The sequence below is a fragment of the Anopheles darlingi genome, chromosome 3 (assembly GCF_943734745.1).
Source record: "Anopheles darlingi chromosome 3, idAnoDarlMG_H_01, whole genome shotgun sequence".
NCBI lineage: Eukaryota > Metazoa > Arthropoda > Insecta > Diptera > Culicidae > Anopheles > Anopheles darlingi.
The window spans coordinates 10,068,967-10,196,466 of record NC_064875.1 but is presented as its reverse complement, the minus strand read 5'-3'; the positions used below and the strand labels follow the sequence as shown (position 1 = coordinate 10,196,466).

At 49.0% G+C, this 127,500-nt stretch overlaps 2 protein-coding genes across 2 annotated transcripts in view; one reads left to right on the top strand and one right to left on the bottom strand.

Moving 5' to 3' along the window:
• Positions 1–27,009, bottom strand: part of LOC125954946 (nyctalopin-like) — an 81,286-nt gene extending 54,277 nt beyond the window's left edge. Inside the window, exon 1 of the mRNA XM_049685656.1 lies at positions 25,748–27,009. The gene's annotated coding sequence lies outside the window, so the exon portion shown is untranslated. The remainder of the gene's footprint in view (positions 1–25,747) is intronic.
• A 21,266-nt stretch (positions 27,010–48,275) lies between these two features.
• On the top strand, positions 48,276–110,977 carry LOC125954947 (leucine-rich repeat-containing protein 15). The gene is made up of 4 exons (XM_049685658.1): positions 48,276–48,996; positions 104,563–105,867; positions 107,360–107,520; positions 109,837–110,977. The coding sequence occupies exons 2-4, from the start codon at positions 105,064–105,066 to the stop codon at positions 110,858–110,860; spliced, it is 1,989 nt and encodes a 662-aa protein (XP_049541615.1). The 5' UTR covers positions 48,276–48,996; positions 104,563–105,063; the 3' UTR covers positions 110,861–110,977.
• Positions 110,978–127,500: the final 16,523 nt, after the last annotated feature.

Here is a 127,500-nt window from a genome sequence, read left to right as displayed (position 1 = left end):
CAGCAGTCAGGCGCCCGGAATGAATTCCAGGAAGGTAGACACCGTAAAGCCCATTCCAATGAGTTTCCATTTTCCAAAAATTATTGAAGTAATGTCGACTTCTTCCGCTTTCGCCGTAGTTCGTAATGATGGCGTTTCCGTCCGCTTTTCCATCCCGCGTGGAACAATATTTTCCCTGCTTTTCCGGCACCGGATTCCGGATTTCGATGGAACACTGTTAAGGCAACTTCCACTGTCTTCCAATTGCGTCGCGTAACCTCCCCAACTCGACCTCTCAATGGTTGCTTCTCCTTTCAATTTGTCTTAATTTCACCGCCGCGGCATCGAGCGCAAGGCAATGTTTCCGAAAGTATCCGACTGGGATCGCCATTGTTTTCCCTGAATTGACGTTTCCTATTCGTCGCGGGCGTCGTGGCGAACCCACGAACCTCCATCTCCATCTCCATCTCCAGACACATCACGCCAACTCGTCTCAACGCGCCATGTCCGTATTCACGCCCCGGAAAGGCGTCGGAACATGTCAACGATTTTGACGAGGGTCCTCTCTCGCTCGCACCGGGCATATGCCCGCGGGGCTATAAATATCGATTTCTGGTCCGACATGGACAAGGCATTACGACGTTCCGTGGCGCGGGCCTCCATTCCGAATGCCATCGATCTCCGTTCGCTTCACGGTGCGAAAAATCCGTCCCAAGGAGTGGGAGGGGTGGGGGAGGAGGTGATGCAAAGCAACTAAAGGTGATGCTCGACAACGACGACGCGGAGGATGATGATGATGGTGACGGAGAGACAACAGGGAATTACACGAGACGACGCGGCGATTAGAGACGCACGTTGCGCTTTGAAGAAAGGTAATAAAAGCCGTAGCGTTCACAGTTCCTACGATGACCTCGACGCTGAGAAGTGGGCGTTCGTCCGTTCGTCCGCGGGTCCATCTTGTTGTTGGCCGTCTAGTTGTGTACCGGGAATAACGCGAGTTTCCGTTCGATTACACGGAGCTCTGGATTCGATTTTGAAGATTACTCTCCGGCTCTCGGAAATCGAAGTCGAAGTCGATGCGATTCGAACTGGTTGTTGGAGTTGATTCCGGCCTCTATCGCATCCATCGCATACGGCCAAAGGCAAGTACCGTATGGAACCGTCGAGGAAAACGGAGATTTATTGAGTTCCGTCTCGTCCCGTGAGCCCCGGGGAAGCCAGCTGGACGATTGAGTCCAATCAAAGTTTATCGTTTCGTGGCCGTCACGATGGGGATGGCGACGCGCGCGAGATGCAATTTCTTACCAATCACCAGCACTACCGCTTCATCCCCTCGTCCCTCGGAACCCTGGAATCACCTCGTGCCATCTTGTCGTTGCCGTGCGTGATTGTTATCATCTCTTCTAGCGAGCGCAAGGAGAGAGAGAGAGAGAGCGAGACATAAACGGCCACCAAGATTGTTTCAAATCCATCTAACGCTGGCGCTGTGCTTGATGCAATAAACGCTGCATCTATTATCCACCCCCTTCCCTTCCTTCTTCCACTTCACTGTCTCCCTGTCTCCATCACTCGAGAGTGTGCGCTTTGCTGGGAAAATGTGTTTCGAAAATAGTATTAACGCCGTCGCCGGACGACTGGCGCTTGATACTGCCATCGCGCGTATGCATCTTCATAAATCATGTGCCAAACTGGGGGTTGGCGAGGAGGGGGGTGGTACTGCTGACCTAACGCAACCGGGAACGATGCTTCGTACGTGCATGGTCATATGTAGAGGCGAGAAGGCGCAAGGCGCGTGCATTGATGCAATTGCCACGAGTTATTAACTGTCGATGAACCTCGCCTTTCTCTCTCGTCGTTGTCGTCGTCGTCGTCGTCCTCATCGGCTCGTTGAAGTCAAGGATTGCAATTGCATTATGGCGTCAATCACTTGGAAGATGGAACACACAACGAGCCGGAGTAGCGGCAGGTGGACACAGACCCCGGATAAAACGATGACCGTGCGTTGCGTTGGAGAATGCAATTTCGTTATTTGTTGTTTAATTTTCCATCCTCACAAGAGTCTCATCAATTGACTTTTCTATTGGATCTTGACGCGAACGAGGAGTCACCAAGGATTAAGTCAATAATCATCTTAATGGCACTGTTTGTAACGAGCAAACTGGAAGATCAAGCGGTTCAAAAACGGAGCGTTCAAACTATGTTTTTAATGTTCCTAATGTCTAAATGCCTAAAGCTAATTTATTCCATTCCGGTAATATTAGTTACGGTCCACTGTTCTGCCCGAAAACTTTCACCTCTCCCAAAAAGATTAATTGAAACCGATAGCGTAACACCAGCTGAACGGAACGGGAGCGACACACGTTGACGGACTGCACCCTACAACAACGTATTTAATACCGACCCTTTCTCATGACAAATGTGCATTCACACGATAATCCTCCCTTGATGCCGGCCTAAAACTCATCATCCAAACGCTACCGATGCTACCTTTGTCGTTGACCACCGAATGCCGAAAACCGATTCAACCGAAGCGAGGGATTAATGTTCGGTTTTGATGTGCGGCTCCTGAGTGGCAGCAATGGTGGCGGTTAGTGATAATGAATACTCCGGTATCAATAATTTAATCCCTCGTTCGCCTCAACTCAACTCTCAAGTGAGACTCTTGTGGCCCCCCGCTTGTCGGTCACCTGGAGCGCCCTCTCCAGGCAACGAGGAGGAGGTCGAGGTGATACAGATCTCTCCGGATCGTCGCCGGTTTGGCATTTCCACAACCATTTAAGGGACCGATGCACAACATTGAAGCAACGGACGATGGTGAGCGGTTGTCCATGTCCAACACTATTCACAGTTCGGACACATGGTTGCCTCGGTTCTTGTCTTCCAAGTCTCGTCGTCGTCGTCGTCGTCGTCGTCGTCGTCGTCGTTCGCGAAACTATCCAATGAAAAATCTATTTCTCAAACCTCAAAGTAGGGAGTAGAAGAAGGCACGAGGAGGATCGCTTGCAAGGCGAATGCAAGACGAGAGGTGGTTCGTCCATCGTGCGCCAACGACGTCAATGCCAACGGTCCGGGGTCCGGACCGTCCGCCAGCCAGCCAGTGGATAAAGGTCTTTAATAAAACATAAAACGAGGAAAGATAGCATAATTTATGGTGGGGAATTTATCTTGTTCCCAAGCAACGTTCTTCCTTCGTTGCAACGGCAGCGTCCCCGTCGCCATCGTCGCCGGTCGTTGTTGTCTTCGTGTTGCAGCACATCAATCGCGGTTTTCCCTGGCCGATAGCCCGGGCGCGGGTTTCGCTTCTTCTTCTGCTTCTTCTCGTCTAGCTGATTCACTGTCTGGTGGTGGATTGGCATTGGCCTGTGTTATTTTGCGCACCGATCGAGGTCCACGATCAGAGAACGGCGCGATTACAATCCTCATCCTCCTTCTCGGTCATCGCTTATGCTTCAATCTATCTCGTGGAGCGTTTTCCGTTTTTTTTTTCTCTCTCTCTATTAAAATCCACATTCCATCCACAGCACATCTGCAGCAACTGCATTTAAACACCGGAGTGAGTTTATCTACTACGACCTAAACCTACTGCAATGGTCTGAACTCTACTCATGCAGCAGCACGCTGACCTGGGAGCCCGGGAGTTGCTGGTGAATATTTTACGAAATTAAATTCATCCTGGCTAGCTCGATTCCGGGGCTGAAATCGCGGAAATCGATCCCGAATCCAGTTCGCGAACCACTCGCGAAGTCCATTAGTGGTCTACGTACCTTATGGGCGGCGGCAATTTCAAGAGTACTCTGGCGTTTCCCTTCAACTTTTCGTTTATTTCACCGCACAACCGATGCACCGTGATGCGTGATGCTTTTATGCTGCTTCGCGGTATCATGAAACCTTTGATTACCATAAAGCGGACTGGACGAAAAACGGCGAGTTTTTTTTCACATTGACGCACTTTGAGGGACATCTGGTGGAAGCAAAATGGCGGGATTTTGCAAAATTGAATCCTTCCTTCTGTTCCCGGTAGTCCGCGTTGGAATGTTGGAAATTAATAACTCAAAACGTCCTCTAAAAAAAAAGGCAGGGCTCTCTATCCCCAAAAGCCATTAAGTGGCCCAATGTTCCTTCGACATTCCCGAACACACACACGCGCGGCACGGCGCTCATGCTTATGCTGACGCGCCACAGAGATAAACAAACAAAAAGGCAAAGAATGCTATTAACGTCCATCCTCCTCCCTCCCCCCGAAAGAAGTCACGCGAGAGTCTTTTCCACGGACACGAAAAGCCACCCCCGATTTCAAACAACAGACCGCGCGAACGTTTGTTACAAAATACCAGCACCACCACTGCCGCCACCGGTCGCACTGATCCCCAACAGATTATCACGTTCAAAGCGCCCACCAGAAGGTGACATTAGAAGCACCAACGAGGTGGTGGTGGTGGTGGTGGTGGGTGGTGGCGAAGGGAAACAACAGCATACCGGTGTAGATCACCTCTTTGACACGCCGCAGATGGACAGCCGGTGATGGGGTGGGACGGAAAGCCAACCAATAAATCCATGTTTTGTGCCCGGCTCGGAATTTTGGGCTCAACATATACAGCGAGAGAGAGTGCTCTCTGGTGAGCATGTCACATGCTGCAACTACTGGGCGTGAAGCAATAAAAACATCCAACAAATGACCTTTCAAAACGTCCGCTCCGACGGTCCGCTACATGTAGTAACGCTGGTGCATTTATGCTGACCTGGCCAGACGGCGGCGACGGTGACGTTGTGCGTGTGATTAATTTAGGCCCAAAAATAGCGCGAACAGGAGCGCCATCGTCAAAAGAGGGTCCCTGGCTTGGTACGTGCAGCTGGTGATGGTGCGCGCCACAAGCAGCATCGGGATGCACATGGCATTCGCATCGGCTGCAGCATCGGCATCATCATTCAGGGCTGGCAGTCAAAACAAGCGATCTTAAAATAAGCCTGTCCGCTGACAGATATCCACATCCCCAGACTCTACCTAGCACGCACACACACACACACACAAGCGCACGCACGGGTGGTCATAAAACTATCATCGTCATGCCAGTTTTCATCAGACAAAAATTAATCTATTAATTAATTGATGTCCCCCTCCCCCCTCGGTCGAAGTGAGCGGGAAGTGAAAAGGCGATAAATTCCCTCGATTGTCGATGTACCACCGGTCACGAACCATCTGGCCATCGCTTGTTTAGGACCGCCTGGTCCGCATTCTGAACATGGTTCAATTGTTGTTCGGACCGCTAGGAGATAGTTCCTTTGCAGTGTATTATCTCCAGCAAAAAAGGACAAACAAAGACGAGAGCGTGGTGGTGGTTGTGGTGGCCATCTTGTCTCACCGAAAGCCATCGATTAGCAGCAGCAGCAGCAGCAGGAGGTTAGTTGAGTCCTTTAGCTACTGCAGCTGTCACGCTGTTAGAGGTATCACAGCTGCTGCTGCTGCTGCTGTTACTACTCCCGATAACACCTCCACCTTGTTGTGTACAAAACCATCCACACGCAGACACAGCTCTCTCGAGGGATCGAGTATGGCACCTGCCATAGCGAACAGGCTGCTTTGGGCCCGGCATGGTCTGTTGGTGAAAGGTGATAAAATATGATAATGTTTGAATTAGATTATACAACCTACCGCGCCACACAGACACGAATACCCCTTTGTTGTGAGACCCACGGGGTGACTTGGCCTGTGGTTGAGGGATTTACGCACACAGTGACAGTGTGCGAACATGCCGGCCTCATGATGATGATGATAATGATGATGATGAGGATGAGCAGCAAAAGGCTGGTTCATGTTTTACCCAGGACATGATGGTATATCACACCACGATTAGCCCACCTTACCTCCCGTGGTGTGTGTGTGTTTGTGGCTTGTAGCAGCAGCACCAGCAGCACCAGGGGGAGGACATAATAATGAATAAAATAATTTGATTTATGATGCGTGTAAAAGCCGAGCAGCCGAGCAGCCAGTCAGCGGAGGAACTTGGACTTCTTTCCCTATCATATAGGAGGGGAGAGTAGGGTCCCGGAAGGTGACCTCAACGAGAACGAGAGCGAGAGAAACAGGGGGACGTCGGCCCACGGACGACAATAGGTTGCGCGCCTGGCGCGATAATGTTGTATGACATCCGTCTGTCCATCCTGCTGCTGGCCTCCTATCTCTCTAGCAGGAGGTCTCAATGACCTGCACCAATGTCGTCGAAGCAGAGAGGAGGAGATAAGCGCGGGCCCTAGAACGTTTAAATATTTATTATCATGTCCACGAATGGCGGCAGTGACGGCGACAGCGACGGCGATCTGCTTATGCTGTGTTTGTGTCATTTATTTATGGATCGTCGCCACCGCCACCAGCACCATCATTCACCGTTCGTCCGTCGTTGCTGCTGATGATGTTTGCTGGCCAGATGCGTCAGCACGAGGAGTACAGAGGGACGCGGTTTGCGACCCACGCACTAGCGACCCTTAGCCCCTCTTGTTGCTTATGTAGCGATAGCTGCCTCGACACACACACACAACGCAACACAGAACCGTGGCATGCTTTCACCTGGCCTGGCCTGGCCTGGCCTGCCCCGCACGATCGATCATCCGTCGATGCGAGCGATGGCATCGGGGGCATCATCGTCGGAGCGCCGCATAAATTTCATGCGATTCATAAAATGCGAAACCGGATTTTGATCCGGCATCGGATTCGCATTCGATCGCGCGTTCGAGGAACGATCAACCGACGAGACGATCCGGGATCCGGTTTATGATCTGGTGGGTTTACCGGGCCACAGAAATAAACAGATCCGTTAGCAGTTTCATTAAAAAAGAATCAATTAAGAAGTGCACCATAAATGGGTCCGCTTTATGCTCGATCGTTATCCCCAATCGCGGTCCCGGCTGCCACGCGCGTAATGATATCGTAACGTTCGGGCGCCCTGATATTAATAATGCGTCAGCAAAATGTTGCTGCTGATGCTGCTGGTGATGCTGCTGCCGGTTCTCTCTCACTTTATGTTGCAGCCGGTTTTATGTTAATTTTGGCTCGCGGCTCGGCGGATCGTAAAATGTGTGGAACGACCAAACTATATGCTGCTGCCGATGCTGCTTTATCACTTCGTGCGTCGCAAACATTAAAACTCCATCATCGTGAGAGAGTGAGCTGCTCGTAATGAGGTACGTCGAGCAGAATCGATTCCCGGGGTTCGAGAATCATGAAAGTTTCATAATTTTCAATTAACGGTCTCGGCATTCGAGAGGCTTTGCTCCCCCATTGGGACCTTCTTCAACATCAAACCATTCGTATGTGTTGCGCTCACACACTCACCGTTAAGTCCTCTCCGTGAAGTCGTTTGGCTTTGGCAACAAAAGGTTGCGGTTGTTGCTGACACCATCTAGAGGTGGTTGACGTTGACCATATTTTTCCCTCCAAAGAGAGACACGCCGTGATAAGACACGCCTTAAGGATGTTTTAAATCATTGCAGCTGGTCCCCAGTAGTGACCGCACAGCTCGCTTCCCAGCATGATAAGCCCGCCATGCCTGCGTGTGTGTGTGTAATCTCTCCGAAATCACGTCCGCGCCGTTCGATCGCGCTCGATTGCATAATTGTAATATATGAACCGCCTCATCATTAATCATACGTTGTCATCAGCCACCAGAGGAGCAACGTAGCAGAGAACAGAATGTGCTTTATCATCGAGCTGAGCTCGAGCTTGAGCAGAGCGCGCGAAAGATTAAATCTCTTTCTCGATGGCGGCCTCGAACGCTTGTCAAGGATCGCCAAGCGGGAGGTCCTGGTCCAGTTGGTGAAAGAGAGAGAGAGACAGAGACAGAGACAGAGAGAGATACCAACCAACGCAAGTGATGCCACACGATGTCATCACGTGTACGCCCAGTACCATAATTTGATTTATGTGAAGATGCTCCTCCGATGTTTAATGGCATTCCCGTGGCCACACCTTCCGGGCACACCTTTCCGGGTTCAACGGTTCCAGGTGCACTGTTCAGGTGTTCCGGTCAGGGTTTGTTTCATGTTTTGCATTCTGCAAAATGTCGAGTGCCGCGTGGCTAATCAGCTTCTTCCTTCGCCGAAAAGTCCGGAACCGATCGATCGAAGTCCCCTCGAAGCCAGGTTTGCGGTAGCAAAACGACGACGACGACGACGACGTTCGGTCGTATAATCGCATCCCGATAAGCATCATTGGGTCACCTTCTTTATGCTCCTCTTTAGTGGCACGCGGCACCATGCCAGAGGTGGTCAGCACTGACCAACCAGCCAACCAGCCCATACATCATTCGCTATCTGATTTCGTTTTACAATATCAATGACCATTATGTCGAGGATTTGTATTTTCTGTTTTATGTCCCTCCCTGTCCCTCCGGTCGTGTCTTTCTTCTCCTTCCTTTTTTCCTTTGGCATGGCGATTCTGGTGTGCGAGCAAGTGTGAATCGCCAACGAAGGAAGGAAGAAAAGAAGGAATTGAAATGAAGAAGAGGTCCCCCTCGTAAGACTCCAACAAACATGAACCGGGGAGGCGAGGGAGGCGGCCTTTTTTCAATAATGGAATGGACATTCTTTGTACCGCGTGTTGGGGGCCGATGTTGAGATGGGTTCAAGCGTGGGTCAAGAGGCGGGTTTTGGAATATTAGGACGATGCAGGAACGCATGTAAGTACCGGCGACCTACGCCACCGATCCCGGATCTCTGGATACGAGCAGTAAGAATGTTGATCGCGAACGTCGCGCGCGTCTCGTAACACAACATGCCGATCAAAACATTCCTTTTCTTGTCCGATTACCGTCATGACGTCAAGGGAATGGTGGTCGTGGTCTTAAGGTTCAACCGATCATCGCCCATCGCAACACGCGCGTGAGTACACAGGGAAGACATCCAAGAAGGCGGACGCTACGACGTTCAACGCTTCAAACTTTAAACACCGCTACATGGATCCATGGGGATGAGGATGGCTTTGGCCTCTGGGGGAATCGGGCTATCATAACGGCATTCACTAACGGCTAGCGTTGCATATCGATACTCCCTGTCCTCCACTCCCTCACCCGGAGCATGCTGATGCACGGAAGCCATTGTCGGAGCGTCCGTGGATGATGCCACCGTTGTCGTGGGTAACCGCGCACCAGCTGCTTGGTTGGTTGGCTCGTGGTGATCAGAGAAGGCCATGTTTAGATCAAATCTCAGAAGCCAGCCACGGTGGTTGCTGCTGCCAAGCGCTTGCCAGTGTGCCGCTACCGACGTTGATGATGGATCAGATTACTTTTACTTGACGGTATCCTCCCGTCTAGCCCGGAATGTCTAACCCTTCAATGCCTAGTCGAGACCTTTTTTTTTTTTTTTTTTTTTTTTTTTTTATTGATTTAACTTTAAGTACGATCACTTCTTAATTCAATATTTACATGTGACCCTACCAAGTTACAACCTATGGTTCCCTCCCAGCACATTTTCCTATAGGCTACTCTGGGAGGGGCCAATTGTTCACAGAACAACACATGCTTTGACACGTCACAGTTTACCGGTAAACCGGACAGTCTGCGCAACATTTATACTCTAAGAGTTACGACTAACGATTAACGATTAACGATTATCAACTAACGATTAACGACTAACCTACATTTGGCCCATATGAGCTCTCACACGCTCCGATTTGAACCCTTATGCTTCGATCTAGCTTTACGGTGCTCATTTCTTCCGCTGCTGTTCTCACGCACAATTCGCGGTTCCGACGACGCTGCTGGTGCTTCTGCAGACCTCAAGGCTGCCGCTGCATTTGTTGCTGCTGCCTCGAGACGCCTTACTGTCTCTGTCGCACACGCTTCTGCTTGGCCTTGCTGCTCGGAGTTCCACAGTTGCTGCAGCACACTGAGAATTTCCCGGCAGGCCTGGCTGATGTTTCGCCAATGCTGCTCGTCCTTCAGTAGCGTTTCTTGCAGCGTGTCCGCTGTGACGGGGTCATCGGTGCCATACGCCAGCAGCCTGACTCGCACGTCACTGAAGCGCGGGCAATCGAATATCGCGTGCTCAACAGAGTCCACCACATCCTGGCCCGGACACCTAGTACAATTTGGGGATCGGGTAAGCTTCTTGACACTTAGATACTCTCGGAAAAAACCATGTCCCGAGAGAACCTGTGCTAGGTAGAAGTCCACCTGTCCATGTTTCCTATTGTACCAGCTCACGACGTTCGGAATGACGCGGCGGGCCCATTTCACATACCGGCTAGCTCCAGGTTCGGTTGCTGCCCTATCCCACTCGCTCTGCCACCGTTGGATAGTGGCAGCACGCTCTTCCTTTCGGATCGCTCCTCTCGGCAGACTCTCCTCCCTCGACCTGTTGTGGCAGCGGACATCCTCCTCCAGCAACAGAAGGATGGGAGGTAGTGAGGCCAATACGCTTGCAGTTTGAGCTGACACCGATCGAAATGTGCTGGCTACTCCTTTGGCCGCCAACGCCTGGGCTTGCGTCAAGGCGTTCCGGTTGTACTGTTTTTGCATCGCGTCCATCGCCCACACCGGAGCGGCGTACCTCAGCGTTGAGAGCGCAACATTGGCCAGCAATCGCCTCTTGGTACTGCCGGGACTAGTCGAGACCTCTATTCTAAGCATTTTTAGAAACAGATGAGATATCTTGAGACAATTCGAGAACCTTTTTCCAATAACATATTCTAAGCAATATAACTACAATATTTAAATTGATAATGAACCCGATAAATGTCTCTGTGACATAATTATGAAGTATTTAATGGACACTAAACGTAGTCCAAGTCTAGACGTAGCGACGCCATCCTCAAATGTCAATTTTCCTAGAAGGAACATGTTGTTGCTTCCTTTTGATAATGTTTCTTTTTCTTCTCTGTGAACTCCTCTTCCTCCGTGGAATTGTGGCCTGGGAGTCAATGTTTAAGCACTTTATGCTGATGCTGCTGATGACGGAACGGTGCTAACGGGAAAATGTCGACCGGGCGCATCATCATCGCACCGTTCAGGTGAATTTATTTGATGGCCTTCCTTTTTGTGATTTATTGACCACTGCGCTCGGACCACGATGCCGACGACGCTGACGCTGTTTTACGAGCCATAATTGCTCACCAAAGCTAAAACTGGTGGTTTATGTTTTCACCAATCAACCGCCACCGCCATCATCGCGGAGATGATGTATTTTAATGCATCGCCCCGATGCACTTTCTGGAAACTTCAACCGACGGACGGATCCCGTTGTACGGGCGAAGGAGCTTCGCGAGCTGCAGCAGCACCAGCAGCAACACGCTCCTGGAATTTATGTTCCAACTGATCCCAACGCTAACCGCTGCTGGCTATCATTAGCGAGATTGAGATTAGTTTGCTGATAAGAGGACCGAGGAATAGTACAACTTTATGGCAAAGTCCGGTGGGGGAAGGGCTGCTATTCCAGCTTCTTGCACGAAAGAAGCCGAACATGGTCCCGACAGCAGCAGCTTCTAATTGAATTGTTAGAGTTGCTGTAATGACTGACCCCGTGGTTGCGGGATGATGATCGCGATTTGGGAGAACCGATGTTGCTGGAATGTTTTACAAGCCCTGCACCACCACCGAGAAAGTGGTCCTGGGTAAGGAGGAATAAGGTAAGCGAGATGATGGATGAGCTGGATCGTTTTACGTGCCCGGCGGTACGGAGCCAAAACCGGATCCTGCACAAGCATTGGTCGACATGGCGAAGCGACGGGACGTTAAATATTCATCGTCAGCGCTTTCGACGGCTAGCGATTCGGCTTCGGCTTCAAAGTGTTCAGTGGACGATTTATTGGTGCCCGTGGCCATGGCACCTGGCGCCAGGGGTTGGATGCACGAAAGCTGCCCGTTAAATTGGCAGCGTGGTGTTGAAATTTGAAACGGTTATTTGAACCGATTTGCAGTGGTGCGATTGGTGGGAGCTTATCTAAAACGGAGGCGCCTTTGCGAAGTTCCACGAAGGCAGTAACTAAGGAGCTTGAATATTCTGATAGCTATTTGAGATTTGGCTAACCCGAAGCGAAGAAGATTTATCTTTGTTCTCTCGCGACAGTCGATTCAACTTTCTTCAACTGCTGCTCCAGAACAACGATAAGAACAAACCGTCATTCTTTAGAAAAGAAAAACGAAAAAACACTCCACAGTAATGAGTGGGCAACATGATTCAAGTTCTCACCGTTTACAATGGAAAATCCATCTTTTGGTCTTTAGATGCACCCTTCTTGGGACCCTGACATTGAACACATCACTTGTCACAGTTATAAGCCATTTGCCGGCTTGCGGCGTGCCAGTTGTGGCCCGGTCCGTCCTCCCTCAACTCGGCACTCGGCGTCCGTGGCGTCCGTTATTAAGATAAAAAGCATGGCAGCGAACCAGCGGCGAGACAAATTAATAATAAACAAATAATCAGATCGAACCCGTAGCACCGAAAGGAACGGCTCAAGGGGGCTCTTTGGTGACATGGAAATCGTTTCCAACAGAAACACGATGGAATGGCATGGTGGAGGGTCTGCCGCCGTTATGATGTGTGGAAAGTGGATCGTTTCCGTATTGTAGATAAACTCGGAGAGAGACAGAGAGACAGAGAGAGGTGAATGTGAAGAAATACAATGATCACGAAACCGAAATTGAAACACCCTCATCTCTTCACGGAGACAATGCAACGAACCACAAGAAGCGAGGAACGGGCGTTGTCGCCCTCTCGTCCTCGTTTCTGACACCGAAATGTGTCATTTATTTCCATCCTCCCACAACAAAACACAACACAACAAACTGCTTCACTCCACACTGGAGGAGCTGGAGAGAAGAGATCAGCAGAAGAAAAAAAACGTCGAGCGCTAGCGGTAGGGAAACATCAATCGAATTTCCAAACGGAACGATGGGTTCGCTGTCTGGCCGTCTCTCAAATCGCCTTTCGAAACGATTTCGATCGCGGTTTGCTTTCCGTCGTTTTTTTCCCTTCAAATTCTATTCTTTTTTAATCCATTTAACTCACACCGTGGAGCGGGCAAGCGCACTGGTACCATCGCTCGAGTAGCAACAGTCATCGAGATAACAACACCGCCCTCGACTCCTCAGTACCACCAGCAGCAGCAGTGGCCGCCATCCCAGAGAGATAGAAAATAGACCCGCATCCCGCTGCTCTCGGGCAGTAATGCTTCTGCTTCGTTTTTTCCCCCGTTGTCACCGTCGTGGTCGTGGTTGAGCGAAATTAGAAAAAGAAGAAGAAAGGAAAAAAAACGAGAAAACTCCGAGGCCGAAAAGTGCGCGCGATCGAGAAGAGATCGAGGCACGACTGCGTCATGCGCAGTCAGTCACTTCTCGCCGTCTTGACTTAATTGATTGTCGTCGTCTGCTGCTGCTGCTGCTGCTGCTGCTGTTGCGTCGTGCCCCTCCCGGGGGCGGGTGAAAAGCACTTTCTGGGAGTGGATTTAATTCCTCAATTTCACCATCGGCACAGGGCGTCAGTAGCAGCGGGCGGTCGGTTGGTTCAACCGAACCGAATTACTATTTGCTTCATCTTGCCAGCAACAGCAAGCAACAGGAGCTGCACTGACAGCTCGATACAGCGGCGCGCACGACGACGACGACGTCGGCCGCTCCTGGTGGTAGGGTGTAATGTGTGCCAGTTTGAATGACAGCTGGACTCGATCGGGGCGAGAGAGTGTTATTAGTGTAAAGTCGTGACGCTGGCGGTGGTGGTGGTTGCGGCGGCGGCGGCGACGGCGTGAAGTCGATTGTCACACACCACAAGGTGGCGGCTGAACTCTCGATTGCCATTAGCACGCTTCATTAGCGGCGCGGTGGCGGTGGCTGTCACAAATGTGTGCGAGTGAGCATACTACAGCAAGACATTCCAAAACGCCGCGTTCAAGACGTCGACGGCAGCGCCATGTGTAGGCCCGGGCCATGAGTCTGTGGAGCGCGATCGATCGCGAGCGTAACGCCACCTCTAAAAGGGCCCCAAAGGCGATACTGTACGGCGCGTGAACGGCGTGCTTTATGAGCGAGTCTTTAACGTGCCACGAAGAGTAGCAGCAGCAGCAACAGCAGCAGCAGCAGAATGAAAAGGCGTGAGAAAATAATCCTTCAACCCCTTCTCCCCGTTCTCCAGTCTTTGTGGCATCTGTCTGGATGGATGGATGGATGGGCGCGTGAATTCCTCTCGCCCACCACGATCATACGAGAATTGAAAATTGCAGTAACAGCAGGAACAGCCACCGTCTTGCCGTGGATTTGATTTATTCCGGGTACATTTCACTGCTTGCGATCACGCCTGGCAAAGATAACGATCGTGGTCTGTGGTCATGTACCTTTAATGGTTACTTAAACGCTCGAAAGGTTGAGGATTTAATTGAAAAAAATCGCTGACCAATCGTTGCACTCCTTCATATGCCTTTTTCTTGGTATGGTTTGTGTGACGCAGACAACTTGTATGTGTGTTTGCTTCAGGTAGTAGCAAAGAAGGTGCTCCAATACAATGTTCTTGGAAGCTCGCGGTCCCCGCGTTAAATTGATGACAATCATTAACAAAACAACTCAACAACATTCTGTTGTTTTTCCTTGCAGCTAGTTTACAAAGAATTAATTAACCTATTTTCAGGCGTTCAAACAACGCACCGGTTGGCTTTTCTGGTAGGCATTAGACTGCGCCAGGACCTCCACAAAAGGTCCTCTCGCCGTGCAATCAATTATCTGCAAAAGTTTTTCCCTCTGTTTTCGCTCCTCGGGGAGGAAACCGACGAACTCACTTTTCTGGTTCTCTGTCACCAGCACCAATTTTGACATTCCTCACACACACACACGAGCACACATACAGCGTGTCACCGGAAAACACAGTAAACGCAACGGAGCAAAAAACGCGGGAAACGATCCACCCCATTTTCCTATCAGCGAGCATATCCATTACACTTCCTCCTTTCAAAGTACAAGGGGTTGAGGGGGAAGCAAGCGGTACAAAAGTTCTTCCTGCAGTCGGTGGGAGGTGATATTGCAGCACACACACACACACACACGGAAGCACGCCAAAGTAAACAAAAAACACAAAAACCAGGCACGTAAAGGATATCATTATTCCCTTGTGGTGTTGGTGCTGCTTATGCTGATGTTGTTCAGCCCCCTTCCACACCCTCCCCCTTCCTTTCCCGTGTCCTCATGCTCATGACCGACCGCCGTTGCTCATTTGCATAAAATAACATATCGAACTGAGTGGATCGAGAGGCGCGGGAGTGAACAAAGGGGGGCAAAAGTCCCGCATAAACATAACATGGCCGCCCCCACCCCCCCTTCCCCAATCCAGGAGATTCACCACAAGTGACTTATGGTGCAGGAGGGGTCCAGGGGTGGTAGCGGTGGTGGTGGCAGCGAAGAGGCACCAATGGAATGGAACAACATTTACCGCCTTTTCCACGCAACATCGGAGGCGAACAGAACAAAGGAATGAAGCCCGAAAAAAGTGGGAAATTAATGTGTCGGCATGCGTGTCGGTGCCTCTGTGTGTCTGTGTGTCTGTGTGTGTGTGCCATGGTATTGGTGGTTGGCGTGTGCCGCGCAAAAGGACTCCTCGCGACTCCCCGGCGGTCCCAACGGGAGCTTTCAATCAGCCCAACCCCTACTGTGTGTGTGTATGTATACGTATGCTGGAACATACATTGGCCGGGAGGAAGTAACACCTTTCCAGGTGCTTCCGTGTGTTTGTGTCGAAGGGGCGGTGGTGGTGGTGAGGGTGTAGCCTTCCGGGAGGACCTCCCGAGGGCTCCGGGACTCGAGTAATGAGCAACGGCAACATTACTCAACGCCCTGCTTCTGCTTCCGTAATTAGTGGCTTTGGCCTCCCTCACCCCTAACTGAGGGTCGGCGTATGGTTCGTCTCGTCTCGTGAGGAACGTTGTTCGTCCGCGTGCCACGAGGACCAGGACGAGGATTCTTTTTCTGCTTCTGGCGGCTGTCGTCGACCCACGACGAGACGAGACGGTGAGGGATCGCGCGAACCGTCGTTGGCTTCACGAGGCGCGTGATGGATGGATGGATGGACTCCTTTTGGCTTTTGGGCTGGACGGGTTTGGACTAATGGCCAGGGGCTATGCGTCACATTTGCCGAGGTTCGTTTGCGCGAAATGGAAAGCATATTTAATTTACTTTCTTCGTGGACGTTTTTGGGTTTTTTGAAGCGGCTTCAACGTAGTTTTAAAGAAGGGCTATTATTTTTTTATGTCAATTATGTTTTACATTTTTTACTAAACCTTTCAAGAGTATTTTGTAAATTGTATGGACTAGTTTTTCAACTTCACAAAAATTTGCCAAATACCAAAATTTGAGAAATTTTAAATTTCGCAAAAACTCAACAAAGCAACCTGGAGGAATGTATAATATTACGAAAGAATAACAATTTGTATCTGTCAAATGATCGAACACGAAGCTATGCTGGACACCGATAATAGTGTTTCCTGGCAAATCGCTTCAGAATTGATGCCATGGTCAAATTATTAATCGTGTCTTCCTCAAATTGCTACAAAATATGCTTGAGAAGTGGTAGCTTAATATGAAATTCACGAAAAGAAATTTAGTCCATTTCCTTCGGTTTCCTTTGAAAAAATTAAACCCCAAAATAAGTAGTTTTTTGCTTGAAATCTATTTCATGCATTGGAACACTTTTGAGCAATTAACAACGCGGACCATTGACATTTTTATCCATCCAGCGTAACAAGACAATCGTAGTAACCATGTTTGTAGCGTCAGAAACGTCAGCAGCTTGTCAAAGGTGACGTTCACAAGAAACTACTTATTAAAAGTTATTTAAAACACTAAACCACACGCAACGAACCGACTTTGTTGAAGATGTTGGTCCCAAACAACAAACGGAATCCCTTTAATCACTCGAGACGTAGCGAGTAGCGAGTCCCCAGCTGGGACCGCAAATCCCTAGCAGCGTCCAGCGTTTGACACTTACAAGACTACATAGCAGCGTGGTCGAATCGTGTGTATGTGCGTGCGTGCTTTCGTGCGTGTGGAATGTCCGGGAATAGAAGCATTCCAACCAATGAATGCACGACGAATGCCCGGCTGTCTCACGCTGTCTCACGCTGCTACACCGGGTGGCATGCCTTTTTGATGTTCATTAGCGAAAAGGGACCCTCAACAGCCTCTTCCCCTTCTTGCCTCGCTTACCATTGTTGACATGCTCACGGGTCTATCGATGCATAAATAGCGTCAATCACATTCCATCGGTGATCCATGTTTTGTGCCAACAACAGGGTGGGGGACGTTCCCCATAATGTTGCGTTCCGGCATATTTTAAACACATTCTAAGCCCTACTTCTCTCCGATCATCCCGAGCCGATGTTACGCTTGCTCGAAATAGCTTTATCGCCCCCGATGAGCACCAATCCGGCTCGGGTGGTGGGAGGATGCTCCATCTGTCGATTGACATTTTCCAGCCATGTCGTGCGAGGCAATCAATCTGACATGCTGCTAGCGGTGTATGTGTGTGTGTGCTGGTCCAATTTAGAACCACTTTTGGGTACGGGCGCTGCATAGTAAGGGCACCACATTTTTGGAAAAGATAGCCAGACCACCGATGGTTTTGCATTCGTTATTTGGGAGGCGTAAAGAGGGAGTGATGAGTCTGTGATAATCACGATCACCACCATGTTTATTTTGGGTGAAAAACAACACGCCCCCCGGAGGAAGAGGACAAAAAAATAAGACTGGAGTAACAGCTTAAAGCAAAACATCAAATTTAGCTCCTTGACTTGATTTTACAACGATTGCTCTGCGCGTACTAAACACCAACACCAACACCACTCCCTCTCGACTAACTGAAAGTCTCCAGTTTGCTCCTTCGAGCACACCTTCCACATCCGCAATTAGCGTGGAAGAGGTAATTCATTTTAATAATTCACCCTCACTTGTCAGCAGCCGCCACGCAGAAGAAACGGAAAATTCGCTCGGAGAAGGGCCTCGGCTCATTCGCAATCACAACACACACACACACGACACCGACGAGGAGAACAACATTCCGTCCTTTGCGTAATTCACTTCAAAATTCACAATCAACTGCACCCTGTAGCAGCAGCAGCAATAGAAAGGGAAATTACCATTCTTTGCTTAATTAAAAATGTTCCCATCCTCCGGGTTTGGCTCCTCGAGGCACAGAATGCACCACGTGTGCGTGTGTGTGACACCCCCTCGAGAGGGAACCGGAAGCCTTTTAACACACAAAACAGCGCACCAGCACCGGTGGTCCCGGGAGAGAAAGCCAAACAACATTCTCGGTCGCCGGAGGCAGCAATTTCTTTAAGAGTTTTCCCTAAACTCCCTTCACGCGACAGAGGGGCCTTGCGCCTTAGGTACATGAAGTCCTTCCTTCCTTCCTGCCTTTCAGGCGTTTCTTTTGGGCATACGAAAAATCCTCACCCCCACGAACTGGCGAGTGCGTTTGCAGTTTTACATGCAAAACGTTCACCCGAAAGAACGGAACCGTTTTGTTGTTTATCCGCCTCACTGGGCGCTGGGACGACTGGGGAGCACATACGCCAGCGACCGGCCTTGCCAGGTAAGGTGTTTGCACACATCGCCTGCTGCCATGCTTTTTCTTCCATCTTTTTTCTTTTTCCACCATTATGATGCAGAAGACGATGACGATGACGGCGACGACGACGAAGTAGGCGCTGGCTCTACACTGCTGCTTGCTTTTCATTTGCGAGTCCTCCAACACGTCAACCGGAGCAACCGGGCGTCGTCGTATGGTGTCGTCGTTACGCGGCGGTGCCTGCTGCTACCTGTCAAAAGCCTGTGAGCACCTATGAGCCCGGCGGCAGAAGAGAGATTATGCTAAGAAGCCGGAAGCTTACACCACCACCACCCTCGGCCCTATCTCTGGCTCGGCATGTTTACCAGCATAAAACCCAGCGGCATGCGAGTGTACGTGCCGTGGCGGCGCACGGTGGTTGTAATGGCACGACATCCGCGATATACATATTCTCGCACCCTACATAGATTCCTAGCAGCTGGAGGCCTTAGGTCTAGGTGTGCGCGAGCGAAGCGGTAATAAAATATTTATCGAGCCTGAACCTGAGCCTTGCCACCGGGGAGGGGTGGGTACTGGCCATGGATGGTCCGGGATCGAAGGCAGAAATCAACGATTACACCTGACAGCTTAATGCCCGCACGCCATTCGGTACGGAACGGTACGATGTGTTTGAAATTTTATTTACCCCGCGCGTCTGCTACCATCATCATCATCATCATCGTCGATAGCTCATCAGTGTCAGCGCATCAGTGAAGCGCTGGTACGCCTGTCAGAGTGTAGGATCATATTTCGCCACTCAAGATGGCTCCGGTTTAAAGTGTATTTGTGAGCTGAATTCAATTAGATTCTTCAATTGTTACGTCACAATAGCAATAGCGCTACATTGTACTGCAAGGCGAGTCCCCCTCTCTCTGAGGTCATTGGAATCGAGAACAGTTTGAAGTACTGCAGAGGCCCTGCCGCAGGATCGATGATTTGTCACTCCCCGGACGGTGCGCATAATGCACTCCTCCGACGAGTCGACGATGAGGCTCGACAAGAGCTTTAAGGTTGAAGCTCACGAAGGTCTAAGGCACCGGAACCCGCAAGAAAACAACAAGAGAATGCACGGTTACCATCGCTGACACCTGAGCCCTACGCGGTCCTATCGGTCCTTATCGGCACACCACCACCACCACCACCGTGGCCGCTGCCAGGAAGAAAACATCAGCATCGCATCAACATTCCATTTCCTGCTATCGCTTCTTTCTCCCCGGGCAACCGCACCGGTTCCGTCGAGCGAGCTGCTCTCTGCTATCTGTCGTCTTCCCTTGACTCCGATCCTCCTTCCGATACTCCCCCTATGACGACGTCGTCGTCGTCGTCGTCGACTTCCGGCAACCGGTCGCCTTCCTCTCATTCTTATTCCTGTGGCATCCCATTAGACGACACACATACACACACACACAGAGTGAGGGCCACGTTTTGAGGCCTCGTTGGAAGTGGAACCATCGCTGACACTCGCAGGATGTTGTTTTGTCTCCTTTTCCTCGTCGTCGTCGTCGTCTTGCTCGTGATGCTTATCTTTCGGGAGGCTTTGGGAGGTCGTCTCCTCGGTTTCGGGAACGAAATCGATCGTTTGCCGCGTGGCCCCAGAGCTGCGTAAAATTCTCCTCCTGCAGGAACACACCACCACACCTCCGTTGGAGCAAAAGCAACCGAGATAAAAATGTTTTCTTCTCCAGGGGAAAAAAACAACCTGCTGAGGGGGCGAAGTCGGTGGTCGAAATGGTCGAAGCAATCGATGAGACGACACGACTCGACACACTGGCGTTCGATGTAAATTAGGCGATAAATTGCATTTCGTCGGGTGCGGCACCGGAGTCGTCGTCGTCGTCGTTGTGGAGTCCTGCACTTCTGCGGGACACGCCACGAACGTCCGGAAGTTGTTAGCAGAATGATGGAAGGCAAAATTGAAAACATTACCCCGAATTCGCTGGTCTCGATTAACTGGCGTGGCGCATCGACCTCAAGAACTGAATTCAGGTCAAGCCAGGAGCCAGGAGCAACGCTGGGTTCCAGAATCCGGGCACGTGCCGGCCCCGCTGAAGTGGCGCTTTTGCCAAAAACCAAAAAGTATCTCTTGACGTCAGGTGCCAGTAGCGGTTCCGGAATGTCTACTTCTCGTTAGTCTAGTGTGTAAGTTTTCCACACAGGCAAAAGTTGCAAGAAGCTCGCACTTTTCACTTACTATTCAAAAGCCCATTTCACCATCGAATGAATACCCACAAAAGCACACACACACACACTCGAGATGGCGTGCATGATGGGTCAGCAGAGCACTAGGCACTAGACTACTACTGACCACAAGCTGAAAAGCTACAGTATGGCCTCCAGCACTAGAAGAAGTGCAACGCCTACAGTGTGTGTGTGTTTCTGGGTATGTTTGCTTATGCTGATGGTTCATAATCGAAGTTTCAGGTTAATTCCTGGGGCATCGACTCGTGTTCCCTGCTCTGTCGGCTTTTCCAGCTTTCGTCCCCTCCGAAGAGGGGAAGTGCGTTCCAATTCCACCTTCCGGTTCCAACAGCACCACCACCACCACCACCACCACTACCGCCGGAACGGGGAAACGCGCTGGAAAACTGAACGGAAGAAACTTGTTTTTCCAAGGGATTTGAATTAATTAGTTTTGCAAAGTTTACACAAACCACCACCACTGCTACCATCCCACAGGCGCCTCTTCTTCTCCATCGGGGGCTTAGGATCCGTTCGATAATCTCCTTGGCGGTTGTGGTGGTGGACTCTTCCGACACTTCGAGCCACTCTTCTCGACGCTTTGGACAGGCGTTTGGAGAAGTCCTTCAAGGTAGAACCGCAAGCAGCAGCTCGAGAGCAGCAGCAGCAGCAGTAGCAGCAGCAAAAGGAACAACAGCAATCATCACCCTGAATAGCTCGTTCGATCATGAATGTAGAAAAATGCATCCCTGGCTGTCTGCAGCACGTACGCAACATAGACAGAGAGAGAGAGAGAGAGAGAGAGAGAGAGAGAGAGAGAGAGAGAGAGAGAGAGAGAGAGAGAGAGAGAGAGAGAGAGAGCTACCTGCTGTTACCGCTGCTGATCGTGCACAGCTTCGGTAATTATTATGCAAATAAAGATGGCCGACACCTCACCTTGTTGGCACCTTGTTGTAGAGTGATGGCCCTTTCCCCGGGATAGCTTGTAGGCATTTGGGTTCTTGGTTGTTTTAGGACCTCACTCTCTGTGTGTGTACTGTGTATGTGTATGTGTGTGTGTGCGTGAGCAGCCCAAGGCCTAACACAAGAAAAACAAAAGCAACGTCTTGTTCCCGAGCTAATCGGCTTCCAGCATCCGGCGCCCTTTTGCTGTGTAGGCCAATGCAGGGCCAACATTATGTCAACATGGGGGCTATGTAGCGCACCCCTCCAGGAGAAGCGCTTAATCCTTTAGAATAGTTTGACACGCTTTTGTCTAAGAGCGAAACCACCAGAGCCGAGAGAAGGTGTGACCTGAGGGATTAGAACACTTTGACTTTGAAGGCTCGTGGCCGTGGCCGTTAGGTTCGAGGAGTTTGTTGTGAATAAGATTAGTGCAGCATCAGCCGATTGATGTTGGTTCGATTCACTAAATTGGCTCACGGGAATTGTGCTGCAATCGGGTGGAATGATTTGAGGAAGTGGAGGACAATTTAAGACAATTTGTCCCACGCACCAACGATGATTCAATTCGTTGGCAGAGTGACGGTCGTCAATCGATCGACTTTCGATCGAGCTTCGACTTCGAGCCGGCGTAAAGCATTGCCTGGCACCGTCCGTGGGTTAATTCGATGAAACTTTTCAATTTTCCATCCCCGATTCGATGGTTTTGTCTGCGAGGTTTTTCTTCCCAATTTTTTTTCTCTCTATTAACTTTCCCTCCGTGTCAGTGCGACCTTCGAGAATGGTCCTGACTTTCTGGTTGTCCCTTCCGGGGTGGGCTAGAGGGAGCTTTTCCTTACAGACCATGGTCTCTGGTTGAGACAGCGCAAAACAAGACTACGCGAAGAATGGACGAAAACCGAGAAAAGGGAGGCAACCTCAACCAAAACACTCAACTCTTCCCGAAGGTTACGTTTTCCGGACGACAAATTTCGACGAGCGAAAAGTTCAGACCGACCTTCGCTCGACAACTCGTCGTCGCTCCGAGTGGATCCTTAATTTGGTGGCCTTTCCTTGGGGCACAGGAAAGAAGAAGCAACCAGCAAAAAAAACCCCGACGATCCCAGCTTCATCATCGTGCACCGTTCTTTCGACTGGTTCTTTGAAAGCAAAAAAAAATAAACGGAAGGCAGGAAGTCGCAGAAAACGGTCTTTGGGTGGCACAAGAATCACTTAACTTTAAGCCCGAAATTAATAATTTTTCTCCCTCTTCACCGAAGGGGTGACGGGGAGCAAGAGAATTCATTATGTGACCCAAAACCAGTTGAGAAGTATTTTTCAATATTCTCGTTACGAACCAATTGAACCTTGGGATCTTTGGGACTGCGTCGTATCACCGCGTGTCTTGCGTATTTGAATAATTGATCAGACGTCGCTTGCGCCGGAGTTACTTAACTAGATAGGTTTATAGATTGATTGAAAAAAGGTCCTTAGGATGTACTAAAATATTATTTTATCTCGAGACTCTTCGACTTCAAAGTTCCAAATAATCCGAAAGGTTTCCAATTCCGATTAAACCTATGGAGTAATTTACACAGTCCACAAATATTAGCCTCAATTCACTGAACTAGGAAATGTTCACAGGATCCTACAAAAGGATTCTTTGTCTCAGAATTCTTTGGCGTAGTTTCGTATCACTTAGTTGAAAGTTAAAGGAACCTAATAGGGTACTCCCAAGAATTCATTATTATAGCCTGTATTTCGCATAGTTATAGCCAACCAGACCCTACAGCTACTGGCGAAACATTCCAATCGCCAGTTTTCTTAACCAACTTCCCACCTAACTCCCATCGTTTTTGCGGTTCCCAAAATTTACTTTCTGCTCCACCGCGAAGGTGATGAAATTCTGCAACCTTTTCTCCACCAACCAACACCCTACGGGTCGCTTGTGGTCTGCCGTAGGAAAACGTGTCACAAATCAACCCCTGCCACAACCGAAACTTGCCACAACACAAGCCGGTAGACGAAAGAAAGAAGGACTCGCTACGCTTCTACGGTTGACTTGTGATTTGCCAAAAATTTATGATAATTTGCGGTTGCCTGCTCCGCTCACGCATACCATTCTTAACGTAGCCTTTTAACCCAATAAACAAAGCCATTGCCAATGAACGACCACCATGCGTCGCACCAGATCAACGGGCAGCAGCTGAACTGGAAGATCCTTAATGCTGCTTCCACGTGTTAGTGTGCGCCCACCACCGTCGTCGATTCCGGAATGGTTTGTGATGATTGAAAAATTGAATTGCTTCACGTTGGACGGCCACAGCGGGGGGCTCACCATCAACCAGGCATACACAGACACATACACACATAGACACTAACCCGGGGGGAACGTTGCGTGACTTTGACAACTTTTCGCCAAAAATGAGGGTCGCCGGTGATGGTTGAGTTGAGATTTTTGGATATTATCCTCCCCGTGCTCCTCCTTCTGTAAGTCATCCAGACCTCTCCGGGGGAAGGGGAAGGCTCTGATGAGGGCCAGCGCAACCGCAAGCAATTTATGGATATTTGGTTCTTTGTTTTCCGCAAAGGGTCCTGGTTAGAGGGGGTGAAAGGATTGGAAAACTTTTTTGTCCAAAACAAAAATACACACACACACGGCACGCACACAACCCATCGTCGTGATTTATGCCGTCAAATCATTTCCCTCCTCACGACCACGGAAGAAGCTCTCCAGAGCTATTCCAGAATGAGAAAGAGAGAGAGAGAGACCGAGAGCGAGAGGTTTTTCCAGTGAAAACGCAATGCTCGCTTCAACCACCAGGAAAAACCAACCGCCTGAAATGCGACTTGACGAAAGCGATGCGAACCTTCTCCGCTACCTCCGGGCAACCGTAAATCCCAAATTGAATTAAATTTGCGCCAACAATAATTCAATTTTCTGCCTACCAGACGTGAAGAGAGTGACGCGCCGGTAGCCGACGACGCGGTACAAAAGTACGAAACTGAATCCGGGGGGGCCGGGAATGTAACCGGCGGAGTCGTCGCGGAGTCTTTAACTCCCCGCCCGGGAAATGGTGTGGCGAAAACCCGGTGGCGAGATGGTCAATTTCCTGCTGACAATAATCCTTCTCGATCTTCTGCTCTGCGCCGCGCCGAAACCCCTTGGCAGACGTGGTGGTGACGTGAGGTTTAGTGTTTCTCTCGTCCTTTCTCTGTCTCTCTCTCCTTCTCTCTATTTATGTGGCCTTTAGGGAGCTACAATTTTCCAGCATTTTTCCCTCCCGAAAAAAGGGGATAAAAACGGAGATCATTCACTCGCTTCTTCTTATGAACTCTTCCTAAAAGGGTGGTGGTTCCATCCCCTGCCGAGGTCACGCAAAGAACCTTCTACCCTACCCTCTTCACCCACCGTAGGCGCACCCAGATCCGTGACATTTACACCATGCACGAGTTATTAATCACTCGGACCGGATCGCTCCTGGTCCAGTGGACTAATTCGTTGGCCGCTCGCAAGTCACGCAAACTCGCACTAACCCCTTGTTGTTGTTGCGGAGGGGTTCTCTGGGGAGTTACATACTCCCGAGGCCACAGGTGTAGCGAGAGCCCACGATAACCGCATGGTTCCGCAGAAAGGTCATCGCACGAGAGCACGAAGCTCGTGCTTTAATCGACCACGAATCGGACGACCACACATCGGGAAAGGCTCGTCACCACCGGAACACAGGAGCGCGGGTTTTGTTCTGGATGGCAAAACACTAGCAACCGGATGCTGGTGTGCGGTTCAATTAATTCATCAATTGCCCAAGGCCTGCCACTGAACCACTTTTTCCCATTAATATCCATTTCCATTTTCCCATAGGGTGATAATGAATCGATGCTAAAAAAAAACCCATCCCATGGATGCAAGCGCTCCATTATGAGTTGAGTTTGAATGAATGCGATGGATCGAAATTAAACTACATCCCATGACCCGGTCCGAAGCGAAGCAGCATGTTTATGAATGCTCATTAATTATGCTCTACAACGCTTCAATCCAATATAATAATTGCGCATACATGTTGTCGCTGCCACGCAGGGACAGGCTCGCGGTACTTACCAGCTGATGAATGATGGATGCGAGTAGCTGCACCGGATTGTCGGTCGTCACATGGAACCGTTTAACTTCCTGTTCTCGTTCCGTGTGTTTTGCACACAACTCTTAATGCATCCGATTGTTTTGCGGTTTAAGCAAAGACCTGCCTCGCTGTTGCTCTCTCCTTCCTGATCTTCTTATCTTCCTCTGGGACGTGCAGTCAAAGCAAACGGAACGGAACACTCCGGTACTCTCAGACCCAAGTCATCGAATGGCGACTGACTTCCTCCTCTTAAGCCGATGATTGTGATTCGCCGTTTTCAATCGATCATCTGTTTACCATCATCATGGCGCAGCATTTCACTTCTGTTTAGAGTGCCACCAAGAGGGAAAACATGTGTTTTCAACCCCCCTCCTTGTCTCGCCGGATGTTTTGTTTGCATAAATATGCGTTCAACACCGCATCACACACGCACACGCGCACAAACACTGCTCTGCTGCTTATCACGCGTTTTGCAACACTCGTCGCCGCAGTTGGCGACGATGCCCGTTACCAAGGGCTACGCATAATTTCACCCGAAAAAAAGAAAAACCATCAACCCGCAACGACAACACCGCGAACACGTGGCACTAGCACTAGCAACGGAACGGAAATCAGCACGGAAAATCAGGAAAAACTTTTGCATCAACAGCAGTAGCATTGAAAGCGGCAGAAATGGCAGCAAAACACATACGGACACACACGCACAGGCGCACGCCGGTTACCGTTCCGTGCATTCAATTAAACGCGATTAGCATAAAACAAACATTCGCAGACCAAAGCACCTGTGCTCGCTAGCCACCCACCCCGTGTGTGTGTGTATGCAGAGCATGTGGCAAACGAAAAGCCAACCAACATCCAGCACAGAACCTCGACGCGAACCAAAACAAACACTCCAGTGTACCGTTTCCGTGGACAGCAGCTAATTTGCTCGAATTGGATTGTTCGTTCGCGATTCGTTTCCACGGGTATTCCACCGGTGGACCGCACCGGCAACCAAATCGATTCCGCAGCTCAGAAAGCGCAGCGCAACTTCAACTTCAAGCCCTTAGCCTCTTCAACCGTGTGCATCGGTACGTCAACGGTAGCGGCCAAGCCAGAAGCCCAGTGGTTGCAGCGCTTCTCGGGTTTCTCGGGCGGCGCGGTGACCGTAAATGTTTCGTAATATTTACGCGCTACGATACGACCGACGACGACGACGACGACGGGACAGCAGAGGACACAGATCCCGCACGCACGTGCTTCCCGCCAAGCAGGCAATTTGAAACTGCTCGAAGAAGGGAATTCTGTGCGGCGGCATCCCGGCAACTGAGCAACTACACTACGGAGCTCGTGCGCTCGGTTTCGAGTTTCGCTGTTCGCTCAGCGCGGTTCATTCGCGGGCTCAGGCTGAGTGAGAGAAATCTCGAATCGAGAGCATCGAGAAGAGGTTTGAAGGCAGTTGGTTTTGGTAGATAGAAACTTGAAGAATATCGGATTTATAGGTTGACAAAAGATAGTATTGCTTTTTGTTTTAAAGTAACATAAATAAACTGCTATTTGGAAATTTAAAAAATAAACTCTGCATAGGAATAATAATATATAATTTTAACAAGTTTGATAGACGTATTATCACAAGAAATCTATGGAGCAATCGAATTATTCTGGTATCAATTGAAGAGGCTGCTTAATTTACTTTCAGCGAAAATTCAACATATAAATATTCTATTTTCTCCTTTATGAAACATCTATCCATTTGCCTCATCTTTTAACTGTGTTTTTGAATTACTCTCTTGTCCAAATGGTTAGCTATTTTTGGCCTCATGTCTGCATTAAACACTATGTTTTTCTCCTCAACAGTTTTATTTAACAATTACTTACACCTTTTTCGGGCATTTGAGACATTTTCGTTTTTTTAAATTATTTTCAATATCGCGTTTTGCCAAAATACCGGAAATATGTTTTGTTTTACAAGTAATCAAGAAAAAAGCAAAGAAATAATAACAGCAGCATGCATCTAAGTCCTCCCAGAAGCGAACACCACTAATAAAATAGAACTGCCCACACGCACTCGAGACGAAAATTTATGAGAAAGACTCATTAACATCGCGACATATTGCCAAATCGTTCCAACCAAAGGGGGGTTAACGGAGCAAACGGCACGAGACCGAGACCGACCGACCGACCGAGCATTCAACGCCTTTTAAGCAAAAATGGAAATTTAACAAAACGTAAAGCGACAAAAGAGACGCAGACCTCGCGGTCAGACTCGAGAGACAAAACCGTCGACACTTCGCGGTGACGAAGAATATGTAAACGGCCACGGCGCTCGCAACAGGAGGGCGGCCGATGGTTCCCCGTGGCGTTGTGATGCCCATTCTAATCAGCTGCCTTCCCGGTGTGTGATATACCTGCGAGCCTGCACACCTCGCTGCGTCAACGATGATTGACTAACGGCAAAATCGATCCCCACTGAGGTGCCAATGCGTTGCGAGAGGTCCAAGCCCATTTGCCTCAAAAATGCTGGCTGCTCAATCATGGTGAAGCATCATGGAGGAAGAGAGACCCCCAAGCGGTGCGGTATAAGTTAATATTAATATTCAAACACAGCACAGCACAGCCACGCAGCCAAACACAACAACGGCAGCATTCTTACACTTTAATTTTTCACACCCTCACCTCATCAAAATGCGTCCGATTGGCCGACGGTCGGTCCCTCGCACTCCTCTTCCTCCTACTGCTCCCTGTGGCCTAGCCGGGCCGGAATTACCGACAACACATCGCGAACAAACAGCGGCACCTTCCTGGCTGGCTGGAGAGTGGACCGCCGCTCGTCGCTTTAATGTTTGTTTACGGCACCGCGACTCTGTGACCGCGAGTCCCGCGTGCGAAGAAAGAACGAGAATATTAATGAGATGCAGCTTATATTTTCGGTATAATGAAAGCATAACACACACTCACTCACCCAAGCAGCCAGCTCAATCGATCGAACGCACATACTAAAAGCGACGACAATTATGCTGCCCCAATGATCGTCACCAACACCACCACCATCAGTAGAACAGTCGGCGAGAATGATAAAATAAAAATGATCACCTATCTGGCAGCAACAGCAACAGCAACAGCATGATGAGCGATCCAGCGAGCTAGGGAGGGCAGCGAGCATAACGCATTGACCCCCCTCGTAGAAGCGAAGAAAGAGAGGGAGAGAGCAAGAAAGAATGGATGGATGTGAGAATAATATCATTCTCATCCATAATATTTATAGAATATTAATGATCAAATAAAAAAGGTGACACTTATTTACGTGCCCCTCTTCCCTTCCTTCTGCCTTCCTTTTGCCCTTTCTCTTCACAAACATCCTCTCTGCTCTGCTACCCCCCAAAGAAGAAGAGGGGTCCTTATGATGTTCCTTACATGTCTCCGTTCGGCGTTATTCGACTTCGTTTTGAATAGATCCTTTTGTTTTCTTCCATGCACGCGCCGGTCGTCTTTGTTATCGTTTCATCTCACTTCTTCCACTCGACTCGACTTCGAAATGTCTCCAAACAAGCGTCCCGAGGGATACTTCCGGAGGAAACCTCGCGAGTGTTTAAGATGCAACCGGGAGAATGGAAGATAAGACATCGAAGAAGCTTCCTTTCAACGTGATGTTCAGTTGATGTTCTGTTGTTGCATCAGTCCTATATGTGTGTGTGTGTCGTGAGTCATTAATCGATCATCCGATGTGGTATAGCAACGTAAAAGGTCGTTACATTAGTTGGGTTTGGCTTTTAGTTTAAAATTGTGTCTTCAAATTGGAAGGTTTAATTTATTGCTCTTCAATCACGAGAACCGAAAGTGCGGAGTGGTTCTAGTTCTAGTATCGCACACAATGGGGATCTCACACCTCGCCATGCAATCAAACCACAATCACGTGCCCCAATAGACGGAGAGAGAGAGAGAGTGTGTGGTTTTGCTTTTACCATTTTATGAATGCTTTTAAGTCGTGAGTGAGTTTTGCTGGCGCAGCTGCGGTACCAGAACCACCAATTTGATGGCCATGCGGTGTTCGTGGCATCGACCACTACTGCTGCGTTTTATGCACTTTGAGGGCGTGCGTGCGTGCGTGCGTTCGTGCATGTGCCAGTGTGTCGATCAAACAACACGCAATAGAAAGAGAGAGAGAGAGAGAGAGAGAGAGAGAGGAGAGAGAGAGAGAGAGTGAGTTGCAGTTAACGACAAAACCACAAACACCTGACACCCAGTCTGACCAAAACCAGGGACCATAAATACGTCACCAAATGGCGGCTCACACCGAAACCTCGACACCCCGAAAGCGTCCTTTGACCAATCGGCTCCACTTAGGAGAAGTAATAAATTTTCTCCTCACATCGCAGCACGCAGCAAGTATTTTACCACCGTCGCCGCCGCCATCGCCGTCGCAATTAATGTGGCGAATCGACGACGATCCTATATTCTCGGCGAGCGAAAGCACGCGGGAACACACCAGAGACCAGACGCTATATCCGTAAGGTGCATTCATCGACGCACGAAAGCGTGAAGCGTAAAATATCGTTCCTTGGTCCTTGGGCTTTTCCTCCCCCATTTTCTTTTCTTTTGCTAGCGATTTTCACCGACAGCCGCCGGACACTTAACGCCCGAAGCGTGTTAAAGCGTCGCGCGGCGGTACCGAAGTGAAAAGTGCGACCATAAATCGCTCAAAGAGCGTACGGACACTGGACGGGAGGTTAGGTCACTCTCACTGCGCACTGGACACCATCATCGTCCAGCAGCCAGCATCCAGCATGCCAGGTCAATGACCCTTTTCACCAAGAAAGCCCACCAAGCGGCCGGCCAAGTGTTCAAATTCAAATAGCCGCCTGAGAAGGACAACAACAGACGAAGGTGTGAAGTCGGCGCAGTCCGGACAGAACCATTTCCCTGTTGTTTCTACTCGACCCACGACTCATGCGGTCGGCCGGTTGGCTGGTTGCTGCTGATGCTGAAAGTCATAAAGTTTTATCACCAAAAACGCCGAATCCAAGAGAAGTTAAGGCGTCGGAGCAAAATCTTATGCTGAAGGTAACACAAGGAAGAATGGAATACAGGCGCAGGAGCCGAGAAGAGGACTTCCCTTTTATCCTTGTGCCCCACCATCACGAGGCGAAGAAGAAGAAGCAGAAGTAGAAGCATTCGGTGAGTAATTCTCATTTAATCTTTATATCCGATTCTCGTTGTCTCAAGGTGGCCCCGGGAAGTGTCGCGCAAGTGTCTCCAAGGACGATTCGAAGCGAAGGACCGAAGCCTCCTTGTGACGCGGGCAAAAGTGGGAAGTGGGAAGTGGAATTTTCCGGGAAAAACCCTCGGCAGAACCACAGCGCGCCGCGTCTACCACAGAGAGTCTGCAACAGACCGTCGTCGCAGTCTCGTGACGCGGCGGCGTTGAGGGCAGGAATAATTAATGGAAAGCGAAGCGCAACTATGTCCGCCATGCTTCCTACCAGCATCCAGTGGGCTCCTGAAGTGGGTAGTAGCTGGAGGACACCACCGGCGGTGCCATTCACCAAAAATCCATAAAATCCATCTTGCTTCTCGCCGTCTGCGCAGTGTGTGTGTGTGTGTGTGTGTGTGTGTGTGTATGTGGCGAAGGAAGGACAAAATGGAAAGACTCTGGCCAGCACCGATGACAACGCCCTCCCCCTCCTCTTCTCGAGCTCCCCACCCTTCCTGGACTTGTAATTACTTTATGCTCCGGATTTTCAACTCCTGGCAAAAGTTTTCCCCACGATTGCCACGGTAGCGGACTTCCCCGCGTTGTTTGTTTCCTCCTTTCCTCCCTTTTTGTAGCCGAACCGGAGCCGACACTTTTCCCACACAGATTGTGTGTGTTTCTGTGTGCGTGAGGAAGGCGCGAGGTGTGAGTTTCGGTGAGAAATACGTTTAATTAAAGTTATGGACCCCGTCCGGACTGCCCACTGACCCAGATACTGTACCAACCAAGCTGGTAGGTAGTTCTGTTGAACTTCATTTGCTCAATGGCTCAAGGATCTGGGATGGTGATGCAAGAAACTATTTGTAATCATCTCTCTATCTCTCTCTCTTTCTCTCACTCACGGTTGTGGCATTTCAGGTGAGCTTTTCCTCCCCTAGTGGACGCACTGCACTCAAGTTTGCTGCAGCTGATGAGCTGGAAGCTGCACAATCAGTGAGTGAGTCTGTGTGTGTATGTATGTGGCCCACAAACCGCGCAATATGCTAAATTATGGTTTTTGTGTTACCTGCAACGCCGCTCGGTCCGGAAACTTTTTGGAGGAGTTTCTTGCACATTGGTCGCCGTGGTTGTGCATTGCGGTAACTTTGAATACTCGGGAATGAGAGGAGAAGGCGTTGAGTTTGCATTCCGCATTCACTCGGTTATCGTTTGATGTGTTTTGATGAAGCAGAAGTAATAGGAATTCTCTTTTTTTTTTAATCAGAGTGTTAATTACGATGTACATTCACACAAAAGAGATGAGTTACTAAGGTTACTCATATCACAAAGAAGAAATTTGCAACATTGCACCGAACACTGTGTGGACCATTGATCATGATATGTTCGTAAAGGCACAATAATAAATTCTAGAACTAATAAATATCACTGGAGTGTAAGTAAAGCATGTCTAAAAAGACAAACAAGTTCTTAAACGAACAAGCGACAGTCATCCCTGATAGACCATCGCGATGAGTATACCATTTCGTTCCATCCTTTTTTACTGCCCCAATAAATGGATCCATAAATTATGCGTTACTGTGTGTATTTCTCTGGCAGCAAAAATGCGAGCCCATTAGACGACTTTAAACATGGCCCACACATGTTTTCTCAGCGAGCACAATCAGTGCTTTCCGAACGAACGGTTCAACAAAGTGTCTTTGATCTTGAATCGGTTCTTCTGTAGCAGCAGCAGCAGCAGCAGCAGCAACAGCATCCGTAACCAGTTATAGTAGCAACCGTGGTTTGAACCTTTTACAACTTTATTAATAGAACTTGCTTCCTCCGTCGTCGTCGCGACCGTCGCCGTCGTCTTTTCCGATGCAAATGAGTGCTAATGGTTTTATGGGCGGCTTTCAGGCAAACGGTCGGCCACAGAGTGACGCACCCGCACCCCCAATTGTGTCAACGATAGATATGATATTCGAATATTGCCGACGTTCGCGGTCAGTGCAAGTGAAAACCGATATCCTTGAGACGTGTGCAGACGCATAGCATAGCGGGGCATAAATCATGGGCCGTACGGCCTGGCATGCTGGCCAAAAAACCGTAGAAGCAATAAAAGCACGGCCCCTTCCCTCTTCGTCACCACCGCCCTTCTTTCGGAGGACGGAAATCCGCTTTTTATTGAAAACCAAATCCGCTGCCTAAAGTGCCATAAAGATGGCGATGGCGAACACTTGACACCATCATCGCGCGCAACACACACACACACACGTCGTGTCCATGATCGGCCAGTGCGTGTTTGGCTTAGGATATGGGAACGCCAGAGGAGCTCTGGCCAGATATGATTGAACTGCTCCTACATTGCACAAGCCCCGCCATTGTGCGGTCCTACAATGCCGGAAGTATCTCAACGACGACACCATCGTCATAAATGTCACGGTAAATTGTTGCTACTGCTGCTGGCATCGCGTGCCGAAGAGACCAAACGAACGCCGAACCGAACCGGCTATAACCGATTGGGGGAGGTGCTGCCCCCGGGGGCCATGATCGTCGGGGCGGTCCGTTGCAAAATCTTTGAAATTATGTTTCACCCGCCCTTTTGTGTGCCCGCTCCGGGACGTCCGGGAAAAGAAAGCCCATGATTAAGTGCCCTCCATCCCAATTGTGGCGAAGCGAGAGGATCCATAAACTGTTCCACCGAATGTCCCCATCCGAGGCACGGATCGTGGCCTCCCGTTCAGTGTCCGGTGTCGTCATCTAATCGCTAAACTGCACAAAAGCACACCTTTGACCTGGATAAGAGCATGAGCCTAGCAGCTTAGCCCAGAGAGGATGTGGCCTAGTAGAAGAAGGTGAGATCTCATCTCGCTAAGTGCATGGCACAAGGGAAGGGAAGGAAACAGGGCACGGCACAAGAGGCTGTCATTGTTGTTGGTGCGAAGGTTGGAGCTTCCGGAGATTAATTCTGATACAGGTCAGTGAAAGTGTTGAATCACAATTTGCCTTCACAATGGTGCGGACTACCGGGTATAACCGGGGTCTTAGAGAGTACCGCGGAGCACAATGGAAGCACAATAGAAGGGCATGTCACTGGCTAGTGGGGTATATACGAGAAAGGATTGGATCATCGTGCTAGTTAGCAAGTAAGTGATTGTAACGACCATAATTGATCATCTCAGGATCAAGACGGTCTCAACTAAAATCTTTTTGTTTGCAAAATGAATTGATGCTTACAAAATCACATGGAATCTTTCAGATTATTCATTCGTGGAGTTACTGTACAGCACACGATAGCAACTTTACCATTAAGAGATGTCTAAATGACGTTTCATTGAAGTTGCTATCGTATTCGAGCAAGGTTAAGATGATGTTAAGAGAAATATATTTTACATCGATCTTGCAGTGTTACACTGACGATTGTAAACTGTTCGCTTAAAACTTCTCACAACAATATAATGTATGTTGAATGAAAATGTTCGATGCATAATTGTTTTTTAAGATCTTCTTAAATTAAAATTAAATTAAAATCCATTACTTATATACAAACAAATGTTTACAATTAAAATTGTTAATTTGCGGACTAGACTAGTAATATGCATGCTTAAAAACTAAGAAAGTATGTTTAGGGCATTTGCACGAAGTGTTGCAATCGTGTATCAGTGCAAGGCGTGAAATAAATATTGCAAGCGCCTAAATGACAAATTTCAACAGGACAATGACGGTTTACCGCAAGTGAAAGTTGTTCTCGTGTACCGTTAGCTTATCAGCCATTTTTCTTCACTGATAAATTACATCAAACCCTTATTAAAATGACATTCTAATCACATCGATCTCCATCTTCCAAGACACCACATTGACCGCTAAGAACAAATCGTTGAACCAACCTCACCAGGCGCCACCCCAAGATCACTCTCGTCTCATCCCAAATCGGCCGATTCCGCCACCGAATACCCAATTTGCATCTTCATCCATTTGCTACCAGCCGCCGCCCGTCCAGATGACAATTTCGGAAGGGCGCAGGGTGGTGGATATATTTCACTCAAACGACAACTCGGCGCGACGGCCACGGAAGGTGATCAATTTCGTGCCTCCATCGCGGCGCGACGATCGTCGACTGAAGGCGACGCGGTTGACGCGGTCCCCCACCGGGCTTGATTTATGATATCGAACCTCCCTCCAGTGGACCGTGTGCCCGGAATTTTTCATAACCTCTCCGGATCTCTCTCTCTCGGAGATCTCTCGAACGCGAACAAACAATCGAAAGCTCCGACGGGCCTTCGACCTCTTGACACCTGGCCTCACAGCGTACACAAACCAAGCGGTTGGAGATATCCGGTTGGAGGGCACGGGCTACATAAATTCTAACCAAATGCACCCCTCTCTCTACCGTTCTCTCCACGCACCCTCGACTTGTCCGCTGATCACCATATTTCGAGGCTGACGTGGGTCGAGCGTCGCATCGAGCGCCACATTTAGAGGGTTCTCTCTCGGCTATCGATAAAGGCCAAATGAATTTCGTTGTTGTTTCCTCCCCCTGTTCTACCATGTGTCCCCTCTACTGCTGCTGCTGCTGTTGCTGCTGCTGCTGCTAGTAGTGCTCTCTATCAAACGCCCATTTCGTTTGACAAATGGACTGCCATTAAAATGACGCTTTTCATTCCGTGCGAGAGAGACTTGCGGCGGGGAGTCGCAGCTCCCTCCCACCCACTTGCACCCCGGGACAATCCTTCTTTCTTTTTCCGTTATTTTTCGCTTTTCGCTCGTGCAACAATGCAATGCGGCCCAAGAACACTTGAAGGCTGTAGAGAGAGACAGCCAGGGGGGGTAAAGCACACAGAGATTTGCATATTGATGATGTGCGGCAGCTGATGGTGCCAGCGGTGGTGGTAAGGGTCCTCGAGTTCGATCCCCGAAGCGCACAATGTTTAAACTCATCTCACTAAACAATGCAACACCAACATTACCGCCACCACCACCACAACCACTCTGGTTCTAATGGCAGCACAACAACAAAGCACCTACCACTACATCATTACCATTTCTCCGTCTCCGTTAGATGGGGTTTTTAGGTGAAGCATTATTCGTTCGATTGATCGACGGATCTTCAGCATGTATGACCTCTCTTCTGGTGAACGATTTTATGGTTCTACGACTACGTTCAATGCCCACACCTCATTCGTCTCAAGTGATGCGTCAAGAAGTTGTTACAACCTTGCTCCGTCTCCACCATTTGGACAAAACGTTCAAGAGTGTTCTTAAAAAGGTATTGAGCCACATTCTAAAGGGGGATGTTGTTTTATAGTAAAAGCCCTTTTTAATTACTTAACGTTCTGCGTTCGCATTCGATGCACCGCTGGGTAGGTGTGAACGCATTATTCTATGCGCCGCGAAGTGCGACCGAACGATCTTCTTAAATGGAAATGTCAACTTACAATTAAAAGCAACAAATAAATCAATCGCCCAACATACCGATGCACCACCTCTCGCACCACCCCAAAAACAATGGCCAACCACTGTTTTGTTGGCATTCTAGCGACCACATTCTAACCATCACACCACACCACGGCACCTGATTGTCACTTCCAAATGGTAATTATAAAGTAGCGCTGCGAGCGAACGAGGTTCGAGCGACGCCTCGAATGCTGGAGGTGGAATGTTTGGGGTGCAGCACCCCAAAACACCAAGCCGCAGCATCGACACCAGAAGGGGTCAATATTGATTCAGCCATAAATATTTGTCCTTTCACAGGCCACGGTGTACACAAAAGAGAAGGGGAGGGGGGGTGGCACCAAAACATGGTCAAACCGAACAGAAGAGCAGAAAAACGAGGAAAAACATTGAAACAACGCACAGTGGACAACGGAGGTCCAGGGTCCGCGATCGTGGAGTGAACATCAAACATCTTCACCGTAATTGACGTCAACTTGCCGTCAACGCAAATAGAAATAATAGAAATGAGCGAACGAAGGGACAGGCGTGTAGTTTGAGAAAAGGAAGGAGGGTTGTTGTACATTCTACGCATCACATCAGCAACAGCAGCAGCAGCAGCAGAAGCACCGGAGGATGCTGCAACTTCTTGGCATTCCCTTGACGCTCGTTCGCCTTTGACGGGGGAGGAAGAAAATTTAAAACAAAATAGAGAAAAGCGAGCGGAGATGGAAATGGAAATTAACGAATAGCTCCAGTGGCCGGCCGGGAACGGTGAAGTGGAGCTGCTTCGGCCCAAGGGGGTGGTGGTCACAGACTCGGTTGAATGCCCCCCCCCCCCCCCCGTGGAACAAATAGAAAACACTTTAAACGATGTGCATTCGTTCAAATAGCAGCCCCAAAACGGGCAAAAGCAACGAAAGCATCCGGAATGAAAGATTACAAAGACAGACTCCGAGGCCACAGCATCGATACCGTCAACCCGGATAGTCAACCTCAGGCAAGGTTCAGTCCCAAAATGGAGCTAAACAAGTTGCAAATGGCGGGATGCCATCGCATCGTTATTTATTATCGATCGATCTTCCCTTTCAATTGCGAGATGGTTAAAGATGCGTTACAAATTGTGGCACAACCCCGCGGTGATAAACGATGCAGAGCCTTATTAGGAGGGCCTGGCTATTGGCCACCACGGATATCGCTAATTGGTTTCCACAGGAGAAGCCAACTACAAGCCGGCCGAGGGTAAACTGTCAAACAGTTTATTAATCATTTCGCTGCGATGCGAACGGCGAAAAAGCGAAAAAATTGGCCACATAAATGGTCTCTTTACGGAGATTATGAAGGCAAAGATCATTAAAATTACATTACTGCTGCTGCTGTTGCCTGACGAATTCTATTTACCATTCGCTTCTTTAAAATACATTCGAGATGGGTTGCGATTGTTTTCGTTCATGGAATGCATCTCCTCTGTGCCCCTTCTAGAGCGTCCGCTCCATCGCATGCGTTGCATTCCGAGGGACTTTAATGAAGCCAAGAGAGGATGCCAATATGACGGATTTACATTCCGTGCACCCGCCACTCGCTCTGCATGCTGTGTTGCCATTTCGACTCCCAATAGGATCAATTCCCATCCACGGTCGATGCGTCCGTGCTGTCAGGTGTGTGTGTCTCTCCCTCTCTCTTTCTCTCTCCACAAAGCTCTATCTTCAGAGAACAATTGAGCCACTGCTGACAGGCCGCTGGCCGTGTGATGATTGTAAATCGATTGCGAACGACGTACGCGATGTAACAGTTAGCACCATCCAGCACCGGATGGGACGCGAGCATCCTTTAGTCACCGTCGTCGTCGTCGTTGTCGTCGTTGCCATCATCGTCTGGCACAGCGGGAGATGCGCACCTTCGACGACCGCGACGACAACGACGACAACGACGACTCCGTTATCTCGCGTGTCGCTAAGCCGATGACGATAAGCCTTTGCCTCAAACCCCGTTGGCATCCGTGGGACTTTGGCAGGTACGTACCTGGAAGGTGGTAGGTTGGTCGGCATGTCGAATGAAAAATTCAACACTTATCGAGTGCGCACCACCACCACCACCGAGCGACGAGGACAATCAATCAAAATTATTGATTTCACTCCACACCGTCTAGCGTCTAGCGAGGCCGGTCTCGGGCCGGTGTGTACCAACGGTGGTTACCAATGGGAGGAGGGGCTAAAGGGGAAGAAAGTCAGACCCCCGGAGTCATCCAGACTCCATCGCATCGCGCAAGGTATTGGCATTGTTGGGAGCGCCTCCTGCATGACATGCCAACCCGTCCGATGCTCGCGAACGCGAACGAAAGGAAGCGAAAGCCATTTTCAAACGCAAGAGGCAGGCATTTGTAGAAAATGGGATAAAAGCGGAAGGGGGGGAGGACCGTGTAGGAGGTCCGTGAGGGCCATCGACAGATTCCCTATCCACACTCCGACGCAGATACGCAGTCGATGACATTATCGATTGCCATCGATGTGGTCGCTGACAGGGGGCTGGGGATCAGCACCTCCTTCGTATCGATCGAAGGGAATCCCTCTCAGCCCCCTTTCATGCCACTGGGTGGTCGTAGCACAAAACATCGTCGACGCACCTTTTTCTCACGACGGCGGCTCGTGGCCCCGTGGAGGTTGAATTTTAATCGTCACCTTAATTGCCCCTTTTAAACGATGAGACAGGGAGCAGAAGAGAGAGAGAGAGAGAGGATTTGGGGAGTCAGTGGGACCGCGTGGGCCACTAATCCGATGATGGATCTGTGTGGCGGGCGTGACGAGCGATCGATCGATCGATCGATACGCGAGATCGAACATAAAAGGGGGTTTGCTAAATTGAAACTCCAATAACCGCTTTTATGATCCGATTGACACACACACACACACTCAAACACAGAGAGCGTCACCACCTCGTCTCGTTGTCTGGTGAGATATCCGTGAGCATCCTTTGACTGTCATTTTATTGGCCACCCAAACTCCTACGACTTTTGAGGAAAACAAAAGCAGAAAAGGGAAATTGCTCCTCCAAAAACCAATAATCGATGTCAATCGTTGTTTGTGCGTTGATGAGCTGCCTGGCGCTGGTATGACATCGATGGCGTTGACATGGTTTCACTTTCACCCTTTATCTGGTGACTTAAACGACAACCTTTTTACATCCAACATTGTCACTGGGGCTGTGGGTGATTGTAAGTGAAACCAAAACTCCACACACTCCTCGTCATCGGACCTGATGACGGACCGGGTGACCGGCACGGCAATCCATCAACGGAGCGACCTTTGATGTTAGTAGCGGCGGCGATACCTTTAACCTGGCCCCCTTTGGCGACCCTTTACGCCGGTGCAACACTGTCGCCACTCGGTGTGCATCTCTTTCCCAAATTAAACCACTTTTTTCTGTTGGTTGGTTGGTTGGTTGGTTTTGCGATAACTCTGAGCCGCTGTCAGATTACAGCTTGAACCGCTACTATCGCTGACACCCCATCGAGCAGATCATAAATAAGCCCAAAGCGCACTGTGATGGGCCCCTTTTAAATGGGAATGGAATTAAGTGTCCGCGACCGCGAGAGCGACTCCGAGAAGGGAACAAAAAAGGGAAAGGGGCGCATCGCGACGATGCATTGTACACATCTTCAAAAAAAAAAAAAAAGGCCAGGAGACCAATCGAGGCGTCGGCTATTATTCGAAACTATTTAGATAGACATCAATTTACTACTACTTCGGCTTCGGCTATTAATGAGCCCCGGTGCCTTGATCGTTCCATTTCTGGTCGATTTAGAGGAAGGAGGAAGAGGAGGAGAAAGGAGAACAATTTCATTAGGTGAAGAAACGAATGTTCACATTAAGGGACAGGGGCCGGGGTCTGCTGTTTTGGAGTGGCCAGCACATATCTGAAGCGGTGTTGAACGGCACCGGAAGTAAGCTCAAGCAGAACTGGTCGGTGAAGCGATTAGTGTTTCCTATTATGGATACTAAGCACACTTTTAGGAATATTAACTTGTCTTTCTCATATTTTTAGGCCTTGCATTGTCTTTAGTGTAGACCATGGAAGTTCTTTCGTGGTATTTTAAGTTGAATATCCCTACTGTGGGCATTTTGAGGATAATTTTTCCTATATTATAGCTATGTGTTCTTGCGTTTGTTGTGTAAAGATAAAGTAAAAAAAATTAAAAAACGAATAGGAAATAAAAAATCCAAAATTTAACTTAAAATTTCTTCGAAAAAAAGACCACGTTCATCCGAGAGTTCATCGAGCAAGGCGCTCAAAACTGAGCACAACTCGCGCTGCTCGAAATGCGTCGTACTGTTCGAAACCCGACTTGTTTCGTTCGTACTGCCCGAGAATCGATTCGGCCTCGATCGTGCTGCTCGAAACCCGAACCGAAAACCGCGCTGGCTGCGACCACGCTTTGGAATTCGAGCACGAGCTCAAACACAAACTGGTAGCGCGCGGTTCCGGTTCCGTTTTGGTTGGTGCTCCTCCGGGTTTAGTGCTCCTCTTATCGGATATATTTCACCATCCCCGCCCCCCACACCACCAGCGTGTCGCGCGACTGTGTGTGTGTGTGTGTGTCGGTACGTGCGTGTCGGTGTGTGTGTGTGTGTTCGTTAGTGCTCCCAGCGTGGTTTATTGGTAGCAAAAGGTAAAGGAAAACGGGACTCTCTTTCGCATTCTTTCCCCCGGTTTTTTTTTCGGGGGTAAAATCCCACGAGAAACGTTGAAAGTTACACGACGACTTTTGTGGGAAAAACAAGAGTGCGTGTGACAGGTTCTCCATGTGTGCGTGCACGTGTGTGTGTGTGATTAGGGAAGGAGGATCGTGATAATACCGAACGCGCAGGGACATGTTTTTCTTGCTAGTTTTTTCCCCCGAGCGGTCATGGTTTCGAAACAAAAAAAAAACAGTGAACCACCACTTCGATCGGCTGTTCTGCCGTTCCAGGATCCAGGCATCCGGCCACAAAAAAAGCTCATCTTCTCCCTAAAACCTCCCTTCCCCCCAATACCTCCTATTTCACCATCAAAGAAGAACATCAAAAGCATCCCGTAGCTAAAGTGAAGCACTAGCAGGACACCAGAGCGCCGGAACGGACGATAAACAGAGAACAGTGCAGTAGCGTATCCCTAGCGTGGTGGTGGAAATGATAAAATTTCGTTCGTGTGATTCGCCGTTGGTGTGATGGAAATTTGCGCTGGAAGAGACGCTCTGGCTAAAAAAAACCTGCGATAGAATCCAAGACCGCAAACACACTTACATAGCCCACACACACACACACCCTGCACACACATACACACGTGCGCGGTTTTGGACAAACCCCAAATCAGTCGGTGGCACATCCGCTGCGCGTTTTACAACTTCGCTTACACACACACACACACACACACATCGCGTGAAACGTGGAGTAAACTCATCAAACCGGCGATGACGGAATCGATTCGTGGCTTCAAAGCGGAGGGGGGATACCGTGCATGGACTCATCCCGGAACATCCTGTTAGCACTTCGATCCAGAATTTCCGAAAAAACCAATAACTGCACTGCGCTCGTGGTGGTGGTGCTGGTGCTGGTGGTTGTTGCCGGGGAAATGGAAGCCAAAAAGCCCTGCTGGGTTCTTGGTCAGCCAGACCAGGCGGACGCAATGGTGACGGTGACGAACATCGGCAATCCGATGCCGATGTTGAGCATCCAACCAACCAACCAACCAACCAACGAACCAAAGAGAGAAAACGAGATCGAGGGTTCAGTTTTATGATTTCCCTTTCCCTTGCTGCGTGCTTATGCGCTGGAGGGTGATCGTGACCGAAACGCTGGTTGACCAACATCGTTTGCCGCTTCAGGTCCTTTCCCCCTCGCTGCTGCAAGGGTGCGCCCCCTCACTTGTGTCTGGTTTGTGTAACGATGTCTCGCGGTGCCGGTGGATCGCTTTTTCTAACGGGATTGACCGGAACGCTCCGTCTCTCGGACGGGGCAAGTGTGGGATCATCATTTGAACGTTCTATGCCCTGGGGGACGGGGACGGAGAGAACATGCGCTCCGGTGCATCTGTTTGATGCACCGGCGGTCACTAGAAGCTGACCGAGGCACCCGAGAATGGAGGAACGAGAATGTTGGAATAATAATCGCCACCACTGGTGGCGAAGCATCCGAGGAGCGCCGATAAAAACCTCGCCATACTTGCAGAGCTGCTGCTGCATTTGGAGTTTTTTTGTCCTTTTTTATGCTCGCAGCAGCTTTTCCGACATTTCAGTCAAAAGAGAAGGCAACGGCAGCAAAAGCAAATCCACGAAAATTCACGAAATGAACGGATTGACGGATGCCCGTGCCCGAAAGCCGGCATACGGCCACGTCCGCCTGTGTGTTTGTGTGTGTGTGTGTGTGTGTGTGTGTACGTGTGTGGAAAGCGATGTTTGGAGCAAAATTGGGATGTAACCAAACCGAGCTACTGGCCAGATGACCGGGGGCACACCAGACAACCAGCCAACGTTCGATTTACCGAGGGTTTGTGGTCGCTGGTTCCGATTGCCATATGCCTTCGGGGATGGTCTGCCTCCATCCCCCCCGTGGGGAGGCGAACAAGTTTTTGCTTGGTGTAAATTTTATCGTTAACATTATCGACCGTGACGAACCACCACACATGGTAAGCGGATGTGTCACGTCAAACATCAGATCAGAACATCGAACATGTTATGTGATCGGATTGCAGCCCCGGGAGTAGTGATTGGATTGGTGAGATAGCGATGGTTGGTTTTGTTTGATTTAGATTCTGCCCCCCCCCCGGAGCGGCCACACCGGTGGTTTGGCTAAATGCAAATGTTCATGATTTTTGTTTTCCCTTTTTTGAACGCGTTGAACGAGACTTCCACTCCTGGGGCGGTCATTAGTAAGTTGTGTAAATCGATTTTGTGTAATACGTGATTGGTTTTCGGTATGGTATTCGTTTGGTTTTGTACCTTCATTATTTTGTATCAATAAAAAGTATTTATTTTCCCCTTCATTTGTGTTGCTTTCAATTATCTTTGCGTTTGGTTTGTTACGATATCACTTATGTGTTCGTTTGCTGTGAGGTAGGTTTTCTTTATTTTCTTTTGGACTTTTGTGTTTGTTTCAGGCTTCCCATTTCTTTTCTTTAGCTACTTGATCGGTTGAATGTGTTGCACAATGTGTTTGAAAGGTTTGTTTTAGTTAGTAAAATGTATAAGTTTTAGTATCTCAAATATCGAAAAGTTAACGTAGGTCAAAGCCCATAAAATTGACCAAAGCATCGTGACTGAACCGGATCCCTTAGCGCACATGCCATCACTCTGTCTGTGTTGAGGTACTATACACACGCTCTAGTGTCCTGACGGCGAAGCGCAATCAAAAATCCACCACCCCAGTCCCGATTCCTGCCAAGGACACATTCCATAAGCATCGTCGTCATCGTCGACGACGAAAAGCTGCGTGTGTACATCGCAGTATTCACGCAATAGACAAGGTGTTAGTTTGGCTAGCAATTCATTTCTTTATGTCTCAAGCTCGCACACAAAACGCACAACCGGCGGCCTGTGTTCGCGGCCTATTCGCGGCCTATCCGTCCCATCTTTCCCGTGTCGAGCTCGTTTCACGCGAATGGAATGCCAAGGAGTGGCCGGAAAAGTTGCCAAAAAAATTCCAACATTCCAGCAGCAGCAGCAGCAGGCTGCCAGCCAAGTCTTCCAAAGGCACAAAGGCTGGCTAGGACGAGTCCTAGAAGGTTTTCGCGTCTTCTTTTTTCTGTTCTTCATTTTGCTACCACCTCGCACCCAATCGGATGCCGTTCACAATGCCGAGCCCAAATACCGGAAGCAGCGAGCTTCGAGGTCTCACAAGGTTGTGCTCGGTGGCAGCACAGGTATGCCCGAACGACCAGAATTTATTGGTACAAAATGAACCCGCTACGTGAGCAGGGGCATGAATTTATTTCAATCGTTCCGGACCACCCCAAAGGAGGAGTCCTCGGAGCTCGGAGACCCTTTTTTTTGGGGGAGGCTCTTCCACGTTGGCCACCACGACACGACGACAGCGTGGTGGAGCTTTCAGGCCACGAAAATGAGGAACCCAAAAAAGCAACAGGAACATGGAATGGAATGGAGCAGAGCTCGACGACTTGATATGCACACCGCCTTCGCGGCATATTGACGCCGGCAACAGCTTTGCGCGGGGATCGAACTGTGCCCGGGCGCTGAATTGGCCACAAAAGCCAAGCCACGGGCTCGAGCGGTGGTGGTGATGGTGGACAGAAATCACCCCCAACCCCAACCTGACGTCAACGACTTGTTGGAATGAAATTCGTGGCAACATTCTTGCTCGCGCTGTACATATTTTCTGTCGCCATCTTAATCCCGGAGCGGATCCCGGCGTGGCGCAGCGACGCGACCGGTCTGAGCCACCAGGTCAGGCGATGGAACAACGGATACACACACACACGCCGGGTGCTTTTTGGGGGGCTTCCGTCGGAATACCCGAGCCAAAGATATAACCATATATCAGGCTTAAGCTGCAAACTGCAGAGCGATGTGAAAGCTCTCGGTAGTGCCAACCCAAAGGGGAGGTTGAATGATTTCCCTTTTTTGCGGGAGGGAAGCTGTTCAACAGGAGGGTTGGAAGCTGATCAGCGTTATCATCACGAGGGAAGGTAGATTCCATGGCAGGTGTAATGGTGATAAAAAAAAGGGAAAAATATTCATCCTCATGCCTTTGAGGGCAAACAAGGTACTAGCAGCAGAACAACCGCGGTTATCGATGTTATGATGTTGTTCTCAGGATGAAGTTGAAGAAGATGAAAAGTGGAAAAACTCGACCGATAACGCTTCGAATTGTTTACAATGTGTGGAACGATTTTGAAGTAAAAATTTCACGGAAAAGGTTATAGAAAAATCACTTTAGAAATGTAAAACAATATTTTGCAGAACCCGACGACGCTAAATAAATCAAAGCAATCGCATCGTACGATCCACATCGTAGCGTGTGGACAGCGATATTGGACCGATAAGCAAACTTTCGGCCGTCGCAGTAAATCTAGAAAATTGAAACAAGAAAGCATTAATATCGGTCCAATTTCCATACATGTGTGCGTGGGCAGACATGTGTGAGTGTGTTTTTTATGGTTTGACATGGAAAATTCTAAGTCCTTATAGCTCCTTTCTGTAGCTAAAAATCGTAAAGTGGCTGTTAGCCGCTCATTGTTTGTGTCTCATGTTTAGTTTTATTAAAACGCAAAATGCAAAGGCAAAAAACAAAGTGTTTCCTCCATCCACTGAGCACTATCTATGGGATCTGCAATTGAAAATCGCAGTGAAATCGCAGCGCATGGACCGCCCGCCTTTAATATTGCTAGCCCAACTTGAATTCGAAAAGATCAAGACTTACTGCGATTGTTACACAAGATGAGGGCCGATGGCTTGAACGTAGAACTGGAACATTTAGCAACCTGGGCGATTAACGTGTGGATTAGCTTCCGATAAACCTTGAACTGTAGGATCAACTTACTCGTTTTGTTCTATATTGGAACGATCGATCTTTGCATAGTTGAGTTACAAGTCGTTGGAGTTAATAAAACTAATCACAATTCGTCACAAACGCAGTTGAAAGCACACCGAATTGCATTGCTTCTTATCCCGATGGCCTCACGAATGCAACTGCCATCAGAAACAGAACCAATGGCTACTTGATCTTGGGAACAATTTCATGGCAATCTTTAACAAAAAATATCTAAAAATAGTTGAATTACTTTATAAAAAAATATAAAGTCAATTTATTGGTTCGTTAAATTCTTTAAATATCCTTATTAAATTATTCCCAAATTATTTTACTACTACAACCAATAACAATTCCTGCTGCATGTACTATGCATAGTGCTGCAGACGAACATCGTACGAACAACGTACGAACCAGCACAATCATTCTCGTAGTAGCATAGAGAATTCTCTCCACCATTTGTGCTATCTAATACAAGGACCTCATGACCTCGGTCGTGGTTGCTGTGCTGCAACTGACACCGAGAACTTCCGCAAAAAGCGGAGAAATGTTGCACACGGAACAAATGTTCCATCACTTCCACCCACACCCACATCCCGGAGCCCCGGAACATGCCGGGATGCTGCGGACTCCTTGGGCTAAACAAGCAAACCAGCCATCGTGTCGCTCCACCGGGAACAAATCGGTGGCGAATGTGGGTGACGCTTGTAATATTTGTGCCAGATTTGGCAACGGAACAACAACTCGGTGCTGGCCCCATGGCCCCAAGGCCACGTGTGTGTGTGTGTGACTGTTTTTGCTTGTTTGGATTTATTTCCGTTCACATTTTGCTTCCCAAAAAAAAAACAGAGAGCACGACAGAAAGAGAGCGAGTTACAAGAGGTCCTCAGCCATGAACTGGCAGGAAGGAAGTGTCTGAAAATGTCCTAAATAATTGCTTCCTAGCACTGTCACGGTGTCACACAGGTGTCCACACATACACACACACACATTGGGGCGCGCGCGGTTCTTGTACCATTTTCGTTTTCCACACACAAAAGAAAAATCATGGAAAACACAGGTAGAGTATGAGACACCCAAAGGGAACGAAATTCCGTTGAGAAAAACAAACCCACCACAAGGTACCGTCTCCCCACGGGAAGGGGGGGCATATCCCGGCTGCCCTAGTAAAAGACCAGACCACGTGATGGAACCCCTTCCGAAACCCCCTTTCCCCTCACCGCTCCTCCTCGAGGACGTCCCAATAAAGGGGCATATTTGAATAAAATTCTACCGCAACCGCGACGACCAAACGAACCGCCTTTACGGGGTGCGATATCTGCAGCGAACCACTCGGACTGCATTCAATCTCTGCCAGCCACATGCCTCACACACATACACACACATACACATACACTCATGTGTGAGCTGGTGCTGCGGGAAATCAGCACAAAACATAACATCCTTTTTAACACAACATACCCACCGCCGCCCGTGGGCACCATCCGACCGTCTGACGGTCGGTCGTGGTGGCGCGATCCCTTGGATTCCCCCCGAGAGCTGGTGCTGGGCCTGATGCTGCTCGGTCGGAGTGAACGGAGTGGTTCGCTTCGTGGTACGCTGCCAAAGGATTCGTAGCCAGCGAGAGGAAGAGAGAGAGAGAGAGCAAGTAAAAAAAGCAGGAAAATCAGTCACAACATGCTGCCGGAGCCATCGCCATTTATGAATATTCAACGCCGGAGAGCAGGGAGACGCTGGGGGGCTTACGGGTTACGGAAAAAGGGAAGCAAATCAGATCCACCATAAAGCGGAATCTCGGAACAAGTCGGTGGTGTGGCCAGCCCTTTTTTTTTCGTCCGTCTCTCGTCTCGATGTGTGTCTGGATCGAAGACGTTCCTGTACGTACGCTGCTGCTTCTTCTGCATTTTATGTGAACACACACACACACACACACACACATGAACGGACGGCACAGAGAGCAAAAGGTTGAAAGGCACTGTAAGCGAGCTAGTAGTACTCCGGAGAAGGATATTTACATTCCAGAAGGACTGTTCTTCGCCAGAAAGGAGGGAAAAAGCATCCAACACTTACGAGGTGCAGCTTTTTCCGCCGGCAAAGTGCTGGAAAATTAATAGTTTCCCATCATAAGAGCTGGAGTTCCAATTTTCTTAAATATAATTCTCTTCCCTTTCTCTCTCTCTCTCTGTCACACACAGAGCGCAAGGAACTTTCCGCAAGGAACGTAAATCGAATCAGGAAGGAGCTTAAGTGAGGTGAACCCAGAGAACCGAATCGTCCTCATCGTCCTCATCGTCGTCGCCATCGTCGCCGACGTCTTCAGGTGGCTCGAAATTTTGTGAAAGAATTTTCCAGCCAGCGAAAAAAGTTTTCCACAACCACGCGCGCACACCACCCCATTCCTCGGTGCGGTGCGGTGCACATTCGCAAGTTAAATTACCCAACACGGTGTAATGATAAGTGATTATTAAGTGCAAAAAGATCGCAGATAGGCGTCGGCCCCAGACCAACCGAGGTTTAAGGTGCGGCTTTTTCCCTCCCCATCATTCGCGTACACCGCTTCCCCTCGTTTTTCGTTCCATTTTCCTCACAAATTTCACGCCAACCTACTCGAAGGACCCTCCACGGTTCCGTTGCTTTGGGCGCCCTTCGTAGTCGCGCTTCTTTCGAAAGGCCGCGAGGAATGTAGGTTGCACGAGCCCAGGTGGGGTTTGATAAGGAAAAATAAATTACCTTTTCCGGCAGGGAGGAACCAGTGGCCGTGAGCTTTTAATTTTCCACCTACCCTCCCTCCTTCTCCACCCCACAAGACGACGTTTGGAGCCATAGCGAAAGCTTCCGCTTCTTGGAAGAAACATACTTTCTTCCTTCCGGTGGTGCTGGTAGCGATCCATTACCTTTCGCCATGATACGAGCGAGCGGCCGGAGCCAACCAGCCTAGCCTAGCGAGTGAAATTGAAAATCATATTCATTGATAAATTACTGTGTGTGTATGTGTGTTGCTTCCACGCGTGCATGTGTGTTTGGTATAGTGAGTTGTGCTAGAACGACGAGTCCTCGCGCATAAAACGGAACGGAAACATTGTAACGATTGGATAAGGCGAAGCAGCAAATTTGGAGTGTCGTACATGTGAAGGTAAGTCAAGAAATGCAATTTGTCTAAACACATTTTTCTAACATTCAGCCGTGGCTGTGGCACATTTTCCAACAAAAAATGATGAAAAACGAATTAATTTTTTTTTTTGAAACGCCAAGAAAAATATGCTAACGAAGCATAGTCGGCATATTGTTTCCAACCGTTCCGGTTGGTTTGCATCTGTTCCGGAAAAAGGAAGTTTCCTCGTCAGAGCGAACGCATTATTCGGGCCAAATTCATCGTGATGGTAAAACATAACGGCGTACAATTTGATTACCGTCACCGACGGTTGCTTGTCAAAAATGTCAAAGCATTTCGAGAACGGAAGCATTCCTCTCTAGCAGGCGCTGCCCATGATGAGCCACAGTAGCAACAGCTACTGACTGAAGACGAACAAAGTAGCAGAAGCAGCAGCAGCAGCAGCATCTTGTCACCGTCGCGGACTCCGTAACCACGATGACGTCGGTTTCGGTGAATTGATAATTTGTTGAATTTAAATAATTTCTCCATTGCTTCGCATCTGCCTGTTTGGCTATTCTCCAACAACGGAAAAGCTACCACCATTCACGATCGATCGGCCGGAGAAGATGAATAAGGCGAAAAAAAGGAATGTGTCACGCGTGGAGCGGCGTGGCCACGGGGAAACTTTTTTGATTCGATCAAAGCCCCCGCTCCCCCGCGTCATTGGTGTGACTTTTCATCCCTCGAGGTTAAGCGGAACGTTTCCGGGAACAACATTTCCTGGGAGAGAGAATTTTTATTTTTATTTTTTGGATCGAGAGTGAAAGGACTTCTTCTTAAAGTCTTCAACTGGAGTGAAGGCGTCTCTTTAAGAGCGTGTCTCTTTCTCTCTTTCTCTGCACCGATGTTGAAGTGACTTACCGGAGGAGAGGACCATCGAGTCCTAAAACTTGAGCTTAAGTAAATGTTTGTCTGCAGATTTATTATCATTATTTTGCCCACCCCCATCTTCTTCGAATATGCAAAATGTGTATCCTCGACGCTCGCCCACGAGACGCGTGAGGCAATGGGGAGGCCGAAACTGCGCAACCATGAAAGCGCTAATCTTATCATGATTAATATCAATCTCGTTTGGCCGCTCCTCCACCTTCGCCGTCGCCGCCACCACCTTCTCCATCGCTTTCGCTATTGAAAAGCCTTCGATTTGGCCCACATAATCTCATTATGAAGTTTGGTCTCGAAAAGGAAAACTCTTATCCTTTGTCGGCCCTCACCACCTACACCCAGTCTCTTCCTCTTTTTCTTCTTTTTAATGTTGCCACAACTGCCCAGCTAACAAGGCCTCCTGGACCGCTGTGGCTGTGCGTCGAATCGATTTAAATATGATCCTCGATGCGGTGCGGAACGGAACTCGGCGTTAGGTGATTCCCTCGGTATGCCCTCAGCATCGGATGCTATCCTTTCGCCAGAAAACTTCAAAGAACCAGACAACGGACTAACTTTCTATCTTTTTTCTCTGTATCCCTCGCCCCCGCTTTTGTTATCTGGAATTCACTCGATAGGCCGGTCGGTTGTGGGCCTTTCTGCAAATAAAGCGACCGACTAGCGACAGCCTCCGGTGAACTTAATCTTTGTCCTGGGGAAGGGCAGGGCCGGGCGAATCGGTTCGGCGGCGGCTATGTAAATGTCGAACCCTTCGTTTGTAAAGTGATTGATAAGGAGTATCCTTGCTTGCTGGTGGGTGGGAGTTTTTTTTCCTTTTTCCTTCCATCCTCGATGAACTTTCAATCCAACGATTCGGAGGTACGTCTTTCGTGGTATTTAGGTGTTTTTTTTCCTCGAGTTTTCGATGCCTGTATCCGATCCTATCGACAATTTGAGACATGTTTGATCGCTCGGGTATTTAAAGGGGGGTTTTGTGTCCTTTGCAAAAGTTCAGCTTTGAACCGCAGAGCGTACTTTAAGCTGATTTCTTTGCGTAATTGTTCGCAGCACTCAAAAAAGGACAATGGATTTAATATCAAGCATGCATTGAACACCTTGATTTGCGAACTTTTTTTAAAAATTAAATGTCAAGCATTGTCTTCAATCAATAGCAGTTATTCTCTGACTATTTTTAAAGTGATCTTCAAAGAGAGAATACAACAAGAATGTCTTTCAGCAAAGGCTTAATTGACTATTCCATTATTAAGATCATAATATTGTAGGGATTTTTTTTAATACTACAACCTTCTCTCTAGAGAAAGTTATTCATTCTCGTGTCTTTAAGAGCTAGTTCCAAGTAACAAGGCAACGATAAGGACCTGCTACTAATTTTAAATTACTTCCAAGTAAAGCATTTAAAACTTTCACTCAAACAACCTACCAAACCCTTCATCCCATCCTCAACCCCAACGGCTAGGATGCTCGTTACCGATCTCGCAGGAAAGCCTCTTGACCATTTGCCAAGAGTGTTGAAAAAGTGTTCCCGGCAAGTCCCGGTGTCAGCCGCTGGGACACAGAAGTCAATCACACCCCGGGTCCAGGAAAGTCATCATTTCCTATTCCATCAACTACCCGCAAACGAGATTGCAGTCCAAATTTAATGAAAGATATATTAAATTTGCTCTTCCTTCCGGTGTCCATTCGCCACACGCACACACACACACACCAACGCCAACGTCCCTTGCAACACATGCGCACATGACGCAGACCGGTCACTGGAGCGCTATTCGAGGCATTCCCAGTTTTGGACGTGGAAGGGCAAGGTTCTGTTCAAACTTCCTCCAACTCCAACATCTTCGAGCCAAATGCTTTATGTCGTTCTGGGCCGGAACATAAATTTACGCCCTAGCACTCCCTCGCACCGTCCCCTCCCCGCAAAGGCCATCCGAGGCAAATGGAGAGCCTCCGGGGAGAGTGGTGATGCCGGGGTGAGTTTCCTTCAGGTTCTGACATTGTTTGAAGCTGTACATCGTCATCCCGGTTTCAGCGCGAGGGCAGCCACATTCCCGGATGTCCCTTCCGCTTCCACGCGGTGAAAATGCAAACCTCTCCCCGCAAGCCAGCAACTAGCCTGGACGTCCTGGGCACAGAATCGCCATCCCTAACGACGTTCGGTGGTTGGTGTTGGTGGTGGAGAGCCTCGGTGCCACTTTCCGGGGACGAAACAATATCCAGCAACTTCTTCGAAAGTATAGCACAAGCGGGTGTGTTGTGTGTCCTGGGAGTGCAAACATAATATCCCTTTTGCGACTTCAGGGGCCCGCGCGGGACCGCGTGCTATTACTTGCATCAAAGCGACGAGCGAACGGTCTGGGAAATATCCTCGGGACAATGGCGACCGCGTTCGCTCGCGAGAGAGAGAGAGAGAGAGAGAGAGAGAGAGAGAGAGAGAGAGACGGAAACAAGGCGGAAATCGAGGTTAGGTTTCCCTAGTACACTAGTAGCACCATGTACCGCATCCTAGATCAGGGCCAACTAGTGTCTTTGTCGTGGCTTGTCTTGTTCTGCGTTGACACAATCAGATCACCAGAGTATCAAAGAAGCGAAGCCGATTCGCGGTATCCGGGAGTTCGCCCTTCGCCAATGTCCATTATCGGTGTACGTCGATAAGACAAAAATCCGCGAACCTTGAACTAACCTTCCGGGGGATAAGGAAATTGGATTTCCTCGAGCGAAAGACGAATGCTTTGTGCAGATAGTTGATAGAGCCGCATTTCTTCGCGAGAGCATTTCTTGGAATCCATGTTCTACTCAATCTTCAGTATTAATCGAACAGTACGAGGCGACCATTGGTGGTGGGAGTTCAAAATGATGCGCTTGAGAAAACGCAATACAGTTCTTGAACACGTTCCTTTAGTAATCTGAGTAATTGGTTGTAATCCTTCCAGCAATCCTTCACTAACGAACCAAGCACATTGTCTTTAGCTTCAGCATCATCATCATCCTCAACAACAGCAAAGACAAACAGTGCGCATCACATTGAACGCTCATTGCGGGAACTCCTCAAACCGGTATCAGGATAAAGCGTCCCTTCGAACTCCACTTCGACCGAGAGCAAAATGAATTGATTCCTTGCGTATACGTAACGTATGTCAGCTCGGGAATAGAGATAAACCCAGCGATACAGGCGGTGGCAGCAGCAGCAGCAGTAGCACCACCACCGGGCACCAACTTAATCTGTAACACAATACGTTTGGATTTATGCTCCACCAAACACAAACGACCATACCGAGGGGGATGAGAGGGGTACGGGGTCCAAGGGGTAGAAATGCGTTTTTTTTTCACTCTCCACCCACTCGTCGATTCGCCACAAAGTAAGACAAAGGACCTGCGTGGTATCGCCGTTCGGTAGAAAGTTGGATTCGTTTCCGATTTCGATTGCGTCTCCGCTTCGGTACGCTTGATGTGCATTTAATAGCCCCCCCGGGGGTAGCGTTGTGGAAAGGGAAAGGAGGGAAATGCGGCAGGACTATGTGGCCAATGGTTACAACGCAAGCCTGGTGCAAGCGCGCCTGGATCCGGACGCCGGTATCAACAAGAACCCGGCGGTGTTTGTTTACTGTTGTTGAAGGGATATCCCTTCAGCAAACGGCGCGCCAACACACAGGGAGAGATAGAGAGACAGAAAGAGAGTGAGGACATTCCTCTAGCTCTCCACCACGCGCGTAATCCCTGGCTAATAGACAGAGGGCCCGTGGTCTCGGCAACGGAAGCATTTTCCCGATCAAACCCCAAACCAGGGCCAGACCAGCGAGCGGAAATACGATACCCCAGCACCGTTATCAGTTTCCCTGTAGCCCTCCCGGTTCGCGATAAACTTCTGTCTGATTTATGGTACTAGGGATTATTGACTGAATCAAACGCCGATGCCGAAGCGAGCAGCTTAAGGAATCCTGATTTGTGGCACGTGCAGTAGTGCACGACTGCTACATATATCTTATCCTTAAGGTGCCGTGTTTTCTAAAACAAAGCATAAGTGGTGCTCATTGACTTATACTCTCGACACGATGGCGTTTCCCACACCCCCCCTAATCGATACAATCTAATCCATAATACTGGCCCCAAAACGAATCAATCCAACCCCAACGCCACAAGAAATAGCCTAAACAATTCGATTGTCAGCCGGTGTTTTGTAGCGTTTGTGCTTTGAAGTTGAAAGCTAACCACAGAAACCTTCTTATCTGACGCACACACACACACACAATAGCCCAGAGTCATTCAAATAAAACTCCTTTGATCTGTGGCCAAACACACAGGTTGTACACACAAGCAACTTCCTGGATGCACCGACAATGTGATGCCAAGGATCGTCTTCACGCCGCTAGAGAACGCTTGGGCTGGTAAGCAACAGTGTGGTCCTTCATCGCCTTCCAGCACGTAGCACGTATCCTGATAGACTGACTCCATGTACGGTTGCGTGACAGACAACCTGAAGGACGGAGCTGTCGTGATGTCGAGTACCCGAGTTGGAGAGCCCTCTCCGTCCCCAGGGGGAACAAAAAACCGAATCCTTCCGAGAACTCTATCGCAATCATCGTCATCGTTCGACGTGAAAAGGGGTTAGCGTCGATTGCCAATCGGTACCTCCATAGACCCTACTCCCATGCCAAGGGTCCACGCAGAGGCGAATGATTGTTCACCTTCACGACTTAATTGATTTCGGCCGGATATTGATGGACCATGGCAGGTGTGTGTGTGTGAGTGTGTGTGTGTTTAAACTGTTGACACCTGTGACACTCACTTGACATGCCCTGGGAGCTGCTGGTGGGGTTTTCGTTTCGTTGTCAACTCTCTAGTGAATTAGGAGCCTTCTTCCGGCTGTGAGCCCCCTTTTGGCCGATCCGATTAGCACACACACACAGCATTATGACACCTTCAGCTCCGTGGAAGCACTTTCGCAAGATCTGGTGGCGTATTCCGGCGCTCTCGGCATTCCCCAAGAAGTGCCGCCGAATGCCAAAAACCGAAGACTCGCCAGGATCTTCTCGCCGCAAGGGAGCGAGAAAGAACGGCGTGGCAACGCAACGCATCACTTATTGAGTGACAGGCCAAGCCAAGATGTTAATGTGACAGACATTCCCGGGATGGTATTCGGTGGTATTTCCGTCTCCCGGCCTGACACACACACGCTGGAGATGCAAAAAATGCTGTCAGCGTGTACCGTGTCCCCGTGGATGTGGAAGGAAAAATTAGTTCTCGAAACTCGACGCGCAACCGGAGCTCCCGGAGTACGGTACGGCACGACACGTCACGTACTTCACACACATTCTAGTCTCATGCTGCTGCTGCTATTGCTTTATGACGTTCGCCACGTACTGGCTCCGTAAATACCGGGGACAGTCACTAGCGACGTCGTCGCACTTTCTTGTGGTTTCGTTTGAAGTTCCTGTCCGGGGAGGGGAAGGCGATACCGAGCGCTGCCGAGGACATTCATATTTTATTGCTTCACGCCTCTGACGGTCCGCGGTCTACTGCTACTTCTAGTGTGCATTGTCCCTCGTCGACAGTCACTAGAACGACCTGAGGTGTTATAGGAGAACGCACTGTACGTACGTCGGTTAGCCTTTCGGCGCAAAACAGTAGCGCCATCTCTCGTCTCTCGCCTCCCGTCTGCCCGAATGACCGAGAATGTCAATCAAAGGTACGTGCGACGACGGCGACGACGATGCAGCCGCTGCCATCGCCTGCTCCGATTCTCAGGTGACGAGCGACATCCAGGAAGACATTTCCGATGCGAAAACAATAACGAGATGGCAATACGGCTACGGTCGTACATCAGACACGCAGTAGGCCCCGTATTGTGAGTAAGTGTGTCACATCGGAGTTCCGCCGGGCGCTCAGATAGATCAGGTGCGTTTGCCAACGAATTAGACCTGATGACTGACTGACTGACTGACTGACTGACACTGTGCCGGCACCGTGTGGACGACCACCAAAAAACCTTAACAAGCAACGGACAACGGAGACACCGTTTGCCATCCGGTAGGTGAAGGATATTAAATTCACCTTTACGTCATTGTCCGGGGATCTGGCAGCTACCGATGGTGAGGTCGCGTTCCCCCGAAGCCCGGTTTTGCCGGTGAAAAATGATCAATTTTAAATGCCACACGGTCCATCTCCATCGCGCTTCCTTGCACTCGTGCGGCAACGTCACACGCCGGGACGTCACCTTTCGCGAACGGTTGACGCGCGAACGGTCGTCGCTCGTTCGCTCGTTCGCTAGTGACGTTCAGATGAATTTTCGGTTTTAGGCGGCGATCGTGGTGGTATGTCGTGGAGGTGTAGAAGTGTCACCACGGCCACCACCAGGTTGCTCCCAACGGCCAAGTATACTTGACGTCCACCGTGCTAACCGGACCGTGAGCTCCCAGGCCCCCAACCTTAATAACCTGTCGCTCTTTGGCACGAGTCCCGAGGACGTGGCCCCGGGCTGCAGTCGTTGGGTCGTTATGTTTTTTTCGGTCACGGCGACCGCGCTGCCTGCCAGCCAGCCAGCGAATTGTTCGTCAATTTGCTACTCATCGCAAAACGGTTTCGGGGGCCTAATATGCAAAACTTCGTTTCATTCATTCACAACACTCATTGTGCATCACGCGCGACCTACGAAGATGATGAGCGTGATGATGCCGATGACGCTGACAATGACGCACGCACAACGTAACAAGTAGCGGCCATTCAGATTAAACAGGTCGGCACATGGATTGGCACTGGCTCCGGACCACTTCAGCTTAAAGGTGGCAGTTCGTTCTCCTATTTTCTGTCGAGTGATTTTCAATTTAAAAAGTGACATTCTACGTCAGCGGTTATCAGTGTCAAATTGAATTAAATGAATCTAGGAAGATCCTTCAGACGATTTCAGTCAAGAACCACGGAATGAAAAACATATAAAGGAAATCCCAACGTTACTGCCACCAAATCCTCACGAAGTCGATCGATTTTTTGGCCTCCGTTACGATTCTGCGTCATTTCCGGCAGTTCCGGAATTCAGTCACCAGAAATCAGTTCTCCATCATACTCGGCGCAGGCCCAGGCCCAGCGTGAGATTGATTTTCTCAGCCCTCATGGCATGGCATCATGGTACACGAACAAAAGCCAGTCGACGCACCGACAGAAGGGGGTGGAGGGCAGGGGCCTTTGACAGAGATTTCCGCGATTCCTAGCGCGATTGTTGCGCGGAACCCCGGATGGCCCGGATGGCCCGGTTTCGGGCTGGCAATTTCAATTACGCCAGTGATTATTTCGCTCCATAAAGTCGAACTCACGGGGACGATTTTTGGCGCGACCACGGACCACCCGCACGGATCTTGACATTTCCTCCTTCCCCCTCCCTTCGTCGGGTCTGCCTGACGCACTCAACCGTACTTAATCATCGACCGATGGTGGTGGCTGGCTGGCTGGTTGGTTGTCTTGAAAGTCACCTCACCGACCACGGAACACACCGCGCACCCCCCTCCCCCTCCACGACAATCTTCTCCCGGCTGTTTGAGCTTCCGGTTTCCAGCTTGTTTGCAGAGAATGGAGCTGCTGCTGCTGGAGGCAAAAATCGATTGCACAAGTCGCTCGAAGGCTAACCTCGGCGACCGCTGTACAAACGGTTGCCGCCGAAGGCAAATATTATGCTGGCGCTAAAGAACTCCCCAACCTCGCAACTGGCAATTCATTTCCACTTGTTTAAACAAACCATCAACTCGCGGAACGAGCACCATTGGCGCCACCATACAATCGTCGATTGTTTTTCCCCTCGCCCAGATGTAGACTAATAGCAGTAGCAGCAGCAGTAGCAGCAGCAGCAGCAGCAGCAGCCTCCTTTCGGTACTTCGTCACGTCATAATTATCCGACCAAAAGAAGAACCCCGCAAGAGAGAGAGAACCTCAGCCACAATCACAATCATCAGTTGGTATTTATTTTTCATGGTGATTGCAAAGCAATTCAAACGAAAGAATAGAATTCTGGGCCCGGCTTCCTGGTCGGTGCGGTGCGGTGCGAAAACAGACGGAACAGGATGCTTCGAGCGCACGGTATATGCCCTGGAGCGAAACGGTTCCCCCCAAAATGGTTTTTCGCTCACAGTAGGCCCCGACATTCTTGGCCCTGTGAAGAGCTGTCTCTCTCTCTGTCACGCTCTCTGTGCACTGCTCAGGCCCTGCGTAATTGGTGGTAGTATGCCGAATCGTAAAGAACCGATTCACTGAACCGATTGTTTTCTGGCGCAGAGGGAGTGAAAATATTATTTCTAAGATTTACTGCCCTCGTCTCGAATCGCCCAACTCGTCCAAGAGTGCTGTGCGAACGTTTCTTCGGGAGGCACTTAAATGAATAGCCCCCCTTTCCTCGCAGTCCCGGTAGTGGATCAATAACGATTAGAAGTCTATTTTCATCATTTTAATGACCCATCGTCTGGGAAGCACGCATCGGGCACGTGCCTATCGGGGTTTCGGTGGACTTGGCGCTTGGCGTTTGGCCGCTCGATTAAGGATTCCGTTCAAGTATCGCACGCAGAACATTCTCTTTCACTCTCTCTTTCTCACGCGGCCAATGGCCGTGAGGCATCAGGGGAAAACTGATTTACTTGCTTTAATTACTCCGTCGCCGGGCGTCGATCGAAAATCGATCCACGGCACACACTTGGCCGTGTGCCAACTACTAGGCCAACTACATCACCACTGCCTTGGCCACATTCTCCTTCTTGACCTAACTGAACTTGACTTGCTTCGCGCCAATCGGTTGCCCCGAGGCCAAGGCGCATGTGATTGTGTGTTTGTGTGTGGTTGAAGCACTTGCGCCTCGTCAGAAAGCCGTCAGAACCATTTTTCATCAAGCACTGGAGCGGGGATTTAGGCCACTGGCAACTGCCTGACATCACTTACGCCGTTCGTCCGCGAATCTAGGTTACTTTGACTCGAAACGGGGAGCTCTCCGCTCCACTCCCTCGCCCATCGTCTTGTCTTGTCGCATCGTTAAAAGTTATCGTACGCTTCCGCTTCCCGGTTACCCGGTCCTGTGTGTCCGGAACGGGGGAAGAGAAAACCGGCGGCGAAAAAAGCGGGATGACCGGGGCCAAAAGATGAAATCATAAGAGCATCTCTTCGCCGCGATTGGTGAAAGCAGAGTGGAGCTCCGAAGCTCCAGGAGTCAGAAGGTTATTTTTGGGACCTCGCAGCCCAGTGACAGCCCTTGCAGTAACATCTTCCTCGTCCTTGAGCTGAACGACGCCGATAGCCATCAAACCGAACGTGAATCAACCGTGGCCGTCAGTGGCCTCGACCGCTCGGTCCGGAATGAGCCCCTGAAATCCGATTACCACCCCCCAAAAAACTGATTTGTCCTCTCCATCAGCAGGATGTGTTCGGCTTGCTGCACGCGACATCCGGGACCGGACTGGGCCAGGGCCAGGGCCAGGGCTTCAAAGGCGAACGGAAGGATCCCTTGGATTACACGCGTGAGAATTTCTTCTCCTTCTCCAGTCGTTCGATCGGGAATCGGATCGAAGGGCCTGGAGCTGGAGATTTCGCTTTCCTTTCACTTCCTCCCGGGTGCCTTGGGTGCCGCAGGATAAAGGAGACATCCTTAAGGAGCACCCACCCAAACGATTTTCGGTGGTGGGTGACGCGATCGATTTTTCCTTCGACCGAGACCGCGCGATTCCTATCCGGAATCCATTCCACCGATGGTTGTACCGAAGGTGAAGACACGGAATTGACAGTAATACTTGGGAGATTTTTTTTCCTTTTTTCTCTTTCTCTCTCTTCATCCTGCCGGCCGCTACTAACGATGCACACGGGATGACGGGCTCGGAAGATCAGTTCCTGGCTCTCCGGCGGCGGCGGCGGTGGTGACGGTGGCGGCGGCGGCGGCGGGGTCACCGATGACATCGAACCGTCGAACGAGAAGAAGCGAAGAAGCGTCCTTCGTCGTCGGAGAAGGAAGAGGAAGCTCTTGACCGAAAGGGATGATATAATCCAATTCCTTAGTAAAGAATTACGGCCGCATTTATAATCCTTCCGGAACGGAACGGCCGCGGTAAGAGGGGGGAGGAAGGCGTGTGGTGCCGCTCTGGAAAACGAGATCGTTAGCGATTGGAACGGCCAGACCAGGCCAGGATGGAAGCGCTGTAATAAGATTTGTCAGCTCCATAACGAGTGCGACGCTGGCTGTGTATGTGTGGTATGGCAGAGGGGAGCTGATCGCGTTTGAAGCTGGTGCTCACCACACGGGATTCTGGGATGTCGCTATCCGATTTCCGGAAGCCAGCTCAAGTGCTTTCTCAACGATTGCTCCACGCAGAACCATTTGTTGGTTCAGGATTTGGGCTTTTTTGGCGAACGTAAGCGAGGGAGAGAAATGGACAGCAGCATTTATGAATCGTTGGACTTTAATCGGTTTTATATTTAAAATTTATCTTTAAAATTTTGGATTGCTTTCCGTAAGTAAATTACGAGCAAACGTTTAGGAAATGATCGTTCAAGTCCAAGTCTCCTTAAGGCGAAGATCATCTTTGTTTTACGCAAGTATTTTACAAACCTTTGCGTTTTGTATTTTAAAAAATTCGAGAACCATTTTAACTTTAAAAAAGCTGGTATAGCGCTTCTATTGATTTTAAATTGTACAAGCCAATATTTTCAAGATCATTCCATCAAACAAATAACATGCTTGGTGCGAGGAGACGAGACTACAATTTGTAATCCCTTTCTGCTTAAGAAATAACTAAAGGAGAATAATTTATAAAAAAATTAAAACTAAAAAAAATAAAACTATCTGTCAATTGATTGCCCAGCTGAACAATCTTTCGATTCAATATAAGTGATATTGTTATTCGTAATTTGTTCATAAAATAGAAATTATAAAATACAAATTTCTTAGTTCCTCAATCGTACAGGTCATGTAAATAATAAAAATCAAAATATTAAAATGATATTTGAACCCACAACGCGTAATGTGAAAAAATACATTTGAAATCTTTCGTATTACGTAGTATTATGATATTGATCATATTGTGATAATGACGAAAATGATGAATTTTGACAAAAGCACTTTCCTGCTCGCTTTGCATATCAATATCCACATCGGTATCCTATTACCGTACGGTGTAAAATACACAAACCAAAGCTCCCCCAATCATAGCTGCACCCGGAGTCATAATGATGCAACTCACATAACGACGATGAACTCCGAATCACCGGCTGCCGATTTGTCTGGGAAGAACCTCGAGGGGGGAAAGAACTTTTAAGGGTCCAAAATGCAGTTTATTTACCAACTGCCGCACAAAGCACAAAGCTAGCATAATCCTGGCACAACCGGCACACGAGCGAAAGAGAGAGAGAGAGACAGTGTGTCCTGACACAGAGCCCGTGTCCCTGCCGAATCGATAACCTGCCCTTTCTCCATTCAAATGGATCGAATACGTCCTGTTCCCGTCCCAAAAACCTAACCTACTGAACATCAACTTGTATCCTTCTTCAGCTTCGGCAACTGCAGTGCTGTGCGATGATGATGATGCATCTGCATCAAAAACTGCTCCAGAAAGCAAAACCAACCAGACTCCAGCTCGTCCAGAGCTCACTCTCCTTCACCCCCGAGGGACGCCTCGAGCGAAATGGCACGAAATCAAAGTTTTAACCAAATCAAACACTGAAACTATTTTGCCTCGATTCAGCATGCAGCAGCAGCACCAGGACCAAGAGCATGGAGCTCTTGGCGTCTTCTGGCGTATCCGGGAGCACAGACGATGACGATTCGAAGCAGCATTCGAGCTGCGATCCCCAAGAAGCTTCCGAAGAACGAGCAAAGTGCACGTTCTCGCACTTCCGGGTACCGCTGCTGTCGAAGGAAGTGCGCTATCTTCACGGATCTCTCTCTCTCTCGCTCTCCTTTTCGCTATTTTGTACGCTAGCTTCCGTTTCCGCAACGAGGAAAACCCGGGGCAGAGCTAGAGAAAGTTCTTGATGAATGTCGGTTTGCTGGTTCGACGGCGAAAATGGCGATCTGGTAGCGGCCGTTCGGTGGAAGCGGACTTAAATACATACTTACAATGTTTCGCCTGACTGACTCCACCGAATTCGGTAAATTAAATTTCAAACCAAACCCTCAAATTCCCTCCCAAAGGCGTTCACACCGCAGGCTTTCCACGCAGTTTTCCCCTTTTCGCGATTTCTTGATGGGAATGTCGTCCCGCCGCCGCCGCGCCATTCCGGACCATTTGGAGCACTAGTTCTGGCTCAGAAAAGAGGAGAAGGGGGGGAGAGGGTTCCAAAAAAGGATGTCGCGGTCTTTGCTCCTCCGGTTGGGTGGCAAAATGGTTGACGACAACGGCTTTTCACTCTTTTCACAGGCCGCCGCTGCCATCGGTTTGTTTGCCCGTTCCGGAGGGATCACTTTTGGGTTCGAGCGGAGTTTGTTGAGCTCCGAAGGACCGCGCCAAATTCCACGGCTTTGCCCTTTGCAGGTCGTGAGTTTTGTGGAGATCCTTTTTGCCCAATTTTGAAGCATTTAAATTTGGTGCGCGCGTGGACGGTGCGAGCGCTGTAGTGAGCTGGAGCTCCAAATCAGCTTCTCCATTCATTCCTTCAGGAGTTTCCGGGCGACCAAAGGCCCGGACAAAAACGTTCCAAGAACGTTGGTACATCCGGGGCCCTGGTAACAGATACCGATCAGTGCTATTTTTTTCTCGCTCTCCCTGTGGAATGTTGCGGAGGCTTAAAAATGGTTGTAAATGGGATGGCAAAAGCCTAGCGCCTACTACGATGCGCCGTTTGGACTAGATGGCTGACAGCTCAAGTGTCGGCGACTCCGGCAGCACCTCAGTTGATTGTCTTTCTATCGCCCAAAAATGCTCGCGAACGCAGTAGCCTGTTCGGCGTTTTCTTCGCCATTTCCTGGAAATGGGTTCAAATTGGGAAAACCTCAATCCCCATCCCGCCCACCCCGGAATCGAAAATCGATTCCCATTCCTCGCCTCCTTTGGGTTTGAGAAATACGTAAAGCGTACCTTTCCTCGCTTTTGTTGAGGAATTTTCCAAAAGCCCCGTCGTCGTCAACCGGCGACAGTAACGGAAAGGAACCTCGAGGGTGTCTTTGATAGAATAGAAACCTTTTTCCCGTGTTCTTGAGACTCCCCAGCCCCCCGCGGGTCGGTGGAGATCGTAATTCAATCGCTGTTTCGGCACATGCCGCTCGTCAAAGGCGATTGTAATTAAAAGCGGCTTTCGGCCGCCATTCGACATCGACGTGACATCTTTAATCTCGTGCTGGAATGTCTTCCCATTTTCCTAGACCGGGGGTCTAGCGAAGGGAGTAGCACTCAGCACAACGTCTACATCGGCTTTAAACTGTATGCTCTGGCACTGCTATTAGTGAAGGAAATATCAAAAGACTTCTGGCCAACATTATTCAGGTCTCATTTTCGACTCGAAACGGATAATTGATAATTAACAACCTTGCCGGGTTCGGTCTGATGTCTGGCCTTTGCAAAAGGGGGTGGCAACGAGCAGGAGAGAATCTCCCAAGGGAACTCCGGACAGAAACCGAACCTAGGAAGGAGGGAAAATCAAACGAAACCGAACAACCATTTATCTTGTCGATGGTTGAGCTCACCCGTTCCCCTTGTTCGGATCCATCACACCCCGGACAAGGATACGACAAGCCGTCGTCCACTCGACACTCTCGACTCGACTTCGATAAACGTTTTGGGTCATTATGAAAAACACATTTCACTCAACACACACACTCTTCTCTCTGTCTCTCTCTCGAAGCAGACTCCTGACATCAGGACCCGGCACATCGATTCGTAATTCATCATTCGATGTCGAGGTTACAATTCCAATTCCCAACGTACAGTACAGTATTCTGGGTTTGTTCTGGCGTGTAGCTCTCATCTTGTGGTGACGTGTCCCCCGGGGAGGACCATTATTGCGTTCCAGTAGCGGGGTTTTTGTCGTGTTTGGAAAACGGGGAGAAAATTGTTGAACCTCTCCCCCAAACAGACAGCTATGTCCGGTAACTTTTGAATTTTACGAATATTCTCGAGAGAGAGAGAGAGAGAGAGAGTGAACGCAACGTGTGCAACGTCAGGGTTCTGCAGAACTACCACCGCCATCACCACCACCACCACCACCACCCCCAAACACCACAGAACGCTGCACCCGAGGAGTGTAGTTCAAATAAACACTTTGCGTAGTGAAAAATCAACATTTTCACACATTTTCCCTGCGACGGCCGTAGCACAACGGACTCCTGGCATGTTCTCGGTTGGATTGACAGTTGAAATAACACATACTTTGGGGCGGGCCGGTGGTGGTCGGAGTAGTATTCAAAACCGATGCCCCTAAAGATGGCCAAAACAGGGGCGGTGTATTCCTTCTCCCACTCCCGGTGTGTGTGTGTCTGCGTGTGTGTTTTCCCAATTTTCCACAGAAGCAGAAACAACAACAGCAACAACTATGACAACGGTGCGTCACCCTCCCGGTTGTGGGATGGAATCATTTTTCACTCCTCGAAAATGGCCGCACACGGGATGCTGGGTGTAATATGGGGTGGGGGACAGGACACCGGAACCCTCTGTCCCGGTCGTCTGTTGGTTATTGCCCCGTTCTCCGCGCTTTCCAGTGGGAAACCGACAGTGTAAACGACGTCTCCATCAATCTCCGAGACGGAGTGGAGGTGACGCGGAAGTCGAAGCGCAACGCACGTTGTTTGCCGGCGCGAGTGTCGCTCGTTCGATGTCGGTGGAGTTTAAAATAACTGAGTACAACCCTCCGGCAGCCGCGGGTTCTATTGACTTGCGAGAGAGGTGCGCCAGAAGAAGAAAAAAACGAAGAAGACGAACACCGACCGATTGACAGCTTTCTTTCTCTAATGAATTGAGATCGATCCGTTAGGCTTGGTCCCGGTTTCCACGTCTGTGTTTCCGGGGAATACAAGACCCCGGAACGGCCTGGGCCAGTCCCAGGAGAGACCGGGCTTATTTGGGGCAACAAGAGACTCCCAATAATGAGTCTCTTTAGATGCTTTCCACTCGCTCGCTGGATCAATAAATCATTTCCAAGTGGGGCAAGACGCCGGAATCAGGGAAAAATGCGAAATTCTTTCGTTCCTGGGCGTTCGTTCGTGGTGGGGGCAGTCCGACGTGGAAATTCAATCAATGTCCAGCCAAGCATTCCACTGTCGCCGCGAGTCGCTGTTTCTCGGAAACTCCCGCGCCGGCGCCCAGAAGGACCCAACACCGGTCGAATGGCCGGCCGTCGGCCATTGCTCGCCAATTACACGTTTCATTAATTAATTTTCCTTTTTTTCGAACAAAACCGAGAAAGAAAAGGAAAACGCGCGAGAAAAACTCGCAATGTCGAAGGTGCCTTCGCACAGATGGTGGGGCCCGTTACTTGGTGGCTTTTGAAGTGAGCGGCCAGCGGAAGCTTCTCGGAACAGCAGTATTGCGTTCTTACCGGCGTGCAGGTGGCTTGGTACCTGGTACGATGATCAAGGATTTTGTTCTACTTCAGTCGCTACGTTTTGTCCTTGCCCGAGGCCCAGGTTTCGGCGAGATTGAGTGCAAATATTCTAATTAATTATCGTTGCCGCTTCACATGCTGCCGAGCTAGGCCGAGCGGTGCCTTCTTGGAACGAGGCTTTCACCAAAAAAACACAAAAATCCGATCGACATGTGCGATGAAGTGGAATTGGAATCTTGGGTAGCACCAAGGGAAGGAACCATCATGGCATCTCACGGCATCATGAATGCGAATTCGTAATCGAAGCAAATCGATGCGCATTGTTTTCGGGGAAATTCCGGCATCACGCTGATGAAGCAATTTTTGGCGAGGATCGCTTGGTTGCACCGGAACAATGTTTTGGGGAAGAGCGGAGATGGTGCCATGGCAAAGAATGCTGTTCGGAAATCGAGATCATTCCTAGAAGAACTATTGGCTCTAATAGAGGAATGTTGTCGAAGAATGTTTTTTTTGGTGTTGAAATAGATGTCAAATCATGGTTCAGTTAGTCTGGAGAATGTTTATTGCTTGATTGCGTTACCAAAATAATCCAAATAATCTATTGATTTCAAGTATTTTTATCCTTGGCGAGGGCCAATTACTAGTGGGAACGCCAACGTCACTCTGGCGATGTAAGTAGCGACACTCTGGCGATGTAACTCAATGGGTCCAAGTAGACATTGGATTTGGAAACGTTATGTCAGTTTGACGTTTTAAAATATAGAAATACGTATTTTAAAGGAAGAGATCAATTTTAGTGAATGAAGAAGAAAATGTACTTCAAAATAAGCTAAAATTCGTTAAAATTTGTTCACAAATGCCGTTACAGGAATTTTGTGTTTAATATAAAACAAGACTTCAATTGCAAAAAACAACTAGACTAACGATCGATTCAAAACGATAAAGACGACGGTATGAAATAAAAATTTTAAAATTCTTTACAACAATTTAGTTTGAAACTACATGGACATCCTCTCACAAAAATCTATAAAACCAGTAACATTTCCAACAAAAAATCTAACAACGTTTCTCTTCCTTTCTTTGTTCCAGGTATGTTGAACATCCACTCCAGATCCATTAGACACACGACCACACACACACGCTGGATTCCATAAGTAAGCACATTAGCCTTAAATTAAGATGTATCCTAACGTACTTGTGGCCATGGACGGGTGTAATCATCTCACAACCTCTTCCAATATTGACACCCCTTCTCCTTTTCCCTTCTTCCCTTCCCCGCAAACCACAACAGCGTGGCCAGAAGGTTTGACACCCTTCACTCCGAACCATTTAACCCGGGGCCCAAATCGAGTTATCCACATCCATGGGTTCGATGGGACGCCGGCTTCCTCCACCTCCCCCCCGCTACATCCATTAGCTTCTTCTTCTGCTTCTTCATTTGGTTCGTTCGTTCCCCTCGTACCACGGATACGTACGGAGAGCTAATTATTCAGTGTCTCGTGTTACAATAAATCATAACAGTTTTTCCACTCTCCCTCTGTGCGATCCGAGACCCTTAACCTCCTCCTCCTCCTTTTGCGATCGCTCGTGAAGGAATTCTCGTTGTCTGCGTGCTGGTGGTGTATCTGTGACTTCGCTTCGCTTCACCGCCACTGAGACACTGGCTTCACGCCGTCGACGACGCCACTCGTTCTCACTTCCGACGCACTTTAGCACTTCATTGGTATCGGCATGTTGACACATATGCTCGACCATCACTGAACGGGGGCAGAGCAGTGTGGAGTAATCTGAAACCCCCGAATGCAACCCGCAACCCGATACACCCGACGCTATCGCCCCGCGAAGGTCGTAAAACCCGGGTTCACATCCCTTTTTCCCTACTCCCGGAGCGCTGCTCAACAGTCATTATCCCATTAGCCCCGGTGGCCGGCTTCTCGGCAGCACGGTGTTTAGGAGTAAGGTCTTCTTTGGGGCCGAAGGGAGGGTTTTTATTACTTCAACCGAAGGTACACAAGATTCTGAAACCGAGGAGGTGGATGGACTCAAGCCACAGCGACGACGACGACGACGACTGGCGGGGTTTTCGGATTTAGTTTTCCATCCTCAGCTCCCTGTTCTATGCTGATCGGTTAAAGGGTCGTCGTTATCGGGGGGTGAGGGGTCGGGAAATGTAATAAAGAAGCACACACACAGACACAGGCACCTCCATCACTCTCTGGTCCCTTTGGAACCCCTTTTTTCGCCTGTTTCCTCAGATTGGAAAAACCCTTTTCCACCTCGCTCACAGTCACAGCCACAATTAGTGTACGTCCTATCCTCCCGGTAGTACACCCTGACCGGAAGGGGTTTGGGGGCGGATTTTTCGTAAAATATTTTGACAAACTCAACCTGAACTTTTCCTCACCAATCCACGGGCTCCGTCCCTCGCTACCCCGGCCTCGGGTTCATCGATGGGAAATTCCTCCAAAAACCGAAAACAGTAAACACACTTTGAGGGGAGGGGGCTTCGAACTAGACAAGTTCTTGAAAAAACAAACGATTTGTAAACAGAACTACCTCTCGCCTCTGTACTCTCTTCCCTGAACCTGTGGGAACGGGTGTACGATATGAAGCTTTGACTCGCCTGCGTCAGTTTGTAGTACGACGACGGAACTATCTCAAATATTTGTAGTGCCCGTGTTTTCCGAAACCGAAACCAATGTTCGAAAACTACACAACTCTACCGGTGGTTAATGGCCACCAGGCACAACCTGTGGTTTGCTCGTGTACTCGTGTGCTCGTGTGTGTGTGTGTGCGTTGCCTGCAGCGGAAGCTCCGCAATTGGCGTCTGCACTAGGCCGGAACCTAGAAAAGCCGGTCGGTAGTTGAAAGTCCACCGATACCATACCGGGATTCGAAACGGAGTCAAAGGCAACAGTGAAACGCCCCGGGGGCAATAAGGTTTAGCTAACATACGTGGGGGAAAAAACACAATTTGTGCGGCCGGAGGTTTTCCGTTTTGAAAAATAAACTCTTTGGAGCCGGATGAAGGCTGGAACCTTTCCTTTCGAAGCGGCTCGCTGAAGCTTGCTTCTCAGAAGGGATTTAAAGCGTTGAACAAACTGCACTATACAGACATTCTTGGAAGGTTATACTGCTTTCAAGATACTGTTATAAAGAACTGTGATTAGATTGTTTATAATCTTTCCTGAAATGCTTAAAACCAGTAATCTATTAGTCCTGTCATAATTATGTCATCATTAGACGTTCTTAGTGAACTCTAATATATTTTCTATTTGTTTCCATGGTAACGGCCACAATACTTAAGCAAGTTTGAGTCGATAAACATCACTGCCAGTAAAAATTATTATTATTAACGACCACAGTCGTCCACAGGCATATCTCTAGATGTTCCCCTGTAGGATTTGACGCGGCTTGACACCTCGATGGCCTCGATACTGCCATACGGCATTCCCGCATCACATATTTGTGTGTCAGATTTCTCCAGACTAAAAGCCTAGTACGGAGTCCCTCAGAAGCTGAACTGAACCTGTCGTAGCAGTGCCAGAAGCTGTACAGTTTCCTCGTCGCGGCACGTTCATGGCACAGAGGGCAAAAATACAGACGAACCAGCCAGTCAGCCAGCCCATAACCCATAGCCCCTAGCCCATAAATAAGCCCTTCAGTCGCGATGGCAGGAACAGTACGAGCAGCATCGCCGCCTGTGATGGGGCCGTAAGGTTGATGTGCAATAAAACTAGCATAATGGACACGTCTGGAGTCGCGCACTGAATTTCGATGTGGCTCCCCATAAGGATGCCGATGCTGCCGCTGAATCCTAGATGAACGACACGAAGTGACACATGGCGTTGGGATGAGAAGGTGGTTGGTCCGGAAGCCACGGGATGCACATATATTCCCAAACCATGAACGAGGTGTCCGAGGATTATAGGACAAGGGGAACGGCATTGTAGCTACCATTTTTACCGCCTTGTGAACAAATGAATTACTCGTGTTGTCGAAAAGGGATTATTACGCCGTCTGCCAATGTGTTCGAATACATAACATCGATTGGCATCGTTTTTTACACAATTCCCGTCCGATTGATCGATCGATTTAGCGATGAATCGTTCGCAGAATATTCTAATTGCCTTTTGTCAACACTGCATTGCACTTGCCTCGTGTGTCACGCTACAGCAACCATTTCATTAAAATCCCGTTCACAGCTGCAGTTGTAATTGTTAATTAATGCCACCAACAAACATGCGCAAATAATGCGCAATTGCAGTGGCAGTGTGCAGGTCGCGAGAGGGAGGGGGACAACAAATCTAATTAGAATTAAGCTAACAAAACGGGTGCTGCTATTGATTTACGATAATGGGTTACCCTGGGCATAGGTTAGTGGTAGTGTTGGTGTCACACACCGGCCGTTTCGCTTCACTGACTACAGTAATGCTAATGCGCTGCACTGTCACTCCAACATAAAAGCATTCGCATTAAAAGCGCCAATAATTAACAGCACCACGCGTGAAGGCAATGTGGAGTGGAGCACAGCCGCTCTGCCAGAGTAAAAAAAGGAATTCCCTTTTTAATTAACGCCCGTGTGTGCGTGTGCGTGCGTCCTGCACCTGGTTACCGCGAAACCCACAAATCGATATCCATTTCCACGCGCACGCCAGACCACCGGGATCGTTTTTCCTTTCGGCATTTTCTCCAACGGTTACGGTGTCACGTCATTTTAAAGTTTCACAGGAGTGACATAAATCAAATTTAATATCTTAATATCTGCGCGCGTATGCTCCACGGCCGGGGAGCGGTCTTCGTGTCTCACTGTCTCACTGTCTAGCCCCCCACGAAAATCCGTGGCAGCGAAGCGCAACAACGTCAAGCGAAAGGAAAGAGAGAAGGGACGGTGGGGGCAAAAGAAGTCACTGGATTTGGGGAAAAAGGACAAATGAGTTCTCGGGCCACGGGACCGCGGGCAGAAACCCTCAGAAACACTCATCTGGTTTTGATAATCCGTCGTTTTTCGTCGTCATGCACCCTCAACCCTCAACCCTCGAGACCGGTTGCTGCTGCCCTCGAGTGAAAACATGACTTTTCTGGTTCGGATGAAGCGAGTTTTTCCGAGGTGGAGAGTGGGGGAGGCCGTGGGATTGTGGGTTTCCCGCTTCTCCCCTCCCTTCGGGGGCAGCAACCCCTTTGGCAGCCGCAGCCCCAGCCGAGCGAGATGAGGCTGAGTGAAAGTTACGCTTTTCCCCCATTAAACTCGATTAGAACGGTGCGGCCCCGGGGGTATGTGTGTTGTCCTCCAACGAGAGAAGGGGGGGTTTTCCGGGTGACAAAAGACTCCAGCTACTACTTTCGAGGCGTCCCCGGAGTCTAGAGCAGCAGCAGCAGCAGAAGGGGTCCAGGGACGAAGCACGATAAATTGCTTATTTATGCTACGAGGTCTCCCACATACATGTCCCACCGAAACACACACACATGCACACAAACAGCCCGACGCACATGTAGACATTGTTTTGTGTGCCGGAAACCCACGGCTACGGCTCGACTCGAGCAAGCGACACCCGAAAACGAGCAGCCCGTTGACATACCAGCCGGAACGGAATAGCAGACCCTCTTCCTGCTGTTCTCGGAGTCATCTTGTTGTGTCAGACCGGCCGCCGTGTGTGTATGGGTGTGTGTCAGTGGGGCCACCACCACTGGAGCGGAGAAAAAAAGGGGAAAACACTTTGACACACATGATGATAAAGATGAAAAATTATTGTTTTTAATCGGCCCTCGACGTGTCTCTCTCTCTCGCTCTCTTTCTCTCTCTCTCTCTCTCTCTCTCTTTTGCTCTCCTGTCACCTCGGTCTGTATCACCCCCCGGGTTCCGGGCCGGGTATCATGTGCGCGTGCCATTTGGATCTGATATAATTAAAATGATAACAACCGCTTTTGGCGAACCCAGACCCAGACTGGAGTGGAATGGAGTGACTGAGAGAAAAAGCTTGAACAGGATTCGAGGGATGCCCCCCCGGGGGCGAGGTTTGGAAGGATTTTTAAATGAAATATCACCCCCTTGGGTTGGGTGTGCGATGCTTTCTGCTTATCTGCTAAGTGACGTGGAAAAAATGTTTCTCTTCTCCGGGTTCGTGTATGCGTGTGTTTCGAGTTGGAGTTGGTCCTTATTTGGAGGGGACCGAGACCGTGAGACGACTCTGCCGGACTGTCATGGAGTGAGATGCGAGCAAAAGTGAAAAATTAACGGAGCAACACACGTTGCGTAGGGAGGAGGTTCCAAATGAGTGGCAGTGGCCGTCACATTTGGGTTTGCTTTAACATGGCTGACAAATGATGGAATATCTGTCACAATTCCCCTCCCCCATCCGAAAAGCCATCTCCAGCCGAATCAAAACGATGATTAGATTGTGGAAAATGCGGTGCGGTTGTTGCAAAACCTAATTGTAACATCAAATGGGAAGCAGAGTGTGCCATGAAAGCCATCTTGAAGCACTTGAAGAGGTTGCTTGGATTTTGCGCGCTGGAGGGGGGACAAAAACTCCACGAAAAGTTTCACCACAAGTTTGCCCCAGAAAATTGGTTCAATCTTCTGTCACCATCAGCGGAGGCGAGTTCTTTGTTTCGTCATTCGTCGCCGCCTCCTTCCTGGTGACCACCTGGTGGCCTGGTGACCAACCAAAACCAAACATGACAAGCCGACCACCGATACCGATATCGTTTGTATGTTTCCGAATGATTTCTTTCTCCTTTGCGATAAAGTTCTCCCTCGTGTTGTGACGCCACACATGGTGGGATGGTGGAGCCCCAACCAGCTGAGGTGCTGAGTGTCAGAGAGGCTGTCGTTGGAGTGACAAGTTAATTAGTGGTCGTCGAAGGGGTTTTTTTTTCGGGTGGAAGCTGCACGACAGAACGCATATCAATTCATTAACGAAACTCTCTCTTCTTCTCTGCCTCGTAACTTTAGCAACCTAATTGCCATCGATCTTTCGGGTGGAGTCCTTCGTCCGTCACATACTCTTTGAGTAGGTCGTGTGTGCGTCGAGTTGCTGACCTTCCAGACCAAAGAACTACCACGTTGTACTTTATAAGATGTTATGGTCGCTTGAGCATGTCGAAAAGGGAAAAAAGAGGTAACCCACCCCTTGCTTCTTGTGCGGTTACTAGCGTGTGTAGCAAACTCGAAGGAGACCCCAGAGACTCCGGGAATTTCTCGAGAAACAGACCCCATGGAGAGAGAAAAAAAACCGGAACTATGCTCACATGCGACACCAGGCATTTATCTAATTTGCCTTCATTTTGTGTCTTTGCACTTCAGTCAATTGGTACACCTCGAGCACACACAGACTGTCAAGCGGATGCTGTTCATCATCATCCTCGCTTTCATTAACCGTGGAGCGGCTTTTCGGACGTTTTCGGTCGGAGACCATATGCTTCACTTTGCACTTGTTTCCCCCGGTAAATCAGCATCATCATAAACCATCCACCAAATGAGCCGCACACACACACACACACGCACACACGGAGCACAACAATCGAAACGAAGATTCCGCGGCGGACTTTGGCGCACGGAACCATCCGTTTTCGGTGCTCATGATCGCTCACAAGACACAATTTTACGGTTGCGTGGGATTTGCGTGCGTGCGTGCGTGCGTGCTCGGTTGCGTTTTCTGACAGTTGCGTGCCACCCTGGTCGACTGCACGGGGTAAGCTAGTGTATCGCATTAGCACCCTCGCCTTCGCCTGCCTTCAAAAGACACACACACATGACGTGACGCAACTAAGGCAGACGACCGCCGACCGGGGGGGTTTGTAAAGTAGAAAAGAAGGGGGAGGGCGGAGAATAACAGTCAGATCACGCCAATCAGGCGCGAAACCGGCTGGGGGGGGAGCGCATTAATAGGCAACATATGTGCCAGCTATTAGCTAATTTGTTTTTTGTCTTGTTAAACTCACGACCGCGCCAAATGTGTGCCACACACAAACACACGCTATTATCATTCAACACTAAATTTGGGAACCAGAAGGTAAAGGGAAGGGGGGTGAAAATCGAGGAAAAAAGAAAAAAAACTCCTCGTGAGGAAAATTATGACAAAGTATGATGGCACACCCGCCATCATAAGGAGCGCGCGTAGGGGTCCTGCTTATGTGTCTTGCGATACGTCACACACAGACACACACACACACACATGAGCGTGATCAACATATTTGTTCCATCGACCTTCCTTTCGTTCCTTTGCCTCTCCCCCAATCCCAAAAAATCTCTCACGCTTCACGATGATGTGTCACGATCATGCGACGACCAAGACGACGCCGACCACGACGACGACGACAACAGAGGGTGTTGTTAAGGAAATGAATTATGACCTCGCCGGAACAGGGTGCAAAGAATGTGTGAGCTGAGACCACCGCGTGTCCATATAGCCATCGCTGCTGGTGGCGACAGCGGCAGCAACAGCAGCAGCACGAACTCAGTCGTAACTCAAGCGAAACGACCATGCAGAGCTCCGGCGCTCGCTGGAGTTTTCCATCCAATTTCCCTCTCTCACACACACACACAACGGGAGGTCCCCGAATATGGAAGGTCAAAGCCAACCAGACCGGTCGAGAAGGGTCACTGTCTCGGTGCGTCCTCGATTCCAGGATCGAAAGGCGTTCCCGGTCGATGGATTGAAGCACTGGAAGGATACGGATAGCTCTAGGAAGTTCTGGTTTTGAGTTGTCGACGAATGCGATGATGGATGCGGGCACCCAACCGGTTTCCCCTCGCCACGTCCGTCAATCTCAAGATTACGGCCAAGATGTCCATTGACCTTTACCACCAGAAATCCACGGTACGGTGGCGACGCAAAAGGATGGAAAAGGTCCGAGTGAATATTTATAGGTTGACAAATTTACAACACGAAGCGCGCTTCGGTTGATTCGGTTCCCTGTTGATGGAATGATAAATTTGCCAGCAAATTAGCAAACGATTGGCACTCGGTGACGGTGGTTGACAGATACTAATCGAAGAAGGCCGCAAACCATCGCTTTCGCTTTTGCACTGCACGACATTGACATACTGCTGTGACGTGGCTGCTACACTGGACACTGTTATGGTGTCTGGTAAACATGGCTCTCGGTGTCTGAAGTGTTTACTCCAGAGAGACTGTCCAGTGTCAACTGTCACAAATGGGCGTGGGGGCGCGTGGTGTTAATTACGGAGCTGCAATTCACGCCCTCGATCGATTATCGTACCCGAGGACAAGGACGCTGTTGAATAACATATAAATCTCTCTTTAAATACCTCAGTCAGTGCTGCTTGAAAATGATTAAATGTAGGTTCAGATATTCCCGGACATGCCACGCGGCCTTGTAAACCAAATTCCTCGTGCTCCTGTTGCCTGAGCATTCCTACTGGGGTATCTCGGAGTTATTTAATATAAAAATGGAATCCTCGCCTTAACAGCGATGTACTAATCAATTCCCACAGCCCGGGGAGCCACAACAACAGGGAGGTTCCCTGTTCGGCAGCCGGTGAGCATAAAATAGTTGAAGATCAATTGGAGCTCCCGACGAATCCCGACGTACAGCGAAACGGATAGGAGCGCGGATTCAACCATCCGCCGTCGACAGCCGTGTGGATAAGAAACATGCTTTGCATGCCTGTCTGTCGTTCTGTCCGTGCGGCGTTGGTCACACCAAACAGCGCTGCACCGCTTCTCATCTCAATCATATGCTTCTCCCTCTAGCATTCATGCTGGCTTCGGTTAGGGTTTTTTGCCATCCAACGCCAGACCAACGGTTGTGTTGTTTTTAACTCGCGGCGTGAAATACTTGTCCCCTCCTCACAGCGACAGCGACGCGAAGGATCCATCATAAACGGTGCAGACACTCTCGGTGCCGCCGAGCCTTCTGATGTCTTACTTCAATCCACCGACGTCGCATGTGGTGGCGAGTGGCCACGACGTTCGACTCGATGGGTTTGAGGATGAGGGAAAGCTGAACTGAAAATAGCATCGGTTGGTCCGAACGGTTGGGATGAACGCCGTTTGGAACGCTGCAACACTCGGACCAAATGGGAAATGTCAAACGACCGAATACCGACGACCGACCGACCGACTGGGTTAAGGCGACATCGCGCGGAACAATATTGTTCTTTCTCACCAGGAGACGCATCTCGGGGTTCTCGTCGTTGTGCTCGTCGTTAGTATTTCAAAGACCAGGCCAGAGAGTTACGAAATTCGACCCAGAGAGAAAGAGAAATTAAGGTAAAAATGCCACATTGTTGTTGTTGTGGATGTTGGTGTTGATGTTGATGCTTGCCACGCCACGCCACGGCCAACCGCAGATTAGGGGCGCACTGTTGTTTCAAAAAACACAACGGTATCACAGCAAATTAAAATGTTCATTTTTCAAACCAAACCGAGGGTGCGCCCACGTTTTTCATTCCGGCGGAAAAATGTTGTTTCGACTTACGAGAGCAACTGGCTGCTGTGCGTGTGACGGGAGGGACAAGAAACGGTTGTTTGGCACCCCAGTTGTGACTTCGGAGCGAGAAAACTAATTCTTTGCACAAATTGTCATCTGGAGGACTGCAATTCGATAGAGCAGAGTTCGAGAATACCTTTCTTGATGTAGTTCCATTCGAATCACTCAGCACGCAAGGAAAATAAATGATCTAAGCAACCTTTTGTACTACAGGACCGTTGCTACGCACAGCTGTAATGCTCAGAACCAAGCAGACGAAATACATGAGCGAGAAAAAGCGAGCACAGGAGGCGATGGCCAGCACCAGTTTTTGAAACATCAATCCTCGAACCCATCCTACGGCCGTCGACCGTCGGTAGGTTTCGATCCGTGCGCCATGTTTTATCCTAAATTAAAGATGATGTTCTTGCCTCGCCACCTCTCAGCCTCTCCACCACAGCAGTAGTGCAGCTGTTCGCCAAGCCCCATGGCCTTGGGAGGGATTTGTGTTTTCACTTTACTGTGTCCGGTCCTGGCCGGTGTGTCCGTTTGTTTGCATGTTTGCCGAGCATAATTAATTGTTAAGGATGCTCCGTTTTCGGTCTTTCGGCCTGGCTTGGGCCGACGAAACGGTCGATCTGTTGGCCCCATTTAGCATAACATTTCATCACTTTTTTTTGTTTTTCGTTCGTCCATCTCGGTGTGTCTGTGTGCTTATCGGTGCGTGTGTACGGGTTTTTTGGCTGAAAGATAAATAGCGGCAGCTGGAGCGGCATTTGGGTCAGGATTTTCGAAAGGTTTCGCTTTAAAGCACTTTGCTAAATGAAAACCAGCGGGTATTCATGAGAAATTGTTTCAAAATTTGTAATCTCACAAAGCTGGGACAAAACTATGGAATGAAATAGGTTGAAGAGAATGTAACGTCGAATCAAACTTCCCGAGAATGAGATATTAAATTGCACAACGTAGTTTCTACGAAGCAATAATGCTCCATGTTTCAGTTGGCACCACGGCGTAGCCAACAAGTAGCGCCAACAATTGTCGAGGGAACAATTACGAAGTAAAGTTACCCCAGAAACATGACACGGTATTAGCCTTTCCAGCACAACTCGCACTAGCATCGTGTACTGTTTTGATGCAACACATAGTTTCTCCTCTCTCGGTAATCCATCTGAACAAATGGAGCACCCCTTTACGGTGTAGCGTAAAGGCTCACAAGTAGAAACGTACTACCAAATCTAACTTCTCTCGCCACGCCACCACCAATGGAACACAAATTTCAAAAACCTCCAAAAAGCCAACAGCTGGAGATGGAATTGTAATTAAAATGTACCATTTCGCATCGCTGCAACCACTGTGGGCACATTTCGTTCGAAAAAACCTACCATCACCATAGCAGCGGCGACGATGGCGACTACTACTATGACTCAAAACTGCAACTTTCCATCCGCTCCCTGCGCTCCTCGGTTTGGAACTCGGTTTGCCTGGGACGGAAGTTCTGGTCTGACGGTTACGCGGACGGAGTGGTTCGCGTGTTCCAGTCGCTTGCGCGCTTGCAATTATGCAGCTGGCCAGCACCGGGCACCGCAAGGACGGAGAGACGACGAATTAATGCTGCCCACTCCCCTCCCCTCCCCTGGAACAGCATTAACGCTGGATCCGCTGGTATCGTAATGGAGGCAGCACTGGGGCCCCGGTACTTGGTAATGGATAGCTGGTTATGTTTCATTCTCATAATGCTACACGTCTCCGTTTTGCGGGTGTCGTCACTCACGCTGGCTACCGGCGTACGCTACCACCACCTCTCCATTCCGCCGCCGCCACCGCCGCCACTGGCGAGAAACAATCTTCAATTATCTCTTTTAGACAGGCAGCTCGCCGTGGCCGTGGCGTGTCCGGTGAAGCTGCTTGGCAGAATACAATCGCTCCAACACTCACACACACAGCAAACTACACGAGGACGAGGACGACGACGACGCTTTCACATTGTTTTATGAGCGCTTGCAACACAATCGTAATACAGTGGAGTGTAGCAACTATTCTAATTAGCTTCGCTTGCTCCATCCCATGCCGAGTGGTTCGTGGTCCTCGCGATAGCGAAACACGGAGTGCTCCTCCCCCGGAGGGAAAATGCCATTTGTAATTGCGAAAAGCTGTTGTTTTATCTACTAACCTTCCAGCGCTTGGACGGGATGAGAGGGAGATTAGTTTGTGCTAAATTTGCTCGGTAACATCCATCATCTACGAAAACGCGGATAAACTGTGGCACTAGCAGCTGCTAACATGGGGAAAGAGAAGGGTTTTTGTTTTCGGGGAAAACAAGTATCACAAACACCTCAATTGAGTTGAAGTGACTGGCAAATCGTTCGTTCTCGTGTACTTGACGTCTACATTAATAAATGTTGTATCATTTGTACCAAATTCGTACTAAACGTTAATACCACAATAAAGATTCTGTTTTCATTCCCATTGCTTCTGGCATTTGGGTGGAAATCTCATATACTCCCGTCACTGCTGCTCACTTCAAAGCGGTTCCCTCGAGTACAGTGGTGCGTGATTCCCAGGAGCCAGCGAACCAGCTCCCAGCTCATAAAATCTACGAAACGAACAGCAATCCGCAATCAATATCGATTGATTACCCCCGCACCACCGCGGAGTTCCCCGGAGACTCATCAAAAGAACCGGACTGTTCCGCAACCCACCATTAACGCACCAGCTAATTTTTACCACCCCTCGCGCGCCCGGGTCCGCGCTAATCGTTATCGACTACGCTTTAGCGCCTTACAAATGACTCATCAAATTCCCTTCTCAATAATCCCAAAGCGATCCCCCAGCCCCAGGTCCGGAAACGGATCCCCGGAATGAACCGGAAAAGTTCAAACTAATTGCCTTTCTTTTATGAACTACCCGGTGCGTTGCGTTGCGAAAGACCGACGCTGGCTGGCGGGTAGAAACCCCCGGGGGGGGGGGGGGGGGGGGGGTAAGGAAGGTTGGTTGGAAATTTCCTTCGTTTACTCGCATCGATTTACGAGCCCCCGGGACTCCATTCGGTTGCTTCGGCTGGACGCGTATAACACGTTCGTTGGATTTTTCTCGGACGGAAAATTGCTTCAGCTTCTCTCGCCGCAGATCCTTCGGGCTGGTAAGTGATTACTTCGGGGATGGATGGCTGTTATTTTTTCGAAGTAAGTTCCGGAACAGCTGGAACCCCGAAAAAAATAAGGCTAAAAGAAGCAGCAGTTCCTTTAGAAACACCAGTAAGTAGCCTCGACAGCATCCTGTCGTGATCGCGAATCGCGAGTGTTTTAAATTGTGTTCCCCATCAACCACATTCACGAGGTTCACGGGAGGTTCACGAGCTACGTCATGTGGTGGTGGTGATGGTGGCGCACCCAGTGCCAGTAATGGCCGGTGTGTTGCATAAAATTTCACTCAACAGATTAATCGCCCGGCTAGTAAGCTTTTACAAGACCCGGTGGACCCGGTGGACGAAGTAAACATCACCATAACGCGCCGAGCATGTAACATCTTGTCCGCCATGATGCCTCCCCGGCAGTTCCCAGGTAAACGATAATCGCCCCAGCCTCAGCCGCAGCGCAAGCATCATGGTCCACGTGGTGTCCACGCGCGCTGTCCTCCTCGCTGGGCGCTGAAGTGTGGTCGTAAATCGCGGACCAACTGCGGACCAACTCTCGCTAAACGAGCTCCTTCATCAAACACGATCCACACTCACTAATCCACCAGCACCTTCCGGATGGACCACAACGACGATGAGGACGATGACGACGACCTAAGGCCACCACCGAAAAATACCTTCATCTTGCGAGACAACCAAACCACACCATGGACTCCGGATGGTGGTGTGTCTCGTAAAACCTCGTTTTACAAGCCACTCAAGTCCTAAAAACCTCCCGGTGAACTTGCCCCCCTCCCTGTTGTCTGGATAGCCGGTCGCCCGGTTCAATCCGGTTCCGTGTATGCTACGTGCCACTACCAGGAAGCTCTTTACCCTTTTTCTGGGTACCCCTAAGGAGGAGAAGGTGGCTCAGTACGTCCGGAAGAAAGAGGTGATGTTTGCAGAAAGATGGCCTGCTGACCTGAGCTTCCGGTCCACCAGAGCCATGCTCCAAAAAGGGTAATCGTTTTGCCAAGTTTCGCGTCTCCTTCGGCGGAATGCCCTCTTCCCCGAGCAGGTGTTGGAGATGGATTTTCGGTTAGTCCAAGGCCTACCTAGGACGCGTAGCCGAGTGTGCAAGACGTTCACCACTCCATACGCGCCGTGCTGCTGAGTCAAGCTCTTCAAAGCGGACCACCACTGAGTGGATAATAAAAACTATATTGAGGCTATATTTGTTTGCCATTTTGGGCTGCCCCCGGCTCGATGCCGGATGCCCGGGTCTCGGATTCAACACTCCGTTTGGCACGGGCTTCGGGCCAGAAACTTCCGTCATTGCGTATCTCGCAATGTGGATTCGCTCAAATTGCGCCTAACGGACCGGTAAGGTGGCTGCCTTCGGAAAGTTCCTTCGTGAAGTCTTGGTTTACCTTCTGTTGGTGGCCACTCACGGCCACGGCTACGTGAGGCTATTAGGGAGTGCGGCCCGTAACGCGGTTGAATAATGCATGCGATACGCGCGATCTCGGCTTTTAGGACTGGGGTTTGTCCTGGGACTTTCCGGCGGAGAAGTTTCTTTAAACCAACTCGCCGTCCAAACGAGGCGGTTCGCTTTCACGCGTTTTGACATTTGAGGGCAAACAACGCGAAGGTCCGGTTGGTGTACGTCTTTTGAAGGGGGTTCCTTAAAGGCACAGGACCTTCCTGAAGGTCCACTTAGCACACACACACAACACGATGTATATTTCATTCTAGCTCGACAAATCTTTAATGCTGCTCCGTACAGAAGCTTATGCCGCAACTCTTGGAACTCCAGACCCGGGCAAAAGAAAGTGAATTCTGTCGAGCCACAAATTATCGGAACTCCCCCGGCCACGAGTTCAGACAACCAGTCCACCGACTTTCCGATCCAATTACTTCCGTTGTCCGATGGGTTCGTTACGAAGCCGTCTCGCCGGAGGAAAAAGTGAAAAGTAATTCTACACCACTCGACCCATATTTTGTGTCCGTCCGTCCGTGTGTGTGTGTGTGTGTGAGTAAGTGGAAAATCGTAGAAAAAGTTTTTCCAGGACTTCTTTCTCTCTCTCCGTCTCCAGTCCACCCAGAGTACTTTGCTTCCACTACGTCTACTGCCCACGTAGCACGCATTCGGGGTCATCGGGGAGGGAGCCGAGAATGTTCATGAAAACAAATGTCGGTACTTACTCGGCCTGTGCCTAGGTTGTTGCTGTTTCGGAGTGCCTAACCCACAGCACCACCTCAAGTGGGTAGCTGAGGTGCAAAAGTCCAAGGGAACGGTGGCCCCCGGGGCCTGGGCGGCCGGTACTTGGCGGCCGGTAATAACCTAAAGCTTTTAGGGACGGAAAGCTGTACGCGAAAACGATTGCCGTGTAGGGTACGGTGTATGGGTTTGCGTGAGACACGTTTTGGAAAATTGATGTTAGAAACAGCCTCACGGGCGGCCACTCCTGCTACTGAAGGTGCCTGGCCGTACAGCTCACCTGAAGGTCCTCGTCCAATTTCCTCGACCTCTCTCGATGTTCGTGTCCAGTGCACACGAGGTGGTGCGTTGATGGTGCCGAGACGTTACTAGTTGAGCGTTAGGCCAAAGAAAATGAAGCCCATTTTGGGTGGAAAAATCGTGCAAAGCAAAACGATGGAATATGATTGAAGTAATCTGCTCTCGAAACCACCGGCAAAACGTGAGCGTTCCATGCGCTTTGTTCTCGCTCTACACACACAGACATAACACGAATACTAACGCCGCATCTCTCTTTAAAGACTGCTCAAAACACACACTCTTCGCGCACAAACACTAAACATTCGCCGGCTGCCTTTTGATCCTCGCGTTACAATAAAATATTATTAGCGAATTTACCAACAGCTCATCCGTGTATGATCATAAAAGGAATAAGTTTTATTAAGCCTCCACCTCACCAAACGCGCGCGTCCCTCGAGGGAGACAGGACACACGGACAAAGAAAGGAATGACGCCTATAATGGTCACCAGAATTGGCCGACGGGCAATTCATAAACGAGCCCGCGATGAAGGTGATTGTTAAACCGAACACGAGCAGAGCATAAAACCGTTACCTACGCCACGCACCACGAGCATCAATGACCGATGACGACGACGTCGACGACGGCGCAGTTGATGACGATGACGATGATGCGTGGTGATGGTGAAGCAATTCACCTGGGATTTGACAAGATGTTCCCTCCTTAGATGTGGCCACCACAATACTGACGAACCAGGGGAGAACGTGGAGGAGCAGGACGAGGAGGTAATTTAGTTTTCCGGCCTTCAAGACCATCAGAACGACGTGACCACAGTGTGAGGGTGCCCCCAGGACAGGAGAGAGGACCAACAAATTACACCCTCCTACCACCACTCAACCTTCGGCCATTACTCGACCGTCTTAAGAGTGACTCCACGCGGACTACAACCGATGGCGAACGGTCCCTTGTACACAATGACTCCTGGTAGTCGTCGGCGTTGTTGCTGCTGACATCCATAAACTCTGTTCCATGCGTTTTTTTTTTACGAGGAAGCGATTAAGCAGAGCTGCCACAGAGTCCGGAGTTTGGCTGAAAAATGTCCGGTCAGCAGTTTCGCTTGGTTGGAAGGAGGAAAAGGATACCCACCAATGTCTGGACGGACGAGCCACGAGCCACTACTGAGTGTCTCAATTTGTGCAGTTATGGAGCAATACCGTTCGTCGGTTTTATTGTGCCGCTCGAGGAGGGAAATTTGTGGAAAAAAAAATTGCGTATCAAATTACCCCAGTACGCAGTACCGCGAGGAGTCGAGTAATCAATTCCACGTCGTAGCACCTGTTTGCTGACGCAGTGCTATGGAAACAGCGCCTACTCGTGAATGCAAATTTCATGAACATCCTTCCAGGGAGCTGCTTTTATCCCGTCCTTTTTAACGAGAGTACATCCGTGTAAGAGGATTTGCAAGCTTTTGTAAAGCTGGTCTCAGTGTGAGGTGGTTCCTTGGTTATGTCCCTCCCCCCCCAGCTTCGAAGACGTGACACTGAACCTTCAAGAGCTGCGGGATGTAATTTATGAAAATGTTGTTTCCTTTATGCAAGCGGGCATGCTCATAACTAATCTAAGCAACCCAGTCGTCCTACTCTCGCGCACTCCACGGTGCACCTAACCTAGAAATCGCTCCGTTCGAACCCAATTCGATCAACACACGAAAGTGTTATCGCCCATTCAATCCGCCTTCACATGAGGACCAGACAGCCGTGCCCACTTTATTTACATAAATCATAAACGCATAATAGGCACCTTCGAACCGGTTCGATTAATCGTTCGTTCGATGCGGCGAATGACAAAGACGCAATCGGTTTGAGTCCCGCTGTGAGTGTCGACAACTGCTGCAATCGTTTGACGTATCCCGCAGCTGTGCCCCGTGGCTTATCGGTTAGCGGGGAGAAATGCAAATTATTGCAACAACCTTTCCACCTCCTGGCAACACTGACAGTTGGGTTTGGTTCCCAGCAACGCTCACATAGAACACCGACGCTGCGTGAGGATGAATTTAATTACCGCAAGTGCACTGCCGCGACGGAGACAGGCAAAGGAGAGAGGTTTGCGGTCGCCAAAACAGGGAACGGGAACGGGAACGTGCCCTCAAGTAGTGCATCGTATCCTCATTTTTAGCATTAAGTATGTTTATCCTCTTGTACGCTCAACCTTCAACGGCACGAACACATTCCAGGATGGCACTTTCAGAGATACACAAACATCGGAAGGACTTCTTCTTCAGCGCGTCCGTGTCGCGACGCGACGCAGAGGCATTTGCATACGACCGAGAAAGTTGCACGTTCCGGGCATGTCAAAGCAAGGACGCACGCCACCAACTACCAACGTCGGTGGTCGGTGTTACGCCCTTCCCTCTACCCTCTACACGCCCATACAAGCGAGCGATTTTCGCGTGTCTATTATTTACACAGCTAATGAACTGGTTAATAAACACGATTATGCACTTGCAGCAGCAGCAGTAGCAGCAACCGGAGTAGTAGTAGTAGTAGTAGTAGCAGCACCGACAGTGCAAGAGGCCACCGGCTACGCGACCACCGGCGGTGCGCACACCCTACACTTATGTGCCAACAATTTATCCGCAACATCATCATCACCATCATCATCATGAGTTCTCGTCGTTGTCGTCACCATCGTCATCACCGTTGTTATTGTGGCCACCGAAACCAACCGACCAACCAACCAACCCTCCACGCAAAAGGACTACTACTCTAAATTAATTCTCCGACTAGCTACGGGGCAGGGATTAGCGAGCTCGTTGCAGCGTCATTACGACAACGGTCCTGATGATGATGATGACGGCGACGATGATGATGATGTTGGTGGGCAGTATCCAGTGGCAGTGGCGAGTGTATCCTCGAATCGATCATCGAGTAATAATAGGGTCGGTTGGTAGAACCAAAAAGGGGGGGGAGCGGAAGACCGCCATGTCATGCTGCTCAGCCTTTGCGTTTTACCGCACTGACGCCTTTCCGTTCCGTTCCGTAGGGAACCCGATGGGGACCTAATGTCAATAGAAGGAACCAAACAAAGGTTTGCAAATGGTTTTTCCGCATGCAAATGGGCGCCGGGGCTCTGGGACACACCGAGCCCGGTCACAAGTCACTATTTTGCAAATGATGATATTTTTATTCAATTTATATGAATCGTTTCATCAAACGAGCATTCGTTCTGCTCGCGAGGTCGTGCATCGTGGCCCCAATTAAACTGACATCATGGATGTTAGTCGCGCTTGCCGGGCTGTGTCTTGGAATGGAATAGTTGTGGAACACGGATTTGGCAAACGGTCGTTCGTGATACTGAATTTTGAAGATAACTCCACGAGGAAATTAATACTAAGTTGTTAGGGGAGACCAGTAATTCGGACAAAGCCTGTTCAGTTTTTATAGTTCTTTTTTGAAAAAAAAGTATTAGATTTTATTTGGGTTTTTTTTTATTCTAAAATTTAAAAAAATTTGCAACATTGTCAAGTTTAAAAATTTATTTGGTTTCGATTTTGCTCAAATAAAACTAAGTGAAAAAGATAAAAAAAACAGTATGAAACATTTTTATAAAATTTCGCCGTGAATACCTCGTAAATAAAATGCAGATTAATAGTTAAATAATTTTAAAACATCGGTTCCGTAGCTTTTGCTTTATCGGTTTTTCTCTTCCTTGGTCGAATGTTTTTTTTTGTATCAGAATAAATGGTAACAGTAAAAACGAAAAATTGAAATTAAATAGGACAGTCGCCGCTTTAAAAGTTCTAAACTAACTATTATAGAGATAAAATCGAATTGAACGTGTAAAACACACTAACAGATAACGATACTAAGGAGGTAATTTTCCATTTTAAACAACAACTGCATCGAGTCTTTACTCTAGCGATACTGTCACCCAACAGAACCGCTGGCCGGCAATTGGAAATGATAGTGTTGACGGCTAAACTGGACATTAAACACCAACCCACCCACTGGGCAGCACTGAACTGAACACTATTATGATCGATCTGTATCGATAGCGAATGCTGAAACCGATGGTTGCCAATGGCCGCTTGACTGCATCCCCTGTCATCATCCTGTCACGAGGATAAGCATTGTCCATTTCAGCCACTAACACTGCACTCGACTTCGATAAAGTAACAATTGCGGTACCGTTGCCCTCGTGGGTGGGCCTCACATCCTTATACTGCCACCGGGTTTCAATCCGGGGGGTGGAAATTAATTACCGTATCAGAGATCTGATTTCGATTCGACACGATTTGACGCTGGATACTCTGGAGACAGTTTGCCGACGGAAAACGTGACGACGCTCGACGCCCATGTTGACGGCCGAGTGTTACGTCGTGCCACTTTAGAAGTCAAACGGCGTAGGGCAGTGAAAGTGACGGAGTCGTGCTCGTTCGAGCAAGCTTTGAGGACATATTTGAAGGCCAGCCCACCACCACCACCACGACCAGATTCGTCCAGATGTCCGACTCTGTTAACCACAATAAAATTACGGCTCGATGCATTCGTCATCGAGCTTCTTGTGCGGTCGACGTCAGGTCGATCCGATGCTCAGCTCAAGATGCTTGATGCTGGTAGTGGTTTTGCGGCCAACAGATAATCTCGTAACTAAGCACTTGAAGTCGAATTATGCTCGACCGAACCGTCACACACAACTCCCCCCCGTGGTTTGACCACAAAATTAGATTTTGCGTTTCGTGTAAGAAGGGTTAACGGGGTTTCATTGAATCGATTGTCTGGATTTAGCTCGCTCGCAATCGATTCGTGTCGATGCAGCATATTCTCTTGGGGAGGTTGTCTGCATGTTGGGATTGTTTAAGATTAAAGGGAGCTGTTTAAAGTGTAGCAAGAATCGACTACAACGAGGTACTTTAGTAGTCAAATAGTATATTCTTATGCTTTGTTGAAAATCTTCCGTGGAATAATCGCTCTCTTTAAATATTACTTCGAATTGCACTCAGTAAGCAATTAGTACATCTTCAAAAGTAGCTTCAAAACACCAAAATGAACAAGAAAACAATTAAAACAATTACGAAGGATTAGTTATGTTCCTCATTAGCTCTGATAAATCCCCTCTTAAGAGATCCATGCTATTGCTTTTTAATACAAAGAACACGCTTAAGCACTTCATTGAGGCATTTTAGAAAAGATTGCTAGAAGACCCAATCCAAAGCATATTAATTATCGAAACTTCCTTTCCTGTGTTACTCCCTCGCTTCGTTTGTGAGGGGGGCTTGCCCATCCCACCGGATAAATCGTATTAATCTTCCCAATTTCCTTTAAACTTCATCCCTCTAATCCATCTCGAGCGCCGACAAGCGACAAGCGGCTAATCGATTAGCTCCACAGCCTACACAGGTTAATGATGCATTGCCCCCCCGCCTCAATTGGGGCCGGGACTAAGACGTGTCGAGGCGTCATTCATCATGGCGTGGTGTAAAAGCTAAACGGCGGTGCGCTTGCTGCCGCCTTCTGCCTTCCTGCAAATTATCACTTCTTCATTAGCAAAATTGCTCCAATAAATCTTTCCCTTCTGTCTTATCTTTCCAGGTAATTATCATCGCTCGGATAAAACCTGCGTCCTTCTCTCCGCCTCCGTGGGCTTCCGGTTTTTCTCATCCCAAGACACGCACCGTACGCACACATACGCCAACAAACCGGCACACCGAACGCAGTGTGTGTGTGTGTCCGATGTTGGTGATGATGATGCTGCTGAAAAGCTCTGTGAACGACGAACACCACGACACGACACCACGGGCTTGGTCCCGGTCCGTGTAGCACCGTAGACTCCTGCCCGCCCGGCAGGACAGACAGACCAACGGAGACTAAACGAAAGGTGAACGAGACAGCAAATTACTTGGCAAACAAAATTCCATAAATCATGACACTTTCTGAAGGGAACACGGCAACCGCCACCTCCCTACCGGTGTGCTGGTGTACCGGGCACATTAGCTTCATTCCAAACGCAAGAGCCAGATCCCGGGCACCCGGTGGCAAGGACGAAAATGGTCTGATGGTGAATCCTGGTGCTGCGCTCGGCTCCGTCTCAAAATCAATTCATTCATCTTCATTACATCGTCCCTCACCCTCGCCATTGTGTGCGCTGGTGTTAGTGGGTGCTTCCCTCTTCCCCACCCCCAAAAGGACGATCGATCCCGTCGACAGCCTATTCGACGCACTGCGGTGTAATTTCCAGCAACAAAAACACATCCACCACCACCACCACCATCATTCTCCTCTGTATCGAGGCTGCGCTCGTCAGTACACCGGGGGGAGGGTGGTGCGGTTCATCCGGAAAATGGCAAATGGCCACCTCTCACACCGGGTGGTGTGGCCACCTTTCTTCTTCTTCCTCCTTCTGCACCACCGTTCACCGTTAATGACTCAATCGAAAGTTATTCAAATTTGATTGCCATTCCCGAGCCAAGGACCTGGTCCGGGGACACGGGCACGGACAAACACACACCAGAGGCAGCAGAGGGAGCAGATTGAACGGGAAAATGGTTTGGTGGAAAATAATCCACCCAGCCGAGCCGAACGAGCGAGTGAAAAATGACTCCCGTGTTTATGGCTGGCTTCCGTCGTATCCTCGGTGGTACCCCTCGGTGTGTCACACACAGACACAGGCATACACACGCCACAGGATATCGCCAATTTAAACAGCAGCGGCACTAGCACCAGCAGTATCTGGAGTGGAGCCTGGGGGAACCGTTTTTCATGTGCCGGGGGCTCTGAAAAATGCACCTTACGTGAGCCACGCCGAGCGCAAATACAGCGAGAGGCAAATGTGTGTCCTAGACGCGGTTCGGCTCCGGCTCTGCTGGTGTGGCCGGAAGCTGCTGTGTACATTGTTTTATGTGTGCCCTTCGAACGGTGTGTGCCGGGAATGTTGAGTGAGTTCCGCAGCCTTTGCTGCTGCTGCTCCTCCAGCGCCACAGCGCGGTGCCAGCGCCATTTTATTTATTGCAGCACGTGGAATACCTATGAGAGAAGAGCCAGTACAAGGAGAGAGCGAATTGCCACACAAGAAGATTGCATTTGCGGACAAATATGATATTATTCTGCATATATCGGGCATCGGGGGTATGGTCGTAAAACATCGAACATTATTTCGATTCACTTTCAGTTCGCGCTCTCTGTGCACTGTGGCTTGCGTTGAATGTTGAAATATGATTCGCTCGCTGTTCCGTTCCGTTTTCCGTTGTTAATGGACGTACGAATTCAATTAAAATATATTAATCTCACTCTGTTCTACTCCGTATATTGATTTCCGCTGCGTTACTTGCTGCGAGGTTCGTTTTTAAATAATAAAAAAAAACATAGCATTTCACTCGAATATGGACACGAGTAGGCTGTGCACAAATGGACACGAGTAGGCTGTGCGGCACATTGAAACAAAGTAATTAAAATGTGTCCGTCGTTCCCTGGCAACACTTTTAATCCCTCGTGCCGTGTCCGGATGTTTCATTTTAAGACCTTCACCTTCAATTTCTCCCGCCATGCCTGGCCGAAATTCCTGGTCTGGTGGTCTCCAAATTCATGCAAATCAGTGGTGTACTCTAATTACCATCCAGCACACTCACACACACCATCTACCACTACACCTCCGTGTCCGTGTGTCCGTCCAGATGCGGCTTTATGCTTTCATCTATGCAAATGCGCAGGAAACGAACCAGACGACAATGACGACAGCAGTGGCGCGAGCTGTCCAGGCAGCCATTTTGGGGCCACTTACTGTGCTTGTTCTATCCATCTATCATCGAGACGCTTACGCTCACCGGATGTGCTCGGAATGGAACGCGCATCGGTACGAGTCCAGCCATCCACTTCATCTATATTCCATTAAAACTGGGGTCCACGCCAGGGTTGAGGTCCTCACCGACCCGATGTTTTCGGTATTCTTTCTCCGGGATCCCTTTCCGAAAGCATAATACCATTACACACACACACATACATACACTCCCCAACTAACCGATGCATAACTGATGCGGTTCTCTGTCTCCGTATCTTTTGGTACCGGATTTGGTCTTCCGGATGCCTCAGCGGGAAACTGTCTGATTTGTAAGCTCCCTGGTTCTGGAGGGAGAACAAGGACACCAGGTGCCAGGTGCCAGGTGCACTGATTTGAATACCGTCTCACCTCACCGCCGATGTCAGTCAGTCAGCCGGGACCATGGTCCAGGGCGTGATTTTGGGGTGCTGCGTTGAAGATCGGATCGTGTTAAGGGTCCGCTTGACCGGACCTTGTACTGTGCCTTGTGTGTGTGTGTGTGTGTGTGTGTGTGTGCGTGTGTGTGTGTGTGTGTGTTTGTTGATTGTGACTCCTCATCCTCCTATCCGGTAAGCCATCATCCGTTTGCAAACGATCGATTTGCTAACGAGCGTAGACGATGCTTGGGCTTTGGTTCGACTTTCGACAGACATTCCTACTGCTATTGCTACTGCTTCTGCTGCTACTCTTGGCCCTCCTGTGTACTGGCAGCTGTGCCAGCTGAGCTGGAGCTTGATCCGTCGGCATCGATGTGACAAACGACTACCGGAGACTCGCGTGTCCTGGACTACACTTATCGCTCAAAAGGACTTGACCGGTAGACGGATGAAGCGAAGGATAAAGAACCAGAAATCGTTGCAAGAGAAAGAGAGAGAGAGAGAGAGAGAGAGAGAGAGAGAGAGAGAGACAGGAAGCTAGAGAAAGGGATGAGAATGAGGAACGCAAATGAATATGCATAGCAGGAAGAGTACTTGTGCCGCACCGACGGCCGCACCGATGAGTGCATTAATTCATTCCGGTCCATTTGATTCGATTTATTCCGGTTCGTCGAACATCCGTCCGGCTAGTTGGGTGGAACAGGAGCGATTTCATGGCCACCGGTTGGCCAGCCGGCCGGCCTACCCGGACGGTAAGGACCGTCACGGTGGGACGACGATGTCTTGATTAGATTTAAGATCGCCTCCTCTGGACCGGGCGTAAGCGGAGTCAGCACAATCACGCAACCGGACAAAAGGCTGTGGCCAAGGCACTGTCTAGACAGAAAAGTCTCCTTGTGTTCTGTGTCCTCTCGTCCTTGGATTGATCCAGGATCATGCTGCAGCAGCAACAGCAGCCTCTTAATTAAATGCCGGAAGTTCAATCTTGCAGCCGATGACGTGAGTAAATGCCATTCAAGACCAGAGACACGACGACTACGACGACGTCTCCGCTGCACAGGACCATCATGCAGGTGGTAAGGACATTTGAGTTTCTTTCTTTTTCCCATCTGTTCCCCAATGGACCCGGCCAGTGGACGATCCATATAAAATTAATTTAATTTGGAGATTCTAACAATAGAACACGGAGTTCACGGAGCTCGAGACGACTTTGAAGACGTTCCCGTGAGATTCCAGGGATCAAGCGTTGGTTCTCGTTGAGGGCACTCCCAAGAAGGATTCTGTTTCAACCTGAAACCCGAAGTCTGCAACGAGATCTGCTTATGTAAATTTACAGGAAACAAAAACGCTTCCAAATGCTAGACGAAAAAGCGTTTCTAAAACGGCGACTACCCGGTCTGAGATTGCAAAGTCCGACAAAACCACTTCCACTTCGGCATCTATTGCGAGATGACGGAGACTTCCGGTTTTTTTTTCATAAACGTTGCCCTAAAGTCATTCCATCCGAGAAACTCATTGGGATCATCCATATCGTCCGGATAACATCTTTCAACTCCGGTTCGACCTATGGTGGCCAAGTCCTGGCGTTATTCAAACGACCATTTCCCTTCTACGTTTTTTTTGCTCCCTTTTTCTCGGGATGCAAGAAAGCGAAAGACGACAAAAACAATACTCGAGCACCGGCACCAGCATCAGCAGCAACAGTAGCAGCAGGAGCAGTAGTAGGAGTTGGACCACCACCACCACCACCAGGCATCGCACTTAAGTGGACATCCTCCTCAATGAACTTTGTAGATAAACCACCTGCTATCGCCACTCGCCCGGCTAGGTGAAAATGAGATGTGAGCCCGAGGAGAGGAAAGGAAGGAGGTGGTGCAGTGGTAGAAACGAATGAGAACTGGTGAATAGAAGAAACGAGGAGCAGCAGCAGCAGCAACAATCTGCAGACCTGAAGTCAACTGCCAACCGAACCGAGAAGAAGGCAAGTGATAAAAGTTAATAGCGTCCGTTAGTTTTTTTTCTCCCGCCCCGCGGAAGTCGCCTTCGCCTTCACTTTCCATTATCATTTCTCGCTTTTTTGGAAGTCGTTCCTAGGTTTACTAGGGAATCATCTTTTTTTTTGGTTTTTTGCTGTCCATTTTTCTCTCTCGAGTTTCCTATCCTCCCGACGACCGATAAACTCACAAACTATGCAAACTATAGGAAGTAGCACGAGACAAAAAGGAGGAAGGGACGGTAGTTGCAAATACAATTTCGCCTCCTTTTGCCGTTTCGCGACCCGGGGTCTATTTATGGAGCACGGAGCGTAGCCGCTGTTTGCTGATAAAACACGGCGAAAACTAAATTTAATGGTCCCCACCGGGCACACCAACACACCTGGGTGGAGCTGGGCAATTTTATAAAATTTCATCATCTGATCGCGAACTCGCGCACGATACGCGTCCAAAGTGGCCAAAGAAGAGCACTCGGAAATAACGGATTAGCCCCGAAGGCCCCGTGTTGTGTTCCGGTTTCTATGGAAAATAGAATTTTCTCCGCGAATTGATCGCACTCGTCGCTTTTCGATCTCCTATTTGGCTATCAGGAGGAGCTACTACCGGTACCCGGACCGGTACGATAAGATGTGTTCTGTGTCCTTGGCTGGTAACTAGCTTGGCCGTTCCGCGATGACACTCAAGAGTTTCTCCGGCGTCTGGGCAAAAGCTAGAGCCAAAAGGATCTAAAAGAAAAAAAAAGAATCGCGACCGGGAAAATGGAGGAAAAAAAGTTAATGGAAACCGATCACGCTTGCGAACGCGACATTTTCGAGCTCCAGAAACAACGGAACGGTGTTTGCCCTTTTTGCGACGTTATGTGTTCTGTTCCGTCCAAAGCCTAGCCTAGACTTCCAGAGCGACGGTTCGTGAGGTTCTTGTTTCAGTTTTCAATTTTCCGTTATTTGCGACTTATTAGAAAAGCGAAAGAGAGAGAGAGAGGTCGCGCCGCTGATGTTGTGTCGTATCGGCGCGCGTACACTCTGAAGTTGACTTTTCATTTCATCGTATCATCACACCCGCTGTCCTCCGGGCCGTGTCCGTGTCCGTCTAGGAGTCTTTTTCCGGGAAATCGTTTTTCGATCGAACGGAATGTGAGAAACAGGTCCGCGGGTCGCCAGTCGACAGTCGACGTACGACGACAAATCGATGCCACGATGCGGAAAACTTCTATCCCTGACGAGGAAAACTTGCTCCTTCAGCTCGGTCGCTGCGTGGTTTCCCGTGCTGCGGAATGCTGCAGCAAAGAGTTCGGTTTGGAAGCGAAGAGAGAAAAAAAACAATTGACCTGTGAAAGAATCAAACAGCATTATGAAGCTGCTGCTGCTGTCAACCGGTTCGCCCTGGATGTTGAAGAAGATTTTCATCATTTCCACTTGCTCCGGCGTACAGTGGCGTTAAGGTCACGCACGGGGATACACTTGGACTCGCGGTTGTTGTGGAACAGAGCGCTTCAAATGCTTCCCCTCGTTTCAAGCATATTTTCAAAGTAGGCTGTTTTATTTCCGGAACGGGATGTAATACAATTTCCACCGTTTTAATATCATAATTAGCCGCTCACCAAGGCTGGTAAAGATAGCGTACGTCAATTGGCCTTCTAGGGAGGTACCCGGAAATCGATTTGCCGCGCTTAGCTACGTGGAACTGCCTCCCATCAAAAGGCCCTCCATCCTGATTGCGCTTATCCGTTTCCGGACACAATCTGCTACCCACGATTGAGTTATGCGCGTGGAGGATGGATTCCCCGGATTAAGGTGTTTTCATTGTGCGTGGTGCCGGAACATTACCGACACGAATGCCAATCGAAGCCTAGGTGGCCCCGGGAAAATTCGCTAGAAACACTCCGGTTGGCCGGGAGTCGATAATGATGTTAAAATCGAATTTTCAACGTATCCTCTCATGGCGGCTTTTCCGAGAATGAGTACAAATAAGCTGCTCATGATCATGTTTCCACATGAAATGCAGCCTGCGCCGTTTGACGAGGACGAGCAGAATGAACTGTTCCCTTTTCTGGCAGTTCCACGAACAGCTCCATCTCGTTGATACGATACTCTGGCAGAAATGATTGATTGAAACGAACGTGCAAACTGCTCCCCCAAAGGACTTCTTTTGTCTGACGGAAATGTAGATATTGGAACATCACCACAAAGTACAGCCTCGCACGTCAACAATCATTCTGTCATCTATCGCACTGTTTAATGGCGATAAGAAAAAGTATTGCGACCGTTGTACGGCGGTGTGTAGAACAAAGACATTTAGGAAACGTGTCACATCGCTCCAAACGACATCTCTTTCTTCTTTAAATCAATCACCAGCTTGGCCTCCGCCTCGGCCTCCAAAACAGCACGACATCACAAATCGCTTATCATCGCCAGTGGCGTTTCCGGACAAGGATGCAGGACTCGACACACTCGACACACTCGAAGCAGCAGCAGCAGCAGCGATCTAATGACTTCTTGGGCAACACAGACACAGACACAGAGGGACGCGTTCAACATGGGTGACATCTTGCTTTACCACTTGTAACGCGTCGTCGTCGTCGTCGTCGTTTGGTCGAGAAGGACGATCGGAACATGATAAGGCAACATCTCTTCCTCGAGTCGCCAGTCGCCAGTCACCAAACGTCGTCTGCCATAACATTGTTTTTCCACGGAACGTAACGAGCCATGTTTTCCTGTTCTCCGCCATTCCTCTCTAACACACACACCGCTGTCAATGGTTGATTGAATTTTCCAACCCACGTACACACGCACACACACACAGCGTCAGGCACCCAAAGTGGCAAAGTGGGGAAAGGGAACCGAAGGAAAGGAAAAATGGAAACGATGCCAGGGATGGCATTGATGTCAAATACCTATTGAGGAATGAATATTACATGATGTATCACCAAGCCATCAGACACTCGACATGTCCCCACATCATCGACACTCTCGTCTCAAACCGTAACCACACAAGCGCACACAGACACACACGTAGTCCTCGATCGACCATCCCCGACCGTTGGCATGCGGGAGCGATCCATTTTCCCTGTCCTCATCGGCACCCCACGCATTACACTTGTTTTCATCATGCTGCGACAGCCAGGCAGGCCCAGTTCCCGGTCGATGGCAAGCATAACTTCACCGAACGATGATACATACACACACACACACATGCAGAGATACCCGGAAGTCGTGACGCGGTCGAGGCGAGCGAAAAAGAGAGAGAGAGCGCGCGCATGTATGTCGTTAGTTGAAGATCCTTTATTTGTCAAGTGTGTGTGTGTGTGTGTGTGTGTGTGTGCTGTGAAGGAGGGACCTGCTGGCCACCTTCTGACCAAAGAGGATATTATGTCCCCTCCATCGTGTTTTTTTGTTGTTGCCATTCTTCTTCTCTTCGCTCTCTCTCTCTCTCACTCTTTCTCTCTCTGTGCCCTTCGTTTAAGAGACGCATCCTCGCTAAGAACGAGGGTGAAACGGGATTTTCCGGAACAGTTTCCCGTGCCTCTTTCCGTTTCAGAGCGATACTTGAGCATTCGCAAGGGGGTGTCATGGCGTGGCGTGTCGTGTGTCCACCGGTTGCGGCACGAGCATATCGCACGTCAGCTCGAGTGCAGCGCTTCTCATCGTTAGTTTAGTTGCCGGCAATGGTAGCAGCGGAAGGCAGACAAAAAAAACCGACTCCTCACACACTGACGCGCCTGGAACGCATGCACTGGTTGGTCCCTGGGAACCACCGGTCTTACGGTCAGTGCTGCGGTTTTGTGGGGACCTGCGAGAACCGTAATCCCTAATTGTAGTCCAGGGAGAATGATAGTAAAAAGCCCCCCCCCCCCCCCCCTCTCTTTCACATGTACTTCACATCGAAGATGCTGTTCGACTGGAGCGCGATGGATGGCCAGCAGATGGTTTCATGTAAGAGGGTTACGAACAAGACGAACGATGCTGCTGGTCAAGCGAAGTAATTAAAGTGGACCTTGTGTTGCTTTAAGAGCTCCTGGCAGTAAAGAAGAATTGCTTAGGAATCTTTAAGTGGAAGCAAAAACACTCGCATTGATTTCTCGGCTCGTGAAATTGTGCTGCATACCTTTCAGGCGACGAATAACATAATTTATGCTTGATTTTTCCAAAACGGAAACATAATAGTCCAGCGTAACGCAGGCGTGGATTCCAAGAACTTGTGTTTCGTTTCTCATAAATCACATTAAAGATACCACGAATACTCGCCGAGGCAATCATAAATACTTTCTTTTTATCTCCTCTGCAATAATGCCGTTATGCTTCATTGATATTTACGCCGCTTCATTGTCAAACGATTCATGTTTGCATATCGTTTCCTTAGTGAAAGAAAGAACCTAGAAAAACGTAACATTTCTATAAATAGCGTACCCTCTCTTTCTCTCTCTCCAATTGTGCGGTATGCGAATCAAAATCCTAGCCATTTATTAAATCATGCTTAACTTTATCTGCAGCGAATCGCTGGTAAATGATAGTAGTAATAGACTGGTCGTTACTTTTTATCGTCATCCCCTCCGACAGCCAGCCACCAGTCCCTTCACGCCTGCTGCCAGCTCAAAATATGTTATCGATCGACCTATTAACTTCCTCGTTCTACCTCGCCCAGATTCTCCGTCATTTTACCAATATCCGGACCACACAGGGAGGGAGAGAGAGAAGGAGAGAAAAAAATCGGAAACCAAAGTGAAACCACCGCCCAGCCCAGGACCAGGTTCGGTGCACCCTTGAAACACACCACAGAAAATGGTGAAGAACAAAAAACACGGTGGCCGAACCTAACGACAATACGGCACCCACCCGTAAACATACACACACCGACAGAGGATAGCAGAGGCTCCTCCACCGTTGACAGTTAGACAGGGGAAGGTGGTGGACGCCGCTGTGTTGTTGCTTTTGTTGGGTGATGATGATTTATCCACAAAACCACAGTGATTGTGGTTTAATAGCTGTTATTTTATCACCACACACCGTCACAAACACACACACACACACACAGAGGGGGTTGTTAGTACAACGGCAGGTAGTACGCGACAAAGTAGAGCAGAGAGAACCGATTATGAGGTTTTGAAGTCTATTCTCGGTACACCGACGGCTATACACTTGGTTAACCCTCGACAGCAACGACCACCTCTAGTACACTGCAAAGCATGGACCCGGAAAGGAGACTGGAGGAATAGCTTTTTTCGATTTTTTTTTCCTCCATCGAAACTCCAGGACACCCTCCCTCTCTCGGTGCTTCTATTTCCGTTTCTGTCCCTCAACCTCAAACTACCACGAGTACGAGCGCAAGCGTGGTTAGGTAAAAAGGAAAAGCACGTCGTCGTGGCCTACCGCGTTGGTAAACGAGACGACGACGACGACGTGGCGATGCTGACATACTCGACAGGAGCTCCCCTGAGGCGCACTGCGGCCAATCTTCGATTTCGCTCCGGAATCGGGATCAATTTATGGGTGTAATAACGGTGTCGCCTGTTTCCTGTGGCCCTCCGACGAAGCCCTTCGACAACGGCCACGAAGAATACAATTGTCCGTCTTCACCGTCATCCGCCTGCTGCTTCACCGCGTGTCGTTCTCGTTCACGACATCCGACGACAGAGGGAGGTCGTGATTAAAGGTGACTGCAGAAATTGCCATCCTCTGAGCAAGGAGCGCTGTATGTGTGCCTTATCAGTGCGACGTGGTTAAGGAGTTCAATTTGAATTTTAAAAATACTCCTCGACCCCTCGAGGCAGAACAGAGCGTTGAACGAACAGAAAAAAAAGAAGCAGAAAACCAATCAGTTAAGTGGCTTCCCCGTTCAAGTGTAGTGTGATTTACGGCACCAAGGATGCCTGAGCCCCGGCCCGGCGCGGGGGTGGCGTGGTGCAAAAGGAAATGAATTTGCCGCACCGTCTAATGAATCCTTCCGGATCAGTTGCATCACACCCCTCTTGCCATGGCGCAAAGGGTGCGGGCTCGTGTCGACAATCGAGAATATGGGCACAAGGCCTCGTGGCCAACTCGAGCTATCATTATCCTCGGGGGCGCTTGGAGTGTCGCTGTTGTTAAGGGCTTCTTCCATTCGCAAAGAAGGGGAAGTGTATGTTGACGAGTGCGGCCACGGGTTTTTTTGAAGGACATTTTGAGGAGGGCTGCGAGGCGATGCTGGTTGGCACTTGAAGTAGATTCTTATCCCGGGTACGGATTACGATCTGAATTGCATGCTGAATACCATTCAATTAGCTTATGCGCTGGTGCGCACGACTCATAAAATCCTCGCTACCGATGGTTACGCGCAGCGTTGCACGAAGGGTTTACTAGAAGCCAAAGGAACGCAAGGAAGATTTTCCTTACAATATGTCCCGGGGATATTATGCAGTGCAGAAGCTTCGGGAAGGAGAGAGCAATGTGTCAATGAGGTCTATCGTCTATTTAGTTCAGTTTCTCCTAGCGATTGTCATTTTAAAGGATATTTTGGTACATAAATCCTTGCATTATTCAGTGCAATCCCCTGAACGATGGTGTCACAATCGAGGGAAGCTTAAAAATCTCTACTTATAGAGGTTGTTGTATTGTATTTTCATGTCTGGTTAAGACATTATTTAAGTAGCATTGTGGAATCGATGTCGTGATAAATTGTATTCATTGTATTCATTGTTTTCAATAATAAAAGAGAGGATTTTCTTATATATTCGTAAATTTTTCAAATGATTCTTTTTTTTAAAACGTTGGCTCATTCTACACAAAAATGATTGGGCTATCTTTTCTATCTTTCAAACACTTTCAAAAATTATGAAAAGTTCTCTTTTAGGCAACATCATATAAACATTTTTATTCAACACGAAATAATATTTTCTTGTATAGTTAAAAATAAAAATAGCACAAAGTGTATGCATGCATCACTGAGAGAGTTGTCGTTAGTGTATTAAAAAAAATGAAAATGTCACATAAAACCCTCAAAAAAATGGACTTTTCCGGCGAGAATTAACATTAATACCCCTTGAGGTAGACGAATCATGCTGCATTCACGAAAATTCAACACAATACAGACACCATCCAGTACATAAACAGTTGCACGTCATGTAAATGATCCACACACATTCATCTGATGTTCACAGCAGTTGAGTATTTTCACGAAAAACCCTGTTCAACCCTTTCCCCAACACTACACGGAAGCTGCACGGAAAAGAATTCCAGTGTCTCCCAGGGAATACTTTTCCATTTCTTAAAATGTGCTCCGAAAGAAAAAGGAATTCCATTCACCGGTGCCTTCATCATGCACTTTCCGCTATGCCCGCCGTCCCACACTCCCCATGGGCATCGCCTGTCATCGTCTAGTGTTTCACACATTCCTTGACATTGAACATAAATCATTTTGAAATTAAACCCAACCAGCCACCGGGTAGTGAGCCACGCGAGTGAATGAGGTTCCAGCTTCCAGCTAGCAAGCGATCGATCCCGCAGCTCACATTTCTCGAGTTGCAACTCCCCCATCCTCCCCCGGGAGGGATTGTGAGTTTCGCAGAAGCGTAGAAAACCAAACCAAAGATCATCATCTCACCAAACCCATCATGAGGTCCCATCAGTCCCGTCCCGGCGAGACGATACGTGCTCAACCAACCAACCACTCTCGGGGCTCGAAGGAGTGCATGAGAGAAAGAGAACGGATTGGTAGGAATGTTATCCGTACATTCCGGAATAGGAGCCCCCGGGCTGTAACCCACGGCGAGAGGTGTGTTGGTAACCGGGCGCAGTGTCGTACCGGCTCCGAAATATGTGTCACTTTAAATAGCACAAATGAATCACACTCACGCCGGTGTCATCTTGAGATAAATAATAGTCCCAACCACCAAACCATCGGTTCTCGTCCACGACCTTACCGTCCCAGGTACTTGCCTCCAGGGACGGCAGAAGGTTCTCGTAAGCCCACGCCCTGTCACCAGCAACCGTGTGTGCGTGTGTGGCTTGACTGCTGGATTGTGGCCCAAGAATAAAGCCAAACTCGACGTCAGATGACTGGCGGATCGGGAGCACATACAGCTCCAACTCACACACAAACACACACACATACAGACAGAGAACTCGAACTAACGAACCGTGAGCGGTACCGAGAGCAAGAAATTGAAAAAACAAAAACCTCCAAGACCCCCGGGGACAGGAGGGAGCACCGGTGGAAGAACGATCGCTCGCTTACCTTACACAGCGAAGCGTTCCGAGTTGACATTCCGGGAAGGATCTCCACAAACGGGCCCCACCTGACTACTACCACCCCACTCATCAGTGCCAGTGACAAAAGTAAATATTTTCCCCCCCTTTCCGGTGTCCTGGCGGCCACGGCGGAATGCGTCAAGGTGCTCCAATTTCAAGATCCTTCTCTCTGTGGGTGCTACCACCGGGCGTTGCAATTCTGGTGTTGTTGGTCCCCTTTCCTCCTCGGGTTCTGTTTTAAAAAAGTCCACTTCAAGTGATATCACGACACTCGGTGTTGTTGCTACCTCTCGCGCAGGAGGATCGCAGGAGATTGGGAGTGAAGCACATTGTTAAGTGCAAGTGCTCCCCGCAACCCTTCCGAGCATATCATCCCCTGGGACGGGGGTGGGGGGAACGGAATGTCATTCCGTTAATGAAGCAACGGCCAGATGAAGATACGTGGCATGCGTGGTGTCTGTGTGTGCGTGCGTGCTTGTATTCAGGTCTGATGATGACACTCACCTACAACCCCTACCACCATGCACCATGGTGCAATGCAACCGACCAAAAATCCCACTCCGAAGCAGCTGTAACGCATCACGCCATTCTCTATGAGCATTCCTGCATGTGCAGGAGGGTCTGGGACACAGGGGGTCCGTCATCCCTTCGAGGGCGCACATCCTGTGCAGCGTGCGTGCCCATGCAGCCATTTTAATGAGCGTAATAGCAGCCGGCAGCATTCATTAACAAGACCTGCTAGGAGCTATAGGACCAGGACCAGAACCTGGACCTGGACCTGGGGCTGTAGCACCAACATGCTTAGCGACCATGTCCTTCTCGCAACCATTACTTACTGCAACTGGTTACCGAAGCGAACTTCACCGCTCCGGCTGGCATTCGCTGAAGAGGAATTTTGCCGGATCCTTTGAGGGACCAAAAATCAACATAACTTTGCGAGAAGGATGGCGCTGATGAAGCAATATTTTGGTTGGTTGAAAAGCCACTTCAACTGTCCACTTCACGAGGCAAGAGTCAGACTGGCTGGTCTTCTGTTTTTGGTCAACGAGGTTTGAGTCCAATTATTGCGGTTTGATTGTGTTGTTTGTTACGGATGTAAATATTTCGAAGATGTTTTAATTGCGAAGCCCTGAAACGATTATACTGAGGGTGGATTCCTTTACAGACGCTACTACTAGTATGTAGTAATGACATTAGACCATCTACTTGTTGATTTATCACACACATAAAAATATATGCATAATCGTTGAAATGAACCTGAAGAATAATCTTTTTTATGTATCGTGTAACTCACTAACGCATGAGAAACTACGGCTTATTGGTAGCCAAAGTAATGTTGGCCATAGCTACCATAGCATACTAACTAGTAGTGTTAGTCAGCTTACAGAAAAGTAAAAAAGATTTCCGAAACATCATAAAACCTGCAAAAGACAAGAAAATCGCGTATAAAACGTAGGGTCAATACCTTCTCGTTTCCCAACGTCATGTTTAATATACTAAAAGCCCGTTCGTTCGTGGCTCGTTTTCCTGCACGAAACTGTGTGGAATGAGCTTTACAGTTCATTCACACTGCCGCCGATGATGTGCACTTTTGCATACGTCGTCTACCATCGCCACGTTACCTCAATCTCTTCAACAATGACGCCCACAAGCCGACCGCTGCCACCGACCGTACCGACACTGCATAATGTATTGCCCGTCTCATTATCCCATCCTTCCGCGGGGCTTTCGGGAGATCGCGGAAGTCAACGCCGGAAAAGCGAAGAAACTCTAGTGCACAGCCAATGCACACCGATGCCGTAAATGTTACTTACGAAAGACGAAAGACAGAGAGAGAAGGCCGACAAAAAAACAAAACATCTCCATGTTTAAAGGAAGGAAAACAGAAGAGGAAAAGCGCGAGATGGAAAGCTTCCACCGAGCTGAGTACAGGTGATCCTCACGGGACACAACACCCACCAACCGGCAGAACGGGCCTGGCTTCCGTCAGTTGCCGGCTGGAAATTCAAATAAACAATGATTCATGAATAATCTACGGACTTCCACCGGTGTGGGGTACCGTGGGGTGGTGTGTGATGTCACGAGGAAGTACGAAGAAGCTGGCGCAGCTTCCTGACAACTTTCCTTCATAGCACCGTCCGTAGTAGAGCAATCTGCACACCTGCAGAGTAGCGGCTTGCAGTCCTGTTTGTTTGTGTATGTCTGTGTGTACGGCTGATTATTTGTGTACCACGCCTTTACCAAGGAAGTCCATGTTTTGCCGTTTTTATGGTTCCTCCGCTACTGCCAACGCGTACTCTAGCCGGTTTGCGGTTGGCATGGCTACCTTTCAAGACCAAGGATTGCCATTTTTCTACCAACGCTCGCGCTTCTACCGCTTCAAGTCGGGGGCGACAAAAGTGGCGTACGTACGCCATGGCCAGAGGCGGGTGTGGCGGCTCGTCCGTTTACCTGTGTGTCAGATGCTTTCAGAACCCGTCCAGATGTGGCTGCTGCTGCTGCTGCTGCAGTCAATGCAGCTCCTTGGGGCGAACGTGATCCTTAGGTCCTTTCCACCACCATTTTCGGTGGTCACCGAGCACGCGGTGCCAGCATTTTTCGTCACTTACCTTCTTACCGGTGTGGACCTGCTGCAGGAACGATCCCAAACGGTCCCCAACGTCGGTGAGTCGAGAAGTCAAACACAACGACAACGACGACGACGACGACGAGAAGAACGAAAGCAAATAACCATCCTCGAGCGAGCGAAACGACGTACGACGGCCGTTCGGTGGCGTAAATATTGCACCAGATCACGTACGGAGCACTCGAGACAGTTAGTAGCTCCTTTCGACTTCTGCTACTTTACGACAATGGCGAAATGGGAGCCGAAGGAAAGGAAAAAGAGCCCGGAGAAAAGCCCGGAGAAAATTATTAAAAATTCACCATAACATTATTTACGTGACGCTGTGCTGTGACGCGGTGCAGGTTGCACATCGGAGCCGGTTTGGGGATTTCCAAGGATATAGTCCCGGTGCGATCGAGCACCGGCGTGCTTTAATGCTTAGCCACCATCGCGGTGGTAGCTGGAAGTGATTCCTGCATACCGCCGGCAGGATGGCTTCATCGTTTGCCGCATCCCGAAGGTGCCTTTAAACATCACATTACGGTGCAGCCAGGTGTAGCAGTATTCGAGGGATTTTTATTGGAATAGTTCGTCGAATTTCTGTGGCATTTTGGTAACCATGTTCGGGAGTTGGTAGCTGCGCGTGTAAGCCACTGCCACTACCACCGCTGCCACTATTGTATGCCTTTGATAAACGATTCCTGTGGCTTATAGGTGACATCCGGTGAGAATCTGCTTACAGTAATAGCAGCGTTTGAAAGAGGATTTCCCAGGGATAAGAGTAATGCGAGAAAAGCATACAACTTGTTATTGGGTGAATGGATAGAATATGAGGAAATCGTTTAATCGTATCACCTGCGATTGTAAGGCATGTTTTAATTTTTTTATCGTATGTATCATTCATATTGAAGGTAATGCAAAAGTACTTGAAATTTTCATCAAAATTTGAGACCATTTTTGTTGTATGTTGTGATAATCATAGTTGGGCTATGGTTGCTATGTAAGGATACAGGGTATTTAAAAAAAATCAAAGTAACGCAAGAAAGAAAAGTAGTTGCATATCACAGGTTGAGTAAAAGGCATACTACCAGTACTCTTCTATTTTAATATTCAAGTTGTTGTTCGTGAAGAGAAATATTCCAACAAGTGTTATTTCCAAGAAGCTGTTGGTCACCAGAATTTGATAGTCATCAGTTATCAGAAGAGCAACAGGACATCCCTAGCACCAGATCTTCCAGAGAACAAGCGAACCGTTGCCATCAATGTCTCGAACCGGCAAAGGAACGCATTCAGAATCCGCTGCTCCAGATTTACCAAATACTGTTCAATCTCCTCCCAAAACCGTGGTCCTCTTCAGAATTAACAGATTGTTTCCACGACCGTGACAGCGCGAAGCGTGATGCGAAGCGAAGGAGGTTCCAGTTTTTAATCATCCTCAACGGGGGACGATTTAATCCGATTAAAGAGCAGCAACACATCCTCCACCCTGGCTTTGAAAGGAGGGTGAAGGGTGGATGAGTCCTCGCCCCGAAACAATCTGGGAAGAAAGTGTGCTCAACCGATCCCGGGCTCGAAACGTGACGTGCTGGCCGCATTCGCAGACAGCGCGTTGTCAAATCGGACTGTCAGTCAAGCTTCCGTTCCGTTCAGGTCCGCTTCTTTCCTTGGCAGGCGTTCCGGCTTTGTCTGCTTCGCGTGTGGCAAGTCGACTCTCGCGGTCCTTCTTCAAATGTCAACCTCACTGGAGCAACTCGCGAGCAACGCAGCACCGCAGGGCCCAAGGAGCCTCTGGGAGTGATAAAATTAATTAGTTAAATTTAAATATCTAATCAACGGAATGGAACGACGATGGGATACGGATACAATGCGATAGCCGGAGTTGATACGCAGTAAGAGTGAATGGTGGCAAGGGCAAGGGAAACTTCTATTTCTGTCCACCATGGGACAAGAACTCCGTTCTTGCCAGCTCGCTACCTTGTACTCACTAATCGACAGAACATGCAGATGAACCGGGCACAATCTTTAACATTTATGAAACCAACCGAACTACTGATTACTACTGGCCAGTTCACTTACGTCAATTTTTCTTTTTCTTTTTCTCTTCTCTCACCCACAGTGACAGTGATGGGTGCGTCCACTTAACGGTCGTCCCAAACCGGCTCCGGGGTGTACTGACGACGGAGCAGGAACCGACGGCCAACGGCAGCGATGGTGGGAAGTGTCAAAATCTGACGATGACATCGACGACCATGCCATGGCCTGCTTCTCGGTGCGGTTCTCGGTAGCTCCACGTCTCGGTGATGATCCATTAGTGAGGACCAGAAACTCCGGTACATTACTCTCGGGCGTGTGTTGCCCGTCAGTGTCATTCGGTGGTGGAGGAGGAGGAGTAGGAGGAGGAGAAGGAGAAGGAGGGATTTAATTAATAACTTGTCGTGTCGTGTCACCTTCCGCCATCGCGCGCGCGCGCGTGGCGCATTCGTCCGGCAAATCCAGTGACGACCGAGACCCCGAAAATCCCCCGTCAAGACGCACGCCACGTCCTATCGTTGCCCACGTAATTCATCTTCCTCGTGACCGGTGAGGGGTCAGGCCCGGCAGTCAACGGTCGGTCAAAATGGTGCAGCTTAAAGGCGGTATCGGCTGCTGTCGGATCATCATCTACTCGACGACACTGGTGCTGCTGGTGTTTCTTCAGCAGGTCTACACCTTCTGTCCCTCGATATGTACGTGCGAGGGCGATCCGAACATGCGCACCTGGTGCATCGGGGCCGGTCTCGACGTCGTACCGATCCAGCTCAACCCGGAGATGCGTTACATCAATCTCACCGCAAACCGAATAACGAGCGTACACTTTACGCTCACCTTCTACTACAAGCTCGAGGTGCTCGATCTTTCGCTTAACCGCATCGAAGCGCTCGGTTCACGTAACTTTGACACGCAGGAAAACCTGCGGACGCTCAATCTGAGCGGTAATGCGATCACCAGCCTACCGAAGGATGCCCTGCGTGGTCTGAAGCGGCTGCAAACACTGCAGCTAACGAACAATCGCATCGAGACGGTCCACCCGGCCGCCTTTCACGATCTGCGCAATCTGATCGAGCTCGATCTGACGGGCAATGCGATCACGAGCCTGGAACCGGGCACACTGCGCCATCTCTATTCGCTCGAGGTGCTCAGCTTCCAGAACAACCAACTGTTGGAGATACCGTACGAGCGGAATTTGGAGCATCTGGCCCGGTTGCAGCTGCTGGATCTTTCCATCAATCTGCTCGAGTACATCGGGAACGATAGCTTCGTGGGGCTGCGCGAGCTACGGACGCTCCGGCTCGGTGGTAACGTGCTGAGCGAGCTGGACTCCGGTGCGTTCCATGGACTTACCGCGTTGAAGGTGCTCGATGTCGTTGACAATAATCTTACAGTAAGTATTGGGGAGTTTTTGGTAGATATTTAATTCAACATAGACCACACTACGCATGTAAATACCACAATTCATACGAAGAGACTCCTTTGCCAAAGTACGCCCAAAAGTATTTAAGGCTAAACACATATTATTAACCTTCATCGGTCACTCCAGAACAATACCGAATAGGTTCTTGTGTATGCTTGCACATATGCAGATTTTTTATATCTGTGTAAAAAGGTGTTAAAAATGAAACTAACATCTTCGGTTATTGTTTTTGTTCATTGGAATGTTGTTTATTTCAAAAAATTTATATAAGTCAAAATTTCTAGAAAAAAAGCAAAAAAAAAAATATCAAATCATCATCGTTTCGAGAAATATACAAAAAAATTGAGAGAAAGTCCAGTTTTCATGTTTTTTGGATCCGGTTTTTGGAGCCTTCTTGCTGTTGTAGAAAATTATGACAACATCCCAAATTGATTTCAAACATTCTGGACTAGCTCACCAGAAACCGCGCACTGATTGAATATCTAAAACCCCTTTACATCCCTCTATTACAATGTAAACTCAATCCTACCACCTCCTACAGTACCACTATAGGGCGCTAAACTTTGTAGTTAATCCCTCACACTCGCTGGCCAGCTATTAAATATTGCCATCCCAATAACCACACAAACACACCAACACACACACACACACACACACACACACACACAGTGTTACAGACATATCCTCGAAAGCACTCAGCCCTATCGAACCCACGCCGCTTGGTAGGCTTATCCACGACTCAACGCGTCCTTTCTGCGTCACACCCCGGGGCCCCGGGAACACACATAATGGCCTACATAACGTCATCTACGGGTTGTACTAACCGCGGACCGGACCCGGTCGTCCGACATTCGCAAACGCGCTATAAAATATGCAAACTCATACAATTTACATAAATCATTCTCGAATAATTACTCCGCTACACAACGAGAATCGGGCGAACGGATGAACGAGTAGCACGCGCGTTCAGCTCAAAAAGGGATGATGATGTGTGGAGTAGTAGCAGTAGTAGTACTAGTAGGCCGGGCGGATATGAGCGTGCATCCATAGCCTACTGGGCATGCACGGTCAAAGAGTCAACTCCTGGACACTACACAACACACACAACACACAATACACAATGGAGGCGGTGGCGGCTACGGCTGCTGCTGCTGCTACCGGCCATAGAGTCATCGACGCCACCGGCGATGGTACGTCGATTTGTGGTCATGCTGCTGCTCCTGTAGCCGAGACCGGCTACTGCCATACATGTCTGCGATGGCCGCGGGTTGAATGTTTAATTAATTAATAATTTATAGAATGAGTGATTCTGCTACGGTTTCGACCGTACCGAACGAGACCAGAGACCCGGCACGCCTCGCCTCGCCGCACACAGAGACATCACGCAGACACGCACACACACACACGCTCAAAACTGGCACTAACGCTTTTGTGCTATCTCTTGTTTCCCCTTCCGTTTCAGGTTGTGCCAACACTGCAATTATCAAAATTGTGTAATTTAACATATTTATCACTGAGCGGAAACTACTTCTCGGTACTGCCGGCCGTGGCGTTCCAGAACCTCTTTCAGCTGCAGCAGCTTCATCTCGATCGGCTCGACCGGCTCGAGCGGATCGATGTGCGGTAAGTATATGCCATTGCCGGTACCATATCTGGTGTGTTTCGGTATGATGTTGATATGGAACGTACCTAGCGAGCCGTGAGAAGGGCTCGCTTGTGTGTGTATGTACTACTGATATCATTTAGACAAATGAAGATGTAACGTTTGTTCTCGTTCTGGTTCTGATTACATGCCCTCTACTCTGTGCTGAAGAACCCACAGAAAACCCCTAAGAGTGGAAGCGAGAATGTAGAACGAGATCGCTGTGTCCACATCCGTGTAAAGACCCCCTTTTTGGGGGACGGGGACGCAAAGTCCCCAGTGCAATTACCGGTTGCGCGGGACCAAAAGCCACTTTCATTAAATTACATGCGCACCTCCCCAGGGGGGGGTGAAGAGCGTGGCATCACCAACAACACAAGAAGACGACGACGACGACGACAACGGTGACAACGGAAGAACCGTGTTCCATCGCGCACACTCACGTCTCATGCGGTGGGGCGAAGATTTTAATCTGCCTTGTCACGTCGGTGACATTGATGAGTGAAGCTAGCCTTGAGGGAGTGAGGATGTGCCGAGCAGCTGTGTGCTCCAGTACCCACCCCTTCCAACACCACAATATCACTAGCCACTACGACATGTTTCAGAAGTTTTGTGATAAACTACCGGGTCCAGGTCACAGAATGAAGCTGCGTGTACTTGAAGGGCTCGCGTCGGGGTCATCGTTGCTATCTCTCCGTGGTCGGTGGTCCAACAGCAGCAGCAGCAGCAGTAGATTTTGGCACGTATGCTGGTCTGTTGGGTCTTACGAGAGTGAAAGCGAAGTTATAGATTTACGAGAGCAAAACGTGTGTTGCGTAAATCTGGATTTGGGGTTTCTTGGGAAACTTTGTAGTAACGTATTAGCCGGTTGTTTGTTTAATAATTGAAATGGTCCCAATGTGCAAGAGCTCTACTCTAAACTCTACTAAAACAAGTAACAGCTGAACAAAAAGGGGAATAACAATTTAAAAATCTATAAAACCAGTAAATGTTGTAGAAATTGGTATATACTAGAACATAATCCATGTTAAAAAAACATGATATCGACCTAGAGTTATGTGCCTAGTAGTGCAAAGTATTTCAAAGAAACCCTATCAAAAAGATCCAGTTACCATTCAACCAACATTCGAACAAACCTGCTAAAGACCAGTTAACACAATTCACCAGATTCATTTCCTGTTCCATAGAACCTCAAACACCCATTACCGGGACCGACGCTGCACTCTGTACTACACATTGTCCACGGCAAACACACATGCGGACGCACGCGGTCTTACAATGATGCCCATACACACACGATATCCCGGGTGGGGTGGGAGAAGCATAAATTCAGCGACAACAAAAAACGGAAACATGCGCTGGCCGGCCTGGGGACCGGCATTGTACCATACCAGTGCCAGAGCCAGAAACCCGATCGTACCCGAACCGTATTAATGCATCACGGCTTAACGGTGACATGTCCGGATTTGAGCGGCCAGACGGTGGACCAGGATGACTACGCTTCCAGCCAGCCAGCGAGCCAGCCAGTCACGATACATAGTAAACGGGGCAGCACACAGATGTGGCCAGCACACCGGACAGTACACCGTGTTGGTGGCATCGTTAGTGGCTGTGATGTGGCCAAATTTCGTTTCCGTTTGATGACACCGTACACTATGTGGTGCCCGCAAAATGGCGACTATCGCTGTTCGGTGGCGGGTTGCACGAGCACGAGAGCGTTAACACTGCTCCGGAAAGAATGAAGACGCAGAGAGGCATTTGACGTGCTTTATTTACTTGAACTGTTGGGTGAAACAATGTTGCTGAAGGTGAATATTCACGAAGCAATTAATGAATTGACGTTGATCGATCTTCTGCTCGGAATAAGATGCACTAAGAACGTTACACGCTTTTGCTGTTAAAAGTGTTTCGAAAGTTTGTGGAAACTATTTATCCTAATCTTATTCCATCTTCCTGGGAGAACGCAAAGTTCAACGCTTAACAATTACTTTCGGCCATTCGTTATCAAGTCAAGTCAATCGATCAGAACCTTTGCCAAACTTTGAACTGACCCAAAAGTTGGAAAGATCAGCGTGACACGTTTTGTCGTGGAATGATTAGGGGCTCCCATCGGTGACAACTCGGACCCAAGCCTTGACCAACGGCGAAATGGACCTCCGGAACAATCATACATCTTCATTTGTGTCGGAAGCCCATTCGCTCCTTGTAAACCATAAATCAACCGAGCCCCAAAAACCGACCAGAATATACACCAGATCCTAATGCCCTCTCTCTCTATCTCTCTCTCCCATCTCTAGGGCGTTCGTGGACAACACGAACCTGCGGATTCTCACCCTGGACGATAATCCATCATTTGCGAGCTTACCGTTGCGGCTGTTCCACGGCAATCCGGCCCTGGTGGAGATTTCGATGCGCCGGAACGCCCTGACCCGTCTCGATGCCGTCCACCTGCCGCTCGATCGGTTGCAGCGGCTCGAGCTGGCCGGCAATCCGCTCGTCTGCAACTGTTCGCTGCTGTGGTTGTGGCGATTAACGACCGGTTACGGGTTGCCTACCGAGGCCGACTTCCGGTTAATCGTGCCAGCGGCGGCAGCAGCCGCGGCTCTCATCACTTCCTCCTCCTCCTCGACGTCGCCATCGGCGGTACAGGAGCAGAATGAGGAAGGACCACACCGGCAACACCAATATCACCGACAGCAGCACCAGCACCACCACGGTGGCCCACTGCGCATCGATCGCGATGAGATCGGATGTGATTGGTATGAGGATGGCCACCGGACACGCCATCTGTTGCGGACGCTCAGCGAGTCCGATATGCACTGTCCGACCCATCTGCTCACCGTCATCAGTGCGGTGCTGAGCGTGCTGCTCGTGCTGGCCACCGGTGCCAGCGTGCTGTACGTCCTGCGGCAGTCCAAGCGCCGCAAACGGCTCCTCACCGACGATGATGACGTGCGGCGTAAGGTGACGGTGAACGGTCTCGGTGGTGACCTCGCCGTACCGCACCCCCAGAAGGTCGACAAGCTTGAGCTCGAGCGCTACCTGGCCCAACAGCAATCGCTCGTGCACGAGTACCGGGCGCTGCGAGCCCCCTGGGAACTCACCACCACCGGTGGTGGTGGCGGTGGTGCACTTCCGGTGAAAGAGGACCTCAGCCGGTACGGTAGTGTCACGTCGGCAGGTCCCATCGGTACCCACCGGGAGGCCACCACGACGGACCACTACGAAAGCCTCGACTTCTATCAGCATCAGCAGCAGCAGCAGCAACCAGCGCCACAACAGAAGCGAACACTCTCCCGACCACACATCGTCTTCGTATGACTCTAGACCGGCCGACGTCACCGAGGTTACTGCACCGGGCGGCGGAGCACTAGCAGCGTAACGCCGTTGCTGGAGTTCGAAAGCGCCGTCTGAACCAAACCGTCAGCCGTGACCCCGCACCGCGCACCATACCACCACCATCGTCATCCATGAGGTGAGTAAGCACTACCGGAGAGCGTTTGGCAAGAGTGCACAGGTCCGGAGCAGGCCTCGCTGGGATTCCTCACAGTAATTGCATAAACGCGAGACGGGGAGGGAGCGAGCGCTCAGTGCGCGCACCTCTGATGGCATCGTCATAATTGCAAAAGGACATAATTGCATCCCTCTCTTAACACTGGTGGGAATCGGGGACCGCGTGCTGTTGTGTTGCTTGTTGGACGTTTTACAAATGACTTAACAGGTGTTTTCCTTTTGGCACGGTTAATGGTATATGCTTAAGGTAGCATTAACGGGTCACTCGGGGAGGGTCGCGAAGGGCTAGCCAGCGCTATTATCATAAGGAATTAATTTTCCACAAGGAAATGATGTCTCGGAATGTGGTGTTAAATGGCTAAATTATAATTAATTGTTAGTGTGATTCTGCATTGTTTTATCCATCTTTTTAATACTTCTTATTGAACAACTCTTTCCAAAACGTTGTGACAGCAAACATTTACATGGTTTCTCTTTGGAAAAACTAGAATCGAACGCTACGCCTGATTTACTACAAAATTTGAGCAAGTTTATACAAACATTATTTGCGTGTTAAACTTTACACCTTGAGTAGATAAGCAAAATTTGTTAATACCACTTTTAGTTGAAAGATTAACGCCATTTCGAGGAAATAAAAGGCCGATTTTTGGTATTTTGTGACGAAAATATCTACCTATTTTTGTTTCATATAAAACTATAACTTTCACAAGTAGTATTAGATTAACTTTTGAAGAAAATAATTTAAAATAAACTGCAAACCATTTAGTTAAGTTAAATGTTTAGTTGTTTGGTTTTGTCAGCAAACAGTTTTTAAGTAATCAAACTAAACAGTGATTTATTGTTGTTGTTATAATACGCGATTTTTCAAAATATTGTTTTTCCAGATTTTCATTCATGAAAAAAAAACTTTAAGTTTTCTTAAAAGGATCATCACTAACCAAAAACGGTTTGATGAATATGACCGCGTTTTTTTTCAAATACCTATACATAAATAAACATCTTTTACTTTTGGTTATTATTTTGGTTATTATTATTATTATTAACATCATAATTTGAGCTTAATTGCAGCTTTACTACCCGTCACTGTACAACTCTTTTGGATAATTGGATGTGCACTGTTAAGATGAAGTTGACAATACGATGAATGTACTTACCATCCACCACAAGACATCTCATAATACTCTACCGTCGCTACAAAAGGGACGCCAGCTATAATGCCTCCTCAAAAGGCACTACACAATGGCACCCGGGACGAAAGTAAGGAATCGAAGAAGCATGTTTAATGTTTAATGCACTCCAGGAAACGGCTCAATACCGTACAGTACGCGCTGTCCTTTTCCCGGAAGCAAGCACCATTAATCTCGATGATAATCCTTCAACCGATGTCACGGTGAAAGCCATTTTTGGTTGAAAATCAATTATCTCGTTAGCTGTGCGAGGAGAGCGAGGCACGTCCGACTGGCTCGCTAGCTGGCTGGACCGTACCGTGCCGTACCGTACGGGGCCACGTCCCATTGACACATACTTAATGGGATCCTTTCTCAGATCGTGCGACCCCGTTTCAGCTTGCACGCTCGCACGCACGCACGCACGCCGATGACCGTGCAATGAATTACACATTTGCAGCAGCCCCCGCTCCTTTGGTCGCAGCATATTGCGCATCTTTTGAGTTATTGAGGTAGCCAATGTCCAATGCCAAGGGAACGCCTCGCTCGTCTCGCTAGGATGTGTCCACTTCTCCGACTAACCGAGCTTAATAAGTAGGCCACACCAACACCAACAACGGTCCGGTCATAAATCTTCCAGCAAATGGAAGTCCAGCAAGTCTTTCGGGATGCCACGAAACGCGAATGCCGAGGCCAAGACGTGCCCTTACATCTTAATAAATATGTAACGACTGTCGGAGATGTATCTTTTATTTACTATCGCCCGTTTCTGTTCGTCTTCTGTCACCTCGCCTCGTCGAGAGAGCGTCAGTAAGCGCTTACCTGTCGCATCTCAGACCGTGAAAATGGCCCGGAAAAGCATCGTCGTCCCACCGTTCCTCTTGGTTCCGCAAAAATGGTCCGGAAAAGCGGATTACTATGCGAGAGAGAGAGAGGCTGGTGTGCGTGCGTGCGTGCCCGCCTTTATTATGCTGAGAAGGTGGGCCGGAAATGAAAGAAAACGGAAATTTGTTTCATTCTTGGGCGCACAGGACGAACAGGAGCGGGCAGCTCGTCTTCATTTGTGCTGAGCGATGTGCGGCCCAAAAGTGGCGGGAACAGAAAAAAAACCGACTGGCTGGTTGGCACCATTTTCCACATTTTATTAGTGAATTGTGCGTCGGCTTCCAAAGACGCACGCGGGGATGCGGAAATTCTTGTTGGCAATTTGCTGAAGGTGCCAGTGCCGTGAATCCAGGATCACAGGACCTACGACCGAGAAAATGGAATGGAACGGAAACGCCGGAAGGAACGGAAGCGCTGGGCGCTGCTTGCTTGAATGGAAAGTAATTTAGTCAGATGTCGACCTTGACGCCGTCCTGTTGTGCGCTAGCTGGGTTACTGATCACAGCAGGCGGGGATAATCCTTGTGCGCTGGGCAGTTAGGAGAATTTGGTGTGCTGAGGTTATTTGTACTTTAGCTGTTCTTTGGAAGCAAGGACGCTATTTGTGGAGCATCTGAATGATGCCTTTTTCTATACTTGAATTCTTTTAAAATGATTTACAATTTTTAATACCGTATTTAAAACTGGTTTTGTGGTAGTTTTAAGACCATAAATTGCATAACAAATCATTGCTACAAAGCTGAGCAAGTTCCGAAGAAAGTGAATAGACTTGCTTAGTATGCTTTGCAACGAAATGGAAAAGTTCCTCATCAAATCCCTATCCGTTCGACCGAGTTAATAGCTCGAACAAAGTTGCTTCTGTCTAGCGTAGTGTGCTGTGACCATGGCCACCGAATTAGTATCGCTCTAATTCAATAACACATCATCACGGATCACGAACACGGGAATCGCCACGTTGCGCCAAACTCTCGTCCACGTCCCACATAAGGAGGTCCAGGGAAGGATACGTGTAATACTTACCCCCACAGACACACACGTCTTCGACGAATCTTCGAAGGCTCATTAGCAGAAGGTCTGGTTCCCCGGCACGGGCGCCTACTGAGTACCGTTGCTATTGGCATTCGTCTTGGCAACCGAAACAATCGATACAATATGGGGAGGCTTCACTCCCGGGGATTCCCGGGCATCGCATCGCCGGAATCGAATCAACCGAATGTCCATCTTTGTTTCGGACCATAGCCCCCCCCCCTCCCCCCCCCCCCCCATCTGGGCACAACTGAGCTGTGCGTTAGTTTAACGCGTGGATTCGATGAAGCAAAAAATGGGCGAAGCGACGCCAACACACACACACACACACACAATATTGGTGTCCAAGGAGCAAGCATTGGAAGAGAGGAGCTCGGATCCGTTGCTAGCATGCTCCGGAGCGGAAAAGGACATCGTTTGAATTATTTATCATTTGGCCATCGCTCTGATCGCTCCGATCGCTCGGCCGCGGCAGTGATGAGCTTCTCCATTTTTGGCGTGTTTTTTTTTCTTCTTTTGCGGCGCTCGCTCGCTCGCTTGCTACCTTCAATTGGGAAGCTCCAAATGCGTCCTGCGCCCCCACCCGATTTCCTGTCAATCGAGGCCAAGGGAAGGCCAAGAATCGATGTAAAGCAACCGAACGCGCCGGACGCGCATAACGGGCGCAACGGTTCTGGTCGGAGATACCGTCGGTTACCATCCGGCGGAAGTAGCACGACGTCCGACGTCGTCGATCGGCCCCCCCGGAATGACCGATGACGGTGGGTTGTGGCTGTTGGCGCGAGTGCGCAAACATGCGGCAAACGGAATGTGGCCGGGGGTTGGGTAATGTTTTATGATATAAATCTCACTCACCATGCAGGGACCATAAATTTAGCGAGCTCTTCCTTCCGGTTCTGTGATGTAAAGGCCAAGAGCCGTTCCTGCTGCTGCTGAAGCATGTAGTCTATTTGTTGCTTCACGCATAGAGAGCGCGCATTGGATATCAAAGATTCCTGTCGAAGAAATGGTTAAGAAACGGTTAAGGAAGTGGCTACTGTGTAGAGTGATAAATCTTGATCAGAGAAAGACAATCGTTCTATAGAAATCGCATCGCCCTTATTCAAAGCTTTAGATGCGCTGGAAGCGTGATATATGAAGGGGGGCGGACAATGTTTCTCTTATCATGTTGCCCCTCTAGCAGAAGCAATACTAATTCTCACTCAATCGCATCATCACATGCAACAGCTCAGCAGTACAGAAAGTCGTCCCTGGATTGGCGTTAATTTATTTAAAATCTATACCACAACCATCAGAAAATATATTAATTTTAACGTTAGTTACGTACAGAGCACATACATCGAAAGACGACGTCGTACCAGAGAGCGTCTGGATCGGAAATCATTGGCTGAGAAGTAAAAGTTTTTCCCCACATAATGAAACTTTAATGTCACAACACTCTTGTTATGGTCCCGGGACACAGAACCGAGAACCACACGGTACGGAAAAGGAGTCCAGCAAACTGGCCGTTGGAAAGGGAAGTTAATAAAATGGCGATTTACGCCGATGCCGACGCCATGTTCCAGGCATCCAGCATCAAAAGTCGCTCCACAAAATGGTTCTCAACTATTGACTGGACTCGCTTCGTGGTTCTGGGCCGCCCCTGGCACACCTTTTCGTTTGGCAATCGAGAGCTGGCCTCGATTCAATACTCCATTGCGTCCATCCCTCCCTCTCTGCCTCGTTTCCTGCGACCACAAAGTGTCGTTTTGGAGCCCAAACGAGAAAAGTGGGCATAAAGCGAGAGGAGAAAAAAAAACGGCCAAAAGTGTCCGGATCACCGTTCCGGTTCCGGAGCATTCCGGCCATTCGTTCCCGGTGACTTGACTGGTTTGGATCACCACCAAAAACTCGTCCCCAAAAAGCAGGACCCTTTCCTCTACGGTCTTGGCTCCAGCGTAAAGAAACCAAAGAGTGGAAACACAAAAACGGGTAAAGAAAGGAAATGAAAAGGCCTCCATCCAGCAGCATCCAAGCAGCCAGCACACCATCCGCTGCCGGCAGTGGCAGCACCTGCCAGCTTGGCCAACTGAGATGAAACACGAGCGAAGCAGGCGAACCACCGGAGCGGAGCAACGGGGAAAATGATAATTTAATTTCGATTTAACATTCTGCCACCCGCGGTGTGGTGCGGTGCGCTGCGGCCACGGTCAAACGAACCGGGTGATACCCTTTTTTTCTCGCTTGTTGGTCGCTTGCCGCCGCGGCCATGGAGCGCACGCCCCAGCTGTTACTGCAGCGGTTCCGGTCTTCTTCCGGGCATTTCCTCCCTCGTCATCATCATCATCAGCAACAACAGCAAGCAACTTTCCTTAGGATAATCAGTGAGAATGGTCTGACGCTCCCGGGTTCCTGGATGGACCAACTCCTAGACTCCGGAGTCTCCGGGCAGTCCAGGGCTTCCGGACTTCCGAATAAGGGATGAAGCAGCATAACTTTAATTCTTTTCAATTTAGAACAATTTCTGCCAGACGATAAAGAAGATTGACAGACGCGTAAATCGAGCCGTGTCGGATGTTGGCCTCGGTGTGGTGCTGCTGTTGCTCCGTCCGTACCCAGTTACCGGTCTAGCAGCAGCAGCAGCACCAGCAGCCGTAGCAGTACCATCAGTAACGACAGTGATGCTGGGAGTTTCATTAGAATTTCATCAATTTGTATCTGTATCCCCGGGAGCGCATAAATGTTCGAAAGGAATGTGCCTTTTTCACCGGAACAGCAGTTCCTTTTAGCCATTTTTTCACTCCCGTACCAGCAGCACCATCATCATCATCATCATCATGACGATCTTCGTCCAACTTTATGCCCCATGTTCAGGGTCATTTTTCAAATTTACTTGCTTTCTTTGGGGAGCATAAAAAGGGAAACAATTTCGTGAAAAAAAAGACTTCATCTCGCGGGGTGAGGGATCCGGAGCGAAACATAATAACCACCATGAACACACACACACACACCGAAGCACACCAAACATCGAACATCGCATCATTAGTACGTACAATAATCTCTATTTAATGAAAACTTTTGCCATTTTTTTTCTTTCTTCCCTTTTCTACGCGCCTTCGGTTGCGGATCTTCGCCGGAAGCGCAGAGTGCACAGAGCGAGAGCGAGAGGGAGGGAGGCCTTTTGCCATTCGGGGAAACAAGAAAAAAGAAAACCTTCGCTACAGTGGCAAGATATGTAAGCGGACTGCAGCCTGCCAGGAGAGAGACAGGCGATTCCGGCAAATGGACCGCTCGGCCCCGAACCTCGGATCCTACAAAACCAAAGATAGATAATACATACGTACGTACAACAGGATTACGCTTTGCGATATGAAAATTTTGCACGAAGGCCGCAGGTAAGATGCTAACAATCAAGCGCTGCTGCATGATAACTCGTGATATTGCTGCAGCAGCAACAACATGGGATGAACGGTGAAGGTATCCTTGAGAGAGAGAGAAAAAAACAGCAACTCAAAAGAAAAGGATAATCCTTGAGGAAAAAAAAGGAAAAAAGTGACGGCCAACGGGAGCAGCGGCGGCGGTGGTGAGCGCTCCAGCGTTGCAAATGAAGATTGAGGTGCCAGTGACAGGTGACGTCAGGAAACGATGATGGCCGGCGGGGAGGCTTTATTGTGGTGCGCGAATGCGCGAATGCAGGAGGATGAGCAAAGCTAAGCTAGCTTAGGCCAAGTTATCGCTATTTCCCCTTCCAAGGAATGAACCATTGTATATTAACTCCACAGACACAAACACACACATTAGCGCGTACTGTAGCCAAGTTGGAAGGGATAGAATGTCAAAATAGATTTGTAAGTGGCAAGACAGCAGGTATTAAGAAATTTGCGGAATAGCATAAGCCGAAAGGAAAGGAATTGCAACAGCAACAGGGCCACGCATTTCAATGTTTGAACCGGAAATAGTTGGTGTAAAACGATGACGACGTTATGTACCAACGTATAGATGTAACAATGCTACTAGAACTCGTGATAGATTGGAGGTGCAGTGGTGGTGGTTATATGGTGCAGACTCCTCATTACATCAAAAACAGCAACCCCTAAAAACAGCCCCAAAACAGTCCCTCAAACAAACAAGCACACAACACACAAGCATATACACGTATAAATAGCATGTACTCGCTGTACACTGGGAACCGTTTATTTTGTACAAAAACCGAAACTTGGCAGTCGGTCTAGATATAAAAGACAGTAACAAACATAGGAAGATGACGAAAAACATAAACCCAAAGCCTCCAAAGACCCGATCTTTAAACGATCCAAAGTGGAATGCAAAAGTAAAAAGAGGGCGAAAAACCCGATACAAAATAGGTAAACCGCTCGCTACTCTAATCTCGTGTGAATTGACAAAAAGCAATAAAAGTTATAGAGGAAAGAAAGAATGAAAAACAGGAAGGAACACTTGCCACAGGGGCAGCCACAGAGCTCTTCGCACAGATGTTAATCGACAAATGTAAAAAAAGGTGCATAAGCTGGAATTGTATGAAGGTCTCTGATACTTTGATAACCGCAGAAATGAATGCAAACAACCAAATGTAACCGATGTAAAGTAAGTTGATCGAGTGTAAAGATGGCCCAACGCTCATCAACATTTACCACCCTGTCTCCCCTTTCCGTTTCGTCACCCGCGTTTTTGCACCCGCGAGTTTTTTCCATTTTCCCGGTTCCAAACGCGTCCCAACCAGCAAGACACAATACACACACACACACAGGGGTGTTGAGTAAGTTAGCTAATTTAATATTTTCATAACAAAAATGAACGCAAACAGGCAGGGCGAACGCAGCGGCAGTAGAAGTGACACACACAACAACAACAACAAAACACCAGCTCTGTTAAGTGAAAGTACTAAAAAAAATGTGTAAAGTGAACAGGAAAACAGCAACAGCAGCAACATACACACCCAAAACACGTGAAGCACGAATGTACGAGAGATGATGCGAACAACTGATTGAAAATGGAATAAAACCAAAAACAAACGAAAACAAACGACAACACATACTAAAGTTGATAATCGCTTTGAGAAATGTCACCACATTCGTAACCGTTCGGTTTTCGGTGCCTTCAAAATGGCACCCAAGGGGGCCACATTCGGCGGCGGCGGCGGTGGCTGGAGTCCGGAGGTTGATTGAAACGTAAACCGGAGGGGTGTACGTCGTCGCGTATCGGTATCGATGGGGCCCGGAAACCGGAAATCAACACCACCGCAATCACCACCAATCGTTATCGGTGAGGGGGAGGATGGAATTTATTACCTCATTAAAATACACATGGATCACCCCGCCACACACACACACACACCCCTGCATCAGTCCAGTGGTGCAGCGAGTGACAGCAGCGATGCGGATTTTCGTTTATTTTCTTTTGTAATTTTCTTTTTTATTTTATTTTTTATTTTTGGGCTCCCTTTCGGGCACAGCAACATTTTCCATTTGCTCAGCGAGTGGGGTGCTAAGGGGGAGGGCCATAAAATTGATTACAATTTATGCTGCCTCGTGCTGCGAAGCGGACAGCAGCAGCAGCAGCACACGGCCACGATCTCACTGGAGTGGCAAAAAATGTGGAAAATGCAATCAGCTCATTCATTTGAAAGAAAATAAACGAATGAAGGCGCGTAGACTGCGAGGCTACGAGAAATGCAGCATATCCTCATCTGGCTTCTCGCGAACCATCCATCAACCATTACAGCGCACCAGCCGGAGCCCGGATTCGGATTACGCCTCCCCTTTGATTGTGCGCCGCGTACGGGGAAAGGCTTTTTAATTTCATCCCGTTTGTTTTTTTTTTTCATTTCACGAGATCGAGTCCTGGAAGCCAGATGAATTTCACTTTGCATTTATTAATATCTCCAAACGCGCTGCAATGTTTGATGAGTACCGATGAATCTGATTAATTTTAACGATTATATATGGAATCAAAATAAAGCCTCTTCGTGCCAGTGCCCCTATCGAATGGCAAGTGTAAATGATAATTCAATTATGAAGCGTGAACGAGAATGAGAACGGAACGAGAATCCCGCGATATGATGGGTTGATCCAATGCGTCCTGGCTGGTCGTTCGTATGCGTGGTAAAGTAGGCCAATAGAGTTTTTCCTCGAAGCAAATTAAAAACGTTAACTGAAGCTGCATTCATTCCCGGGAAAATCCAATTCCACACATTGGACCTCATGCACCAGTGACCTGATTAGCAGGCACACCAGCACCCCAGCTGGAAGGGCAAACAGGTGGAAAAACAAACAAACCAAAAGCGGAACTAGCTAGCATATCGCTAATTGGTTGCCTAATTTTCCGAAACATTAATCCCTTTTTCCCGCTAGCACCACATCCCACGTGTTGCAGAACCATTGCAGCAGAACAAAAGGGCCAGCATCGTGTTTGTGTGCTAGTGCTTTGTGTATGGATTTTGCTCTCATTTTTTTTTTATTTAGAACGAAAAAAACGTGTCCACAATGGAGTAATCTCACGCTTCGCTGACGACAGTTTGCGCTGGGCGCCTCCATCAAATCCATCCATCCGGTGGTTCGATTGTTGAAAGCAACGCAATCTGATTATTCCCATCGAGTTGCCGTTGATTATTTGCTGGTTGGGTGATTTTAAACTTTTTCCACTAACCACACTCACAGGTGTAATGAATTGGTATTTGTGAGGCGCAATCACGCCTCTAACTCGTTGAGCTGAGGATCCCATAAATGGATAATGAACGTGAACGTCAAGGGTGAGTTTGTGGAATGAGTTTCAACAGTCAGGATTTCAGGAATGGCCTGAGAACGCAACCAGCTGTCTACCTGCTGCGTCTTTTATTATTGATAAGCACTTCGAACCAATAGGCACCGTGGCTTCAGCGGCGCGTTATCCTTGATACAATCATTGGAAATTGATCTTTTTGATGGGCGCTCGCGTTGTCTTTCGCTCGGCTTTCACCACCAACTGTTCGGTTTGATGCGATATTCTCACGATTCATCACTTCTTCTTGGAAGCAGTGATTTTTGGGCTCCTGATAACATTGATCAAAAGCAGGTGCTCCAAAGGCCTCTAAGGGTTACTGAAATGGTGTTTTCCTCGCTGCATGTTGTTTGAAACGCTCAAAGAACCAGCTGTTCTTTATGATCGTGGTTGATGTGCTGTACTAACACGAACACTGCAAAGATCAAAAGGACTTGCTGACTTGAGACGTGAGACCAGGATCCTCTCGGTAAGACGTCTGCGGTTTCTCGTTGAAACTATCCCCATAAACGGAAAACGAGATAGCGGCTGTACAAGACGGGATGTAATAATCGTAAGGATAATGGCAATTGTTTCTTCTTCGGATCCGGAATAACATCCCTTCGTGAAAGTTCCCGGTTGCTGGTAATTTTAGCACATTAATTGCATCAAATCCAAACCAACACAAAAGCGAAACGAAATACAATGAAAGATTGAGATCGCTGCTCTCCGGGCGATGTGTTACTCAAAGAAAATGTTCGTAATGTTCTTTCTGCCTGGCACAACAAAGAAGGCCAAGACTCGGCATCATTCCCCGCCCCGGGAAAAGAAAAACCAGCAAACCCCAGCAAAATTAATAATCTGCACGAGAATCCGAGAAGTTTCACCAAACACATTAGCCCAACGTCCCGGTCCCGGTAGTGCGCCCCGGTCTGGGACGGTACTTACACTTACTGGTACTCCCAAGAGCAACCCACAAAACCCTCCCCACCCCCACTCCTGTTTGCCATATTGCGGTGATTGCTCTCGTAAATCGCTTCGCCCACCCCTAAACCGGCAAACGGCGTGCCAAAAGTAAGGCATTAATTCTCCGATTATAAAACGCACCTTTTCGCACCGTGTGCTGCTGCTGGCGTGCTGTTCCCATTCGATGACTACGACGACGACGACGACAACGACGAAGTCGAAACCGCCGGTCCTACGAAACCGAAAGGATATCTTACCATTTGCACTAATGTGTTACGCTTCCGGGGTTTTATTAGAACGTCTCCGCACCGAGACCGAGACCGAGAACCGGATTCTAAGACAATCGTCGACCGGCCGTCAAGAATGAAGGTGTTAAAATACCCGTATCTGGTACGCAACGCACCGGCCATAAGACCATTCTCACGAACATTCTACTGCTGCTTGGGTGCTACTGCTACTGCTACTACTACTGCTAACGAGTGTGCCCGGCCACACTTTGAGCCGCCAGTCGCTCCTCGACGGTGCCATTACAACGGATTCGTTCGTGCTCCACAACACCAAAGACTCGCTTCCCCTCTTCGCGCCCGCACACACACACCCACAGCACCAGCAAAACACCTCTGCTCGTGTAACAGCTGCGACATGTTTTGTGAATTAATCCATGAATAATTAAATTTTATAATAGGATTATTTCACTTCCCGTATCTAGATCGCCAACACCCAGCACCAGCACCAGCAGCCGTCTTGGGTGTCTGTGGGTGTAACATTTTGTGGGCCCCGGGTTCCCGGTAGTAGCACGAGACGACGTGCTGTCGAAGAAAAGGTGGCTGCCGGCTTCCGTTATTGAGGTATTTGTCGTCAATTAGAGAACGTTTTCAGCGTTGCAGTGGAAAAGAAGATGGGGAAACATATAGGTATTGAGCTCTCACTCTGACAGCAGGGATAGGTTGCTCAACCGGAAGGACCTTTACATTGTACGAGGAAACATTGCCGATCTGTGATTAGGTCAAGAGAGCAGAACAGAGGTGAGTGATGTACCTGCAATGGAATTACGTCTTTGGTCTTTTCTTTGAAAATATAAATAGTTGAATTCAGGCCAATCTAGTACACATATGCAGCCCTGGCTCCTAACATAACCTTACTAAAGGCGTTTCTTTGTGGAATGCAACGCTTACTAAGATCGAAACACTCTGCATTAAAGAAGTACTCCATAGAAGTCCGTTAGCTCAGCAATTTTCTCAGTAAAAAAAAGGAGCTAGAATCTACATTAAACCTCTCCCCCTCGATAAGTTAAACACAAGAGCTATACCCACAGCGAAAGATGAATTTTAAACTTTACCATCGCCAGCGCAACTTTCCTCATTATTCATTTCATGCTTTCGCACAAACGCACACCAAACGAAACTCATCTCGTGCCGGTTGGTCTAACTAGCTCCCGAGATTTTTTTGTGTAAATTTTCACCCTAATAAACTGCAAACCTCATTTCCATTCATTCCCGTTTCACTGTATTTGCTCATTACACCGGGGAAGGGTGAATCTTGCCGGTCCAGTTCGCCACTAGCTTCGGGAGGGCACCGAAGAGAAACAAGACAATCCGCCATCCAATTTACAATCCGTCCAGCTTGCGCTAAATCTCCTTCGACTGTAACAAGCTGTGTGCGCGAAGCCAATTTCACGCTCCCAACTCATCTGTCCTCGAACCTGGCCTGAACCTGCTGGTTGTCTTCTATCCGCGTTGTCGTCGGACCACCGTCCGACGATTCCAAATTTATCTTACTTTGTTGAATCAATTAAACCGGACTGACTCGACCAAAAGCCGACGTGCATCCCTCTACGCCATTCGGTGCCAATTCCATTTCCTGGTTACACCGGGGACAGTCCCCGTACGTCCGTTTGCTGCAGTCCCCAGATGACGATGCTGCTGCTGCTGCTGCCGCCGACCGAAACACGGCTAATTAGTGACGCGAACGGGATCGTCCACGTTGCGCAAGATGGTGGCCAGCGCGGAATGCGCGAAAATTATTATCAGAAACTGTACTCGTGCTCCTCTTGCCTCTGCGCCGGAAAAAAAGCGTGGCATTCATGGATTACTGACCGGAGCCGCAATCGACATTTAGAATCGCAACACGAAAAAACATCTGGTTCCAGATTCCACTTCCGGCGGTAGCGGTTCCGCGTGAAAATCGGACGTTTTTCCCCGCCCACTGGACACAGGAGATACAGTGGGCAGGGGCGAGTGTAAACACTAATTAAATAGCTTCTAATAGTAATTTTCCGAACCGTAACCTTCATCGTGGGTGCTGCAGTTGCAGCATCTGCTCGAATGTAGCATCGAATGCACCGGTACACCACCTCGTCCACGAGGTATATTTTGGCCAACGGAACAGAGAATTTATTTCCACGAAACGACCGACCACGAGGACGGACGGAATGAGATGTTACAATGGTCCCAGCAGCAATGTCGAGATTCTGCTCGGAACGGCTTTCCGCTCCGGCGTTCGCCTCGCCTTCTCAACTATTTTCCAATTTTATTTGTCCAACCAATTCGCCCAACGCTCTCGGTTCTCCCGAATGGCCACACCAGGGTTCTGCTAATCCACCACCAAGGTCCACCAGGTGGCCACCGCACCTTTATTGCAGGGGAATGCAGCAGTCGTTGCAACGTTGGTTCCTAGAAGAAAATGGTACAAAACGATGGAAACGAACTGCTGGAACTGCTTCGCTTGCCACATTCCATCGCTGGAGTTTCCGAGGAACACTCTCCGCTCTCTGCTCTCTGCTGGCATCCCCTTCTTTGGTAGCTACAATTCAAACCGACGGAAATTATTGTATTAATTCATTTGTTTCGCTTTCCAACGTTGCCAGCAGCAATCGCAATCCGAGGCGTTCCAAGAGCGCCAGCTAATTTGAGGAAACGTCCGTGAACATTTCCACATCCCAAGACACGTCTTTGTACCGGAATGAAAGAAGAAAAGGTGCCAGGACATCGCAGTTTATAAACTAAAAACCCTTCGGTACTATTTTGTCCATTCTGACCGTGCAGCTGCTTCCAAAGTCACGAGACCAGGCAGCACGGATTCGCGAACACACACACACACACACACACACACACACACACACACACACACACACACACATCACGCTCGCGGGTTCATTTAGGAAAGAATGGACCGTACACACACACACTGCGGACGTTTTAAATTCACAACGTACACAATAATTAAAACTGTTTGCACACCTCGTCGCACCTCGGCGGCGGAAACGATCCGTGAAATTCCGTACGTTCGACCTAAATCCTCTCTCTTTCTCTTTCTGTCCCACGGTACCACTGCTGCATGTCCTTCTTGCTCCGGAACCGGAATAGCAAAACACAAAAACCAAAAACGAATCCAATTGGATCGTTCATTTGTTTGCAATCGTGCGCCAGAGCTGAGTTTGATCTGTTGGGCAAACATTTGGCATTTGCTGGCATGTTTGCGTGCTCATCTGCGGTCATTTGGTCAATGCTTCAACAACCCTGGGCCGAAGCAAGCGGGCTTGGATTGTGAGGATATAAATAAATCTGATGCAAAGCGTTTGCATTATTAACCGAGGGAATACAGGGAATGCAGCATTCCCAGAAAATGTTTCCTATTATTACTGGGTTTTTGACCGGATTAGCGACATTACACTGACACTGTACTGATATATCTGCTGGATGTGGTTTTCGGTTACACACGATGGACATTAGGTCACCATCGCGGTGACCTCCACTAATGATGCCTTCGTACGAATACCCTGTTTGCTAGCGTTATGCAACGAAAGGATACGATGGACGATGGCCAACAGCATAATAGTGCAAACAATCCAGACACACACACACACACACGCCAGCCACGTTGACATATGCAACACAAACGACGGCACTATCCAACACTCGCCAGGCCAGGATTACCGACGACAAACAATCCGATTGCTGCGAATGTGGTTTCGTCGGCGTCGGCCGGAGCCAGGCAATCGTCGTTACAAGGGCACAAGGCAGAGGGCAGGACATGGCAGGTTGCGCGTTTACCGACGAACCGACCGGTATCACATATGTTTAATTGATTTACAACGGACATATTTATCAGTTGAATATTCATGAAAATGAAAATCAAACGGTTCCCCTCACCGTGCTCGGGTTCTGTTCCGTTGACTGTTTACCATCATTGTTTCCTCGAGTGACAGCACGACATTATCGTCAACCCTTCCAGACATTTGTGTTGCTGATTGTGAAAGCATTTTGTATCGAAAATTAAATAAATGTCGCCGCAAATTGATAATAAAATGATAAACATACAATATTTAAGGAGTTCATTTGGATGTAAACCTGAATAAAAATAAATATATTGGGCAAATATCTTGGGGAAAGTTACATCCAAACACCTCCAGAAGGAACGAGAATTCAAATTTCGCTCCGTCCCACGATTAATCACCTATTAGATCCTGTTAAATGGAAATCATAAAACTCGCATCATGCGAGGAAAATCTCTTTCAAATACCATATTTTCCCACCACTTTCAACTTTTCTGAAGCTTCACGAGAAAAGCTTCACAATTTTGGATTTCTTGTCCCGGAAAACGTTCCCTTTTTGTTCCCAACATTCAACACTCAGCCTCTCTCCTGCGGACACATACAGAGAGAGACCACACAGCAGCTGCATGGCCTGATGGTCGACAACAATCAATCAGTGTGTGCACCAACAACCGGTGGGGGGGAATGCCAGAGAAGGACGACGATTCAATTAAACATGCAAATGCAATAAATTGCAAATCGCCGAAAGATTTTGTAAGCACCGACCACTGCATTCGGTCCCTCTTCGAGCCCTCTCACCACCACCACCACCACCCAGGAACGAGGAACACTTAAGCGAACACGAATCTATTTACCGCTATGCTATGCACCACGGCCACCAACAATCGCGCACGAAACGACGAACGCAACCCGGAGGGACACATTTGCATGCCGATTGTCACCGGACCCGGGGAGTTGGTGTTTGTTGTCCTGCTGCTGCTGTTGCTGCCGCTGTCAACGAAGCCCTGAGCTGCAATTTGGCAACATGTTGTTGGTGACGTTCACGTCTGGCGTGACATTAGTGGCGTTGGCCACGGGAAATTCGTATTTGAAACACGTATTTTAATTACGAGCAAACAAACTCGCTAGAGCGGGGAGGAGCGGGTGTTGACGTCGAAATCGATGAATGACGGACCGTGTAGTGTATATAGAATGATCGTTATGGGGCGCCTCCATTCATAACGCACCTCTACGCACGTTGTGGACATCTAATTTTCACCCCGCCGAAAACATCGTCATCGCTTTTTTTACGCTTTTCTTTCTACTCCATTCGCCATCGCAGTGTGCATAGTGTGTGCGTGTGCGAGCGTGTGTGTTTTTAGTCAATTTTGCGAATCCTAACAACCTAGAGACCATGTCCGAAACAGCCGGCATTGACATGGCGCCACACACGCACACACACACACGCGAGGGCAGGGACACAAACAATCGTTTGTAAATTTGAAAATCCCAGACCCACTCTCCGGTGCGCCGCAAACACACGTACACAGTTCGCTGCACAGTGAAGCATGTGATTGAAGCGAATTAAGAGCATGATGATCCAAGCACACCATGCCCTAGCGACAGACCACGCGATGCCTC

Excerpts from the sequence above, each read along its gene's own strand:
- LOC125954947 (XM_049685658.1), top strand. The coding sequence starts at position 105,064 with ATGGTGCAGCTTAAAGGCGGTATCGGCTGCTGTCGGATCATCATCTAC. Across the intron at positions 105,868-107,359 it reads TCGTTGACAATAATCTTACA|GTTGTGCCAACACTGCAATT; the intron begins GTAAGTATTGGG and ends CTTCCGTTTCAG. Across the intron at positions 107,521-109,836 it reads CTCGAGCGGATCGATGTGCG|GGCGTTCGTGGACAACACGA; the intron begins GTAAGTATATGC and ends TCCCATCTCTAG.